Source organism: Panthera pardus, unplaced genomic scaffold (genome assembly GCF_024362965.1).
Source record: "Panthera pardus isolate Hobbes unplaced genomic scaffold, ASM2436296v1 HiC_scaffold_12, whole genome shotgun sequence".
Classification (NCBI taxonomy): domain Eukaryota; kingdom Metazoa; phylum Chordata; class Mammalia; order Carnivora; family Felidae; genus Panthera; species Panthera pardus.
The window spans coordinates 463,941-581,454 of record NW_026526677.1 but is presented as its reverse complement, the minus strand read 5'-3'; the positions used below and the strand labels follow the sequence as shown (position 1 = coordinate 581,454).

The window sequence follows — 117,514 nt, the reverse complement described above, 5'->3', positions numbered from 1 at the left end:
GGTGGAGCACTCCTGTGATGTCACCCTCACACCCTTCCGCATTTTTCTCCTGGAGTGTAGGGCAGGCATAGTCTGGCTTGGATCCAGTAGCCAGCCCTGCACCTCACCCCACCTTCCAGACAAGGGGCTTGGTCTGTGCTGGGGTGGTGGGATGCCTCTGCCTCCTCAGGAACACCCACACCCTAGGCAGAAGCTGGTGCCAGGGCTATGGAGGTCTGGGCTGCGGCTCAGGACTGCACCCCCTACCCCCTTCAGGCCCAGGCTGAGAAGCCAGAGCAGGGCTTCCCCAGGACAGGACCACCTGGGTCATGCTGTCCATCCCTCAGCCTCTGTGCTCTCAGCCACCCATACTTGGCACCGACGGTGTGTCTGACAGAGGGACTGCACAGGATAGAGCAGTGGAGCAGGGTCAGTCCAGACCCAGCCCTATTTGAGGGGCGGGGGGAGACATTGTTTACATAAGCTCAAAATGAGGACTGATGGGGGACCGGGGGTGGAGGGCACAGGACTGCCTAGGCTGCGGGACAGCATGCACAAAAGGCCTTGGGGGTGGGGAGGGGAGCCCAGACCCGGGTATTGGGAGAGAGGAAAACAGGAGATATTTAACTGAATTTGACTTAGACCAATTGACCTTCTCTTGCACATGGGGACACTAACCCCCGAGTGCTTTGGATGGATGTACAGTGCAGAGACTATGGCCCCATTAGGATGATCAAGGCCCCTTCTGACCGAGACCTTGGGGAAGCTGCTGGAAGCGGCAGGGGGCAGGAGGTATGGTACAGTGGGGATGAAGCACACCCCAAAGCTGGCCTGGAGAGCCCAGGGGTTCACCAGGGTGACCACCAGGAGGTGCAGGCTGAGCCAGGGACCTGCTCCAAGGACAAGCCAGGGTCCAGGCCCTTCCTGCTTCTGAGGGACTGTGGGGCCTTGAAGGGTGGCCCTGCCCCAGTGCCGGGAGACCTCTGCCCCCATTTCCACATCAGAGTTGCACTGTTTTGGATACACATCCCTCTCTCCAGGCCCCTGGGACTGTGTCTGCTCTGGAGCCAGGAACATAGCAGCACTTCCAGGAACCCTGGCTGGGGGTGGGAGGTGGCCCCCCTCCCTCACAGTGTGGATGAAAACCCTGGTGTTTGCTGTGTAATCATATAAAAAAAATATTTTGAGAGAGGGCACATGTGACCACGTGGGGAAGAAGGCAGGGGAAGAATCCCAAGATGTGGGGCTGGATCCCAGGAACTGTGAGATCATGATCGGAGCTGAAATCAAGAGGACCCTCAACCATCTGAGCCACCCAGGCGCCCCTAAAAGGTGGTTTTACTCAAGCAGAGGTACGGGACCCGAGCGTGTAAGTACTGACCTGCTGTGTAATCATTCTGCCAGGCGGGTGTCATGCTTCCAGTCCCACCCAGGACCCTTCTCTTCCCGGTCTAAGGTCTGCCCACAGACTTTAGGCCCCCTCCTCCAGGGAACCTGGGGCATCCACAACCCCACCCTCCTTGACCCTTGCAGCACATGCTGCTGGAACACGTGCGGTGATGCCTCTTGGCCCGTGTCCCACCGACCACAGGAGCGGGTTCTACCTCCTCCCCCAAACCCGAGTCCCATGCGAGTCCCCACTCCTCTGGGTAACCAGGAGGGCCTCAGGCCTTCTTTCCCACATCCCATACACACTCCTGTCCCACAGGCCTCATCCTCCCTCCCTGAGAGAGGCCCTCCACCCCCAGACGTTCCTTTTATGCCCCTTCCTTACCTGTTCCCTGCAAAACAACCCACGAGGATGTCAGAGCTGTAGCCTGGCACGAGATGCACATACAGTACGGCCCGGTGCTGACCCAGAGCCATCAGAGGGAGAATCGGAGTGTCTACTGAGCGGTCTGGCATTGGTGGGCAGGGGACCTAAGGCCCAGGAGACTATAAACCACTGCAGGGCCAGGATGGTGGCTAGATGGGCACGGGCAGGCCTGCCCCTGGACTTAGTGGGCACGTGGCCCAACATCACTGCCTACGAGCCCCTTCCTCATCTGGCCAGACTGTCAGATAGCTGTGGTAACCAAGCCTCAGAGCAGGAACGTGACTGCCCCGAGTTGCTGAGATTAAAAGTGGAGCTTGAACATGAACTGGAGCCCGGACTCCACAGGGAAACCTACAGATCGCACGTGCACCACACCTCTTTCTCGTGTGTAACTGAAAAATGCTACCAGTCTTGGGGCAACTGCTGGCCTCCACCAGCCAGAGCCTCCTGAGAGCACTGCAGACCACCCACTGCTGCCTTTGAAGTGTTCCTGTGTGTCCCCTGAAGGCTTCACTTCCTGGGGAGGCCCCGGCAGTCCTCAGGAGTCAGGACTGTGCCCAAGAAGGCTTACGTCCCCTCCAGAGCCTACTCAAGGATTGGCGCACCCTAGATCCGTAGGAGGTGCCCTCCCATCCCAGGTACCCATCTCTGCACCAGATCCCCAGTTCCTCACGTCACCAGGAAGGGCTGGGGTTTCTCCTGGAATGAAGGCCTGCCCACCCACCGTGGGACCCCCTCTTCCCCCACACCTGCCCCGTGCCAAGGCCGCACTCTTACAAAACACTCACAGGTCGCTCAAAAAATACGTAAAAAGGGTTTTATTTGCAGGAGAGCAGGACTCTAATCAAACAAGCCAAATCCCATGTCATCATCCGACTCCTCTGATTCTTCCTTCTTTTCGTCTTTCTTCTCCTCTGCTGTGGGGAGGAAGGGCACAGTGAGCAAGGCCCACAGTGCATCCCAGATTCCCAGCAGAGACCCTGCCCCAGCCTCCACTTACCTGCAGCTGGGGTGGAACCAGCAGCGGGAGCTGCAGATCCTGGGGCAGCAGAGACGGCCACCGCCCCACCAGCAGGCACACTGGCCAGCTTGCCAATACCTATGGAAGTCAGGGGAGAGGAGATCAGAGCAGGTGCTCGCCTGAAGGCCCCTTGGGGGTGGACAAGACAGTCTGCCCGATATAGGGAGACATCACCAAGTGCCAGCGTCACAAGCTTGTCCTCCCACACAGGCGGCTCTGCCTCTGCCACATACACGCACCCCAGCCTCCTACAATGTCCTGTCTGGAAACGGTCTAGGAATCCCTCCCTGCCCCCCCACCAAAAACACCCCTGGGTGACCACACCCACCCCAAAGGAAGCTGGACAAATGCATTTACATCCAGGACAGGACTAAGTCAGCTACCTGGGTCCAGATCCTCATCCCCAGCTGTTTGCCGAGCTGGCTGTGCCCCATGAGGTACACACACAGGGATAGAACCACCGTCCCAACAGCACCACTTCCAAACAATTCCATCATCTGCAGCCTCATGCCACCAGAAAACCATCTGTCCGGCCAAGAGGGGCAGGGACCTGTGGTCTCTCCCACACCCAGTCGGTGCTCCCAACCCCCCGAGAACACATGGTGAGATCTGTTCATAAAACCCCAATTCCAGGGCTGTCTGGGTGGCTTAGTCAGTTAATCCGGCTTCGGCTCAGGTCATGATTTTACAGTTCGTGACACATCGGGCTCTGTGCCGACAGCGCACAGATCCTCTGTCTCCCTCTCCCTCTCACGCACACGTTCTCTTAAAAAGTAAGCAAACGTTAAAAAATATATTTAAAGATGGAAATAATACCCAGTTCCGAACCCTGCAGGTGGGGTGGGCAGCCGGCCCGGTGATAGCACCAGCACCCTCTGCTGCCCTCCCACGCAGAATGTCTAGAAGCATCCCCGGCACAAGCCCACTGAAGCCTGCTCACTTCTCTGGGTGAGGCTTCTCGAGTGCTCTGGTCCACAAGCGAAACCTGGCAGGCCACAGGCTGACCGGCAGGGATTAGGATGGACCACGAGAACGAAACCCCCCAGCACACAATCTCACCCTGGGCAATGACGTCTTCGATGTTTTTTCCGTTCAGTTCACTGATGACCTAGAACCACAACCAGCAGTTACCAGAGGCTCACTACTGCGCCCCACACCCTAACTTCACCTCCTGGAACCAAGGAGCACAGAGAAAACGCCCCCGAGCCTCGAGGCCTGCCCTGTCCAGCCCAACCCTTATGGCCTGCACGTGCGTTCTCTAATCTAAGCCTGCCGCTAGCGGGAACCGGACCACTCCCGGCATTTCCCGAGCAAGAATCGCACAGCATCTCGGTGTATCCTAGCCACACGCCCGAACGTTGTTAGTGAGGCGGATGAAAAGACAACGTCATTAAAACGCGCCCTGCCCTTTCCACTTCTCTAACACAAAATCACTTGGACGTTTTAAACTGCGCTGTAACTTCCATCTCGGGTCCCCGGAACCAGGCTGGAGTCCGCCTCACGGCACCCCCCCCCCCCCCCCCCGCCTCACCGTCCCTTCTTTGGGGTCGCAGCAGCCCCACGCCCGCCCCGAGCACACCAAGCCGCGCTTTCTCAAGGGTGAAACCCGCGCCGCCGAGGCCACAGGCCTCCATATGCACAGCGTCGGGCCAGCCGGGGGCTGTGGGGCCTGCGGGGCGGCTACCTTGTTGAGCCGGTCGTCGTCCGCCTCGATGCCCACGCTGTCCAGAATCTTCTTGATGTCCTTGGCACTGGGGGAGGCATTGCCCCCGAGGGCGGCCAGCAGATAGGAGGCGACGTAGCGCATCCTGAGGCGGGAGGAGACGGCGGCGGCGTGACTCGGAGGCCGTCCGCCCCGGCCCCCTCCAAGACCCGGCCGGCGCCTGCCCGCCCCTCCCCGGGACCCCCACGGCCCCCACTGCCCGCACCCTGGCCCCGCCGCCCACTCACTCGGCGGCGGACTAGCCTCACGCGTGCGACCTCGGCGGCGTCAGGGACGGAAAGGAAGTCGCAGGCGCGGGGGGCGGGGGTAATCCGCTACCCAGAAGCCCCCGGGATCCGCGGGCCGCGCCGCGAGGGCGCCTCCGAGTGACGTCACAGGGCGCCCGGGCGGCGGAGGCGGAGAGGCCTCGCTTCGTACAATCCCGCGGCAGCAAAGGCGAAGGGCAGCTCCAGGGCCGCCTTCCTGTACCACGCGGGGACGAGTGTCCCCCGACCTTCTTGGGATGGCGGGGCGAGCGAGCTTGCAGCGCGGCCGCCACTCCCGCCACACATCTCTGTGCGGCGGACGTGGCCGTCGCCGTGGGAGGACTCCAAGTCCCATGGTGCACCGCTACCGGAAGTGCAGGCGCGCTTTCTGTGCCGACGCACGCGGCCGGCTGGCTGCCGGTTGGTTCCTGGCCGCGGGGACTGTGGGGACCCGCGGTATTCCCGCGCAGCCAGGCCAGTGAGGTGGGCGAGTCCGGCCCGCGCTCACACTGCGCAGCCGAGCGGCCTGGGCCTGGTGGCTGCACCCCTGCGGGGTCGTGTGGACTCCGAACTCACCTCTGTGTCCACGTGCCACTTGTTCACTGCACGGTATCCGGGACCCCGCCGCCGGTTGGCGTGCCGAGAGGGAGCAGGCCTGGCCCTGCTTCTCCGGAACCTAAGTTTAGAGCGCGCGAACACACAGAGTAAATAAACGAGTCGATCCAGACTGAGATAAGCTCGAAGGGATGAGGTGGCCCTGAGAACCGGGGCGAGCGCCAGGCAGAAGGGTCAGGTGCAAAGGCCTCACCGTGGCAGGGGATGGGTCCAGAAGCAGGAGCCAGCCCAGCCCGTGGGAGGCTGTCACAGCGAGGCCAACCTTCGGGTGTAGTGCATCAAGCACGGGTGTGTTCATGCAAACCACACGGTTCCTGTGGGCGGCCTCGCTGTCTGGCGCAGAAAGGTTTTCTTGTTCAAGGTCTCACAGTTGGGGTAAAGTGGGGAAACTCCTTGCAAGGAGGGGACTTCTGCAATACCTAGGGAAGTAGCAGGTTGTGATTTTTATTTTTAGGGATAAAATAATACATGAGATCTACCATTTTAATCACCCAATTCAGTCGTATTGGGTCCATTCACATTACACAACTGTCACCGTCATCCATCTCCAGACTCTTTTTCATCTTCCCAAGTTGGATTAGACAGTAACTCCCTATTGTCTTTTCCAGTTCCTGGTTCCCACCATTTTAATTTTTTGTCTCTATGAATTTGACTACTCTGGGGACCTTGTATTAGAGAAAGCACACAGTGTTTGCCCTTCTGGATCTGACATTTCGTTTAACAATCTTCTGAAGGTTCATGCACGTTGTAATGTGTGTGTGCGTGTATCCCAATTTTGTTCCCTTTTAAAGCTGAATAGTATTCCTGTGATTGATTTAAGACTTCGGCAGCTATGTAGAAACTGAGTGGGGGACAGGAGCCAGGAAAGTGGGGGCCTGGCAGAACTGCCCATCCTGGGGGAAGGGACGGTGATAGCTAGGGAATCGGAGGAAAGAGGGTGCGGCAGTGTGGGCAAATGAACACAGGGACGGCAGGCTCTGAGAGTCAGACCTAGTTTGAAGTTCTTGACTTTGGCGCTTACCGGCTATGAGTCCTTGGGCAAGATCTAATCTGTCATAGCCTCCATTTCCTTTCCTTCGAGGTGCAAAGATTGAAAAAGGCAACGTGCGGGGAAGCCCACTGCTGGGTCACTTGGCCCAGAGCGATTGCCAGTTAATAAGGATCACAGGAGCTGGGACAAGGTCTCTAGAGGAGCCCCAGGAAGGCTTCGGGGAGAAGGAGGCCCCTGAGGCTGGCTGGGAAGTGGCCCATTTAGAGCTCTGGCTTCTGGCAGCAGCTGCGATCGGCCCCCAAACCCTTCCTCCGTGCTGAGATTTGCACTAGCTCACTTTGACAGGGGCCCAGAATGCCCAGCTCCGGAGCAGGGCGGGCCTGAGGGCCAGGAACCTCTGAAAGGGCGGGTTTCCCAGCCGCTACGCGGGCCCTCGCGGCGGGAGAGGCTGGACTGAGACAGACTAACAGGAAGCCGAGTGCAGCTGGGCTGGCGGCTGCCGGTTGGGGTCCGCGGCCGCGTCTCCAGGGCTGCAGGCCGGCAGAGGGCAGGCGGGGCGGGGAGGGACCCCGAGGCCGTTGCCTGCGGTCCCACCACAGAGCTAGGGGTGTCCTGACTGGGCGGGACCGGGAGTCCCGGCCCGCTCTGGGAACTCACCGGCGGAAACCCGGCGCCGGACGCGCACCGGGGACCGCGCACAGCCTGGAAGGCAGGTACGCGCGGGGCGCTGGCGGGCGGTGGGGACGGTGGGGGTCGGGGGTGCTCTCGGGGCCAGGACCGGCCCCCAGGCGATCGGAGCTCTGAGTGTGCAGACCGCTGCCTTCATCTTCCGACCGAGATGCGAACGGGAAGCGTGGGAGAACCCTCCTCCAGCGGTCACGAAGTGGGGTCCCATCACCCCACACACACATTCACTTCTCTGACACATGCCGGCACGATCACCCTGTTCCACGTCTGGGCCACTGCCTCCACGCGGCAGATCAGAGTCCTTGACCTCCGGTCAAAGCTCCTGGGTGTGAAGGCTGGAGGTGGGGCTGGACCCAGAACTCTGAAAGGGGCGGGGAAGGGAGACAGCCAGGATGAGCTGACAGCTCTAGGAGTCCCTTGTGCCAATGTCCAGAATTGGGATGTGAAGCCTCACTTCTCCCTCCTCTGCCACTACCCCCGCCCCAGCAGGTTTCCCAGGCTCCTCTGCACACAGGTCTCCCTGCGTGCTGCCCTCCTAGCTCTAGGGCGCTCATTTCCCAGCCCTATTCCAGCAAAGATCTGTGCAGCCGAGGCCCTGGGCTCTGTGGGTCGGCTGGCCTGGCTCAAGGACTCCCCTCCAGCCGGAGTCTCCATTTCCCTGAGCAGGAGGAGGGCCCAGTCCCACTCCCCCCCCCACTCCTCCCCCTGACTCTGCAGCCTTCCCAGGCCCTGCCTGAGCAGGCCTGCTTGGCAGGCTGGGACATGTCTGGCCCCCGAGGACGGCCAGTGGGCGATGGCTGCGGTGGCGGAGGGGCTGGAGCCCGAGGCAGCTGCTACGGAAGATGCTGCACAAGATGCTGTAGATGCTGCGGATGCTGTGGACGCAGAACCCGGGGACCCCCCTCTCCTGGTTGGGAGCCGGCTGAGCCTGGACCTGTACCCTGGGGGCTGCCAGCGGCTGCTACACCTGTGTGCCCGGCGGTCCCCGCAGCTGCTGGAGGTGCAGTTCATGCAACTGAGCAGCCACGAGGACCCTCGGCTGCTAGAGACCACCCTGGCCCAGGTGCCGTGCAGCTTGCGGCATCTTCGCTCCCTGGTCCTCAGAGGTGAGCCCCACCTGGTCCCGCCCCCTCACAGGGTGCAGCTGGCTGAGCCCGGGGTTCCTGGACACCGCAGCTCCCAGCCGACCCTAGTGCGGCTGTCTTTCCTGGGGCAGGTCGTGGGTGATGGCTATCAGCCCACGAGCCTGCAGTGTCCGTCTGCTGGCGTCTCAGTCTGTCCCTGTGTGGGTGGGGTTAGGAGAAGTCTGTGCCTCTGAGCGGGGACCTGACTCTGGCTCTGAGGGCCACATCTGCCTTCCCCCTTTCCCCTTTCCCCTCTCCAGGTGGGCAACAGCGGGATGTGCTGGGTGCCTGCCTCCGGGGCTCCCTGACCACACTGCCTGCTGGCCTGAGTGGCCTGACCCACTTGGCCCACCTAGACCTGAGCTTCAACAGCCTGGAGACGCTGCCGGGCTGCATCCCCCAGATGCGTGGTCTGAGCACCCTCCTGCTCTCCCACAACCGCCTCTCAGAGCTCCCTGAGGCTCTGGGCGCCCTTCCCACCCTCACCTTCCTCTATGCGACCCACAACTGCCTGCGAACGCTGCCCAAAGCGCTGGGAGCCCTGTCCACCCTGCAGTGCCTCGATCTCTCACAGAACCTTCTGGACACTCTGCCCCCTGAGATTGGAGGCCTGAGCAGCCTCACCGAGCTCAACCTGGCCTCCAACCGGCTGCAGAGCCTCCCAGCCTCCCTTGGTGAGTAGGAACCGTGGCCCTCTTGGCTCCCTGGGCCTGACGGGGAGTGCCTGGCCTCCACTCTCACGCGGGCCCCCTTGTCCTCCACAGGGGCCCCTGCACACACAGGCTTGGCCCACCTCGGAGCCTCCACCCCCCTAGGTGACCCTTGCCTGCCTTCCCTTCCCCAGCTGTGGAGGCCCCTGCACAGACTTCCCAAGCCCCCTGAGTCTGGCCGGAGCGGGCAGAGACGGGACTAGTGCGAGTGTCCCGTCCTGGCCAGGGCTGGGGTGGCCCCGCGCGGCCCTCTGCTGGCCCTGAGCTGGCACCTGCCCGCAGCGGGGCTGCGGTCCTTGCGGCTGCTTGTTTTGCACAGCAACCTCCTGACCTCGGTGCCCACCAGCCTGGCCCACCTCCCGCTGCTCACCCGACTAGATCTGAGGGACAACCAGCTCCGGGACGTGCCCCCTGAGCTACTGGACGCCCCCTTTGTGCGCCTTCGGGGGAACCCCCTGGGCGAGGCCCCGCCTGCCCTCCCCAGTCCCCCAGGTAGGCCTGTTGCTGGGGGAGGTCAGGCCACAGACAGGCCGAGGGGGCAGGTGCCATGGCTGTTCTAACAGCTTTCCTGTTTCTCCATAGGGACACCGACGATCCCAGAAATGCCCAGGCTGTTCCTGAACTCAGATTTGGACAGGTGTGTTGGGGAGGAGAGATGGGGCCAGACAAGCATGTCCTGGCCCTGTCACCCTGTCCCTGATGGACACCTTGCTCATGCCTCCGGGGTCTCCCACGGTCTCCTAGGGGTGCCCAACTCAGACGTACACATGCCTTCTGTGTCTGACTGGATGTCCGCCCTGTCGTGCAGCTTCCTCGTGACCCCCCAAGGCTGCTCGGTGACCTTGGCCTGTGGCGTCCGCCTGCAGTTCCCTGCCGGGGCCACTGCCACCCCTGTCAGCATCCGCTATCGACTACGGCTGCCGGAGCCACGACTCGTCCCCTTGGGTCCCCACGACTCTCTGCTCAGCCACGTCCTGGAGCTGCAGCCCCACGGGGTGGCCTTCCAGCAGGCACGCCCGGAACAAGTCAGGGGTGGGGTGCAGGTGATGAGGGCCCAGGCCTGGGCCCAGCGCTCACGCCGCCCTTGCCTGGCAGGAGGTGGGCCTGTGGCTGCTCTTTGTGCCCCCGCGGGCCCGGCGTTGCCGTGAGGTGGTGGTCAGGACCCTGACTGATGACAACTGGAGTGACCTGGAGACTCATCTGGAGGAAGAGACACCCAAGGTGAGAGCCACTGTGGCCCTCCCCCCGCCTCCGCCCGACGGCTCTGCCCAGACCCCGTCCCCGCTCTGACCCTGTTCCCTCTGACTCCCGCCCCCCGTGCCCAGCGGCTCTGGGCCCACTGCCAGGTGCCCCACTTCTCATGGTTCCTCGTGGTTTCGCGTCCTGTGTCCGATGCCTGCCTGGTGCCACCGGAGGGGACGTTGCTGTACTCCTCGGGACATCCTGGGGTCAAGGTCACATTCCCCCCTGGGGCCACCGACGAGCCTCGGCAGGTCTATATGCAGGTACAGGCAGGGCCAGGGTGGGCGGTGGGGGCCGCCTCAAGACAAAGGTGAGCCTTCAGGTGGCCTCTTTGCCCCAGGTGGTGCGCGTGGCCAGCGGGGAGCTTCGGGCCCTGCTGGAGGAGCCCGGGGCGGCGGCCAGCCCCCTGCTCTGCCTCTCCCAGAGCGGCCCCCCCAGCTTCCTCCGGCCGGTCACAGTGCAGCTGCCTCTGCCCCCCGGCGTCACAGGTGAGAGGCGGCCGTCCGGCCGTCCGGCCCACCTGAATTCCCGGCCGCTGGGTTGAGGGGGCAGCGCTCAGACGGGGAGCCCCTGCGCGGGTGGCCTCAGCCTCCCACCCCCTCGCGTCCCTAGGCCTCAGTCTGGATCGCTCATGCCTTCGCCTGCTGTACCGGACCCCTCCCGAAGCCACGTGGGATGACATCACCACTCAGGTGACCCTGGAGCTCACCCACCTGTATGCTCGCTTCCGGGTCACGCACTTCTCCTGGTCAGTGCCCCCCCACCCCCGCTCCCTCGGCCCCTCCCCGCAGGAGGCTCGTCCCGGCCGCACTCACGTGCAGCCCCGCAGGTACTGGCTCTGGTACACCGCCAAGACCCGCGTGGAGGGCCTGGCTCGCAAGGCCTGGGAGCGGCTGCGGCTGCACCGCGTGAGCCTCATCGCGCTGCAGCGACGCCGCGACCCCGAGCAGGTGCTGCTGCAGTGTGTGCCCCTCAGCAAGGTGGGCGTCTGCCAGGGCCGAGGGGTGAGGTCCGGGTGCAGGGGTGCGGGCGCTGAGCTCCGAGCCAGCGGGCGCCCCCCGCCCCCAGGTGGATGCCACCCTGCGGCGGCTGCTGGAGCGGGTACCGAGGCCCCGAGCCCTCTGACACGGTGGAGATGTTCGAGGGCGAAAAATTCTTCGCTGCCTTCGAGAAGGGTATTGACGTGGATGCTGGTATGCCCCCCCCCCCCCACTCCTTGGGGGCGGTGGGCGGACGCTGGGGTCTGTTCCCCAGGCTCCCCGCTGAACCCATCCCCGCCCCCAGACCGCCCAGACTGCGTGCAGGGCAGGGTCTGCTTTGTCTTTTACTCACACCTGAAGAACGTGAAGGAGGTGTATGTGACCACAACCCTGGACCGACAGGCTCAGGCTGTGAGGGGCCAGGTGGGTCAAGTGGGCAGGGAGCCCCGGGCTGCCCGGGCAGAGGCCAGAACACTGAGCCCCACCTCATCCCATCCCCAGGTGTCCTTCTACCGGGGAGCAGTGCCCGAGGACGTGCCCGAGGAGGCCGAGGCGGCCCGGCACCGCAAGGGCACAGACAGCCCGTGGATGGCCACTCTGCCCATCAAGCTGCCGGTGTGGCCTGGGGTGGGGGGGCAGTGTGTGTGAAGGGGGGCAGGGGTGGCACAGAGGCCGGGAGCGGGGAGGCCGGGGTGGGGGGGCAGAGGGCAGGGCTCACTGCACCCCTTCCTCCTCACAGAGACTGCGGGGGTCCAAGGCGCCAGGGCAGGGGCAGGGGACCAGCCTCTCCCCGGCACCTTTGAACCTGGGTGATGCTGAGACCGGCTTCCTGACCCAGAGCAACCTGCTGAATGTGGCCGGACGCTTGGGCCCTGACTGGCCAGCTGTGGCCCTGCGCCTCGGCATGCCCTACCGTGAGCTGCAGCGCATCAGGCATGAGTTCCGGTGAGTTCCTCTGGGCCTGCTACTGCTGGCTTTGGACCAGCCTCAGGCCTGGGTCCTGGCAGCCGCCAGGAGGACCTTCCCTGAGGCTGGCTGAAGTTCTGCCCCAGGTGGGCGGGGACAGGGCCAACTGGCAGGAAAGGGAGGGTCTGGCCACATCCCACCTAGGGAGCAGGGAACCCCCCCTAGGAGGGTGGGCAGAACGTTGGGTGTGGTGGCTGGGCCTCTGGGTCACCACTCCCCCCGCCCCCCCAGGGACGACCTGGACGGCCAGATCCGTCACATGCTCTTCTCCTGGGCCGAGCGCCAGGCCGGGCAGCCGGGGGCCGTGGGGCGCCTCGTCCAGGCCTTGGAGCAGAGTGACCGGCTGGACGTAGCCGAAGAGGTGAGGGCGGTGTTGGAGCTCGGCCGCCAGAAGTATGAAGACAGCATCCAGCGCACAGGCCTGGCCCCACCGGACCCTTCAGCATCACCGTCCCCAGAGTCTGCCCAGGCCTAGACCCCACTGACTTTGGGCTGGCCCCTGATGCACCCTGGCCAGTGGGTGCCTTCCCTGTGCGTGGGCGCAGTGACCCCCTGTTCCCCTCGCCCCTACCGCGTGTAACACATATGTACTGTTCTGGCGGCTTCTCAGAGCTCAGTTTATTTGTTGGGTGGAAGGCGGGTGGCCTGAGATCAGAGGCCTGGGCTCAGCTGGGATGGGGCCCTGTGTGAAGACTTCACTACCTGCTCGCCTGCTGCTCCCATGTGCCCGGGAGGGAGAGGGGCTACAGCTGCAAAGTAACGGCGAGGCACCCGTGGGTAGGGTCACCTGTGTGCGGGGGTGGCGCGTCAGCCCTGTTGGCGGGCAGGTGCCGGGCCGGCTCCCATCTCTCCAAGCACCTACTGCGAGGCCCGGGACACCACCCTGCCCTAGGACACCCCCGTCGCAGCATTCCCTGCCACCTGCTGGCCCAGCAGGACTAATCACTGGGTCCCTGGCTCTTGCGGGGGCGCGAGGCCCAGAGACCAAGGAAGGGCCTTTTGGGGCCTCCGGGCCCTGGCCGGGCGGGCGCAGTGGCCGCGGCGGCCGGGAGGGGGAGCCGGAGCCCGCTTGCCGAGGGCCGGGGGGCAGGGGGCGGAGCGCGCAGCGCCGAGCGGACGCGTCTCCGCGCCTCGGAGCAGCCGGGCGCGCGGCCACGGCGGGGAGGCGAGCGCGGCGGCGGCGGCGGCGGCGGCAGAGCGCGCGGTGAGTGCCCGCCCGGCCTGTCCCTTAAGCGGCGTCCACCCGAGTGCGGCCCGGCTGCGGGGGCGAGGGGCGCCGAGGTGGCCGGGGGAGGTGACAGCTGCCCCGACAAGGCGCCTCCGGGGTTGGGGGGGTGGGGTGTCCCGGGCCGGCGGATGCTCCGACCAGCTGCCGGCCGGGTGTGGGAGGCCGTGCGCGACCCCGGGCGGTGCCGGGCGCGCTCCCCGCGCACACGTGTCCCCACGGGGTGGGTACAGCTGGGGCTACAGCCCAAGCAGTAGAGGCCAGGCCGCGCGGGGGGGGGGGGGGCACACACGTGGGACCCCCGCCGGACTTGTGTGGACACGTGCGTGGCTGGAGTCGCCATCGCCTGGTGGGGGCAGCGTGACCGCCCGGGCCCGGTCTGCATCCCCTCCAGAGGAAGGGACAGGGGGGCCTGAGCCGGCCTCTGAGCTGGAGTCCGCAGCCCCCAACCCAAGCCTCCTTTGTCTGCGGATTGGGGCCCCTCCGACAGGATAGAAAGTGCCCCCTCCAACGGGGACGGGACTAGCGGGGGGGGGGGGGGGGGTTGAATGGGGAGCCTGCGGCCAGTGCCAGACTGAGCGTCACCCCCATCGCCTTTCGTGGGGGTAGGGGAGCTCCGCCACTTCCCTGGTGGGAGATTTTCTCCCCGGGTGGGTCTGGAAGTAGCGGAATCATCCCGTGAATGGTCTCTGTGGGCAGCACCGGCCCCAGCCTGCTCAGGTCCTTAGTTTACCTGGCCGCACAAATGGAGAAGGGGACAGTGAGGACGGACAGCCCTGGGCCTCAGGCCTGGCTCTGGTGGCCGGGTTTCTGTGGCAACGAGAGGGGCAGAGGGAAGGCCTTCCGCAGCTGTCTCATAAGCAGGGGTGGGAACCACAGAGTGAGTACGGACAGAGGGGGTTTCGGGTCCACTGGGCCCCTGGCCAGTCTCCCCCAGGCAGAGCCCCTCCATGTCACGGCTGTCGGTCCAGCGACCGTCTTCCCTGTTCCATTCTGCAGCCTATGGCTTGTGATGTGGGGCCCCAGGACTCACTCTCTTCTCAGGCTTGGGATCTCTGGGCCTGCCTCATCGCTCCCCTCCTCATCTTGACGGTCTGTCTGACTTCGAGACCCCCGTCACCCAGGTGTCCCTTCCCTTGGATGGGAGGTGGGATCTGGTGATGCTCCAGGAGGCAGGGCTCACTCAGTTCCCCAGAGGGCAGGCGTAGACCTCTGGGAGACCAGAGGGAGGACCTGGACCCTGCCCCTGACAGCCTAGGGCAGCAGAGAGCTGGCTGTGGCCAGCCTATACGTGGCGGGGGTGGGGTGGGGGTGGGGAGGGAAAGGTCAGGCTGAAGTTCAGAGGTCACACCCATATCTGTAGGATAGGGCCTGGGGAAGCAGGTCCTGAGGACTGAGGCCCTGGGCGTGTGCGTCGGGGGCCCTTGGCAGGGCAGAGGGCTCTGGGAGTGCCAGTCCTCATGCCCTCTGGACCTGGCAGGTGAGTGGTCCTATGGGCGGCAGCCAGTGGCCTCTGGAGACCTAGCCGCCCCTTCTCTGGTGTTTTTACTAAACAGGTTCGTCTTCCTGTGCCCTAGGGTGAGGTTTCCACGAAACGTGTCTTCATCCAACATACACACAAGTTTCACAAAGAGGAGTGGGCACAGACTCCTCCCCCCACCCCCCTAGGGACCAGATATTCTCCATATCTGTGCACAGGGTGCCTGGGCACAGAGAGCGCCCCATTCTCTGGGTCCTGGAGTCCTAGACAAATCCAGCCTGTGGGCTGCAGACGGAAAGCCACTGGGCAGCTGGGGTCGCGGCAGCCATGGGCTGGGGTGCCTGTGGGCAGCTGGCTTGGCTTGGCCAGGTCGGCCTGAGTCAGGCCCACCGGGGCCGATCAAATCTCTGAGGCTGGCCCTGCCTCTCCGAAGCCGTCACACCCCTTCCCATCCCTTCTCCCAGGGCTGCGGGGAGCCCAGGCGCGCCCAAAGTGAAAGAGAAAGTCGCCCCCCCAAGGCCGGCCCCGCCCCGCCCAGCGGCCAATCCGTGCGCCGGCACCTCCCTCGGCCACTGGATCTCCTCTGTGAGCCCCGCGGGCTGGAGTCCTGGAGGAGCTGAGTGCCGTCCTCGGGGTGAGCGGGACTGGGGGCTTCGGAGGTGATGGGGCCGGAGGGCCGGGGACACGGGGGACGGCTGGCCTGGGAAAGCCGAGGTGAAGGTCACCAGTCCTCAGAGGGACCACGGGTGTGAGCCAGCCTTGTGACCCTGGGCGGCAGTGCTGCGGGTGGGGGCCCCAGCAGAGGCAGCGGGGCCGGCCGGCCCCAGGACTCTGGGGGGCCCCCGACAGGAGGCTCCTGAGCTCGGCTCTGGCTTTCCTGCCCTGCGCCTAGTGAGAGGGGCCCTGTCTCCTCCAACCCCTAGGGTGGATGGGGGAACCAACCACATGGAGCCTCAGAGAGCCAGCCATCCCCTCCCAGCTGCCCCCTAGCCTGTGCCCCAAACACCCCTGAAGCTTCTGAAGCCCCGGTCTGTGTGTGTGTGTGTGTGTGTGTGTGTGTGTGTGTGTGTCTGTGTGTGTCTGTGTGTCTGGGAGAGAGATTCCTGGGAAGGGTGGACAGGAGGGTGGGTGCAGGGATGGGGTGGGTGAGCATGGTGCTTGTCCGCGGGGAGGGGTCTGTCCGAGAGGAGCCAAGGCAGTGGAGCCGGCTCCTGGCGTGGTGTCATCTACCTGGGTAGCTGTGAGCTGAGCTCGGGCTGGGGGGCTCCTCGGCGCCTCCAGCCCCATCCCGAAGAGGGCAGACACCAGCTGCCGCTGCTCAAGGATGAGGGGGTCACCCGCAGTCCAGGGCTGAGACGCCCGGCCGGCCGGGAAATTGACTCCCGGAGAGGCGCCTGGCCCTTTAAAGGCAGAGTGCGCTCACGTGTGTGTTCAGTGTGCACGTGAGTGTGTGTGAGCGTGAGCGAGGCCAGCTGGGAGGACTCACAGGCAGGGGGGTGGCTGCGGGGAAAGCAGGTGGCCCTAGAGATGGGGCCACGGGTGGGTGAGGGGCTTGGTGACCCGGCACGAGACCTGGGGAGGTCGCCTGGGGGGGAAGCTTACTTCCCTGATGTGCCTCTGTGTGGTCTGTTCCTCCCTCTGCTGATTCCTCACCCTCTTCTAGAAGAGAAGTGGTGGTTTTGAAATTCCCCAGAAAGTGGAGGACCGCCCCTCCCCCTCTGTCCCGCCCACCCTCTGCCGCCTCTACCTCGTCCATCCGTCTTCCACCGTCCACCTCTCCGGCTCCTACCTGGGCGCGCTCAGTTAAATGGCTGATAAGCAGATCAGGTCAGAACGCGACCCTGCCTTTGGTCTTGGCTCCACCCTACCCCGTGTGTCCTGACCTATGGCCGGGGAGGCCACTCTCCTGACGCTCCCTCTGTTCTCAGTCTGCCAGCCAAGCTCATCAATGGCGGCATCGCCGGGCTGATCGGGGTCACCTGCGTGTTCCCCATCGACCTGGCCAAGACCAGGCTGCAGAACCAGCAGAATGGCCAGCGCGTGTACAGCAGCATGTGAGTGTGCGAGGGGGAGGGGGTGGGGGGGGGGAGTTCGTGAGCCTGCGGGGGCGGAGGGGGGGCGGGCAGTGCGGTGAGGCTCAGACCCCTAAGCCCTGCTCCTGCCTCCCTCACCCTGTTCCACAAAAGGGGAAACTGAGGGCAGGGCAGGCCTGGGGAGCTCTGTCGCTGGTCCCCAGCTCACCCCCTCCCCTTGGCTGCAGGTCTGACTGCCTCATCAAGACCGTCCGCTCGGAGGGCTACTTTGGCATGTACCGAGGTGAGGCCGGGGGTGGGGCAGGCGTGGGTAGAGGGGCCCGGCTGGAGGAGCTGGGAGGCAGGTGGCAGCACCAGGCAGGGCGCTTGGGCCAGGTGTGTGGGTGTGGACGTGACCCACGGGGGTCTGGGTGCTGGGCCAACGACACAGGGTGGGACCCATGGGGAGGGCAGTCCTCTGTGGCTTCGCCCCCACCCCCACTGCCTGCCAGCATGGCAGGACACGGTGTCTCTACCATGGTGGCTGCAGCCTTCTCCCTCGTCTTCTGGGCAGGTGGGGCTCCATCTGTGCCGGGAGACGGGAGGGGGTGGGGGTGCTGCTGCAAAGCCGATTAGGAGACAATCCTCAGGCCCGGATCTGCCCAGATGCCGTTCAAGGGGCTCGCCGCTGCCTCCCCAGCAGCCCTGGCCCCAGCAGCGTGAGCACCCCGTCCTTCAGGGGAGGTGCTCCTCTGGGAGGGGGAGCAGAGAGCCTGGAGGAGGCACTGCCCCTGTCCCTGCCCGGTCCTGCCCTGCCTGGCACCAATGTGGGTGAGAGGGCAGGAGAAGCGGGCCAAGGAGTGACGGGGGCAGGGCTCTGCCAGCTGGGAGGCTAGTGCTGGCTGAGAGCCTCCCCAACCCCACAGGAGCCGCCGTGAACCTGACCCTCGTCACCCCGGAGAAGGCCATCAAGCTGGCCGCCAACGACTTCTTTCGATATCAGCTCTCCAAGGACGGGTGAGGGGCTGGGGGCCAAGGTTGTGAGGGGGAGGGGTGTGTGTCTCCTGACAAAGGACAAAAGCTCTGCCCTCCTGTGCCCCTCACCTTGACTCCCTCTCTGCCTCCTGTCCAGGGAGGGAAGCGGATGCTGAGTCAGCGGTGCTTAGGCCCCAGTGGTCCTGGCCCCCGGCCACTGTGAACTGCCCCTTGCGGGGTGGGATTTGGGAGGTGCTGACCAGCTCCCCTGTCACCCGAGGGTGGGACCGAAAGGGTGGCCCGTTGGGTACTTGAGACCCCCAGCTTTTCCAGGGCTGTGCGCGTGAGAACGGTCCTCCCACCTTCCCGGGCCCTGCTCGTGGGGCCATCTGTCTGTTGGGCTCGGTGCCAGGGCTGGAGGGCGCTGTACCCCCACGGGTCTGCGTCCGCCTCTCCCCCTCCCTGTACCCTCCACCCCCAGGGCGGCAGGGGCTTTAGCTTCTGCGCCACGGGCCCTACTCCTTCCCCGCAGGCAGAAGCTGACCCTGTTTAAGGAGATGCTGGCGGGCTGTGGAGCTGGCACTTGCCAGGTGATTGTGACCACCCCCATGGAGATGCTGAAGATCCAGCTTCAGGATGCCGGCCGCCTCGGTGAGGGTGCAGGGCGGGGACGCAGAGCTGGGACGGGGGCAACAGCCAGGGCCCCGCTCCCGGCGCCCCACCCCCCCTCGCAAGCAGACCCATCCCTTCTCTCCCCAGCCGCCCAGAAGAAGATACTGGCTGCCCAGGCCCAGCTGTCGGCCCAAGGGGGTGCCCAGCCCTCCGTGGAGGCCACAGCCACCCCCCGGCCCACAGCCACCCAGCTGACCCGGGACCTGCTTCGGAGCCGGGGCATCGCTGGCCTCTACAAGGGACTGGGGGCCACACTGCTCAGGTCGGTGGTGGGGGACGGTGAGGGTCAGGGGAGGAAGGAGGGAGGCCTGGCCACCGCACAACCGGAGGTCACCAGCGTCCCTCCCTCCCCCCCCCCCCCCCCCCCACACAGGGACGTCCCCTTCTCCATCGTCTACTTCCCCCTCTTTGCCAACCTGAACCAGCTGGGCCGTCCGGCATCCGCGGAGAAGTCTCCTTTCTACGTGTCCTTCCTGGCTGGCTGTGTGGCTGGGAGCACGGCTGCCGTGGCTGTCAACCCCTGTGACGGTCAGTGCCGGGGCCACAGCTGGGGATGCAGGCCCAGGGGCGGGGTGGGTGGTGGGCAGGGCCCCATGCTGATCTGCACGACCCGCCTCTCCCCCCACCGGCCCCGCAGTGGTGAAGACCAGACTCCAGTCGCTGCAGCGCGGAGTCAACGAGGACACCTACACTGGGTTCCTGGACTGTGCCAGGTGGGAAGGCCCCGTGGGGGTGGGGGTGGGGGTGGGGGGTGGGCCGGCCCCAGCCCTGACTGCCCCGTCCCCACAGGAAGATCCTGAGGCACGAGGGCCCCTCGGCCTTCCTGAAGGGTGCCTACTGCCGTGCCCTGGTCATCGCCCCGCTGTTCGGCATCGCTCAAGTGGTCTACTTCCTGGGCATCGCCGAGACCCTGCTGGGGCTGCTGCAGCCACCCCAGCACTGAGCCCGGAGGCCACCTATGCCCTCCAGCCACGTGGGACCAGAGCGGGGCCGGAGCCGGGTGGCCTGCCCAGGACTGAGCAAGAGGAAGTCTCCGTCTGCCTCTCCGCACATGGATGGGGGGGAAGCAGAGGAGGGGCACAGGGTCCACGTGGGTGGTGCACACAGGGGCCCCTGAGGGGTCCTGCCTGCACGACCATTGGGATCAACGTCGTATTTATGTAGAAAGCGCAGAAATCTTTACATTCCTGGAGCCAGCCCCCGCCACAGCTCCACCCCGGCCTGAACACCCCCAGGGACAGAGCTGGTCTCTGGGCTGGGGCCCCCAGGCCTGGGCTGGGCAAGCGGGACCCTACCCTCCAGTCTACCAGCTCTTGTCCCCGAGGCTTGGCCCCTAGTCTACAAAGGGACCCCGCACAAACCTATTTATTAACTTGCTGAGCACAAGTGCTCTGTCCATCCTTGTGTCCATCCGTCCAGCCTCCCCTTGCCGTCGCCCTTCTCGCCTCAGCCCGGACTCCACATTGCCCCCCAGCCAGCCTTGCAGGAGGTCTCCTGCTCCCCATATTGAGCCAGGAGTCCCAGGTGCAGGGGGGTCACTGGGTTCTGACTCCCAGGGCAAGCCCCCCTACTCTACTGTGGGACCCAGCATCCCTCCCGGTGGGGCCTCTCTATCCCCACCCCAGGCTGGGGACCCATGGTGTGTAAGGTCTGTGTGCATGTGAGAATGTTCTGGGGGGCAGATCGTGTCCACCAGCCCTCAACCGGCCTGGCCTCTCAGAGACGGGGCTGTGGCAGGGCCGCCGGCCTTACCCACGTGGCCAGGCAATGTGTGCGTGTTTGTGCTGTGTGCTCTAGGCTCCCCTCTGACCCCATCCAGGCATTTCTTTTTCCAGCCTGGTTCTTGTTGCCTCTCAGCAGACCCCTCTTCAGAGACACCCCCCTGCCCCCTGCCCTGGGTCTGGGATTGGCCAGTGGGGAGGGCAGGCATGAGGACCAGTAGGAGCCTGGGGTACCCACTTTATTTCTGGGGGCAGTACATGCCCCCTCAGCCCTCCCAGGGCCCACCCTACTCTCTGGGCCTCTTCTTAAGGCCCCTGACCACACTCCAGAAGTTCTGCCCTCCCGGGACCCCCCTCTTTCATTGATGTTGTGAATTGAAGCCGGCCTGCCCCCCGCCCCTGCTCCGCCCCACCCCAGGCTATGTGATTGTGTTGGTGATTGATCCTGATGTGCTGGTGCTGTGTACCCCCACCCGGGCTCCCTCCCCGGAGGCCCCTTCCCAGTGACACTACCTGGGGCTCAGGCCTGGGCCCCCCCACCCAGTTCACGGTTGTTCCTGGGAGCTGTCCTCTCCCACCACATCTGTACCTTGGAAGCTGCTGCTGCTGCTTACAGAATTATATTTTTTTCTTTTGAAGAGATTTAAGAAGTTGTAACTTTTTGTGTCTTGTCCTGTGAGAAGATAAATAAATATTCTAAGTAGATACCCTCTTCTCTGAGATCTGTTGGAACCGACTGGGGGAGGGCAGCCTTCTCTTTGGGACTGGCCTCCCTCCTGCAGACCTCCCTCTGTCCGCCCACCCGCTGACCGGCACCGGGCCTGGGCTAACCACCGGACTCCTGCTCTGGCTGGGTTGGGGGTGCGGGAAGGGCAGCGTCCACCCCTTGCTTTCCTGACTGCAAGCCGCCTTAGGGATCAAAGGCGGAGCTGGGTTTGGGGGCCCCCGGGTGGCTGCGGGCGGGCGGGCGGGCGGAGCCGGCGGCGAGGTAGCCCCCGCCCCCTCGGCTCGCTGCGCTGAGAGCAGTGCATTGTGGGAAACTCCCAGTCCCCGCAGCCGCAGCCGCAGCCGCCGCCCGCCCGCCGCCGGCCCTGGTCCCGCGGAGAGCGCGCAGCGCCGAGGTGGGATCACCGGGAGCAGCAGCGTAAGGCACTGGGGTCTCTGGGGCCGGGGCGGCCCCGCGGGGCGGATCGCGGGCTCTCGCCTTGAAGGTCACTGGGGGCGCGTTGCGGGCCCCTGGCTCGCTCCAGCCCGGCGGCTCCTGGGAGGGGGAGGGGGGGTGACGTCAGTGTGAGACAAAAATAACGGGGTGGGGGGGGGGGTGGGGAGGCAGACCACCTGCCCTTTGCAAACTTGGCGCCTAGCAGCTGGATGCCCATCCAGAACAGCAGGGGTGGCGGGCCGCTGGAGCTCCCTGGGAAGCGGGCCAGCAGCGGGGCTGCTCTCAGGACACCCCCATCATGCTGTGACCTACAGGTGACCTTCAGGTGTGGTTAGTGTGCCTGGCCTGGGTGGAAAACCTGGGCTGCTGCTTCCCAGTGGGCGCCCTCTCCCCGTGCAGGTGGGGGTGGAGGCGGGAGGAGGGGCCGGGGGGTTCTAATCCTCACCGAGGAGAGGCAGACGGCTGGTGTCCAGGTCTTTGGGGAGAGAGGACTCGGGCCCAGCCCCGTGTCCCCGGTACCCCCAACTCAAACACTGAGGGTCTGGGCCAGGCCTCTCCTACAGCCCCGAGCCCCGATGCTCTGCCCTGGCCCAGATTTGAGGGTGCTGGGACTGAGTGACGTGGTCTGTCCACTCCAGGCTCATACCAGGAAACCGCCCCCCTTGCCCTAGAGGCAGGCACAGCCTCAGACTCGGGAAGGACTCCCTGCCCTTGAACTGGAGCGGGCGAAGCTGGCCTTGGGGTGGGTACCAGGGGCCGGGGAGGGGCGGATGCCTTCCAGGAGGCACAGGCCTGTCACTGCCTGTCTGACTGGCTTCTCCAGCCTCCTGGGGAGACACCTCAGGTGTGTTGCATCCCTGCTGTGGCAGCCTTGGGCCCACACCCACCCTGCTGGCACCAGAGAGCCCAGACTCTGGATTCCTGCCCTGCCCCCTCTCTACTTGGACCCAGTCTTCCTGAGACGGTATCCGGTTGGTTCTGCCCCAGGCGCACCCTAGCTGCCATGCCCTACTTTGACCACATACCCTCCTCGGGGCCGGGTGGGGTCTCACTTCCCCATCAAGGGCCTCCCTACCCTGGCTTCAGATGGAAACAGCACGTGTATGGGCAGGACCATTTTGCAAAGGAGGAAACTGAGGTCTCTGGCCGGTCTCCTCCGGCACCCCCAGCCTGTTCAGGGCCCAGAGGCTCTGCCTGTGTGGTTGGAGGGGCTTCTCAGGGAGTGGTCGGGGGGAGATGGAGAGCAAGCATCCAGAGCTGGGGGTTGGTCCGGAGAACTGGACAGGGTCTCTCTGGGGGCCAGGTGGTAGGGGCTGAACAGGAGGGCTTAGTCTCTGGCCACAGCCTCATCGTGTCTCTCTCCAGGCCTAGATAATGCCCAGGAGTGAGCTGTCCTGAGCCGCTGTGGTCCAGCTACCTGCCTGTTCACGCACACCCCACAAAGCCTGCCAGCACCACCCGCCATGGAGTCCAGAGGGAAGTCGACCAGCAGCCCCAAGCCCGACACCAAGGCTCCCCAGGCCGCTGCTGAGGCCAGAGCCCCGCCAGCTGTGGATGGCAAAGCTCCCTCGGCTAAACCTGGGAAGAAGGAGGCTCAGGCAGAGAAGCAGGAGCCTCCAGCGGCCCCCACACCACCGACTGCCAAGAAGACCCCTGCCAAGGCAGACCCTACGCTTCTCAATAACCACAGCAACCTGAAGCCGGCCCCTGCAGCCCCCAGCAGCCCGGATGCGACCCCCGAGCCCAAGGGCCCCGGGGACGGCGCTGAGGAGGACGAAGCCCCCAGCGGGGGCTCAGGGGGCCGAGGCCCTTGCCCCTTTGAGAACTTGACCCCGCTCCTGGTGGCTGGGGGTGTGGCTGTGGCAGCCGCAGCCCTAATTCTTGGTGTGGCCTTCCTGGCCCGGAAAAAATGATGGCTGGTGCCCAGGTGGGGGCCCAGCCACTTCCTGTACAGACCTCAGGAATGTAGTGCATGCCGAGCTCACACACAGCTACGTATACATACGTACATACATGATATACATATATATACGCGTTTACCCCCACATACACACAGAGGGAGAGAGCTGGACAGGCGAGCAATGGAAACCAGGCCCCCTCACTGGCCCCCCAGCACTTTCCCTTCCCAATCTCTGGGGCAGAAGGAGCCCAGGCTCCAGAGTTTACTGAGGAGCACAAGACAGAGCTCCAGCTTGGGGCAGGGGTCTTGCCGGGGGCGGTGGAAAGAGTGGACTGTGAGCGTGGCCCACCGCCTCTGGGCAGGTGCGTCCACAGCGGACCCACTCATGTGCGCCAGCTTGTGCCGAGAGGCCCCAGGGCCGGGTAGGGGTCTGGGACGGGCTCTGGCAAGGGCCCAGCCCGTGTGGACACATTAAAGGGTACGGCTGTTTCACTCTCCCCATTTCCGCTCTTTGTTTGTAGCTGGGCAAGGGTGGGGGAGGTCCATCTGGGCGGAGCCGGTGCAGTGGGGCCCCATTTCTGCCCTTTGTAGCTGGGCAGGGTTGGGGGGGGGGGGTGTTCCACCTGGGCAGGGCCGGAGCAGTGGGGCCGCCCTGAGTCAAACAGTCACAGGGGCAGACCTTCTATGCCGCCCCTGCCCGTCACCTGAACCCTGGCTGGGTGGACACACAGCCCAAAGGCCGGTCTGGGGAGGGGGGGCTCCCATACTTCACCCGGCTTGTGCTCCAGGGGAGCCCCCGAGGCTGGGACCGCCTCACTTCCTGCCCTGAGCCTCCTCCTTGTCCTGGGGCCAGCTGGGAGCCTGGCGGGGAGGACGGGGATGGGGGCGCACGGAGGGGTTCCTCCCGCCTCTCCCAGCACCCTTTGATTCTAACAAGCGTATACATGCAATAACACAGGTAGAATAGAGCTGCTTGGTGGGTGACCAGCGCCCACGTCCATCGCCCCTCTGTGCCTGCAGGGACACTGCTCTGCAGCCCCTCCTTAGCACATCTGGTCCCAGCTTGGCCCCTGGCATGGGGACAGTGGGCAGGCTCTGGAGGGTGGCCCTGGGCACTGTGGGAGCCCGACGTGTCCTTGCCTGGCCAGCCAACCACAGGAACCCCGGGCCTGAGTGGAGGCCAAGTCTGAAATAAACTGTATTGTTCAATGGCTGGGCTGGTGTCCTCACCTACATGGGGCCGGGGGAAGGCTTCCCATCGGGGGTGGGGGGTGGTCGCATCCACACCAGCAGGCTTTCCAGGGAGGTATGGGGAGCTTCAGGTGGCCCTCACCGGCCCCTCCTGCCACCCCTATGCCTCTGATCCTGGGCCCTTCCCCACCTCAGGCACCCACAGCCAGGCCTTGCTGCCCACCCTGACCCTAGATGGGCTCCTGCCCGCAGGCCTGGGCTGCCAGCCACGGTGCACAGGGCAGGGCTGGGACTGGAGCAGCGAGGACACGGGATGCGGCAGGGGGACCTTGCTCCCCAGGCTGACCCTCTGGCCAGCGGGGCCGGTGGGGGGTGCTTTCTCCGCCACTCTCTGCAGTGAGCTCCCGGTCTGTGGGGGGCACAGGGGACACCGTGGAGGTGGGCTTTCCCCTTCTTACCGCCCCGCTGCCCACAGCTCCCTGAGCCCACTCTGGCCAGACGTCCCACTGGACTGACCCCGGCTGTGGGCAAGGCTGCAGGCGCGTGGGCTGAGGGAGCTAGGTGCCACGGGCCCCAGAAGTGCTCCCGGGGGTCTGCCACCTTGGGCCCCTCCTGCCCCCAGCCTCGTGGAGCTGGCATGCCCGCCCTCCCAGGGTGCGCACCCCATCTGGGTGTCTGCTCCTCAGGCCCAGACAGGCCCGGAAAGCTTCCTCGGAGTGAAAACATCCAAAACAGACCTGACGGCCTCGCCCGAACACGCCCCCTCCGGGGCCAGGAACCTCCTTCTGACCTGGCTGCTCCGGCTACCCGGCCACATGGGGGCGCCTGCGGGGTGGACACTGCCCAGAGGTCCGGCCTCCAGCCCAGCGGCCCGAGGGCGCCGTCTGCCCTCCGGCCACGCGGGGACACCCGCCACCCGTCTGCCGTCCAGTCCCCGCTCCCATTTTCTCCACTCTGTGGCTTGCTCCTTAAAAACAGACAAACCCCTCTGACATTTTGGAGGATTTTTGCAACGAGCAGAGGCGACCGTGAGGACGAGTCCGGAGTCCAGAGCTTGGCCTTTGACGCGGATATCCCCCCGAGGCTGCCCATCGGATTCACCGGTTCACAGCACACTCACGTGGTTTCCAAACGTTTGCAACTTCAGACACAGAGATGAAAATCCTTGTAACTCCCCTTGTCCCATGTGTCCCTGGGGTGGGACGTGTGTGTGATTCAAGCACATCTTTCTTTTGTTTTGTGGCAAAATACACGTAACATAAAATGTACCATCTCTTTCGTTTAAGTGTTTACCTTGAGAGAGCGCGACAGCAGGAGAAGGGGCAGAGACAGAGGGAGAGAGAGAATCCCAGGCAGGCTGCGCACCGTCAGGGCAGAGCCCGACTCAGGGGCTCAAACCCACGCACCGTGAGATCATGACCTGAGCTGAAACCAAGAGTCATCGCTTCACCGACTGAGCCACCCAGGTGCCCCGAAAAAGTACCCTCTTCACCGACTCTAAGCGCGCAGCCCAGGGGCACTGAGCATGAACCCCGCCGCTCCGTCTGGTGCCCGGGGGCCGGCCGTGACAGCACTGCTCCCCTCTCCACCGCGACCGGGGGTGGGGTGAAACACTCCAGCCCAAATGAGGCAAACTGCCCTCTTCTGGTGGTTTCTATTGGCACTGATCTGACCTACTCCTCTTCACAAAGTTCTTGGCCAGTTGGGTCTCCCCTTCTGTGGTTTTTCCTGTTGGTGCCGTTTGCCCGTTTTTCTGGTACACGGAACGCCTTCCTCTCATCTGCCTGGGGGACTTCTGTAGGTGTGTTGCGTACGAAGCCTGTGCCACACTGCAAACGTCTTTACTCGGCGGCCGGCTTACCTCTGGCTGGGTCTCCTGAGTGCAGAGCTTCTGAAGCCTGAGTCGATCACTCGTAACCACTGTTCCCTTCAGCGCATATGCTCGCGGATCTCGGTTAGGAGGAAGGACACTCACTTGCTTATCGCCCGCTAATATTCTCAGCATTTGCTGGTGTTTAGTAAATGCCATTTCTCGGGGCGCCTGGGTGGCTCAGCCAGTGAGGGTATGACTTCGGCTCAGGTCATGGTCTCACGGTCCGTGGGTTCGAGCCCCGTGTCCGGCTCTGTGCTGACAGCTCAGAGCCTGGATCCTGCTTTGGATTCTGTGTCTCCCCCTCTCTCAGATATGAATAAATGTTTTAAAAAGTGGCATCTTTTAATCTGTCTGGGCCTCGGGTTTTGTGTGTGGAGTCAGCCGGAAATCTAGTTACTTCTTTTCCATCAGCAGATCCGACGGAGCACAGGGTGGTCCCTGTCACGTCAATGACACCACCTCTGGCTGTCACTGGTCAGCACAGTCAAGGCCTGTTCTGAGCCTGGCTCAGCCAATGCCTGCCTGCTACCTGTTGGTGTAGCTTTGTGACATCACTTGGTAATAATCTCCTGTTTCTTTATTTCTGATTTCCCCACATGCTCTGTTACTGGAGTCGCTTCCCTGGGAATGTTAGAATAAGTTGGTCGAGGTCCGGCGGGCCCCATGTGGGGTTCTGACGCTCAGTTTCTGTCTTGTTGCGTCCGCAAACTCAGCAATGTAGGGACCTTTCCAAAATGAGGCAAAAGGTCTAAAAAAAGTACCGTGTATGAAAAAGTACACACAGGGGCGCCTGGGTGGCTCAGGCGCTTGAACGTCTGACTTTCGCTCAGGTCACGATCCCGTGGTTCGTGAGTTTGAGGCCCGAGTCGGGCTCTGTGCTGACGGCATGGAGCCTGCTTCAGCTCACCTGTGCCCCTCTCTGCTTCTCCCCCACTCATGCTCTCTCTCACAAATACTTTAAATATATATATTCATTAAAAAAAAAAAAAGTACATACAACAGGGGCGGCCGGCTGGCTCAGTCAGTAAAGCATGAGACTCTTGATGTAGGGGTTGTGAGTTTGAGCCCCACATTGGGTTGTAGAGACCACTTAAAAAATAAAAACTTTAAAAATGTACATGCTCTAAATCTAAATCACACTTACAAGGACATCAGAAAAACTCAGGTGCGAGCATCGTCTCCTGGACAGAGGCGTCCACTGGCTGGATGCTGCCAGAGGGGGACCTGCCCCCTCCCCGCGCCACAGGGGCTCCCCGGAGACCTAGAGTCTCAGCCCCTGTTTGCTGAGCCTTTTGTGCCGCAGCTAAGGTCTCCCTACGGCCATGCCATGTGGTGTCACGTGTGGGCTTCGCAGGGCACATGTGAGCAGGTTGTGAGGACGGAGGCGACGTGTTTGTGTGTGTGTGTCCACTTCGTTTTCCCCTCTAGCACCCCTTCCTCCCCCAAGAGCGTGAAACTCCTCTTTGGGGAACTCCCATCCTGGCAGGTGTTCTTGGTGTGACCAGGGGGTAGAGCTGGTCACTGTCTCAGGACCCTGCCCTCCCCAGATATAGGCAAGGGGCCAAGTGCGGTCCTGTAGATCCTCTCTTCCTTGGTTGGGGCAGACTGACCAGGCACGGTGGCAATCTCACTGCCCCCGAGTCGCCGGGGTCAGTCCGCCCTGACTTCTGGGGCTTGGTCTTCGGGGCCTGCCCTGGCCCAGCGGCCCCTGACCTCACACTTGGTCCCAGGGCCACACTGGCAGAGGCTCCTGGGTCCCAGTGTGCCTGCGCATTTCTGTCTGGTGTTTTGGCCAAGGCAGGGCTGGTGAGGGCTGTCAGGATTGCCGCGCAGGGTGAGGGGCTGTGCCGCCTGCCTGGTGGCCGCAGCACAGCGGGGGACTGTTGCCAGGAGAACAGCTTCCCCTCGGGCTGCTGCAGAGAACGCTGGTGATGTCCCTGGGACCCATCTGGGAACAAAGGATGAGTGTGAGCCAGCAGCTGCCTCCCCCCAGCTCGGTGGTACCTGGAGGTGTTTGAGGGGAACCCCATTCAGACTCTCCTCTGGGTCCTCCCATCCACCCGCTGATCCCTGTCCTAACGTCCTGGGCAGGACACGCAGCCTGCCTGTCACATCACCTCACTCCAGGCCACCAAACTGCCCACTTGTCTGACATCTTCCAGCCACACCCTGCCAGCCCGGGGGCGGGTGGGGAACCAGCTACTCCCACCCTGTCAACAGCACCACCGAGCTCTACACTAGGTGAAGGGATCCTGTGCTCCCAGCCCACTGCCCTGGCCTCAGCAGCCCCCCATGCCCTAGGGGCTGCCATTTGCCACCCCCTGCTGTCTGGTTCAGGGCCTACAGGACTCACAAGTGCCTGGGGTCTAAGTCTCCAGACCCCACCCGGCCCAGCCTCAGCCAAAGAAAAACCAGGAGCTGAGGGGTCCAAGCCCAGCTGGGAAGAGGGGTGCATCTGGGGCCAGAGACATGAGTCACCTGGCAGGCGGCCTGGCCGGCAGGGCTGCCCATGACACACCGGCCCTGAGAGAGAGGCCAGTCCCAAGTCTCCTGAGGTCCACCCAGTGGTTGGGCTGAGCTAATGGGGGGTGGAGGGCGAGGGGGGCTTGTAAGTTTGGAGGGTGTTCTCAGGAGGGGAGTGTTGGGCAAACAGTGCATCTGGTGCCCATGGGCTTTGAGGGACAGTTAGGAGTCTGACAGACAAGGAGGAACTCTAGCATTTCAAAGGGAGGCCTAGCCGGTGCAAAGGCACCTAGGACAAGGCTCAGACATGCTCTGAGAATGAGGAAGTTGCTAAGGAAGGAAGGAGGGGAGACTGGGGGTCCTGAGGCATCGGTCAGCCCGCCTGCTGGAAGGTCCTCCAGGAATGGCTCCTCACGCACCCACCCTTCCTCCATCTGGGGCAATTTCCATGGACAGGAACGAAACGACAAAACCTTTTCCTGGCGCGTGACGACAGGTCATGTGATCCCTGCACCTGTGTTTCAGGATCCCTGAACAAAAAGCAAAACCCCGGGTTCAAGGGCATCCCTACACCTCCAGCAGAGCCTCTGTGCTCAGTCCCCAAGCACCCCTCCAACCTTACCTGCCCCACCTGAGCAGTCACTATTGGAGGACGAGGTTCCCAAAGAGCTTGTAGACGATGCCCCAGAACTCCACGCCCATGAGCCCCATACCCCGAGACCTTATGTGTGACTCTGGGCAAAGGCCTAGGGAAGAGGCTCAGCAGGATGGAAATGGGAGGTGCCCCCTCCACGGGGCCCTAGAGGGGGAGGCCCTTCCTCTTGGGCCTGGATCCTTCCCAGGAGACAGTCATCCAGATGTGGGCCACTGGCTGCAGACCCGTCTGGTCCGCCGAGGCCCTCCTGTGCTCCACCCCTGGGAGGAAGGGTTACCTGCCAGTCTTTCCCTCTGCAGCAGCCCCAATCACACCCAAAGCAGGACCTGAGTAGCACCCTCTCCTCGCCTGCTGGAGGTGAGGGGGTCTAAGGGGCAGGGGGGCTGACCCACTGGAATGGGAACCCACTCAGGAAGTAGGCAGATGAGCCAGCACAGCTGGGTGTGTGCAGAGGGCAAGAGACCACAAGCCCACCTGGGGGGCACCCCCACCTCGGGCTCACCCCAGTCACCATGACGGGGCCTCGGGCATCATCCTGTCCAGGTCCTTACTGTCCACAGGGACACATACCGAGTGGCAGGCTGCTGCCAGACCCGGAATGAGGCTCCTGGTTGGCAAGGCCCCATATCAGCACACCTGTCCCTGTGCAGGCTGCCCACCTCAACTCCACATGCCACAGGGGACCCAGACCCTTACAGGTGCCTGTGCTGGGAGCCGCTGAGGGGCCCAAGCACGCCGCCCTGGACTGGGGTCAGGGTCATGCACACGTGCGAGAGCAAGAGCGCACATACAGGGGACGTGGACTAGGTGTGCTCCGCCTGCTGGGGTGGGTGGGTCCAGCCGGCAGGCATCGTGCAAGGGCCTGGGTGTGCAGTGGGGCGCACGCTGGTGCACACACATGCATACAACAGCCTTGCTGCACGGTGTCACAGCCAGGCTTCCTTTTCCATCCTCTTAGCGACAGAGACGACCAAAGTGGCTTAATGAGCCTGTGATGCAGGAGGAGGTAGGTGCAAGGGCTGCCCTGGGGTGGTGGTGGGGGGTGGGGGGGACAGTGCCAGCAGGAGGATCCCGTGGTCCCTGCTGCAGCCTGGCGTCTCCAGCCCCTGGGTCCCACGAGTGTGCATGGCGGGGAAGCTCTTCATGTGGCTAGGCCTAGCTTGTGGTCTGACCTTAGTCCTGTTGGTTTCCATCCAAAGTCCCTCACCCACCCAACACGGCTCCTGTCCCCTGTCCCCTGTCCTGAGGCCCTGCCAGCGCCAGGAGGCCCTAGCTCCTGCTTCACTCTGGAGGGAGGGTCCTGCAGGGGTTGAGGTCCTGACTGTGTCGCTGCTAGTCAGGACTCCTGGGAGTGTGGGGCTTAGCCGGGCAGAGGACAGAGCCAGGGGCGGTGGAGGAGGCGTGCCCAGGAGATGCACCTTGGCCTAGACTCACCCACTCTGGCATTTCTTACCCATGACCAAGGTTTCCCTACTCAGGGCAGAGGCTGGCAGGACCTTGGGGGAACCCTGCTGCCCGCCCCTCCACCCTGGAAGCAGGGGGTCCTGGAGGTGGCCTGTGGGGCCAAAGGGTGAAGCTGCTTCTCTTAACCATCAGCTTGCGCCCAAGCCCTTCCCTGCTCTCCAGCCCAGGCCTTAGAGAACACCCAGGAATCTGCTGATGGCCCATCCGACTGCCTCCTAGACAATCTATGGAAACACTGCTCCAAATGCAGCTTGGCCAAACAACATCCTAGATTTCCTTACCAAACTCAGCACCCTGAAGCATCTCAGGAAGTGATACCCACATTCCTCCAGGGACTCATTGAGCCCCAGTGACCCTGGATACCTCTGTCTCCCCACAACCATCCTGGTGAGGCAGAACCCATCCATCCTGCCCCTGCTTCCGTGGACACCTGCACACCCCTCCCTGGCCTCCAGACTCCCACCCTGCCCTCACCAGGCCCACCCTCCGTGCCCCAGGTGAGCGGTTCATCCAGCTCCTCAGATGTGCCCCCCTATTACCCATCTGAGCTCCCACCCCGGCCCCCACCCCCTCTCCCCGTTAGCCTGCCCACTCCACTGCTCTTCTCACTAACAAACGAATGTCACCTTCTATGAATCCATATCCCAGCCCTCACCCCCAAGACATGAGCCCCACTGGGCAGGGCGCTTTGCCCCTGGCATTCCACGTTATGTCTTCAGTCTCAGTGACCAAGTATTAAATGTCCAAATCCACGAGGCAGCGACCATCATCCACGGGAAGGGACCCTGGTCCGCTGGGGGGGGGGGGGGGGGGAGGGGGAGGGGGACCTTCGCCTACAGGGAGGGACCTCCATCAACGAGGAGAGACCTTGATGTACAGGGAGGGGTCTTCGTCCACAGGGAGGGACCCACGTCCACGGAGCGCAGACCTCCGTCCACAGGCAGGGGTCTTCTCTCCCGGTTCACGCTCCTGCCCCAAGGGACGAGGGAGGCACCGTGCTCCTGACTGTGTCCAGGGGCCGGGCCAGGGGTGTGCTCGGGGCCGCTGAGGCGTCCCGCCGGGAAGTCAGCCCGCGCTCTGGGGCCGAGGTCTGAGCCCCCGGACGCCCTCCGCCCCGCTCACGGAGCTGGAGGGGGCTCGGGCCTAGGGCGCAGTCGCACGGGGCGGACTCCGCCCCTGACGCGCGCTGGGGGGCGGGGCCGGGAGGGAGGAGGCACGGCGCGTGAGCCTGGCGCCGCATTGGCCCCGCAGCGAAGCGCCGCGACACGTGACCGGCGATCCCGGACCGCGCGCGCACACACGCACGTACACTTCACGCACGCGCAGGCCGCACCGGCCCCGGCCGAACCCATGGCGTCCGAGCGGCTGCAGAGCCGGCCCGCCTGCCTGCTGGTGGCCAGCGGCGCCGCCGAGGGTGAGGCTCGCGAGGGCGGGCGGGCGCCCAGCGGCGCCGGCGGGGAGGCAGGTGGAAGCCCCGCCGTGGAGAGGGAGCGTCGCCAGTGTCCCGGGCGCGGGGGCGCTGGCTGACCGCAGGGGGGCCCCGCGCCCCGGCGTTTCTGTGGGAAGAGAGCGGGTCCCGGGCTGGCGCCCGCAAGTGCCGCCTCGGGGGCGGGCAGGCCTCAGCGTGGGGAGGGGCGGGGGGTTTCTGAAGGGCCGAGTGCGGGGGCGGCAGGTCCGGGGGCCGGGGCCTTCCGGAGCAGGTGGGTCATGAGCCTGTGCCCGCCTGTCTGCTGGCTGGCCCTGCGCACACCCAGGAGGGTGAGGGGTTGGAGAAGTTTGGTTCTGGGGGCCGGAAATGTGCGGGGGCAGAGAACCCTCAGACCCGCCAGGTGGTGAAGGCACCAGGAGGGGCCGGCGTGGGGCTCGAGCAGGACAGCGGGGCTGGTGGGTCTGCGATTCCGTGCAGATTCTCGCTCAGGGCCAGCAGGGAAGGAACGAACCGACGGGCGGGGAGGCAGCTGACTGTACCGAGCATCTGTGCTTCCTTTGTCGGAGGGAAGTGATGAGCCCTTGGTCACGTGGTGGGGGAGGTGGCGACCCAGGGTTGGGACCTGGGGTCTGGCTCTGGAGCCTGGTCTCCTTGTATTCTAGAGGCGCAAGAGGGTGAGGGAGAGGATTGCAGGTCGTGGAGTCACTGTGTGCTGAGCCCCAGGGGCCCTGAGCGCTGTGCCCACACTGAGGGTGGGAGGAGCCACGGGGAACGGGGTCGGTCCTGGAGTGGCAGGTTGGGGGGTACAACCAAAGGTGGCTGGTTGGAGTGGATGAGGGTGAGGAGGCGTTGGGCCAGCTTGGCTGTGCGGTGCGGAAGGGATGTTGAGGACGTGGGGTGGGGGCACAGCTCTGACCAGGCCACGAGGCACTGTAGGCAGGATGAGGGTTCCGGCCAGAGTCCCTTGAGGAGGCCCTGGGGTGAAGCAGTGTTCAAGGAACTGAGAGCACAACCAGGCAAAGTCTGGGGGATGATTTGTGGGTACTGTCTTTGCTCAGCGCGTGCACTCTGCTCGATACGTATTAGTACAAAAGGACGAATAAAGATAGAGAAGAGGTTTAGGGGTGGGGTCGGGGATTGGGGTAAAGGTGGAAGGGTGCACACCAATCCTGTTTAGAAGCAGATAGCTCCAGCCCCAGCAGCCAGGAATCTTGTGGGCCAGACGTGGACAGAAGAGGGCTGTGAGCAGCACTGGGGATGGGGGCAGGGTCCGGGAGCCAAGTGTCCTTCAGTGAGGGCGAGGCCTGCCCGAGGGGAGTGAAGAGGGTCCCGCTGACCTTTGCCCACCCCCCAGGACATAGGGCTTGCTCAGTGTTGCCTCTCCCTGGCTGAATGTAGGGGGAGTGGGGGGTGGGCTCAGTCGATGCCCTTGGGTTTGCACTTGGGTTTGCCTTCTGAAAGGCCTTTAGTAGCCGGGCCAGGGAGACAGCCTGTCCTTTGGGGGCGGGGCCTGTGGGCTGGGGCTGTGAGAGGGGGTCCTCCATTGGGGTGGGGGACCAGGAGAAGACTCCAGGCTGGAGCTGGGAGTGTGTGCCCTGCTGCCCCTCGTGCTGCCCCCAGAGCCTCGTGGCCTTTTGAGAGCCGTGTTCACCTTGCAGGTGTGTCCGCCCAGTCCTTCCTGCACTGCTTCACGTTGGCTGGCGCCGCCTTCAACCTGCAGGTGGCCACCCCTGGGGTGAGTCCAGCCAGACGCACGGACGGGCTCCTACCTTTTTGGGGGTGAGGCCGGGGGAGTGCTGTTTGTCTCAGGGAGGAGCAGGGAGCCTCAGGTTGACGTGACCCCGAGAGAGGTGGCCGGGCTGAGGACTCGGACCTTGGTGGCATCGTCAAGCTCTGGCCCCACTGTGGTGCGGGAGACCTTTTGTCGTAGGTCAGCGCCTGCACACGTGCGCGAGGGTGGTATGGACCTTCACCGGTTCTCCAGTTTTCTGTGGCGTGGGCTTTAGGGGTCACAGCGATGCCTCGAGTGTCTGTCACTTGGCATGTTTCCGTTGTCGTCCCCAGTGGGACAGTTGCTGCCACCTTATGGGTGGGAGACGAGGGCCAGCAAGGGGTGGCTGGGGGGGTGCGGCGAGGAGGGGTGAGGGGCTGGGCTGTCGGTGCCTTTGTCCCCGAGCTCCCGTCAGCCTCTGAAGTCCCTGTGAACCGACAGTGGGGTGTCTGCCTCTCGGTGCTCCTGCAGGGGAGGACCATAGACTTCGTGGACGTTAACGACAGCAACGCCCGCTGGGTGCAGGATTTCCGCCTCAAGGCCTACGCGAGTCCCGCCAAGCTGGAGTCCATTGATGGTGAGGGGCCCCGGGGGCCAGAACCTTGGGGGCTCGAGGTGCGGGATCCCGGGGGGGTTCGTGGCCTCCAGAGTGCTCCCTTGCTTCTGTTTCTGACGCACTTGCCGCGGAGCGCCATGACCGAGCCGCCCGCGTCCTCGCTGTCTGTGACCGAACTGCCGTGGTCTCCCCCCAGGTGCCCGGTACCACGCCCTCCTGATTCCCAGCTGTCCCGGGGCCCTGGCCGACCTGGCCAGCAGCGGGTCCCTGGCCCGCATCCTCCAGCACTTCCGCTCAGAGAGCAGTAGGTGACCCCTGGGACTGGGGATGTGCGTGGGGCGGCACCAACGGCCGGGAGAGGCCAGTGGGGATGGTTTGGGGGGGCAGACAGGGCAGACGCAGAGAGCCTCTGACTGACCATGAGGGCGCACGTGCTTGCACGCACAGGTGCACACACACGCGGTGGGGCGCCCCTCCCTGTGCCCCCCACCACGTGCCCCTCGGTCGCTCCCCCTGTGTGTGACCTCTTCCTGGCCTCCGTGGGGGCTGGTGGCTGTTTCCCCCAACTCGCTCTGAGGCGGGTGGGCGACCTGCCGGCTTTGTTCGTCACGGGGTTCAGGGCTGGAGGCCAGCAGGGCGAGGAGAAAGGCTGTTCTGTGGAGATGTGGCACGCTGCCCAGACCTGACAGGGATGGGGACAGGATGCTCATTAGGGACCAACAGACAGAGACCCAGGGCTCCACACAGCGACCTTTGTCAGTGGGAACAGGGCCGCCTGTGTCCAGTGTGGTCTGGACAGAGAGCGGTCGTTCCCGGCCGCCGCTGCCACCGTGGGAATGCGCTCCAGCTTCCCCACCTGCGGTTTGGTCACTGGGCCCGTCGAGCCCCATAGGTGGAGGGAGCTCTGAGCTGGGAGGTGTGGGGAGAGGGGCAGGGGCCCCGGCGGGTGTCGGCCTCAGGCCCCGCCCCTGCTTCCAGAGCCCATCTGCGCTGTTGGTCACGGCGTCGCCGCCCTCTGCTGCGCCACCAATGAGGACCGGTCGTGGGTGTTCCAGGGCTACAGCGTCACGGGGGTGAGTGTGGTGCAAGGGAGGGTCCCAGGTCCCAAGCCGGAGAAGGCTTCAGAGGCCCGCATACGTGCTTGGAAGCACGGGGACTGTCCTCTGGCAAGGGTGACAGTCATGTGCCCAGCCCAGGATCATGGGTTTCCGGCCCCAGGCAGTGGTGCTGCTTGCTTGCCCCTCCTCACCCCTCCCCTGCTGCCCTCCGAGATGGCCCCAGGGCACAGGCACAGGCTCTGGACGAGGGGAGGGGAGCACAGGGTGGGGCTCTTAGTGTGTGTGTGTGTGTGTGTGTGTGTGTGTGTGTGTGTGTGTGTGTGTGGTGGGGGGGTGACTTTGGGATGCCGGGGAAGGAGCAGGGGTCAGGTCAAGACCTTGCTTTTGTCCTTGTCAAGTGCACGGCACCTTTCGTGTCCAGGAGTGAGGGAGAGGGTCTGGTCAGACAGGAGACTGGAGGGAGGGTCCAGACCTCGAGGACTGCGGCCCGACCACTTGGGTCTGCATGGGACCGGCCTGGCCAGTGGTGCGGCCGAGGTTGGGAGGGGGGAGAGCCGCAGGGGCATCTCACTGTGTGCCCCCGCGGCCCTGGGGCGGCTGTACCCACCACCCTGTCCCTGGACTCTGCCCGTTGCTACCGTTGCTACCGAGGGTCTCAGCCCTGAGGCTGCTCGCCCAGCCCAGCTCCTTCACTGGCTCAGGGGCGGCCCGATGGTTTTGTTGTCTGAGCACCTGCGGCGGGAGGGCGGACCCCCTGGGGCAGCGGCGCACAGCCCCAGCCCCGGCGTCCCTGCTTGATTTGGACCTTCCTGACCCCGGGGTGGGAACCCCCTCCCCCCTCCCTCCGCAGCCCTCTGTGTACGAGCTCGTCAGGGCGCCTGGCTTTGCCCGCCTGCCCCTCATCGTAGAGGACTTCGTGAAGGACGTGGGCGCCAGCTTCAGTGGTGAGCTGGGTGGGGGCCGGGGGCCGCAGCTGCGGCTGAGCCCTGGGGGAGGCCCAGGCCAAGTCCTCCCCAGGCCCCTGCGAGGGGAGAGGGGGGCGAGCCTGGCGCGGGCACTGCCTGAGGCCACGCTCTTGGGGCCCCTGCAGCCAGCGAGCCTGACGCTGTGCACGTGGTGCTGGACCGCCACCTCGTCACGGGCCAGAACGCCAGCTCCACCGTCCCGGCTGTGCAGAATCTGCTCTTCCTGTGCGGCAGCCGGTGAGGGGCCGTGGGGCAGGGGGGTGCGGGCTCCTGGCTCCTGGCAGGCCCTTTGCCGGAGCCTGACCCCTGACCTGACCTGTCCTGCAGGAAGTGACATGGCTTCCCGCAGAGCCAGCCAGCCTGCCAGTGGACGCTGCCACCTCAGGCCTCCGGGGACCCTGCCTCCGCCACCGCCCCTGAGAGCGACTTTCCCGGCCCCTGCCTGACCCTGTGGGATTGTTGGGGGCCTCCGGGACTGAGCCCTGAGGGGCGTTTTCTTTGGAGCAGAGGGAGAGCTGAGGGCGATAGGTGGTCTCTGAGAATTCCAAGGGAGCGTAATGCGCAGAGCGGGTCTGAGTCAGCCGTGGGGTCCTGGTGTGGGGTCTCGGCGCCCCCTGGTCTTCCTGGGCGCCGGGTCTCTCGCCCTTGCCTGTCCCCGTCCGCCCAGGCTGAGCCTCGCCAGGGCACCGGGATCCCATTTTGTGTGGTGACGGTGCCTAGGCTGCTGCCTCCACCGCTGTGGGTGTTGGGGGGCTGTGCTAGCTCCCGGCCCCCAGAACGCCCCCGGACCGGCGGGTGCTGAAGGAGCCGCCCTAATTGTAATCCTTGCCTGGTGTGTGGTTTCGGATTGTGATGGCGGCACTGCGCCAGGCCAGGGTGGACCTAGGGGCAGGTGTCACCACGCTCCTGAGGGAAACGTGCTTTTGCGTCTTCAGAGCGGTACTGCTGGCCCACGGCGCTGCTGCCGGGCGGCCTCCAGGCTTGCAGCTGCACCTCTGCTTGTGAGTAGAAGTGACAGCGGCACAGGCCCTACCGGGCGGGAGGCTGTGCGTGTGGTCGACCTGGGTCTGGGGCGGCGGTCGGTCCGCACCATCCAGGACCCCGCAGGCCTTTGCTGGGGAGGCCCCTTCCCGGTGCGTCCGGATCACCCTGTGGTCTCCTCGGGGTGCCTGGCCCAGGCTGCGGCCCACGGTGGGACCTCCAGGAGCCGCCCGGGCCTTCTTGTGGGTCCCACCTTCCGCCGGCCCCTCCCCGTCTGGGCCCAGCTCTGCACCCAGCCCCTTGGAACAAAGGAGGAGCAAGGAAGCAAGGCATCCCTGGGTCTCAGGCCGCTCCTTCCAGTGCCGCAGATCACTCTGAGATGCTCGCACGCCCCCTCCGCTTCGGGTGTTTGCTGGGAGCACTGGACCAGGAGCTCCTGACACCGCTGTCGCCCTGCTCTGTGCCCACTGCGGGCTGGCCACCCGCACCCAGGGGCCTTGGTCCTACTCTGCCTGCACGGATCACCGCAGGTTTCTTAAAGATCACGCCTCGTGGGTATCATCTGTACCATCTACAGAGAGCTAGTGATGGTTTTGCTTCTGAGTGTCAGATCAGGGTGCCGGCGGGCCCTGCCGAGCGCCCCACACAGCTGCTTCCTGGGCAGCCGCTGTGGCTCGGCCCTGGCTTTGCCAGGTCAGGGTGTGGGGCTGGGGGTGCCTCCAGGCTTCGAGAAATGCGGGCCCCCTCGGAAGGGGCAGGGTGTGGGTGTGGGCGGCCTGCTGCTCTGGGATGCCCCCACATGCCTAGGGCTTTAAAACAGACCCTGACGTCCGCCTGCAGGAAACGACCTACGGGAACAACGCGTAAGCGTCTGTAGCAGCATTAGTGACAATAACAAACGTAAAACAAATTGTAGTTTCCACGACCCGTGTATTTTTTTTAAGTTTATTTTGAGAGTGAGTGCGAATGGGGAAGGTGCAGAGAAAGAGGGAGACAGACTCTAAGCAGGTTCCATGCCATCAGCACAGCGCCTGGCACGGGGCTTGAACCCATGGACTGTGGGTGGGAGGCTGGGTCGAAGGAACAGGAAACCTTTCGGGGTGGGGGCGGCGTTTCGGAGCTCCGTGGTCTGCAGGGTCTAAGTACTAATGTCACCAGCCCGTACATGTGGGTGAGTGGGTGGGCTCAATGCGTGTTGATCGTACCCGGTCACACAGACCTGAGGCCCGGGGTCGGGATCGGGGGCAGATTCCAAGTCCTAGGGTGCAGCCTGTTGACCAGCTTGGAGAGGAAGGCCTGGCCCCAGCCTGCCTGTCAGCCGAGGCCTCGATGAGCCTCAGGTACAAAGCCGCCAGTCAGACACCCAGCAGCCCCCCCTGCTGTGACCTGCCTGCTCCCTGCACACCCTAAGGTGGTTCTCAGCAGAGGCTGGGCCAGCTGGGGCCAGGCTCGTGTACCTGAGGTGATGCAGCCCACCGTGGGGGCCCTGTGCCCAGAAGCCCACCCTTGGCAAGGTAGCCATTCTGGAACCAACACCACGCCCTGATGCTCTGGCCCCAGCAGGAAGTTGGGGGGGCCTGGGCATCTCTAGAAAGCTGTGGGGAACAGCTTTGTGCACTTGGTGGGCGCTCCCAGGGAGAAGGGGGCACCGGCCTCCCTGCTGGCCCTTAGTGGGACCCAGGGCTGTGTCTCAGGTCTGTCCCTGACCCCCGTCTTCACCTGCACAGACCCAGAATTGTCAGCTGGAACCCTCCCTACCTGGAGGGCAGATGGGTAGCCTGTGACCCTAACGTGACCTCTTCTGGGCAGCCTCGCCCAGCCTCCTGTGCCTCTTCTGGTGGGACAGAGGGGCTACCCCGGGGGCCCCCGTCACTGCCCCCAACAAGCCCTTCCCGGTGTAGTAGGTGGTGCGCCAGTGGACGTGTCCATCCGAAGCCACGCCACGCTGGGCACTCGGGGCTCGGAGGTAACAGCCGGCACATACCCAACCGTCCCCCCGGGTGGCACCCACACGGGAACCAAAGCAGCAGGGACGCCCCTGGGTGCTCCCGCCCCCTGGCTCCAGCCGCACTCGGCACAGGCTCCAGGCCCAGGGGAGGGCCTGTAACTGCATCACCCCGGCTGGACTCCGGTTGTAGCCAGAGGCGGTTGTAGCCAAAGGGGCAGCGGTGCTGGGGGGAGGGGCTGCGGCGAGTCAGGAACGGAGCACAAGAAAAGTGATCGCTTTAATGAGTTAGGCAAAATTTGACACAGAATCTAGGATCCATCCGGGCTCCAACCGGTAAAAAATGCACAATTCATTCATCGCCAGGCCTATCACTCGCCCCCTCAGGTGGTGCAGATCCGCACTCCGGCCTCGGGCACTACTCAGGGCTACTTTCCGTTCTCTGCGCCGAACATGCGTTCCTAGGGAGGGAGAGGGAAAAGCGTGACAGGTGCCAGGAAAGGCCTTGGGGACCGGAAGGAAGCGGCCCCTCTGCCGGGGCCGCCAGAGGAGCCGACACCCCCGAGTCCCCAGGGGAGGCCCCGGCCCTGCCCGGCTCGAGCCCGGGGGCGCTCACCATCAGCACCCGCTCCAGCTTCACGGCGTCGGCGGCAAACTTGCGGATGCCGTCCGAGAGCTTCTCCACGGCCATCTGGTCTTCGTTGTGCAGCCAGCGGAAGGCCTTCTCATCCAGGTGCACCTTCTCCAGGTCGCTCGCCTGGGCTGGGAGCACGGGCATCACCCAGGGCCTTCTGCGCCCCCCCCCCCCCCCCGTGCCCCCCTCAGGCCCCAGGCCCTTGGGCTCCAGACACAGGTGGGACGCGGTCCGCGCCCCCGGGCTGCACCCGCCCCGCGGTGACCAGGGTGAGGCGGCCTTACCCGCCTTGGCCGACAGCATGGGTGCCAGCTTGCTGTTGTCCTTGAGCAGCTCCCCCAGCAGCTTGGGCGAGATGGTGAGGAAGTCACAGCCCGCCAGCGCCTTGATCTCGCCGGTGTTGCGGAAGGAGGCGCCCATGACGATGGTCTTGTAGCCAAACTTCTTGTAGTAGTTGTAGATCTTGGTGACGCTCTTCACTCCTGCGGTGACACACACCGGGTTCCTGAGCGGCCTCCCCGCCGACAGCGCCGCCCAGAGCCGCCACCCCCCGACCCTGCGCCCCGCCGCGCCCCTCACCGGGGTCCTCCAGGGGCTCGTAGGCCTTCTTGTCTGTGTTGGCCACGTGCCAGTCGAGGATGCGCCCCACGAAGGGGGAGATGAGCGTCACCCCCGCCTCGGCGCAGGCCACGGCCTGGGCAAAGGAGAAGAGCAGCGTCATGTTGCAGTGGATGCCGTGCTGCTCTTCCAGCTCCCTGAGGGGACAGGGCGGGGTGAGCCAGGCCGGGGGGCCCTGGGAACCCGCGTGACCTGGAAAGAGGCTCGCGATTCACTCAGGGGACAGGCGGGATCGGGGCGGCCCCCCCCCCCCCGCCCCACGGCACCCACATCTGCCACAGTCACCCGGGCTCTCCCTGGCCAGTGGGTGATGGGTGACTGGGATTTTCGTCAAACCCACATTTCAAAACAGAGAGAAAAGGCAAGACAGGCCCCCTGGGAGCCAGAGTGGGCCTCCCGGCCCAGACACGCACATCTGCACCTGGGACCCCAGTCCCACGCCACCTCCCAGAGCTGGCCGGGGCCAGACCCCGCGGACTCACCTGACCACGGTACCATCCCGCCCTCTGTCCCCCACCCCCTCCCCGCATCCTGCAGCCTCCCTGCGTCACCACCCACCAGGACGTGCTGGGGTTGACCCTGAGATAGGGCAATGCCCACTCTGCCACGCGCTGCGGAGTGAGCTGGGACGGCCGAGCCTGTGCTCAGGCCCCTCTAGGCACATTTCTACCCCAAGGGACAGCTTCCAAGTGGCCTCCATGGCAGCGTTCGAGAAGTATGGCTGCGGAGAGCGAGGACGGGGTGGCGGTGGGCGGCCAGCCTCTACCACGTCTCGTGCGTGGCACAGCCATACGTGTTCCCGGCGCGGGCACCCGCAGCTCAGGCCGGCCCACGGGAGGTGCCGCGCTCGAGGCCAGGCCCTCCTACGACCACCACCTCGATGACACCCGGCAGCTGCGCGGGTCCGACCTAAGTGGAGGTGTTTTCGGAAGCGGCCGGTGGGGCGCTCTGGGAAGGTGGCTTTATCAAAGTGTGAGACAGGAGACAGACACTGTGGGGAAACAGTCCCTGAGCAGGGGACGCACGAAGGACAGGACTGTTCCATCTAACCCTGAGATGGTGAAAGAGAGTGCAGAAGAAACAAGCCCGATTTGGCAGCGAAAGACACAGTCGACGCAGCTAATCCTCAAGAGGACTCTGGTCTGATCTGGACAGGGCTCCGTCTGCACAGCAAGTTTCCAGCGACCACGAGGACTGCGCACGGGCGCCGCCCAGCCTTGCGTGCGGCGCACCACCTGCCATCGGGCACGGCCCCGGGCTCCGCTTACTTAGCCCAGGCGCCCACGTGCTGACCATGCTGCTCGGGGAGGTTTGCAACCTCGTGGCACCATGCGGATGTGGCCTCAGAAGCGGCTCGGACACGGGGCACCTCGCTAGCTCAGTCGGTTCCGGGTCTGACTGGCCCAGGTGATGATCTCGTGGTTTGTGGGTTCGAGCCCCACGTCAGGCTCTATGCGGACAGCCTGGAGCCTGCTTCGGATTCTGTGTCTCCCTCTCTCTCTGCCCCTCCCCCGCTTGTGCTCTGTCTCTGTCTCAAGAATAAATAAAAACATTAAAACAAAACAAAACAAAACAAAACAGAAGTGGCTGGGACACATCTCAGCCCCATCCTGACCCGGATCTCAGTCTGCATGAGTGAGTGTCGGAGGCGGTGCCCAGGACCCTGGGATGTGCAGCTGCCTGTACGTGTCCATGTTAATGGCACTTTCTTTCCGGCCTGGCCGTGCTGCCCAAGGACTCGGGACACTTGCGGGAGCAACGAGCCGCGGAGGGCTCGGGAAAGGGATGTGGTGAGCGGGACCAACTGACTCGGGGTCAAGAATAATTTCTAGGGTTCTCAAAAGATTTTCCAAACACTGCTGACAGAAATGACAAGTATCAAAGTAAAGGAGGAAAAACTATGGCCGCAGACGGCACAGCCAGTGGGACACGGCCAGGACCGCGCTGAGGGGCGGCACGACGTGGCAACCCTACCCCCATGAGCGTGTCCCCAAGACGTACGCCACGTGCCCAAACCTGGACACGGACGTTCAAGGCAGCATCACCCGTGACGGCCCCAAAGGCGGACACACAAAATGCGGTGTAGATACAAGGGAGCATTAGCCTTAACAGGGACACAGCCCGGACACACGCTGCCACTTGGGTGAACCTCGACACCTGCCACGTGAGGGAAGCCAGACACAAAAGGTCACGTGTTCTGTGATTCTGTTGACGTGAGACACGCGGAACAGGCAAAGCCAGAGAGACAGAAAGTGGGTGAGTGGCCGCAGGTGTTAAGGGGCCCAGAAAACCCACATCCCATCGTGCGTGAGACGCCCTCGCTGGCACGGAGGCTCAGGTGTCGGTGGCCTCCGGGCAGGGACCGCTCGGGGCAGCTCAGCACACCTGGGACGACAACCAGTCGGCTCTTTACAGGTGGTGCCGGCGGGAGGACGGGAGCCTGGGGCCTCACACAGGCCTCGCGCCTCTCTGGACGCGGCCACCCCGCACCCCGCCACCGGGAGGAGGGCCCCCCACGCGGCGCCCACCCGGGAACCTGCTGCAGAAGCCCCCTCGCAGGGGTACTTACTTTCCGGCCTGAATCCCTTCCCAGGTGGACGACAGCTTTATAAGGACCTGGTCCTTGCTGATCCCGGCCTCCTGGTAGAGCTCGATGAGGCGCCTGGCACGGGCCACCATGGCGTCCTTGTCGAAGGACAACCTAGGACAACAAGGAGCGGCCTCGCCTCACGACACCCACCGAGAAGGACCAGCCTGGAGCCCGGCTCACCCTCACACCCCTCCAGGGGCCTACGCAGAACACAGGCTGGACACCAGTCGCTGGACAGGGGGCACCGCCCCGCGCTCCTCACCGAGCGAGGCTGCGGCGCCACGCGGGTCTACGGACCCCCGAGCCCGTCCACCCGAGTCCTCACCTGGCATCCACTTCTGTGGATACACGGCCCGGAACCTTCTTCAATATTTCTGCTCCGAACAACACAAAAAGCTTATCCATAGCGTTTTTAATCTGTTCCTCCTGTGACCTAAAATTCAAGGGAAAAAATTAGGTCAAAAGCTTGTTAGTTTTAAGGGCACGGGATTCTACAAAACAAATTCCTTTCCCTCATCTTCTCCCTCTTTTTCTAATGTTTATTTATGTATTTTGAGAGAGAGAAAGAGAGAGAGCAGGAACGGGGGGAGGGGCACAGAGAGAATCTCAAGCAGGCTCCGCACGGTCAGCACAGAGCCCTACGCGGGGCTTGATCTCAAGAACCATGAGATCACCACCTGAGCTGAAATCAGGAGTCGGATGCTTAACCGACTAACCCCCCCCCAGGCGCCCCTCATCTTCCTTCTCTTAAACCAGAAAACCCCAAGAAAACAACACACACTGTTCCCCCCTGAACTATGGTAAAACACACACAGCATAACAGTCACCACCATGACCGCGTCTAAGAGCTCAGCTCGATGGGGCGCCTGGGTGGCGCAGTCGGTTAAGCGTCCGACTTCAGCCAGGTCACGATCTCGCGGTCTGTGGGTTCGAGCCCCGCGTCAGGCTCTGAGCTGATGGCTCGGAGCCTGGAGCCTGTTTCCGATTCTGTGTCTCCATCTCTCTCTGCCCCTCCCCCGTTCATGCTCTGTCTCTCTCTGTCCCAAAAATAAATAAAAAACGTTGAAAAAAAAAAAAATTAAAAAATTAAGAGCTCAGCTCGGGCCAACGCTACCGTCTGCCTGCGGAACTTCCATCGTTCCAAACGGAGTCCCTGCACCTTGTGGCACCTGACGAAAATAACCTCCTCCGTCCCCTTGCAGTGGCCTGGGCAGGCGAGTGCGGAGCGCAGTGGTTTCCAAGACGGCCCCCCGTCCGGGGGTCCTCGCCAGCCCGGCGCACACGGGAAAATCTCCAGCCCGTGCATTGCGGGCGAGGGCCCGTGGGGTGGCTGGACACAGGGATCGCTAAGAGCACCACCCGGTCACCCAATGCCAGGAGCACCGAGGCCTTGGGGACACAGCGAGGTGAAAGAGCAAGAGAAGGGACAGGCAGCTGGCTGAGGCGGGGGCCGTCCCTGGTGGAGGGCAGGGCACACACCACGCCCGCACGCCGCCCCGACCCGCGCGTCCCCCAGGCACTCCCTCGGCTGTGCACGGTCACCCTGATGAAAACTTAAAGTGACATCAGGAAGGGGTACGTGGAGGGGGAGGAGCAGGGACAGATGGTAGATGGGCACCAGGGAACGTTCTAGGAGGTTCACGTACTCCAGGACCGGATTGTGGGGACGGCTGCACCACTGAATACATTTATCAGAACACACGGAGCTGTGCGCTTGGCGAGTCTTTCTCTAGTAAAGCTGTTAAGAGATAATAAAATGACAGAAGGCAGGTCGGTGATTGCCGGGGCCGGGAGACTCGCCACAAGAGGGGAGGGAGGGACTTTCGGGGTGCTGCGCCTTAACTGGGGAGTTTACAGAGGGTACACGCTCCGGTAAACGACATTCATTGAACCGGACACTTCCTATGGCTGCAGTTTCCTCCATGTAAATTACACTCTGAGAAAGTTGATAAAAACAAACATAAAAAACCCAGCTTCCAGAGTCTGAGAGGCTCAAGAACTAAGATGCGGTTGGGGCCCTGAGCTCACCCGCCCAGCTTCTTGCCGTAGGCGATGGCCTCGTCCAGCAGCCCCTCGTAGGCGGGCATCTGTGCCGCGGCCAGGATCAGGGAGGGGTTGGTGGTGGCGTCCTGGGGCTTGTACTCATCGATGGCTAGGGAAAAGATCAAGGAGAGTAGGAGAGTCGGTGGGGTGCTCGCTCCTCCCCCCCAGTCCTCCACGAGTCCCCCAGACACGGACACAGAGTCGCACTTCGCACACATTCCTTCCCTGTCCCGGAAGGCTGGGCAAGGGGTGGCGGTTTGCACAATAACAAAACAACAACCAAGATTAAGGCCAGAGATCAAATAGAAATGTGCTCCTGTGAGGGCTGGTTCACCGCTGAGGCGCAAGGGAGGCCGGGAGGCGCTGGAAGAAGCTGGAAAGGCACTTCCTGCTGCCACACCGGGGCCAGCAGGCACGCGGGCAAGTCAGCGAGTGACAGCACGCGGTTACATTCAAGACCACTTGCCTTCGTTCCACTCTCCTTTCTTTTTTCACCCTAGCTTGTTCTTAGTAACCAAGCCAGGAACGAGGAGAGACCAAGGAGGCTGAACCCGGAGCCTCACCGACCCGACACTGTCAGGGCAGAGTGTGGACGAGCAGGGCCGGCCGACAGCCACCGCCACCACCGCCCACCCCCCACCCCGCCCCACCGCCCCCTGCATCACGCTGCTCACCTCTGGAGGGTTAGCTGGGGCGGTAAACTGACTGCGTGACTGAAAAGTAGTATTTTCAAAGTGCCCTTTGATGGCAAGAGTACAGAGACGGAGAACGGATTGGGGGCTTCCAGGAACGGGGAAGGGGGGCAGCTCTCGGGGGCCCAAGGGACGTCTGTGTTCTAACTGTCCGGGGGCACAAGAGTCTACGCGTGTTATCACTCACTGTGGGCAGTGCTGCTCCCCACCCCCTTTCAGGTTTCAAGCTGGTGAACACCGAGCCACGCCTGCCACCGTGCTGGCACCAAGTTCCTGCTTCTAACAGCACACCCACGGTCACATATAATGTCACCTCTGGCGGACAGCGGGCGAAGTATACATGGGATTCTATGGGCTAATTTCACAACTTCCTGGGAGTCTATATTTCAAAATAATAAGAAGTGCTCTGGAGTGGTGTTTATGCAGGTGTGTCAAAATCCACGGAGGAATGCACTGAAATGGTGCCTTTTGTTACATAAAATTAGGTCTTGAGAAGCCTGACTTTCAGCAAACTTAAGAACAAAACCAATACTTATCTTGAGTCAACATGTGGGCTTCAGGGTCCGGGGGACTTAAACCGAATGTGAAACTGGGGGGCAGGGGCATTGTTCAGTAAAGAGCATCCATGGCTTTGACTGTATTTTCAAAGAGGTGTATGACCCACCCCACCCCCAACTCCTGCCAAGGTCACTTCACAAAATGACCACAAAACCGGATACTCAATTGACAACTATGTAATGTTTATACGTTATTAACTAATGCACATTTGTTCAAAATAAAAAATGACGGGCACTTGGGTGGCTCAGTGGTTAAGCATCTGACTTCAGCTCAGGTCATGATCTCACAGTTCGTGGGTTCGAGCCCCGCATCAGGCTCTGTGCTGACAGTGCGGAGCCCGGGGCCCCCTTCGGATTCTGTGTCTCCCTCTCTCTCTGCCCTTCCCCCACTTGTGCTTTCTCTCTCTCTCTCAAAAATAAACATTAAAAAAATATGTCAACACTTGGGTTTAGATTTTGTTTTAATTGTTAATGTTTATTCATTTTTGAGAGAGACCGAGCATGAGCAGGGGAGGGGCAGAGAGAGAGGGAGACCCAGAATCCCAAGCAGGCTCCAGGCTCCAACCTGTCAGCAGAGAGCCCGACGCGGGGCTCGAACTCACAAACTGCGGGATCATGACCTGAGCCAAAGTTGGACACTTAACTGCCTGAACCACCCAGGCACCCCTAGATATTTCTTTCTTTTTTTTTTTTTTTTTTATTATTCTTGAGGAGACAGAGAATTCCAAGCAGGTTCATTCAATAAGTGCCCAAATCTTGATTTCAGCTCAGGTGGTGATATCACGGTTCGGGAGTTCCAGCCCCGTGTCAGGCTCTGGGCTGACACTGTGGAGCCTGCTTCGGATTTTGTGTCGCTCACTCTCTCTGCTCCCCCACATTTTCTCTCTCTCTCAAAAATAAATAAATAAACATTAAAAAAAAAAAAAGGGGGCAGCCAAATGTGCGCGTTCACTCTCCTAGATAAACAACCCTCTTACTCAGAGTTGCCAAAGAGGAATTAAGGCCTGTTTGTCAAGCCACCATGAGAAAGCAGAAAAGAAAGGAAGTCACTCTGTATTGTGTGCCCCACAACACTCATCCCATGAGCGTTTCACAATTTTCCTGAAAATCTTGTTTGTTAGGCTGGGCACGGAGCGCTAGGGATTAACGGTATCGCCCTTCCCTCCACCCGTCTGTGTGTCCCTGGTTCTCCCCGGTGAGCACAAGTCTAACTCCGGAAAATCTAAATTTTAACAGCAGGACAACCTTTGCTTTCCTAGGAGCACTGAGCTTTACCCACGCAGTGCCGCGGCCCCAGGCTGTGGATGTCCACCCAGGGGGACACCCTGCCACTGACAGTCACCTGCGGCTACGGCTGTCCCCGGCGGGGTGGGAAGATGTGCAACAGGAGATTGCAAAAAGCTGGTCTTTCTGGGCCCAGAACTGACTCAAGTTCCTGCTCAGTAGGTCAACCTGTGCCGAATAAACCTGCACCTCGTGGGCAAGGGGTCCAGGTGGAAACCAGTTCCAGGTCCTCCTTGAACCTCTTCCGCAGCATAAAGCCTCGGAAAGCCCTCCCGGGGTTCCCAACAGCTCGGAGGGGGCCCCCTGCCCACCCCAGCCTGCTGCGCTCTTCACCCGCTCCCCTCAGCCCCCGCGCTCCCTCCTCCCCTACCCGCACCGGCCCTCCCCGCTTCGGGACCCCCCGATCCCGGGCCCGCGCCCCCCTCAGGACCCTGATTCCCCGGCCGCCTCGCCCCCCCGCCCCCCCCACCCCGGGCCCCGCCGGCTCTCCGCGTCCACGAACACCCGCCCCCAGCACGGCCGGTCAGCGCGCCTCACCGTGGAAGTCGCCCGTGTCGGCCACCACGGTGGTGAACTGCTTGAGCTGCTCCAGCGCGCTCTCCATCCTCTGCCGCTTTACGGGGGAGCCCGACATGGCGAAGCGGCGGCGGAGCGCGGCGGCCCACAATGCCCCGGGAGCCCCTCCGCGCCGGCCAATCGGAGAGCGGCGCGGGAAGGCGGGGCCGAGGGCGCCTCCGCCGCAGGGCGAAGCCCCGCCCGGGCGACGAAGCCCCGCCCCGGTTAGAGCGGCCCTGTGCCCCCGTCCCCCAGTCTTCGTGGGGCTGCAGGCGTCCGGGATGCACCTCCCGCCCTCAGCCTGGCCCGGCGCCCCCTCCAGGCCCTCACTCCCAAGACAGACGTGCTCATTGCCTGGGAAGGAGCCGGCTGGAGACTAGGGCCCTGTGGATTCATCCTCTCCTGCACAGATCCAGAGCCCTTCCTTGCCTTTGGTTCTGGGAATCTGTCCCAGATAAGGAACATGAAGTTCAGAAAGTGTCCCAAAGGCACTATCCATGAAATCTGTCGCAGGAAGCATATAACTGCTGGTTTCATATAGGTTGTTTCTCTCTCTCTCTTTTTCTTAATGTTTATTTATTTTTGAAGGAAAGAGAGACAGGGTGTGAGTGGGGGAGGGGCAGAGAGAGAGGGAGACACAGAATCCGAAGCAGGTTCCAGGCCCTAAGCTGTCAGCACAGAGCCCGCCGCCGGGCTCGATCTCACGAACCATGAGATCATGACCAGCGCCGAAGTCAGATGCCTAACCGACTGAGCCACCCAGGCGCCCTTCTCTCTCTCTTAATTGCTATGTGGTTCTTCATTCTGGACCAAGTTTTTTGTCAGATGTGTATGTATTGTAGGTGTTTCCTCCAAGTCCGTGGCTTATCTTTTCATTTTTTCTTCACAGAGTTTTTAATGAGAAATTTTAAATTTTAATGAAATTCAACATAACAATTTTTAATTTTATGGTAAGTGCTTTTTTGTATCTTCTCTAAAAATATCTTTGCTTACTTCCAAGTGACAAAAACACTTTCCGATGGTTTCTTTTAGGGATGTTTTAGTTTGACTTTCATATTAGTTTGTGTTTTTTTACGTTTATTTATTTTTTGAGAGAGAGAGAGAGAGAGAGCATGAGCAGGGGAGGGCAGAGAGAGAGGGAGAAAGATAAAATCCCAAGCAGGCTCCACACTGTCGGTGCAGAGAACAGCGCAGGGCTTGAACCCGCAAACTGCAAGATCGTGACGCGAGCTGAAGTCACGCTCAACTGAATGAGCCACCCAGGAGCCCCTGGCTTTCGTGTTAGTCTTTGATGAATCTCGGACTGATTTTGTGCATGTTATGAGGTAGAGGTCAGGGGTCATTTTTCTCGACTTGGTCAATCTTTGTTGAAAGAACCTTCCACTCGTCATGGAAATACAAAAATAGGAAAGACACGCCACAAAAGAAGCTGGTTAAATTAAAACCACAGGGAAATATGTCCAATCTCTTACTCAAATGGCAAAAATACCCAAAGGCCAGCAATCCCCAGCGCGGGGGAGGCCGTGGAGGAGTGGAACTCTGGAATGTACCATGGTGAGAATGAACTTTTGGGAGAAGAGTTTTGTGGTTTCTTGTATGAAATTCAGCACCTACTGACCACGTGAACCAGCCCTTCTGCTCCTCAGATAAAAACACGTCCACGCAACAAGCTGCACACAGATAATCATAGAAGCTTTATTCCAGCCCCAAACTGGAAACAACCCAACATCCATCAGCAGGAGAAGAGGACAGGCTGGTGGCCCCATGCAGGGAAACGCTACCCTGCGACGACAGGAAGGGCTGGTGACCCCGGCAGTGCCCCCGCACGACCCTCAGGAGCACTGTGCTGCCTGAAAGGAGCCAGACACCGAGGGACGCATGCCAAGGATTCCAGTGTGTGAAGTTCACGGACAGGCGGGCTGCCTCTGGGGGAGGCTGGAGCTGACCAGAAGGGCCACAGGGGAGCTTTCTGGTGCGATAGAAATACTCGCCCCAGATGCTTAGGAGTGTGGGCAGGTGAGTGGCAACAGGTCCCAGGAACTCGCGACATGTCCGTTCTCTCCCCGCCCAGACCCACCGAGCCAGGAGCCGTGGGGCAGCGAGGACGCTTCCCCGGCATGTGAGCGTCTGAGAACCTCAGCCCTGGATCTTTAAGGGGCAGCGGACACTCGGTGGAGACATTTGTCAAAACACTTTGAAATGTGCACTTCACTGTATCAAGTAAGACCAAAAAAAAAAAAAAAAAAAAAAAGACAATTACAACAAAACAAAATACGAACCATCAGAAACAGCCCCTGTTTGGCAGCTGCCCGCTGGTTCTGAATGTGACGGCCTAGAGGGGACAGTCTCGCAGATGCAGAAAAACGGGTGCCGTGTCAGTAAGGTGTGGGTGGCGGTGTAGGGCCTGTGCCCCCGCGTTGTGGCCTGGGAGGCAGAAGGCGGGGGGCGAAGGCGATCTGCGGCTCCGGGGGAAGGACCGGCTGGTTCGCCTGTGGAGACCTCGCCCTGGCTGTCCTTGTGCTGGCGCTCGCCCTCCCTTGGCCGAGGCCGGCGAGACGCTGGGCACGGTTTACTGCCTGCGGGGTGAGAACGAGATGGGTGTGCGTGCGGGTCCAACCCCTGGTGCAATTCCCCAGAGGCGGGAGCTCTCACGGGCCCTTTTTGCAGATGCAGAACGAGGCGCTGGGTCAGCAAGAGGGGAGGACATCCCGAGGGGCCTAGCCCTCAGTCGCTCTCAGAGGCTGCCTGACTGCCAGGGCAGAGGAGGGAAGGGTCCGTGGACTTTGCACCTGCTTAATCGCACTGACTCAGGGAAGGCGGGGACTGTTTCCTCCAGCCTTGCACGGAAGGGGCTGTGCCTTCCGGAAGCCCCGGGAGCCTCGCCCCTTGCTGCTGTGTTCACCACACGCCCGCATTTAGGAAGGTAGGTCTGTAGACCTTTGTCCTCAATATGGTCATCCCACTTTGCAACTAAAAACCTGGAATCAGGGGCGCCTGGGTGGCTCAGTCGGTTGAGCGGCCGACTTCGCCTCAGGTCACCATCTCACAGTCCGTGAGTTCGAGCCCCGCATCAGGCTCTGTGCTGACAGCTCGGAGCCTGGAGCCTGTTTTGGATTCTGTGTCTCCCTCTCTCTGACCCTCCCCCGTTCATGCTCTGTCTCTCTCTGTCTCAAAAGTAAATAAACGTTAAAAAAAAATTAAAAAAAAAAAAAGAAAAAAAAAACACCTGGAATCATCACCCGACATTTACAATCATCAGGGGACGCCTTCCCAGGGGCACCTCAGGCCTCCCTTCCCACAGATAATTGGGCCGCTCTCTGGGCCAGCCATCCCCCCGGAAAGGCAGACGATGCTGGGCCTGGACAGCTGGATCCCTGCCCCAGAAAAGTCAATGGTGCCCCTGGCGGGAGGCCAAGAGCAAGGACAGTGGCGGTGAAGGTGTATTTGCTCCCTTGCTGCCAACTCCATGATCCCAGTGTGTGTATCCTTCAGGAAGGGGGGGCGCGGCTAGAACCCAGAGGGACCCATAAGTCACTATATTGCCACACGGATGTTCTGACAGAAGCCCAGACAGTAGCCTTAAAGGGCCAGAGTTTGAAATGGAAGTTTTGGCGGAGGGGTTGAAGGGGTGAAGCCAAAGCCTCAGAGCTATAGAAGCAGAGGGTGAGGAGGGGAGCTTGGGGGGTCTGGGGGAACGTCTGGAGGCCTGCTGGCCAGCTGTGGCCCCATCCAGGAGGGCTAGGGTGGGCGCCAGGGGCCCGGCCCCTGTGCCTCAGCCCGCCCTGGCTCAGCCCTCCCCAGGATACCCCGAAGCCCTGAGCCAGCAGGCCTGTGCACCAGAAGACAGGGATGACACCCAGGGCCATCTCGCTCGGGCTGCAGGGGACCCCCAGGAGCCTCGCCGGCACCTCTACCCAGGTGCCTGGTGTACGGAGCCCTGGGGACAGATCAGGCCGGGTCAGTGGGCGGGGGGCCGGCCTGGGAGGTCCAGCCTCACCGCAGGCCTTGGAAGTAGTGGACGGTCCACACAGCCTGGCATTCGTGGGAGGGGCCCCAGACTGCGGCCAGACCAGGACAGCCCCAGGGCCCGTGGCAGGAAGGAAGAGGGGCGGCTGAATGGATGCCGACGCCGTGCAGCCACATACCAGGAGCCGCGGGCCGGGTTGCCCACGGCGGCTTCAGAATAGGCCTCCGTGCGTGTGAAACGGCGCCTCACGCAGTGTCCCGAGTCCTCTCTTTCAGCAAGAGCTGAGCTCACTCTGGGCGCTGAGAGGGAGCACAGCGGATCTGCCACGCGGGCTGACTGGGCGTGGGGACCAGGAAGCCCGTGGGGCAGAGGCCACTGGTCTGTGCAGAGCAGGGACAGGCATCAGGGAGGCCTTGCTGAGAAGCTGGCCTCGGAGTAAAGGCTCCAGGGCCTGGAGGAGAGCCAAGCAGGGCATCGCAGACCAGCCCGCCCTCCACAGGGACCTGGGTCAGAGCCCGGAGGGCTTGGAGCACAGGGCATTGGCAGCGGGGGGGGGGGGGGGGGGATATGGGGTAGGACTTGGGTTTTATCTTTTTATTTATTTTGGAGTTTTATTTATTTAGGTAATCTCTACACCCCAGGTGGGGCTCAAACTCACGACCCCAAGATCAAGAGTCACATGCTCCACTGACTGAACCAGTCAGGCACCCCAGGACTTAGGTTTTAAAGGATCTATCTAGGGGCTCCTGGGTGGCTCAGTGGGTTGAGAGTCTGACTTCGGCTCAGGTCATGATCTCCCGGTTTGTGGGTTCCAGCCCCGCATCGGGCTCTCTGCTGACAGCTCAGAGCTGCTTGGGATCCTCTGCCTCCCTCTCTCTCTGCCCCTCCCCTGCTGGTGCTCCAGCTCTGTCTCAAAAATCAATAAATAAATGTCAAAAAAAATACAGGATCTCTCCGGGCCCCTGTGTCATGTCAGACTGACGCTGGGGGGGGGGGGGGGGGGGGGGAGGGGCCACCGCTTTTCCCAGGGGCAGGGACAGTGGGTGAGGCCGCAAGCAGAGCTCTGCTGGTAGAGCTGGCTGTGCGGGAAGGTGGCGGGGGGGGGGGGGGCGAGCAGGTCAAGGGTGGGGGGGGCAGGGGCACCCTCTGGTTTAGGTGCGAGGGGAGCAGCAGGAGGGTTAGAGGTCTAGAGCGCAGGTCTGGGGTTAGCCTGGAGAGGCACTGGGTGTGGGAGCATCGCTGGGGGGAGCGTGGATGGACCCGGGGAACGTGATGCTCACGTGTGATCCCCTCACACGAGGCCCCTGGAGTCTCCAGACTCCCGGAGACAGAGAGTGGACGGTGGGCGCCGGGGCTGGGGGAGAGGCCGGGGGTCCGTGATTCACGGGGACAGAGAGTGGACGGGGCGCCGGGGCTGGGGGAGGGGCCGGGGGTCCGGGTTTCACGGGGACAGAGCTTCCGTTTGGGAAGATGGAAAGTTCTGGAGACGGAGGGTGGGGATGGGCGCACAACGGCGTGAACGTGCTTAGCGCCCCTGAGCTGCACGCTTAAGAGTCGGTGAAGACGGTACTTTCTATGTTGTGTGTATTTTATCACAATTACAAAATAAAAAGAATCTGGGAGCGGCCTAGCTGGCTGGCTCTGCCCGGGCTGTGTCACCCGCGGGTGTAGAGGGAGCCACTGCACACCGTCCCACCCTCGTGGCCATGGTGGGAGGCCCGTTTGCAGCCACGGGTGCCTCCCCACGGCTGGCTTGTGCTTGTTGGCGACCTTGGGCTGGGGCAGCTGAGGCTCGCCTTGAAAAGTCTCTTGCGCTTTTTAAACTTCCTGCTTAAGGACGCGAGCGGCGACCACGGACGGCATTCGGGGCAACGCACGCAGGTTGTGAGGACAGAAACGCGCTGGTCGGAAGGACCCACGCCTGTCAGGACGGCGGTCACTCTGGCGGTCGGGCCGCCAGACTCAAGGTCATGGGCGGGAGGGCGAGTATTTGGTCGTCTGAGTCTGTTCCTTCTCTTCTTAATTTATACGTTGGTTCCCTTTCAGATCCACTTCCTGCCGCTAAGGAGCTCTTCCAGCGCCTCCGCTTGCTCGGTTTACTCGCCTTCTCGCAAGAGGTGTATGGTTTCTGAATCTCGATTCTTCCCTTTTCATCCGCGTGCTTGGTTCACACGGTGTGACTGTCACCCTCTCATTTCCTCGCTGAGCGCCCTCTCCCACATGCACCTGCATTCGGTTTCTCCCCCTGCCTGGCTCTGCTGTGGCAGCCACACGCCGCTCCCCTGCTCCCCACACCCGCAGGGGGCCCTCGCCCCTCCCCCGTGTGCCCGCCACGGAGGTTCCGGGGGGGGGGGGGGGGCGCGCTCCGGGGGACACGCAGACCCTGGGGGCCGTCCACGCGCCCGTCAACCTTGGCCATCGGCCAGCTTCGTGCGTTTGCCGCTTCCCTCTGCCCTTCTCCGCAGGCTCACTTTGAGCACCTGCTCCGGGTGGCGGGGTGGGGGGGGAGGGAACTCGCGGCTCCCCCACAGCTGCCCACGCACAGCTCGCCATTTCCCACCGCGAGCGCGGGCTCCTGTTTCTCGGCAGGGGTGCACCTGTGGAGTCCGCATCAAGGCTCTCAAACCGGGGCCTCGGGACCCTTTCACACAGCCAAAAGTTATCGAGGGTCCCGAGGAAGTTTTGTTTACGTAGGTCACCTCTATCGATGTTTACTATAGCAGAAAATACAACTATGAAAACGGAAAGGCACGCGCTTATCCTTCCTTCGACAACAGCACCGACAGGCCAGGCGCCGAACCACCCACGGCACACAGCTCGTCAGCGGCACGAGGCAGGAGACACTGGGAAGATGTTGTTTTGGGGGTTTCCTGAGGCCGTTGCCCCGGGGCCCGGAGGTCGCCGCGGCTCAAGCGGGTGCGTGGGTCCCCAGGTCACTTCCAACCCCCTATGCGCCCGCCAGTCCCGAAGGAATAGGTCTCGCGTTTGCCCAGTCCTCGTCAAGCGTCTAAAACCCCTGGCTTAATCCAGACCCTGAAACCTCACAGTACCCCACCTGGCCCGCTCACCCCTCAGACCCCGCTAAGCGTCGACAGGTAGGCGAGCCCCTGTAGCTCGAGGTCGAGCCCCAGTCACGTGGTGGTATCTTGGGGAGCCAGCGCTCGAGCACAACGAGCGCATGTCAGCGCAAAACAGGTACTCTTCGAACAACATGGCGAGAGGAGGGGCATCGATGTGTGTTGTGCAAATCTGGACGCCGGGCCTCATGCGGGAAGGAGAAGGAAAAACCTCTTTTTAAATGGCAGGGAAGCCTCCCCACCCCCCGGCCGCCCCGTGCGGGCTCAGCCATGGGATGTGAGATCGGCTGTCGAGGAGGGGAGGAGGGGAGCCACACCGATCGTGGGAGGGCCACAAAGACGCGCCTGTCCCCGAGACAGAGACGGGCGTTGTCTAAGGAGACATTCGCTCCAGCGTAGCCGGGCACAGGGCGGATGCCGGACGGCAGCCCACGCCCCTTGCCCAGTGTGCCGCTCCTGGCTCCGCCCACGGTCGGACGCTCTGTGGTCCCCACCACCTCTCCAGACCCTCCTCTTCCCTGCTTGGCCAGTCCGGTGTGGGAGGCGAGGAGGTGAGAGGTTAGTGACACAAATCAGGCCAAACCGCATTGGAGTCCCACTCCTCCCCTGCTCTGGGGCCCTAGGCAGGTGGCCTGGCCCCTCAGTGCCTTGTTCTTCAGCCTTGCCTACTTCACAGACACTGAGGTCACCAGGGGGCCAGGGAGGGCGGAGCTCGGACATCCCCAGTCTGGGAGCCCTGGACAGCAGTGCCCTCAGAGCAGAGAGCACAGTGACTCCTCACAGCTGTCCTGATAGCTATGGGACTCTGGGCCCATCACTGCGCTCCCCAGCGCAAAGGCAGTGTCCCCAAAGCCCGTACCATCCTGGTGAAGGCAGAACCCTGCTGGGTGGGGGCAGGGGGCGGGCGAGTGGGGGGACTGGGAGCAGGGGGAGCCGGGGTCCCCACCACTGCTCCAAAGGAGGGCTTCAGCCAAATAGGGCTGTGGGGGGGGGGGGGGGCGCGTCCAGTCAGAGGCCTATCCCTCCCGGTGGCTCCGGACTGAAGGTAGCTGTGGGTTTCTGGAAGGAGAGCCAACACCCCATGTGATCCCTTTTCCTTCTGCGTACTATTTCCCTGTCTCCCGGGTTCTGCCTGGGAGGATCGACCTTCCTCTCCCAGCCTCGGGTCTGGGGGAGGACCTTCCTCTCCTGGGGTGAGGAGGCCCCAGTGGTCAAGGCTGGCTGGTGGTCCAGAGGGCACGGCAGTCCCAGCTCCTGCTGACCCAGCCCTGCTGCCTAGACTTTGCCCCACATGGCCTGTCCCAGCTGAGAGTTGGGGCTTCTGAGGCCTGAGGGCGGGGCCGGGCTCAGGGCCAGACCGGAAGACAGCCCTCTCCGTCCCCCAACCCCACAGGTACAATCTCTGCCTCCGAGCCCCCTGCGGTTGTCCTGCCCGCCACATAGAGACCCCAGGACTGGCCCACCAGCTGCGTGGGGGAAACACGGGTGGAGATGCCCCCCATCCGGCCAGGTACTAGGGTGCCCCCTGGACGCCAAGCACCACAGCACTCAGAGCTGCCAGCAGAGGGCGCCAGAGGCCTCCTCCGAGGGTGGGGCCCAGGTGAGCTCAGGTGGGCACTGGCCTGCGGTCAGGTGTCCTGGGGTGCAGAGCGCAGCCCACTGTGTGCTCAGGGACCCCTCCACTCCTGCACTGACGCCATCACAGCTGACGGCCAACCCAGTCCCATGTCCGTCCATCCACGCCCTCCCCTAGGGTGCCTCCCTCACTCAGCTTGGGGCCGAGCTTGGGCCTTCTGGACCCCTGGCCTGAGTCAGGGGTCACGGCCAGCAGAATGGGCAGGGCCCCCCTCAGGCCCTCACCTCCCAGAAACATCCCCCAGGCCCGCTCGGACACACGTGCAGGTGAGGGGCTCCTGGGCGCACCCCCTGGAGTCAGGGGTAAGTGGCCTCACTTGGGATGTCCATGGCCTGCCCTCTGCCCAGTGGCTCTTACAAAGGGTGCCATTGCAGGGGGGAGCTCCAGGCCCACACTGACCCCATCCCCACCCGCAGGAGACAGACTGGCTGCGAGCATACTTAACTGGTTTAATGACACGGCCTTTGAACCTCGGTCACCTGTCATCTCTGCAGAGTTCGGGGCTCCAAGACTCACCCACCACCCACACAGCACGCAGGGTGAGCCCGGCCTGAGACCCGGTCAGAGAAAGTTCCTTTCTTGGGCTCTGCCTTGGGGGCGGGAGCGGCGTTGGGATGGGGGCGTCGAAGGCCATGCTTGGGTGAGAGCATATCCAGTCCAACCTGGCTCCCCGCTCCCCGAAAGGGTGGAGCACGCACCCTGCCCCAGTGGAGCCTGGAGCCACCACCCCCCCGGCCACCTTTGGGGAGCGATGCGCTGGGTGGGTGCTGTGGGCCATACCTGGGGGCGAGGCCCCGCTCGGCGCCCAAGGTGGCTGAAGCCTCCTGCCCTTCTGGCCCACAGCCCATCCACAGGCACGTGAGAAGCAGCAGCCAGGGGCACGAGGTTGGGGCCAGGGTCACAAGCGCCAGGAGGAGCCCCCATGTGAACGGGGGGGGAGGGGCAAAGGGTAAGTCCCGGCTGCCGCGTGGGGGTCCTGTGGCCTCAGGGAGGGGGTGGGTCTGAAAGCCGGGAAGGGGGCGGGGCGGGGCTGGAAAGGCCACGGCTCTGGCTTCAGGGGCAGGTGAGTGAGGGGCTGGCATCTCCAGGCGGCTAGTTTGGCGGAACAGGGCCTTGGGGCAGGCAGCCTGGGGGGGGGGGGCCCGAGGCGCTGGGGAGCCTGAGGACAGGCCACGTGCCACGAGGCAGGTGAGGCGCCCCCAGCCGCCCCCCACTCCACGTCCATGATACGAAACATACACACATCCAAAAATAACCCTCCACGCACTGGGGTGGGCCCTGCCGGCCGGCTCTAGCTGTCCTCCTCCACTCTCCTCTGGTTCTTGGAATGAAACCTGCTCATGAGTTCCTCCAGCTCCGAGCCACCTTGCTGCTTCTGGGGAGGGAGGGGTGCGGCAGCCTCAGCCTCGGGCCCCGCAGGCCAGGGCCCCGCAGCCTCCCCCTCCGCAGGCGATCTAGGAGCACCGGTAGGGGGGCGGCGGCGGGAGCGAGGCGCGGGGCGGCGTGGGACGCCCACTCACCTCCAGGACCGCCTTCTGCACGGTGAGCTGGCTGTACACGCGGATGCCCTCCTCCCCACACACCTTCTTCAGTTCCTCTTTGTTGAGCGAGAAGAGCTGGGCTCCGGTCAGAATGCCCAGGTTCTCCACGATCCTGGGGCCGGGGGCGGGAGGGGGGTGGGCGTCAGGGCGGGCGGGCCCCCCCCCACCCAGGTGAAGGCCTCACGCACCCCCGCGCCGCCCCGCCTGCGCCCCCGCTCACCGCGGGCTGAAGGCCTTGGCTTCCAGCCAGGCGCGGACCTCGTGGGGGTCGGACTCGTAGGTGAGCGGCAGGCCCACGGGCTGGCTGCGCTCCACGCGGAAGTGCCGCTGCGGCTGCGTTTTGATGTTGCTAATCTTCTTGATGAGCTCGTCGTTGACCTCGTCCATGTGGTGGATCAGCTCTGCGGGGGGCACCCTGCACTCAGGCCCCACCCGAGCTGATCCAGGGCTCCCCCACACTGGACGGGGACCCTCCTCCCCCTGCCTCCCCCAGGGCACCCCGGGCCGCGGACCCGCACCCGTCCGCCGGCCCTCATCCCCCAGCAGAGCGCCTCTCACCTTCTTTGTTCCCTGCGAAGCTTGGGGGCAGCTTGTGGGTGGGGCTGGCAGGACCCCAGTATTTCAGACTGGCCTGCAAGGGTGGGGGAAAGAGGCGAGCGGGTGGGGGTGCCATCAGCTTCAGCTCCCCCCCTCCCAGGGCCTGGCCAGCAGGCAGGACTCCGGGACTCAGAGCAGGGGGTGGGGTGGGGTGTTTGAGGGGGCGGTGGGGGGGTGTTTTGTGGGAGGTAGGGGGGTGGGGGGGTGAAGGATGTCGGGGTGGAGGGTGGGGGGCGTGGGAGTGTTTTCTGGGGGGTGTGGGGTGGGGGGTGGTGGGGGTGAGGGGGGCGGGGGTGTTTTGTGGGGGGTGGGGGGGGTGGGATGTTTTGTGGGGGGGTTGGGGGTGGGGTGGTGGGGAGGTGATGGGGGAAGGGGGCATCTCTCCTGAGATGTGGCTGCACCCACTCCTCCACGACAGCAAGGTCCCCCTCCTCCCACTCACCTGCTCTGGGGGGACGTCCTCCAGCCGAGTCTCGTCCAGGATGCTGCAGGGCACGTAGCCGGCCTGGCCGCTGCGATTCCGAAGCTTCCACCACTGGTGGCCATCTTCCAGCACCTGTGGGCACCCCTTCCTCTCGTCACGGGCACCAGCGCAGGGTGCGGAAACCCCTCTTTACAGGTGCGCCAGAGAGAGTTCTAGGCGTCTCTAAGCTCAGCCTCCCCCCAGTCCTATGGGGCTGCCATAGCCCCCCCTAGGAGCCCCCACCCTGCCCAGCCTTTCATCCCACCCACGCGGCTACCACTCCCCACCCCGCTGCAGCGGCCTCCTGCAAGGTGCCTCTAGCCTTGTGCATGTAGATCACCCACCCCCCCAGCCCGCTCCACTTTCTGTCCCCCACTGGATGGCCTGGATTCAGGACTGGCACCAGATGGATGGGGCCTCAAGGGGGCTCCAGGGCTGGGTGTGAATGACGAACCCTGGCTGAGTTGGAGGGTCCCCTAGATGGGCACAGGGAAGGCCCATCCTCCAGCATGAGCCCAGCCTAGCCGAGCACAGGGGCCCCTGGGCCCCCTCTGAGAGCCCCAAGACCGGGAAGCCTTTCAGCCAGGCTGTTTGGGGGGGGGGGGGGCGGGCAGGCTGTGGACCCAGACTGGAGTCTGGGGGCCGCGGTCCCGGGGACGGGGTTGGACAGACGTGCCACGGGCCAGCATCAGGCAGCCTGGCTGCTGCCTGAGGTCCCCCCCGCCCCCCTCCCCCCCACAGCCCAGGCCCCTGCTCACCTCCAGGACCTCGTCCTTGAGCACTGACAGCTCGTTGGCATTCCGGGCCGTGAAATCATAGAGGATCCTGACGTACTTGGCCATGGCCGGTGCAGGTTCGTAGCCCCTGCGTGGAACAGGAGGGCTGAAGCCCAGGGCTGGGCCCGGGGAGCAGCTTCGCAGGTGCGTGCTGCTCCTGTTCAGCTCTCTGAGGTCGCAGAGGAGACAGGCTGAGGCGCATCAGCCGGGAACAGAAACTGTGACAGCCCCAGAGCGCCTGGGGCCCCACGCGGAGGTGGGGGCCGTGCAGCGGGGTGGGACGCCGGGGCCTGTGGGCACAAGGCCTGCCCCAGCCCAGCCCATCTCAGGGGTCTCCGGGCCCGGCCCCCCAGGGGAACCAGAACCAGGCCTGTACCCGAGAAATGACAGGGCACTGCCACGCCTGGAAGCAGGTGATCACTGAGGGGGGCAGTCGGTACGGCACAGAGGACTGCCCACGAGCTGCAGGGGCGTGGGGTGAGGGGCTGCCCTGACCGAGGGTGTTCCGGCCACAGCAAGGAGCTGGCCCGTGGCTGCCCCTGGGCTGGGCTGTCCCCCCTGGTCAGTCTGGGCAGCCTCCTCACACAGCTGTGGGCCTCGGGACACCATGCAGGCGAGGGGGCCGAGGCTGACGTGGCTCCAGAGCCAAGACTGGCCGGGCTGGAGATCAGAGGATGAAAATGTGTCTCCCAGTGTGGCCCTGGGCGGGGCACCAAGGACATCAAGCTGCCGGTGTGCAGCAGAGAGGGGCGTGCTTGTTTAAGGTACAGGTTTCGGCCCCCTCCCCTCCTGAAACCGAATCCTGAGATCTGGCAGGGTGACGAGCATCGCAGACAGATCTGGGGCCAGGAGTGGGAACAGAAAGGAGGAGGTGGGGGAGGAAGGGAGGGGAGTCCCCCAGGCCCTGAGTCTGTTGAAGGGTGTGGGGGGGGGGGCGGGGAGAACGACTGTCCGTAGCTCAGACTTTCAGTCTCCTCTCTGGCTCTGAGGTTAAGCCTAAATCAGTGTCAACGAGGTGACAGGGATTGGTGACCTCACTTAAGGTCGGCGCCCTAGTAAACTAGGATGATGGATTAGGCTGATGAGTTTATGGCTAGTTTGGGGTATGTTCTAAAGTTAGAAGGAAAACCTGGTTCTAGTTTGGAAACACGCTGTTTTGAACCTCACGAACAAAACATTTGCCGCCACCTGGTGGCAGCATACTCACGTCAGAATCTCCGCATTTCTAGGAGTGAGCGCCGCACTCTCGTTTTTAAGAGGAACTTACCTGTGAGCCTGCGGGGAGCTGACCGGTGGGAGGACGTCCCCCGGAGGTGTGGGCTCAGGTACGAGGCTGTGTTTTGGGGAGTTTCGAAAGGATGGTCGGCTCACTGGAGTCGGCTGTGGGGAAGAAGGACCACCTGGGCTTGGCACGGGGTGAGGGCCAGGGCAGGGGGGCGTGGAGAGGGCAGTGCACAGAGGTGGGCTGAAGAGGCGGGCACTGGTGGAGGACGCAGACGGCCGGCGGCGCCGGGGGGGGGGGGGGGGGGGCTGTGGGTGCTCTGACCTCGTCATCTGGGGCAGACGCCAGCCCCTCCACTTCCCAGGGAGCCTCCTGCAGTACATCCAGGGGTGGCTCCCAGCCGCTGTGGAACTTGGGCACGTAGAGGGGTACCTGCGGCTCCCGTGGCCACTCAGAGCTGGGGGTGGGAGATCCTGGGGGTGAGCTGCGCCCACCCACTGGAGCCCACCCCCCCCCCGCCAAGTTCGCACCCCACGCCCTGCATCACCCCTCCCCGCCCTCCCTGCCTGCTGACGCACCGGGGGCGTGTCCATGTCTCCCCCAGTGACTCCCACAGCGTCATCTCCTTGGGAACCAGGTGGCCTCGCAGGAAGCCCACGGCGTCGCGGGAGAGCACGGGGCTGGTGACGGAGCATGCGATGTCTGGGCCCCCACAGGTGCTGACGATCTGGGGCACAGCGGGGGTTCAGAGAGGGCCCTGCCCGCCGGCCCCCAACCCCAGCTCGCTCACTTGCAGCACCACAGGCCAGCACGCTCGCAGCGTGGACGCGTGGCCCCAGCTGCCTGCCCGAGGTGGGCACTTGCGTCCCCCCACCTTCAGCCAGGGGCAAACCACCCCGGGGCCCCGCTCCCCACCCCACCCCCCCCAGCCCCAGGCACCAGGTCTAGCGGTCCAAAGAGGAAGTGCACCAGTTCCGCAGCGCTGGGGTTCTGGATGTGCTTCTGCAGCTTGGCCTGGGGCGGGGGGCACACAGATGGGCGGGGGGATGGCGTCGGGGATAAGGGGGGCAAGGACCCGGGCCCCCCCAATGTCAGCACAGAGGAACGGGACGTGGGGGCAGGCAGACGGGGGGGATGGTGTCGGGGATAAGGGGTGGCAAGGACCCGGGACCCCCCAATGTCGGCACAGAGGGTGGGAAAGAGTTGGTGTACTCACAAGCAGGTTGATAGCCAGCTTGATTTTCTGGAAACAGTCAACAAACTCGGCCTCCGAGGGGGGCCGTGCCCGGAGCGTAAGGACGCCCTCTGGAATGTGGGGCAGTGGCTATGAACCTGGCTGGCCCAGTCACTGCCCCCGGCAGCCACCCGGCAGCCACCTGCCCAGACTGGACCTCTTGCAGCCCAGTAGCCACGTGTCCCCGTGACCACTATCCATCCGCCTCGGCTGCACCTCGGTCTCTCCATCCTCTCAGGCATCCCCCCAACCCCAGCCGCTGTCCCCTCCGCCCTCCACCCCACCCCCTCCGCACCTGCTGGCCCCTTCTTCCCCTTCTTCTTCCCCCTCTTGCGCTGGTTCAGCTGTTTGAAAGCCTCGGCCGCCTTCTGCAGCCGAGCCACGAACCACTCGATGTCGTCCAGGGCGCAGTTGAGGATTTGCTGGGGTCAGAGCGGAGGCAGGGGTCAGTCTGAGGCGCCCCCACCAGCTGCAGGGACACTCCCACGCACTGTCTCTTGGTCCCTGGCCTGGGGGAGGAGGTGGCTGCTGGCTGGGGGCTGGCCGGAGGGGCCCACGCCTGATGGGGGCTCGGGCCGCGAGACCCACCGTTTCCTTCTCTATCTTCTGGGCCAGCACAGCCCGCGGCTCCTCGTCCTGCGACTCCCGACGGCGGAAGCCTGGATGCGGGAGGCAGAGTCAGGTGCCACCGACGGCGGCCGCCCCCTCCCGCTCCCTCCGGCTCCCTCCGCGTACTCGGCTCGCTGAGGGGCACGGGCGGGCCCACTCGGTTCTTGCTGGACGGAGAGTCACCGCCGTGGCGCTGGAAGGGGATGGGGGCTGGGCCCTTGGGGGCGGGCAGGACCGACTGCCGCTGCCGGATCTTCTCCCGGTGGCCCCTGCAGTGGGGGGGCAGAGGCCCGCTCAGCCCGGCCCCGCCGCACACCCGGCCCTCCCCGCCGCCGCGCTCCCCCACCTACTTCAGGGTCTGCGGCCGCATCTTCTTCCCCAGACGGCAGTCGGCCAGCGCGCTCTCGATGTCCTCGTGCACGAGCTCCGCCTGGCGGGACGGGGCGTCAGGCCGGCTCGGGACCCCGCCCCCGCCCCGGCCGCCGCCCGCTCCTCACCTCCACCTCGTCGCAGTAGAAGAAGTGGATGTCGGGCTTGCTCTGCTCCGAGTCCTGGCACACGAGCAGCAGCACGGACGGGTAGCGCAGCTGGTCCAGCACCGTCTGGCTGTGCCGCACGGTGGGCAGCGGGAAGTTCTCCAGCTCTTCCTGGGAGGCAGGGGGCTCGGGTGTGGGCTCGGCGGTGCCTCCGGGTCGCGACCGCCACTCGTGACTCGAGCGCGGGCACCGCCGCGGACGCGCGCTCCCAGCCCCGGGGGCGCGGTGCGGGGGCGCGGTGCCCGGGGCGTGGGCGTGAGTGGCGAGCCCGGCCCGTGGGGGGCGCCCGCGGACACAGACGCACACAGGAGGGGCGTGGCTCCGACGCAGACCCAGGCACGGACTCTGCCAGGCCGTGTGGCACGCCGACCCCCGGACACAGCCAGGCCCTGCGTTGGTACGGCGGGTGGACGGGCTCTTGCCGGGGGTGGACAAGGCGCTGCTGTTGTGACACGGCTCCCCCGGATGCTCAGCCCCGCCCAGGTCTCCCTGCCCTGCCTGCTGCCCCGCGCCCTACTCGGCCTGCCCCGCCCCCGCAGGAGCCCCCGCCCCCCAATGCAGGCCCCGCCCCCAGATGGAGCCCCCCGCCCGCGCCCCGCCCGGAGGCCCCGCTGAGCGGCTGGGCCGTGTCCCTGCTGCCCTGCCGCCACCGCACCTGGGACTCCACGTCCAGCAGCCGCAGTGACTGGTCGTTGACCTGCAGCAGCATCTCCTGTGTCCAGACCTTCTCCTTGGAGCTCAGCTGCACCAGTTTCCGGATGGCGTCCTCCACAGACGCGATGGCCTCACTCTTGTCCATGATGAACGTGGCCAGGTGCTGGGGACGGGCGGGGGAGTCACTCTGGGGAGAGCCCTCCTAGTGCCCAGAACCAGGGCCGAGGGGTTGCACCCCGGGGGCCTGAGGGGTCATGCCTAACCCCGGGAGCCTGGGGGGGGGGGCGGACATCCCCTGCCCTGGGGGGTCTGAAGAGACACAGCCCTACCTTAAGGGGAGGTCTCTGCTCTGCCTTCGTGGATGTCCGTGGGGGCCGCGGACATGCCCTGATAAAACCCTTGGGAGTCCTACACAGACGATCCCTCACCCTTCCCCATCTCCTGCAGCTGGGCTCCAGGAATGCTAGCCTTCCTGCTCCCCAGAAGACCTGGTTCAGGGTCACCGCAGGGCCTTTGCGTGGTCTGTCCCCACCTTGCCTCCCCTACTCTTCTCCAGCTCTCTTTTCCTTCAGGGCTCTGCTCAGACCTGCTGTTCCTGCCTGGCCACGGCATCACTCCAGCTCCTGGCCTGCCTTGTTTTTATTGACCACGATCCGACATTATGCTGAACATGATGTGCTCCTTTGTTTCTTTTCTGGCTGCTGGGTTCCCTGCTATCTCCCCAGTGCCAGGGACAGTGGCTGGCACACAGTGGGCCCTCAGTGAATATGCTGGAATGGCCATGTGGGGAGCTCATGTGGGGTGGGTCTTGGGGACTCTTGGCCAGCCAAGCCCTCCCTTTCCAGGGACCCTCCTCCTTCCTCTGTCTCCAAGACTGACCCAGGCTCCTCCTCCCTCCAGACTCCCCCATGTGTCCCACCGCTGAAGTCAGTCAACAATGCTTCGACAGTCGGGGAAACACTATATTAAATTCCAGGTAGTCAAGACCCAGCTACAAAAGTGCTAGAAGAAAATACTGGATGATTCCTGAAGATCTCAGAAAGGCCTTCTTCACAGAGGGACTTCCCTAAACAAGGAAGAAAATCCAGATGCCCAGAAGAAAAGACCGAAAAATGTGACTTAATCTGCTTGGGAAAAAAACAAAACAAAACAAAACAAACACCATATACGAAGTAAAAAAAAAAAAAATTCGGAAAAACAGATGTAATAGATATAGTGAAGGCTAGTTTTCTTAATATTTATAAAGACCACTATGCATTACAGTGACAGCTCTTACTTGTTCAAGGCTCTACTTTGTTAAGCAAAGTTATTAAGAATACCGATGATAAATGAATACACAAATGAAAACGATCTGTGACTAAGTAAAATAGTAACACCCCAGTAGGAAAATTGGCAAAAGACACGAACCGAGAGTCTCCAGGAAAACCAACATAACTAACTTTTTAATATAGGAGACTGCATATAATCTCAATAAAATAATCGTGAGTGCAAGTCTGACGCTACTACTTCTGAAATGAATCAACTGCTGAACGTTTTACTTTTTTTTTCTTCAAGTTTATCTATTTTGAGAGAGGGAGAGAAGAGAGCAATCCCAAGCAGAGCTGGACGTGAGGCTCGAACTCGCAGACCATCAGATTACGACCTGAGCCAAAATCAAGAGTCGGACGCGTGACCGACTGAGCCCCCCAGGTGCACTGTTTTACCTCTTCTGTTGCCCAGCGCTGACGGGTCCTTGCGGGTCACATGTGCAGGTTAACTGTGCAGAAGTGGGATCCCCACCCTGCGTGCGCCTGGTGCTCTGGGGAGAAGCCCAGGACACCTGGAAAGGCGAACGCACTCCCTTGTCACAACTCAGATAACCTGAACACGTGTGCGACGTGGCACGGGCACCAGGCTGCTCCCTGCAGCACCGAGTGTGACAAGAAAGGACGGTCCCAAGCTACGTGAGCATCAGCAGTCAGAGGGATCAGTGGGCAGCGGGACATAAGGCTGGCCGTCCGCGCGAGGCAGGGGGCGCCCCAAAGCACACGTTGTTAGCAAAACCCGCACAACCAAACCAAATAAAGCCACGCACCCGGCCGCAAAACAGGCCTAGCGCATTTTGATGGCAACCCCGCACACTGTGCTCTCTGACCATCGTGGTGGTAAAATAAAAATCAGTACCGTTCGATAACTAGGAAACCCTCAAATAATTGGAAATTCAGCAACACGCTCCTACATAACGACCGATGGGTGAACGAAGGCACGAGAGAAAGAAGAAAATACTCAAGAGACAAACGAAAACGAAAACACAGCACAGCACAACGTAGAGACGCAGCACGAGCAGCGGGCGGGGGCGTTTGGAGCTGCAAATGCTCACACGGTCCCCAGGGAAAGGCAGAAGACGTTCCGAACTGGATGACAATAAAGGCATGGGCATCAGACTTGCAGGATTTCGCTAAAGGAGTTCATGGAGGGGGACGTACGGCCTTAAATGAATATTAGAAAAGAAGGGATGTTTGGGGCACCTGGAGGGCTCGGTTGGTTGAGCGTCTGACCTCGGCTCAGGTCATGATCTCACAGTTTGTCAGTTCGATCCCCGAGTCGGGCTGGCTGCCGTCAGCACGGAGCCTGTTTCGGACCCTCTGCCCTCGCCCCCCCCTCTCTGTCCCTCCTCCGCCTTGCATATGCTCTCTCTCTCTCTCTCAAAAATAAATAAACATTGGGGTGCCTGGGTGGCTCAGTTAAGTGTTTGACTTCAGCTCAGGTTATGATCTCGTGGTCCGTGGGTTCGAGCCCCATGTCAGGCTCTGTGCTGATGGCTTAGAGCCTGGAGCCTGCTTTGGATTCTGTGTCTCCCTCTCTCTCTGCCCTTCCCCAGCTTGTTTTCTCCCTCTCTCAAAAATAAATAAACATTAAAATAAATAAATAAACGTTAAAAAAGAAGAAATATTTAATATCAGTGATATAAGCATTTCCTTTAAGAAACTAGAAAAAGACAAATAAAACCCAAAGTAAGTGGAAGGAAGGAAATTAAGAGCAGAAACCAACAAAGTAGTAAACAAACAATAGAGAAAAATCAACAAAGCCCAAATTTGGTTCTGAAAAGATTAATGAAAGTGATAAACCCTAGCAAGATTGATCAAGGGGCGGGGGAGGAGAAAACACAAATTATCAATAACCAAAAAAAAAAAAAAAAAAAAAAAAGGAAGGAGCGTCTGTGTGGTTCAGTTAAGTGTCCAACTCTTGATTTTGGCTCAGGTCATGATCCCAAGGTCATAGGATCGAGCCCTGCACTGGCCTCTTCACTGACATCTTGGAGCCTGCTTGGGATTCTCTCTCTCCCTCTCTCTCTCTGCTCCTCCCCTGCTCTCATGTTCGAACTCTCTCACTCTGTAAAAAAAAAAAAAAAAAAAAAAAAAAAAAATCTGGGGCACCTGAGTGGCTCAGTCGGTCAAACATCCGACTTTGGCTCAGGTCATCCTCTCACAGTCTGTGAGTTCAAGCCTCGCGTCGGGCTCTGTGCTGACAGCTTGGAGCCTGGAGCCTGCTTCGGATTCTGTGTCTCCCTCTCTCTCTGTTCCTCCCCTGCTCTCACTCTCTCTCTCAAAAATAAATAAAGATTTAAAAAAAAATTTTTTAAATCTATCTAGAGACGTGTGCACTCTAGAAAAAAAATATATATGCATGTACTCTCATGCTCTTTAAAAAATATATTCATATATATAACCTTTCTTTCCCACAAAGAAAACCTTGCATTTAGAGGGCCTCATAAGTCAATCCTAACAAATACTTAAGCAAGAGATAAAAACAATCTTTCACAAATTCTTTCCGAAAACCAAGGAGGAGGGAATACTTTCTCACTCACTTTTCTAAGGCCACCATAATTCTAACACCAAAACCCGTCAAGGCTTTGCAGTAAAAGAAAAATTACAGACCAACATCTCTAATAAAACATTAATGCGAAAACAAAATATTAGCGAATTCGTGCATCAACACATAAAAAGAATAACACACATGCACACATGAAGTCTGTCCCGGAAACGCGAGGTCGGTTCAACATTCGAAAAAATCCTATCAGTGTGACTGACTTACGTTAACAGTAGTGAATACACCTCTGTAGATTCAGGGACAGCATTTGACAAAGTTCAACACCTTCCACGACGAAAGTTCTCAGCAAACAAAGAATGGAAAAGAGCTTCCTCGGTAATAAAACGTATCTACAAAAATACAGCATATACAATGGGGAAATCCTGGATATTTTCTTCTAAAATTGGACCCAGGGCAAAGATGTCCACTCTGCTGCTTTTACTCAGTACTGTGCTGGTGATCCTAGCCAGGGCAACGAGGTACGAAAAGTAACGTGGCTCCGAATAAGGTATCGGGCGCTGTATTTCAGACAACCTGATTGTATACAGAGTAAATTCGATGGATCTACAAGCAAATCACTAAAACAAGTAAGTGAATTCGGCGTCTCAGCGCACTCAGTCACTGCACACAAGTTCAAAGGTTCCTCCGTGCGCTAGCCACAGCCAATTGGAAAATGGCTTTAAAAGAAAAACCAGTACCATTTACAACAGTGTCGACAAGTCAAACACCCGAGGAGTGTTTTAACAGAAGACACGCAAGTCCTCGGCGGTGGAAACAACAAACGCTCCGAGAGAAGTCAGAGAAGCCACTGATACGGGACGAGATCCCACGTCCACAGGCGGGAAAGACTCGGGATCATTTAGATGTCAATTCGCGCTACGTGGATCCAGAGGTTTGACTCAATGCCGGTGAAAACTCTAGCGGGCTTTTCTGGGGGCGGGGGATTGAAATGGACAGTTTGATTCTAAAAGGTAAGAGCAGGCACAAAGATCTTGGAAAAGTCGAGAAAATCTTGAGGAAAATATAAAGTTGGAGGGCTCACATCGCCTGATTTCAAGGTTGATAATACAGCTGCTGCAAGTGAGAGACCGTGAGGCAAAGGGGTCCGTGGACAGATCCGTCCACGTTCAGCTAAACATTTCTTGACAAAGGCACCAAGCAAGTCAACCTCCGGGAGGAGGACAGTCTTCTCAGTATGGCTGCACGTTTGCTACAGGGAAAAACTTAGCCTTAAGTCTCATACCCAAAAACTAATTTCAAATGGATCACAGACCTGAGTGTAAAAGCCTCAACTCTGGAGTTTCTAGAAGACAACACAGGAAGAGATCTTCAGAGCCTTGGGTCAGGCAATGACCACTCCCCACCCTCCAAAAAAAAATCAAAACCCAAGAAAACAGCCCTGACCATAAGAAAAAGTGGATATGGTTGGATATCATCAAAATTAAACACTTCCGCTCCTCGAAAGACAGGTCACATCAACAAGCCAGACTGGGAGAAAATATTTCTCATCCACACACCTGACGATGTGCGCAAACGACTCCTCGCGGTCCAGAAGGCGGATGTGTACACGCAGGTGGACAGAACGGACCATAGGAAGGGTCCCCAGGGGTGGGGCGCGGCTGGTGGAGATGCCCCCCACCCCGCCACTGCAGCCTACGGCACAGACTCTTGTTGTACACGTGTGCTTTCTTGAAATAAGTTTACCGAGCAGAACAAAGTGTTATAAGCTATATGAATTCAGTTATGGGAAGGGAGGGATTCTCCAAAAAGTAAAGCTTCAGGGATGTAGGAGAGTAGTGTTGTTGACAGTGGGGAAGACTGACCACCGGGGTCAGCATGACTGAGCTTTGGGGTAATGGAGCTGTTGTGTCCTGACCACGGTGGCACTGACTGCAACAGAACCGCCCCCCGCCCCCCTCAGCTTCACTAACTTAGAGGCTTTAGCAGCCCCCACTGCCAGGGTGGGTCTGATCTTGCCCCCACCTCCCACCCTCTCTCTGTGCCTTGGCTTTCTCGTCTGGGAGGGCTAGGCCAGACCACTCACTCCCCCTGCTGACTGCTGGGTGGGCAGGAGGGGTGCCCCTGGGCTGGGGTCTTTCCACAGGCTAGCTTGGACCAAAGTCCAGAAGGGCTGGGAGTCCCCAGTGGCAAAGGACGGCAAAGTCCCCACGACCCCGAGAGAGGCGGCTGAGCTGCCTGGGAAGACCTGTCCTCACTAGGTACCCTGCCCTTGGGCCCTGAGCCAGCAGCAGCCACCAGCCTGGCAGGGAGGGCTGCTCCCTCAACACAGCCCGATTCAAGAACCTAGGGACTCCCAATGTCTCTGCGGACCCATTGTATAGACCAGGAACCTGAGGCTCAGAAAGTAGTGACACGCCCGGCTTCTGTGGGTGTGAGGGGGTTCTATGTGCGTGTGGGGGTCTTCATCTTGCTGGTCCAGGGCCCCCCTTCCTGGTCCAAGCTCTTCCTTCCTGGTCCAAGCCCTGCTTCCTGGTCCAGGGCCCCCCTTCCTGGTCCAAGCCCCCCCTTCCTCCCTTCTCAGCCATTCTCAGCCCTGTTGTCCTACAGGTTTGGACAGTGGCTAGGAACCAGGAAGGTCACTTAAAAAACATATTTCCGGAGTTCTAAGTGTGAATCAAAACTGACCTAGAGTAAAAACCCTCCTGAGCTGGCAGCTGGTCTTAAGTTCAGTTAACCAGTCTGGACTCTCGCTGAGCCCATCAGAACTGGCCATGCCAGGCTTTCTCTGCAGAAGCTCAGGAAGTGTGTCTTTGTCCCACCTAATGCCTCCTAATCTAGTTCCTTGTTTGGGGACAAGGATGGCCAGTTTCCTTCCAGCAGGTTTTCCCACCCGAGCGTTGCCAAACAGCACCCGAGGCTTGTCCCTGCCTGGCCTGTGTTGGCCACCGGCATCTCCCCTCCCCTGACATAGCTCCAGGGCTCCTGTGTCCCCCAGACTGTGACCTTCCCAGGACTGGAGGACAGGCGTGGGGCAGTCCTTGGCTCTGGCTGCCCGCTGTGGGTGTCAGAAGCTGGGCTGACCCCTTCCCTCTGTGCCTCAGTTCCCACACCTGCCCAGGGACCGGAGTGCTCCTCAGGGGCTGGCCTCACCTGGACATGGTACTGGGAGGTCTCATGCATGATGATGTTGGAGTTGGAGTACTTCTTCCTCTGTTCTGAGCAGGGAGCCACCGGTCACTCACCCCAGAGGGCAGGACCCACAGCCCCTAGTTCAGGTGGGACTGGACTCCCAGGGTGGGCCACAGGGAGGGCCAAAAGGAGGCGAGGGGTGCTGCCACCAGAAAGGACTCAAGGGTATGAGATGTGAGTGATCCCCTCCCCCCCAGGATGGTCCCTGCCTAGGAAAGGACCCCCAGCTCAGAGCGGTGATAGGGGTCTGTCCTTGAGGGGTGCAGGAGTCTCAACAACTCCTCCCATGGAGGCCCCTTGCCAACCTTCCTGGGAAGGGGTCCAATCCAGGGCTTCCCCCAACTCCCAGAGCTGCCTGCCAACATCTCCCGGCCCCTCCCTGGCGCTCCTGACTTTCCAGACAGGGCACCGAGTCCAAAGGCACAAGTGTGTGTCTGCGGGGAGGGGCAGAGTCGGGGGAGGTCCTGGCTGGCCAGGCCCCGCCCTTGCGGAGCAGACACCTGGCGCTCCACCCAGCCTGAGCCCCGCCCCCCTGGGCTATCTGGTTGCAGCGAGGAGGGCGGCCGAATCAATATTGATGGTTCCTGAATTATTAGTAAAGGCCTCTCTCCTTACGGTGAGGGAGGGAGGGGCCTGAGCAGCTAGCTGTTGCTTAATTAGGGTCTGGGGGCCTCCTTCGGGCACCCAGGGCTCACGTGCCTCTCCCCTGGTGCCCCAGCCCCAGCACAGCCTGGGGGGAGAGGAGTGGGCGAGACCCCACGGCCACGTCCGTCCAGGAGACTCACTCACCAAACAGGTCCTTGGCACTCATCTTGGCCACACCGTCCGACCGGCGCAGGCTGCCGCTGCAGGGGAGGGGCGCCGTGAGGGCGAGGCCCACACCGCGCCCCTCCCTGGGGACTGCTCCGCAGGTGGGGGTGGGGACTCACTTGGCAGCACCGGGGCAGCAGCTCACGGACCCCAGCTGGCTCATGGCGTCCTCCGTCGTGGCTGGCGATGGGGGGTGATGGAGGCCTGTGTGGCCTGGGTCCAAGGCCTAGTGGACAGGGTAGCCGAGCTGACACCTCACTGGGGCCTGGTCAGTGGCTTCAGGGCTCCCAGGGCGCGGCTTGGTCTCCTGCTCCACCCACCGCAGGTCCAGAGGCTGCAGCCCTGGTGTCCTGGCCAGATTCCCCAGTGTGCTTGGGCGGGGTGTCCTCAGGGAGCGGAGCCCTGCCTCCTGGATGTGGCAGGACCTCCCAGCCCATGTCCCAGCTGTCAGACGTGTGCCCCTATCTCACTCCAGACCCTTGGTCCTCCACAGGGAGCCCCAGGACGGGCCAGTAGAGGGGTCCCACTCCCGAGGCTATCTGGCGTGGGGCTGCAAGGACAGTGTCCTGGTGGTTCTGAGACGGGACTGGGGGAGGAACCACCTTCCAAGCAGAGGGAATGCATGTTCAAAGGCCCTGAATCAGGTGGGAGCCAACATGAGAGGACAGCAGCACAGGATGAGACTGAGTCTGGGATGGGGTTGGGGGGGAAGGTGTGGCCCTGGGGACCCAGAACCCAGAACCCAGTCCAGAGGGAGCCCACCCTCAGGGGGGTGAGCAGAGCCTTGTATCCCTGGGCCAGGCTAACATGTCCTATGGTGTCTGTGCCCCATGGGGACCTCTGACAAGACTGTCCCTCTGTGGGGGGTTCAGTATTGGGGGTCTGCTGGAGTGGGTACTCATAGGCCAGGAGTGCTGGTACCTGGGGGTGCGGAGCACCCTAGGACTTTCTGGTTTGATCAGGTCCCACCTACGAGGAGGGCTTCCAGGAGGTGTGAGGGGTCTGGGGGCTTCGGATCACCCCTTCCCATGTGCCACTGAGGGTCCTGGCTCTTTCAGGATGGGTGGGAGTAGGGGCTTGGTCAGATTCCTCTGACCATCTGCCCGTGGAGAATGTCCGGAATGCTCATGACCTCAGTGAGTGAGCCAAGTGTTTGCTTAATGGGATTCCTGATGGGCTGAGCCAAGGGCACTGGGCACGTGTGTCCAGGTACACACACACCTGGGCAAAATCCAGGCCTCTGGGCACACACAGACAAGCACAGGTTGACACATGGCCCTTCTCCTTGGGGAGCCTAGGCTGAGAACACTGTGGCCTTCACCTCCCTGGAGCAGGGTGGCGGGGGGCCTCGGCAGGGCCAGCCGAAGAGCTGAGTCCAGGAGCTGGCATCTGGGTTGGGGAGTAGCTGGGGGAGGGGCCGCCTACGGGCCCATTCCGGTCAGCTGACCGGGGCAGGGGAGCTGGGCAACCCCAAGGGAACCGGACAACACCTGGGGCCCAGGCTGCACTTTGGTTTTACTGCAGCCATTTTCCGGGTGCAAAGGGAAGGCCAAGCAGGGTGCCTGGCTGGGCCGTGGAGGAGGCCTCAGCAGGGCAGGGAGGGTGGAGGCACCAGCCCCAAGTTCAAATTCCAGCTCGAGCAGGCAGGCCGAGTGACCTTGGGGAGGAGTCGGCTTAAAGCCCAGAGGAAGCTGGGCGGAGCCCTGGAATGGGGGGACCCCCCCCCCCCCCAGGCGCTGGCTGTGCTGGGGTCTGGGAGCTACAGGCTGGGGAGGGCCCAACCAGGTTGGTAAGCAGGGACAGGCCTGGGAAGCCTGAGTGGGGGAGGAGTGGGCTTAAGGCTCACTGGGGAGACAGGCACAGAGGACTCAACAGACAGGGCCAGGGGAGTGACGAGCCACTGAGGCCCTGTTCTAGGCAGGCATCAGGAGAGGCCTGGGCAGGGCCCTGGGGGGTGGGGGGAGAGTGCAGAGGTAGGGAAGGAGAGACGTCACCAGCTGGGCCCCGGCTCCCAGCGCTGCTGGGGCCACCTCCACCTGGAGTGGGGGCAGAGATGGTTTGTGGGTGCGCCTGAGAAGCACCTCAAGCCTGCCTATCCTCCTCCCCTGCCACCAGGGACACCTTCATGCACAGGGACCACCCCAGGCCAGCCTGGCCCAGGGAGGAGGGACCCAGGGTAGCCTCAGGCGGGGCACCAGCAGGCCCCTGCAACACAGCACCCAGCCTCCTCCTCCCTGAAACTCCCACACCCCTTGACCCAGAGCCTGACCCTAGCCTGATGTTTCCTTCTCGCTCAGACACCCAGGAAGTGCCTCCTGACCTGACAAACAGAGAGCCACTGGCTCACCTCTGTCTGGTGTCTGGCCGCCAAGGAGGCCCAGCCTGTCCCATGGAAGGGGGGGGTTTGGGGCCCCTTCACCGGAGGAAGGGGTCCCCCCCCCCTCCCGCCAAGCCCGGGGCTGGGAGGGGGCCGGCTGACTCAGGTCACCGCCGCCGCCCCAGGACCAGGCGGGGCAGACCAGGCCGCAATGGCACCGGGCGCCTTGGCCGCGGGTTCGGCTCAGCGCTCTCGCACCCCGTTGCCCCTAGCGGCCCGGCCCGGCCCAAGGACTCAGGCCAGAGCCTCCAGTTTCCCGGCTACCTGGGGAAACTGAGGCCGAGCCGGACCGCCGTCCGTTCGCGGGGCTCCTGGGTCGCTCCTTGACCAAAGCGCGGGCGGCTGCCCGGCAGGTCGGGGTGCGCTGGGTGGGAAACCGTGGGGGCGCTCACCTGCTGCTCCCGGCCCCGTGCCCGCGCCGCCGGTGGGTGCCCTGGTCCGCGCGTCCGTCCGCACGTCTGTCGTCTCCTCGCCTCGGCGCCCAGGCTCGGGCAGCGGGAGGGACGCGCGGCTGGGCCGGGCCGGGGCGGGGCCGCGAGGAGGAACCCGAGCGGCAGGTTAGAGACCCGGGAGCCGGCGGGTGCGGGGGGAGGGGTGGGGACAGGACGAGGACGCCCCGCCTCTCCGGCTCGGCCCCGCCCCCCGGGGCTCCCGGCGCTCGGCCCCCCACACCCACCCCCGTGGCCCCCTGGACCTGCAGGCCCCACCCACCCCCAGAGCCGGGGCGCCCGCGGACGGATAGGCGGATCTGGAGCCCCTCACCCCGGAGATGCGCCGGTGACCGAGCAGGGCGAGGCTCTGAGATCTTCCCGAGGCAGGCCTGGATGAGCCCTAGCAGATGCCAGGTACCCCCAGCCTCAGCTGCCGCGGCAGAGGGGCTCTCTCTGGGGCCCCGGGACAGACTCCCCTCCCCTTCAGCCGGCCTCTCGGCTCTGGAGGGATGGGGGGAGTGCTAGGGCCAGGCTTTAGTCTGCAAGTGGGTGTCAAAGGTATGATCGGAGGCCAGAGATCCCAGGGCTCTGCGCGCTGAGCCTCCCGGGCCGGAGAGGGGCCCTCTCCTCCACAATTCAGGAGATCCTATAGTCTTTTCTCATAGCCTCAACCAACATGGGCATCCCCAGAGGGATGTGGGTGTCAGACGGGAGGGTGGGGATCCTGTGGCCCAGACTGTTCACTGGTGCCAGGGACCAGAACAGGTGGGGGAGGGCACTCCTGGCAGTGCCCCCCTCCTTAGGCCCAGGCCCCACCCTCTGCCCTCAGCGTAGGGCAGGGGTCCTGAATGGACTCCCAGGATGCCCCTGCTCAGCCAGCTGGCTGGGAGGAAGTGGAGAAGGGGCAGAGGGCAGGTCCGGGCAGCGGTGGGCACCCCCTGGCACGTGCAAGGACCCAAGGGCTCTGGCTATGATTCCCGGGGTGGTGTGGGGGTGGAAACGGGTGTGTCAGGAGGCAGGGTCCCAGGGCAGTTGGCCTTGTTTGCCTGGCACTGACGTGGAGCGCTTCCTGGGGAACCGCCTGGGGAAGGGAGGCACACTCGGTCCTGGACAGTCAGTGGCACTGCCTTTTCACGGGTCACCAGGACCCCGGGGGCGGGTCTCCCTGCCTGCTGTCTGAAGCATCACAGGTGAGCTCTCCCAGGTGGGGCAGGAAGTGGCCTTCTCCTTGGGCCCAGCCCTGCCCCCGAGCCCTGGCAGGACCTGGCTTCCTGGTTCTCTCTCCTACTCGGCTGAGCACTGGGAGAGGAAGGCACGGGCCTGCCCTCGTCCTTCCTGGAGACAGAGCCTGGACGGGCAAAAAGCGGGAAGGCCGGCACACAAGGGAGCAGCTGAGGTGGGGACTGTAGCACTTCTGAAATGAAAGTCACTGTCCCCAGACCAGGACTGACCCTGATCAGGAGGCAGCAGAGAGCCTGGAGTCCCAGGCTGGCTGGTGGCCACGTGGAGCTGCGGTGCCCTCCGTGGCAGCTGACTGCCACCTGCATGTAAACAAAGTGATAGGGGTGTCCGGAGCCCAGCTCGGGGCAGGAGATCATGAACCCTGAAGGCCACAGGTGTCTGGCTGCCAGAGTCTGCAGGGGAGCTGGCTGGGCGCTCCCAGAGGCAAGCGCACCCGTCCCGTCCTTCCCGAGTCCACACGGCGCCAGCAGCAGGGAAGGCAGCGGGGAGGCGGGAGGACGCCCGCTGGTCCGGAGCCAGAGTGGGCAGCGCAGAGAGGTCCTGCTCCCACTTGCCCCTGCCAGGACAGAGGCCATGGGGGGCGCCGCTGCGGCCCCTCGAGGAAGCCAGTCCCCGTGGAGGTCCTGGACTGGCCCTGAGGCCTGGCTTGGCTGTCCTCCGGGGGAAGCCCTCCTCCTGGGGCTGCTGGGGGAGGCCTAGATGGGGTGTGTGCTCCTGGGTATGGAAGAGGTGGGCGGCCTCAGGAGGAATTCAGGGAGGTATACACATTTATTTCCACAAAACGGTAGAGAAAACGTCCAGATACCCAACGTTTTGTTCCAGATGTGGACGGTGCACAGCGTGAACAGGTGAAGGTCCCGGGGAGCAGGAGCTCAGTGTCTTCCGGGAGCCATTACGATCCGCGAAGGGGGAAGAAGGCACAAACAGAATGCGAGGAGCACAGTGCAAACGTCCCTGGCATTTTAACGACTGAGGCTTGGACGAGGGGGCACTGAGGCCCCAGGCTGGGGCAGTGGAGGGCCGTTCGCCGCTGGCCCACTCCCTGCCTCCCTCCCGTCAGTGCCAGGGTCTCGGCCCGTCCTTCCTTCAGGAGCCCCCAGGGGAGAGGAGCCGCAGCTGCCAACATCCCCCCGGACACCAGGGCCCACGGTTCCTAAGCAGCCCGGGGCCTGGCTGCCCGTTTCCCATGCTGCCCCTGGAGCCCCCGGCAGAGCAGCAGCGCGGTGGGTATGGAACACGCACCGCCCCGGCCTGCGCCCTCACACCCACGGGGGAACCGGCAAGACACGGCCAGGCTGCTCCTCCCGGCAGGGAACGGTGGTTTGTGGCCACAGCTCGGCCACCTCCTTTCCCAAGGGCCTGTTCCCTTCTGGGTCGGGGGTCAGGGCAGCTGCCGGAGGGAGATCCTCACCAGCCAAAAGCGGGGCCTGAGCAGATGTTCCCGCGGTCCCCCTTCCCGACCCTTCGTGAGGCTCTTCCCGGCAACTCCCCCGGCTCTCTGCTCTGCCCTGGGTTCCTGACCACCCCACCACCCAAAATTCGTAAACCACTCCAAACCGTCCTACCCGTCCACACCGGTGCCCTTCCGTCCAGCACTGGGGGAGGAGACGGCCGAGCTCCCAGGCGGGGGCTTCTGTGCAGAGCTGTCCTGCCCGGCAAAGCCGGGTGCTGCCCGCCTAGCTGACGAAGGCAGCGATGGCCACCAGCTGCAGGACGGCCTCCAGGCCGTGGAGCGCGAGGAGCGCGGCGCTGAGGGTGGAGTCGGCCCGCAGCACCAGGGTCTGCCAGAGCAGGAAGTAGGTGGACAGCAGGGCGCCACCCGCTGTAAGGACCAGGCTGACGGCCAGCGGCACCTCGGCCTCCATCAGGTTGCCCTTGGTGCCTGAAGAGGGGGACAAACAGACGAGTGGGTGCCGGGCTCCGGGACGCCTACTCGGACCCACGTGCACCCAGGACGGCCCCGAGGCTGCAGGGAGGCCAGACGCGAGCTCATCGCCAGCACATCCCCCTGGACATAGGGCTGACGGCTCCCAGGGAAAGGATCCATGGTGGCCACCACATCACTCAGGAAATGTCACAAAGCAAAAGTGCTGCCGAGGGGTGTGCTCTCCCCAGTGAGGATAAAACCAAGTGCAGTTGTAATTTTTGAACCTTAGTCTCTGGGTCAGTTGTCGGGGTGGGAGAGGGAACTTGGTTTTCTAAGAATGATCCCAATTGCATTCTGACACCTTTCCCTAATTCCAAGTGGATTGAGGAGATTTTGTTTAAAATTTCCAAAAATATTTTACTCTGGGCTAAGATCAGTTCTGGAAGGTCTCATGCACACTTGTAAAAAAAACAAAAACAAAAACAAAAACAAACAAAAAACAAACCAGCACGGCATTTTACAGACAAATAGGTCAGTCACAGGAAACGCTGATCCCTGACTGCAGGTGTCCGAGGCGCCCGGGCAGGGACAGGCAGGACAGGCGCCCCGCAATCCCAGCACCTTCTGTCCCCCTCCCAGGTCTGTGGGCTCGTCCGTGATGGCCCAGGAGACCTGCTTCTGTCCACCAGAGTCCGGAGGGTCTGATGACCATGGCATGTGCCTGTGTCCCCACTGGTGATGGGGCACCCTGGCGTACGTGTGCAGGCAGAACGTGCTATGTGCCAGGGCCTGGAAGTGTCAGCTGCCATCGGCTCCCTCTGCTATTCCAACAGAGGGAGCATTTCCTACACCCATCAGAACACGCATGGTGTGAGCCTGTTTTAGAACACAGACGTGCTGGCACATGTGTGCCTGTGGCCGTGAAGGCAGCAGGGACGAGATGGGGCTGGAAGCCGTGTGCACCCTGTGTGGCGAGCCCTGGCCGGAGCAGGGTGGGGTGCGATAGACGGCAGAGCTCACGCTGTTGGGAGAATATAAATGGGGAGCTGGCCGAGGGCACCTGCAGTGGCCTGGACTGAGCAGGCTCCGGGGGCCCTCCTCCCCTTCCAGGCTCCGTCGCCTGGAGAACACTTCAGATCCTCCCTCTCCAGACTGCTGAGGCCAACAGGAGAAGGCAGGAGGTGAGGTGGAGATTTGGGGGCCCCTGAGTCAATTGGCTCAGCTGGGTTCCGATCTCAGTGCTGTCGGTCACCTTGTGGCTTGTGCAGGACTCCCAAACAGAAGCGCCTCTCCCAAGGGTGCTGCTCCCAGTATTACTTGTCTCCTGAGTAAAGCTTCTGAATAAACTAATTAATACTTAATGGCGTCGTAAGGCGAGCTTGCAAATCAAGTGGTTAAGCGGTTGACATCAAAAGTGTCTCTAAGAACCACGTTATAAAGGGATAGATGTTTGAAGGCTCCCAGAGCGTAAGCTAGTAATTCTGTGACCCTAAGTACCACACGGTCTTCAGTCGACTCACCCAGGTACAACCGAACTGCTTCCAGAATCCCCATCAGAAACAGCAGAGTCAGGTCGAGAGCCAGGTAAGGACAAGGATAACTGAAAACCTGACCTGGAGAACAGGCAACAGAGCAGAACTCCAGTTACGGGGGCCAGTGGCAGGGGCGCCTCCCATGTGCCTCTGTGATTAAGGCTCACTTTTATGGGGCGCCCGGTGGCTCCGTCGGCGAAGCGGCCGACTTCAGCTCAGGTCACGACCTCACGGTTTGTGAGTTCGAGCCCCGCGTCGGGCTCTGTGCTAACAGCTGGGGAGCCTGGAGCCTGTTTCGGATTCTGTGCCTCCCTCTCCCTGCCCCTCCCCCACTCTCTCAAGAGCAAACATTAAAAAAGACTCACTTTTATATATGATCAGTAGGAGCGTAGCCAGGAAATACAGGGCATAATACCCCCCACTCAGGTAGAGCAGCACTTGCAGGGAGACGGACGAGAGCTGGCCAGTGGTTAAGGACTCGGTTAAGGACCCCCAGTCCCAGGCAGACCCAGAGAGCCTCGCAGTGCGTCCACCCCAGGGGGCCAGCTCCGCCCCGTCTTCCCAGGGGCCCGACACAGGCAGGCCCAGTGTAGGCACCTGCGGGTGGCCATGGAGACCCGGCCACCGGCTCCCTGCCTGCGGAGGCTTCCGGCCACACTCCTCCCCTGTCACAGATGTCCTATCCTGGAACCAGAGGGCTGGGCGTGTCCCTGGTAACTGCGGGCAGGATGGCCGGGCTTCCTTGCGGGCACCACCCTGATCCGGGCCCAGGTTACGAGATTGAAAATAATGAATTATTTTCATTTCCTTCAAAGAAAATGTATTCTCTTGGGGGGGGGGCAGTTACATGTCCACTAACTTTCCCGAGCTCTGTACACTTCCTGTTTGTTTGCATAAAAGGACTCTGTAAGTGTTCAGACCGAGGGGTCTTTGCTCTTCTGCTGCAGATGGGCCTGGGGGAGGCAGGCAGCCACCCACTCAAGCTGCAGGGCCTAGAAGCAGGGTGATGGAGCCAGCACACTCCACTGGAGGAAGTCCTAGAACTCTCTGCATCTGTCAGTGACCGTCCCTCCCACTGAAACGTGGAATTTCTACTCAGAACTTATAGAAAAGGTGGGGGCAGAAAGCGGAAACTCGGAGCCGACCTCAAGAGTCCGGCAAACCAGCCCTCAGGAACCGTGCTGTGGAGGCCCACCAGGGACACGTGGGCACAGCAGAAGGATACCACCGCGGATGAAGCTCTCCCTAGAAAAGAAAGTACCCGTCAGGGAGGCCCAGGTCCAACCCGGATGCTTTCCTGGGCCATGTCCAACGCTGACCCAGGACCCCGGCTCCATTCTGCGATCCCATATTTACAGAAAGAAGCCACGTTTATCTGGGCCTGCGGTTGTCCATCCGAGGATCTGACCGTTGGCTTTTCGAAAGCTGAGGCTGGGCCGGAGCGTGTACTTGGGAGCTCAGAGGTGGAGAGGAGGAGAAGGCTCTGTCTGTGGCTGAGCTGAGCTCAGCCGGGACAGGGAAGGACTGCGCCCTGGACACAGACAGAGGACAGCTCTTCTCATCTTGAGAGGTTTCTGTACATTTACCACGTGGGTAGAACTAGAGGAAAATCTTTTCCGATTCAGGGTACGAATCCTTTTTTTGTGTGTGTGGTTGATGAGAGACCCTGCTTTCCTCCGGACTTTCACACATGGCCCCAAATATCCCTCAGATACGGATTTCCTGAAGCGGCAACCCAAGTTCTCGCACTGTTGTGGCTCCTGGGCCTTTTCCCAACCTGCGGCAGCCACAGGTCTCCCTCCTCCTAGGCTGACAGCCTCTCTCCCCGTGAAGTGGTCTTGGAATCACAGGTGTTGAGTGTCTCTAATCCTCCCATCGAATGTGTCCTGGGGCAGATTTCCCGTGTGAAGAGGTTCACACCAGTGGCACGTTTGTGACACGTAGAAACATCAGCAATGACTGAAAATTTGCCAAATGGACCCTCTAGGAGGCCTGAGCTATACTGCCGGGCGGCAAGCGGACCAGCGATGGGAACCAGCCCGGCCGGTCTTCTCTCCAGCCCCACTCCCTCTCAAGCCCCGGCGATCCGGTGAGTAGATCTGGGCTTTCTGTGGTGCCTCACTTGGGCAGGGGTCCTAAATGGGTCAGCCCAGGGAATTAGGGACAGAGATCAGAACTCAGCCTCGAGGAGAGGCAGCCAGGGGAGGGCCAGTGGAGCACGGGTCATTTATAAGCTTGCATCACGTTACAGGCGGTGTGCTCCTGAAACCCGGCCTGTTCTTTTCCAGGCTCTAGCTAAACTCCGCTGCCTAGATACTTGTCGGTATCGGGTGGATTTCATGTGAACTGGGGGTTTCCTCCCTTTTGATTCTTCTCTTGAAGGCCGGCTTCAGACACTTCAGATCTACTTGCCGACTGGCCACTGTGATGGATTAGAACCGTGGCAGCTCGGGAACAAAGGCTGCACAAAAACCTTACGTGACACAGGATTTTACATAATTAACGTTAAAGGCAGCTGTAATCAGATTGGCGGCTCTAAGGGTTTCAGACCCATAACGGCTCATTGTGACTAAATACAGCAGTGGTTTTCGGGACCTAACATTTTTTTGGTAAATGATTTACTGTAGTGACAGTGTGTCTCTGAACAGGGGTGTCAGGAGTACACGTGGAGGTGCGGAGAACGAACGTGTCCCCGAGGTGACAGACGAGGTGTGCACAGGGATCCTGCCCCGGCGTAAACCTAGTTTTTCACCAAACGGAAACACGTCTCACTAGCAGCGGCCGTTCACAAAGGTGTGAGGAGACGGCTCTGCTCTGCCTCAAGCACACGGACAACGGAGACCACCTCTTTGCAGGACGTCCCGCTTGCTGCCCAGCGCGCTCCCTCGTCTCTGTCTTCCCCGCAAGTAATTCCTGACAGCTGGGGTGTGCAAAGTGGGCTTTTTTATCTGAGCGATGGCGACCACAAAGACAACCCCAACCCAGAGTAGCACAGCCCCCATCCCATCCCGCACTTTTCTTACCCAAGCGGTGCACACATCAGCTGCTATGTTGACTGAGTGGTCAGCACCGTAAGTGGCACACTCATGGGCACAGACCCTGGAGACCCGGGCAGGACGCGGCCCAAGATAAGCTATGCCCACCTGTCTGCCAGCAACTCACTGGACGTTCCAGGAGTCAACGCCTGGGGGGTGGGGTGGGGGGGGGAGGGGGCGGGGATCTGTACGACTGAAGCACACGCTGGCGGGGACCAGCTTTCCGGGGGGTTGCCGCATTGCCCAGCATTCTGTCTCGGACACAAAGCTGCTGGCAATGGGACGGGGTGCCTCCCGACCTGCGGGGCCCCCGCCAGCTCCCTGGGCGCCTGGGCCTCACGGCACACGGGCCGCCCTCGCTCTCTGGAGAGCGCGCAGCCGCTGCGCAGGGCAGTGTGGCAGTTCACGGGTCACGCTGCAGCCAGCCCGGGCCGACGCCTACGCCCCTGCTGCCTGCCCCTGCCCCGGCCCTCGGCCGCCGGTCCCCTGCCCCTGCTGCCAGCCCCTTGGCCCTGTCCCCCTGTCCCCTGCCCTGGCCCTTGTCCCCTGCCGCCACCGCGCGCATTGCGCAAAACCGGGGGCCGGCCACGGAAAGGTGGTAGCAGGACACGCGACGTGAGGCCAGGGAGGGGGAAGAGGCTCTCAACGGGCCCGGGGCCTCACCTCGCTAATCTACTCAAAACCGCGGAATCGCAACCACCACGAGCTACCCCAGACTGGTCGGCCTTTCCGACACCAGAAAGAACCAAAGCGAACCGGCCCCCCTTCCCGGCATGATGGTCTCTGCCCCCGCCGCCCGGAGTCCCAGCCCCAGCCTCCGGCCGACGGGCGCCACGCAGTCCCGAGACCCTCGCGGCCCCCTGACGCCCCCAAGCCGCCCACCCCACGCCCTCACCTCGCCGCGCGGCCGCCATCTTGCCGCCCGGCCCCGCCCGCCCAGTCCGCCGCGATCCCGGCAGTCTCTCGGCTCCGCGCTCTTCGCGTCCCTTCGGCCATTTTCGCTTCTGCTCCCGAAGGGGCCCGACCTCGCCGCGCTTCGGGAGTTGATTCCGATCCGCGGCCGAGGCCCGATCAACCCGTCCGGCAGCGCTCGGGCACTTTCGTACAGGCGGAGGCGGAGAGCCGAGGCTCCGAGTAGCGGCGCTCGGCAACGCTCGGCTCTGTTCGGCTTCACCTCGGACGGACTCGGCTCCCGCTCGAGGCGGGGGTGGGCGGAGCCTGCGACGAAAGGTTCTCCTGGCCCGGCCGCGCTGCGTCGGAGGCCGGCGAGATTCTGCCCCACAGTCGGCGACCCTGTTGCGGGGGACGAAGGGTGGCGCGGCCTCCCAGGCGCTGAGGAGGGGTTAGCGCAGAGCCGTTCGGAAGCCCTCGTACAGCCTCGGACCAGTTCGGGCAGACTCGGCTCCGCACTTCGGGCCGCTTCGGCCCTCCTCGGTTCCGGATTCTCGGCCGTCGGCGGAGCTCGACTGGGCCGCTTCGTGCCGGTTCGGCCCCTGTTCGGGCAGCCTCGGCTCGGCGGCGCGGGAGGCTTCGGGCAGGCTCGGCTCGGCTCGGCTGGCAGCTTCGGGCGGCCTCGGCCCGGCTCGGCTCGGCTCGGCCCGGCTCGGGCGGCCCTCCTCGCGCTGCGCGCTTCGGGCTCCGTCCCGGCCTTCGGGCGGCCCCGGCTGGCGCCTTCGGGCGGGCTCGGCGGAGTCCGGATGGAGGACTCGGACTCGGCCGCCAAGCAGCTGGGCCTGGCCGAGGCGGCGGCGGTGGCGGCCGCGGCCGCTGTTGCGGCGGCGGCCGCGGCCGCGGCAGGAGGCGAGGCGGAGGAGCCGGTGCTCAGCAGGGACGAGGACTCGGAGGAGGACGGAGACTCGGAGGCAGAGCGCGAGACTCGGCGGGTGACGGCCGTGGCGGTGATGGCCGCCGAGTCCGGGCACATGGACATGGGTGCCGAGGCCCTGCCGGGTCCCGACGAGGCCGCCGCGGCCGCAGCCTTCGCAGGCAAGTGCCGCCCGCCCGCGCACACGACCCGGGCACCTGTGCGCACCTGCCCCCCCACGCAGCCCATGCACCTGTCCGCACCTGACCCACGCGCGCCGGCCCCAGACACAAACCCGTGCACCTGTGTGCACCTGCCCCGCACACACCGCACACAAGCAGCCCACGCCAGCCCCGCGCCCACCGCCCGCTGCACGCGCCCTGGGGACCAGCCTGCCCCCTTCTCTCCGAGCACATGCCTCTCGCATGCCTCACACCTACCTCGTGTGCCCTGCCATTCCTGCACGCCTGCCCCATGTGACCAGCCTGACCCTGCCCAGTGTGCACACTTCCCTGAACATGCTTCCCGAACCCGTTTACCTTGTGCAAACCCCGTTCCTTCCTGCAGAGCACCCTGCGCTCCTTCCAGAACCTTCTCAGCACCTGCCTCTTGCCCTGCTTGTCTTCTCTGTCTGTCCCTGGTGCTGGTGACAAGGGAGGCTGGGAAGATTAGGGGAGTGGGGATCAGACATGGATCTTGCCCTGGAGCAGCCTGAGGTTGGGTGTGTCTGATCACTTGGAATCCTAAGGTCCAGTTCAGGGGTGACCTGAGAGCTGGGGAGCAAGGCAATGCTCACCCAGCTTGGGAGGCCCTGCAGCCTTTGGGAGCAGAGGTCGGCATCATGCTTTGACTCCTTAGATTCCCCTCCTGGTCCGTCCCTGGCCCCCCACATCCCATCTCCTTTATGGATCCTCCCTTCCCCCTACCATTCCTGGCAAGCTCCTTTCCCAGGGGAAAACTGGCCCATGGTTTTGTTTCTTGCCACACAGAACATTCTCGTTCTCAAGTGTCATGACCCGTGGAGCCTCAGACTGTGCCCCAAAGCCTCCTTTAGGAGTAGTGCCTTCCCAGATCGCCATCCCAAAGAAGGTAGAGACTTTCCCAAGTGTTGTATCCCTTCCCAGCTGGGAGCTCCCTAGCTGAGTGTGGGGACCCAGGAAGTGCATCCTTGAGTTACTGCCGGCACGGCACGTGTTGTCAGGCACTTTCCCCTAAGGAGCCAGCAGCCTGTGTCCCGGTGGTCCTGTCACTCCGGTGTTTATCCAGCCCTAAGCAGCTGCAGGCGGGGGGACTTGGCCTGCTGCCCCAGAGCTGCTGGTCTGTGTGTGGTCTGTCTGGGGTCCTCACAAAAGAAGGAAGAAGGCTTTGTGGCTATTAGAGTATTTGGTTCTCATCGCTAAACTCTGCTTTGATGTTGGGACTTCAGACCGTGCAGTTTTCTTCAGTTTTTTTTTTTTTTTTTTTTTTTTTTTTTTGCTTTTTGCGTATGTTTTCTGGATGCAGAAAAGAAACATGATATAGTTCGTCACGGCATCAGAGAAGTGTATTGGCGTTGCGTGTTTTTATCCGCAGAATTTGATAGTTGTGTTTTTGCATACATGGAAGCATTAAAACTTTTTTAAGTTGCTGAGGTTAGATACCTTCCAGGTGCAGGTAACTCGGCAGGATGTGTCTCCTCTCTGGGGCCCCCTCTTCTCGGGCCTTATAGCTGCTTGGCCTGAGCGTGAGTTCAGACAGGGACGTAGGCTGTGGTCTGCTGGAGGAGCAGACAGGGGAACAGCTATTTTCAGTGCAGTTTGGTGGGCGCTGGGTTAGTGGAATATGCAGGACTCTTTCCACCAGTATCTTGTGAGCATTTCCCAAGTCAGAGACTGCCCTATTCATGGGCCATTCTAGAATGCTCTGTAACAGAGGGGACCGCCTGCCCAGCCAAGGAGCTGGCGGGAAAGCCTCTCCGTGGGCAGTGAATGGGAGAGGGGGTCCAGGAGGAGGCAGGAGAGACCTGAGCCCTGGCCTGTGCTGACCTTCGAGAGGGTGCCAGGAAGGGAGGGAGCTCCGCCTGAGCCTGGCCACAGGATGGTCACCGGACTCCTGGAACCTTGGTGTATGGTTTTATGCTAAAGGGAACGAGAAGCCCGGGGGCAGTTTGGCAGAGCCCGCTGCCAGCTCAGTGGGAGCGTGGCGGGGGCGGGTTTTCACTGTGAATAAAAGGCTCTAGTGGGCTGGAGAGCTGCCTCTTTCTTTTCTTTTTCTAAGGCCCAGATGGCTTAGACTGTGGTCCAGAAATGTGGAGTGAGCACTTTGTGTAAGAATGTTGGGAGTCCCGTGGTTGGAAGTGCAGATACCTGTTTGGGAAATGCTGTTTTGGGGCCCTGGTGGGAGGCCCTTGGCTCTGATGGCGTGCTGAATCAGGCTTCTGTGTTGCAGAGGTGACCACCGTGACCGTGGCCAACGTGGGCGCCTCTGCAGACAACGTCTTCACCACGTCGGTGGCAAATGCCGCCTCACTCTCGGGACACGTCCTGGTAAGCCGCTCCGTGAGCACTTTTCCCCAGACCCCAGAGTGTGACCTCCCTGACCCCGGTTCCCCCAGAGGCCCTGCACAGGGCTGTGTGGGCGCCAGGAGGAGTGTGCTGTGATCTCCCATCCTTGCCCGACAACCACACAATGGGGGACTCTCCTGGAGCTTTGCCAGGACCGTTAGTTACCGTTTCTCTTTATTTTAGTCTTAATCACACACCTAGGACTCTACACACCTGCAAGCAAAGCTGCTATCATTGGAATGGCAGCAAACAGCAGACTCACCCTCTTAATTTTAATAACAGAGTACAGACTTGAGAAACTTGCTTTATTTCTTAGGGTGTCAGCATGCGTACAAGCTGATAGCCAGCTGACAATTTCATGCCTCCAACGGGTCTCTCCTTCCCAGAAGCAGATTCTGGCTTGTCCTCTTTTCTAGAAGGGGTTGGAGCCAGAGGGTCAGGGAACCAGGGCACAGCCTGGACCGTGCCTCCTGGGCATGGTCCTTGCAGCGGGCTCTGAGGACAGGGAGGTCCGGAGACGAAACTGACAAGGGGGGGGGGGGGTCTCAAATATATGTGTATTCCATTGGCTTTAATAAGGAAAATACTTTGGGGCACCTGGGTGGCTCAGTTGGTTATGTGTCCAACTTCAGCTCGGGTCATGGTCTCACGGTTCATGGGTTTGAGCCCCGTGTCAGGCTCTGTGCTGACAGCTTAGAGCCTGGAGCCTGCTTCCGATTCTGTTTCTCTCTCTCTCTCTCTGCCCCTCCCCTGCTCAGTTTCTCTCTCTCTCTCTCTCAAAAATGAACATTTAAAAAATAATAAGGAAAATACTTTGTGATTCTTAAATGAACGCAGAACATTCCCTCTTTTCTGTAGAGAGTTGCGTGTCTTTAGTGATTCAGACACGAGCAGTGCGACACCCTTACTGAGGCCCTGACCCTCTGGGTGATGAGCCCCGGCTCTGGGTGCGTGTGCAGGTATGCGTGTGCTCATGGGTGGGGGTCCCTCAGCTCCGCGAGGAGGTGTACTCACCCCCCTGATGGATTTTCAGATTTTAGGAAACGTCTTCTCACTTTGCCTTCATTGCTTCCATGCTCTGACCATGCAAGTGTTAGAACGTCCCAGAATGGTGGGTGTGAGCAGGCTGCTTAGAGTGTCATCCACCCCAGGACTCTCTGGGCAAAGCCTTGAGTTTGCCAGAGATCTGAGCAACGTGCTCCTAGTGACAGCGGGGTGGGTCTCTCCTCCAGCAAGGACAGGGAAGGGCGTCTGGCTCATGCAGGGATGGGGGAGGAGGGCGGGGGGTAGGGCTGCTTGAAGGGCAGGGCCAGGCGGCCCCAGAGGAAGTAGGTGCTGTCCCGATAGCACCCGGCCACTGTGGACAGGTGTGTGAGCAGTGTGGTTGGGGAGGCCCTGGCGTCTGGTGGCCATCAGTAGAGCTGTGTGTGGGGCATGAGCATGAGAAGAGAGTCCTGCCCCAGACCCTGGCTGTGCCTGTGGACTTGGTCCCTCAGAACCCTCCCTCAAGACCTGTGAACTTGCAGGAACTGCTCAGGTAGACGTGAGGGCTCTTTCTGTTTCTGGGCCTTGTGTGTGGGACACATTTGTTTTTTTTAACTTTGGTAAGTGAGCATTTGTTCAGAGCCACCCAGACATGGCAGTGTCTTTTCTTGTTCTTGGCTCTGTGTTTAAGTCTTTTTTTAATTTTCTAATTTTTTTAATGTTTATTTTTGGGAGACAGGGGGTGGGAAGGACACAATCTGAAGCAGGCTCCAGGCTCTGAGCTGTAGCGCAGAGCCCGATGTGGGGCTTGAACCCATGAACTGGGAGATCGTGACCTGAGCCGAAGTCAGCCGCCTAACCGACTGAGCCACCCGGGCGCCCGTGTTTAGGTCTTTTAGCGGCATCTTGAAAGAGCCCACGGAGGCACGGTTGGCGCCCTTGTCGGTGACGGTCAGCGAGGCCCATGTCCCGTCGCACCGAGTGGCAGGCCCCGCAGCTGTTTGTCTGGGAGACTCACGGAACGTTCTTTCCTCCAGTCTGGCAGGACAGCCCTGCAGATCGGGGACAGCCTGAACACAGAGAAGGCCACGCTGATTGTCGTGCACACGGACGGGAGCATCGTGGAGACGGCGGGGCTGAAGGGGCCAGCTGCACCCCTCACTCCAGGTGCCAGCACACCTGGGTGCTTGTGGAGTTCATGCTGGGGGCGACCTGTTTATTTTTGTGGTGAATTCGTAATATAAATGTTCCTGTTTAAGGAGAGAAAGTGGGGTTTTACGAGCCGAGAAAGAGCTGCCTGGTGCCGCTAAGTCGGGGTGGTCTGTGGGCAGCCGGACGACCCGCCGTTATAAGCCAGTCGGCGTGGTTGTACTTGCCTGGTTATCTTGGGTGCGTCCGGCGTCTCTTACTCTCAAAACGCTTCCTTTGCCCAAGGCCCTCAGTGCCCTCCGACTCCTGCAGCTCCCGGCCAGGAGCGAGGCGGAACCAAATATAACTGGGACCCCTCGGTGTACGACAGCGAGTTGCCCGTGCGCTGCCGGAACATCAGCGGCACGCTGTTCAAGAGCAGGCTCGGCTCAGGTGAGGCGCCCGTCCCCTCGCGGCCCCACAGCGCACACGTGTGGGCCAGGCCTGTCCCCTCGCGGCCCCACAGCGCCCGTCCCCTCGCGGCCCCACACACGTGTGGACCGTGCCGGGGCGGACGTGGCTCACAGCCCCGGGCACTAGAGCTGGGGCCGTGGAGAGGTTTGGGGCGTGATGGGGACGCAGTGAGAAGACGCAGCAACCCGTGGTGGGGGGAAAGCGGGGGAAGAGGAGTTCCCACAGGGAAAGTTCCCAGGGTGGGGCAGGTGGCAGGAGGTCATCGTGAGACCAGGGTGAGCTTGCGGTGGCCGTGGACAGTGGGGCGGGGAGGTGCGGTGGGCCTGCGAGTGTGGATTCGTGGCGGGGGCTTGCCTGCTGCGGGCCGGCCGTGGGGGAGGGGGGGGGGGTCACGCAGGCCCAGCAGGGGGGCTGTGGCGTTTGCGGCCCATCTGAGGAAGAGCCAGCCGAGGCCGCTGGGGGCGGGCGGTGCGGCCACTTGCTGGTCCTTCGTGTCACTTCAGGCGGCCGGGGCCGATGCATCAAGCAGGGGGAGAACTGGTACAGCCCGACTGAGTTCGAAGCCATGGCCGGAAGAGCCAGCAGTAAGGACTGGAAGAGGAGCATCCGCTACGCGGGCAGGCCGCTTCAGTGCCTCATTCAGGTGTGTGCGCGCCGTCCCCCCGCAGCTACAGCGGGGGGTCCCCACGGCAGCCCCGGCGCGTGGCCGGCATGTGCGGTCAGACAGAGGCCGCCTGGTCGTGCGGTCCCGGGCAGGTGACCTCGCCTAGGGTCCTGGTGTTTCACGCATTCGGTGCCTACGGTGCTTGCCAGGAGTGCCTGAGGCAACACCGTAGCTTCCCCTGGAGGCGCGTGACCTTTCCCAGACGCTGACCACCCCCCCCCCCAACCCCGGTTTACCCGTCGTGAGAGGGGCGGGCTTCTCACTGCTCTTTGCAGGTAGCGCTTTGCGTGTTGGTCAAGAAATAACGCTCGTAGAGTCTTCACCTCCCAGAAGGGACTCGGTGGACCCTGCCGCCGATAACCGCCTCGTACAACAGGGAAGTGCGAGGAAGAGGTGTTTCTGGAAGCGACAGGGTTTTGTGTTTATGAGCGACAGACACGCCGTAGAGCTGCCGAAAGGCGACTTTCTCACGTACCGTGTCTTCTCTGAATTTCAGGACGGGATCTTAAACCCTCACGCTGCCTCATGCACCTGTGCCGCCTGCTGTGACGACATGACCCTGGTGAGCGGCCGGGGGGGGGGGGGGTCACCTGGTGGGGCCGGGGTGCGCGTGGGCGGGCAGGGCCGCTGCGATGCCCCCACGCCCTGCCCCGCACACGGCTCTGGCGCCCCTGCAGCCGATCCAGGGGCTGTCACGTTTCTCTCTCAAACTCTGCGTCTCTGGCGTCGCTCTGATGCTGCAGGTGGTGCAGGCGGGGAACTCGCTCCAGTGTCACCATCTTAACCCCAAAACGGAGCACACCGTGTTCTTTACGGTCGTGGGGAGTACGTGTGTGCTGTCTTACATCCTGTGTTTTTTAACGTTATGTCCTAAAAGTACTACGTTGAAATTACGAGGGGCTTTTAAGGTCTTTTGAAACATTTCTATGTTCTCAATAACAGTTTCAAAAAGAGAATGAACGTTTTCATTGATTTTAACCTTTGTGGCTGTGTAGCTTTCAAAAACGTGAGAGTAACGTGTAGTGTCTGAATGTCTTAGTTTGGTTTCAGCCTTCCTTACTGTTAAGTTCTACTTTGAGATGTTTTCAAGTGAACTAGAAAGCTGTTCAACGAGATATCCTGGTTTTACTTTGATGAGCTATCTGGTTAATTTTTAGAAGATTTGAAAGGAGGTGTAATTGGAGAGACCTATCACAGTCTTGGGTGGAAAATGAAATATCCTCAAATCGTCTAGTTCGTGTATGGATTAAATATTCTCGTGGAGTGAACAATGGGATATTTTTGTGAAAATGAAGTAGCTTTCAAGTTCACTTGGAGAAACTACCGGGGAGAGCACCCTGAGATCTCGTAGGGGGAAGAGAGTAGGAGGGAATCGTCCCGTTAGGGAGTTTGGAAAACTTGCGAGCACTCTTTGCAGTTGCTGGAGAACGTGGAGACGGGTGTAAACAGGACACGCGAGGGATGCGTGTGCGACACACCTAGACCCGGCTGTGGAAAGAAACGCGGGAAGCCCTGAGCCGAGGCGGCGTGGCCGGGGTTGGAGGCCCAGGAAGGGCTCGGGCGCTGCCCTCACGGTCTGCAGTCTCCACACGGTTCCTCGGAATCCCTGCGGGGCTCTGTGGAGCTTTAAACAAGCTGGTTTTATAGTCGGTAAGAAAGGCAAAGAAGCAGGACAGCCAGAGCGATTTGGAGGAAAAGACCGAAGTCGGAGGGGTCCCAGCCCTTGAGGACCTTTCCCACTGCTGTTGTGATGGAGACGTGCGCGTCGGCAGGGCGAGGGGTCGGCGGGGCCGCGGGTGCACTCGCACTCAAGGGTGTCGGCTGCGTGGCGGTGGGGACAGCTGCACTCGGCGTAGAAATGCTTCTCGGCCCCAACCTGGCATTTCATGTGCAGATGAATTCAAAATGGATCACAGATCCAAATTTATCCAAAACATGAAACCCACATTTTGGGAAGAAAACACAGGGGAGAACTTGGGGGCCTAGGGCTCCCTCCGCCTACCGGGACATCTCCAGCCCTGGTTCTGAGTCGCAGAAACTAAATTCTGGGCAGGTGTGGCCAAGAGACTGGGGGCTCCTTCCCTCACCAGCCTCCTCTCTGAGGGCAGAGGCCACCCCCAGGAGTGGCAGGGCAGGAAGACCGTGCCACCAGCGTCCTCCCCCCAGCTCTAGAGCCTCGCCACGTGGACTGGAGCCCTGGAGAGGCGGCTGGTCGGCAGTGAGAGCAACCCGCTAAACCAGAGAAGTAGGGAAGGTGGCGGCTAAGAAGAATCCGTCTGGGATAAGAACAGACCTCAAAGATTTGCCTCGAAAACTCCCCATGAAGGAGCCCTAATGCAGTTGGATCTGCCCCCAGGCCTCGGAGCCGTGAGCAGTCTGCCGGGGGACAACACAGCCCCTGCTGGGTGTGACACCCTCCCTGCTGCCTGGGGACAGCCAGGTTGCTGACCTGATCAGCAGCAGGAACCCTGGAGAGGAGTCCGTCTCAGTGTCGCTACTGCGCATCACCAAAGCGTCCATCTTTCGCGAAAACGTTGTAAGACTTGCAAAGAAACGGGACGTGAGAGCCACACAGGAGAAAATGGCCAGCAGGCACGACCCAGGGCTTCCGAGGACCCCCTTTATGCTCACAGAGCGGAGGGCGCCATGTGCTCGGGTGGCCTCGGGGGACCGCAGCCGGGGCAGGGCTGCGACCCCAGAGACTGGCCTCCCCTCCTGCCTGAGGCTGGACAGCCAGGTGGCAGGTGCAGGGCTGGCTTCTGCCGTTGCTACTCCTCTCGTCTGTTCCCAAAGCCTCTTCAGTCCTGCTGGAATGTTCTGTCCCGTGGGGCAGAGGCTCTCCTTTGCCGGGTCGTTCTCTGTTTTCTGTCTTCTAGCAGTCCCTGGGAATCCTGTGTGTTGACGAACGTTATCTTGTTTTTAAACGCTGCTTTTCGTGTATTCCTTTAGAAAGAATCTTTTCTGTCCCTCAGGGACCTTGGGGCCTGCAGAGAGGTCGGGCCTCTGCAGCTTCCCGCCCGTGGTCCTGCTGTGCCCCCTCCCCCCCCCTCCCCCAGGTGTGGGCAGAGACGGGCACGGGGACAGCGCTGGCCCTGTCTCACTGCGCCTCTCCCCGCAGAGCGGCCCAGTCAGGCTCTTCGTCCCCTACAAAAGGCGCAAGAAGGAGAATGAGCCGCCTGCGACCCCCGTGAAGAAGGAGCCCCCCAAGAACATCACGCTGCTTCCCGCCACCGCCGCCACCGCCTGTGAGTTTGAACGAGGCGGAGCCGCGGCCCCTCCAACCCCTGGGGCTCCCTTGTTCTGTGGGGGCCGCCCTGGGGGGTTTTCCTCATCTCCGTAGACTCCCTGGCGTGCCCCCGGCAGGTGTCTCCTAATGGAACGAACCAGGAGCCATGCCTTCTGGGAGGGGGCACCTGCAGGAACACCTTCGCTCAGCCCCCATGTCCAGATGCCTCACACGGTTGTCTCGGAGTGGGGACCAGGTGGACGGAGGGAAACCCTGGCTGTGTGTGAACCGGAGTGGGGCGAGGCAGGGACGAGACAGGTGTCTGCAGCCAGCGCCTGTGCCCGAGGCTGTGAACAAGCATCTACAGAGAGCGGTCCCCCCACCCCTCGCCCCCGCCCCTGCCCTCCCACCCTGGCGCTCTCTCTCTGTGGTTCCTGCGGCCAAGGGGATGGGGCAGCATGAAGGGCTGTGGGGGCAAGTCTGCTTTCGTCTTCAACCTCTGTGAATCTTTTTTTATTTTAATTTTTTTTTTAACATTTATTCTTGAGAGAGACAGAGTGCAAGTGGGGGAGGGACAGAGAGGGAGACAGAATCCGAAGCAGGCTCCAGGCTCCGAGCTGTCAGCGCACGGCCTGACGTGGGGTCACACTCGTGAGCCGTGAGATCACGACCTGAGCCGAAGTCAGACGCTCAACTGACTGAGCCACCCGGGTGCCCCAACCTCTGGGAACGTCTTTCTTAATTCCAGCCACAAAGGAGTCTCGCAGTTACTTCCAACTTTATGTTTTGTTTTCCAACAAGGCAGCTCGTGCCTCTGTTGCCGGTTCAGATGTGAGCAGGGTGTCCTAGAGAGCCCGCCGCCTTGGCCCTGGTTCCCGTCAGAGGTGCAGGGTCCCTGGTCTTCTCCAGCCCCTGCAGAGGTGCCTGGGGCACGTGCTGGGTCCAGGCTTTGGCGTGCGCCGTGGTCAAGCCGGTGGTAAAAAGCACTTCTGCTTTTCCAGTCACCGTGACCCCCTCAGGACAGATCACTACCTCGGGCGCACTGACCTTTGACCGGGCGTCCACCGTGGAGGCCACCGCCGTCATCTCGGAGAGCCCGGCCCAGGGCGATGTCTTCGCGGGAGCCACGGGTGAGTTGTCCTTGGCACCTGCCCTGTGGGCCACACGCGTCACCCCTGTTAACCTGGGGCTTGGAGCAGCCTGGAGCAGGGGCGTCGGGTTGGCGTGCGCGGGCGGGCGCCGGGCAGGCGTGCGGGTCTATCAGTTGTGGCAGAAAATGCCCACGGTTTGCCGACTCCTGCTGTGGACCGGCTGCGAGGCAGAGACTCCCGAGGCCACGTGTGCTTGTAGATGTTCCACTAGCCGCGTCCAGAAAGCGGAAAGAGTGGAGGTTAACGTTTAACATTGTACGTCACCCGGTAGATCCCGGATACTAGCGATTCAAACAATTCATCGCGTTTCTGGGGCTCAGAAGCTACCTCCTTGGACGGTGCAGCTGGAGACTCGTCGAGATTTAAAATCTGTGCAGCCCCAGCCAGGCCCCAGCCGGGTCCCAAGGCTGTCTTGTCCCTCTCGTCCCCGACAGTGCAAGAGGCAGGCGTGCAGCCCCCGTGCAGAGTCGGCCACCCGGAGCCGCACTACCCAGGGTATCAGGACAGCTGCCAGATCGCACCCTTCCCGGAAGCAGCACTGCCAACGTCTCATCCCAAAATAGGTGGGTGCGAGAGACGTCCGGCACCCGCCGACTCTGGCCTTGGGGTCGCTCTTGGGAAAGACTTTCTGACGAAGTAGGTTTCGCGTGGGTTCTTTCCCGTCGCTGCGCCGGATCGGGGCCTGCGTTTGTGAACGCACTTGGGTGGTCCGCACGGACCTGAGACGACGCCAGGCCCTTGCAGAGGGAGGCTGCGAATTCTGGCGTGTTCCCTGGGGCGGCGCGGGGCTCGGTACGGGCGGAAGCGGAAGTGCAGGTGTTTGCCTCGCTCCCGGTCTGACACGGGACGGCCTCGCACTGCATACGCTTGGCGGCTGTGGTCCTTCACTTAATCACACAGCTGGGGCACGTCCCCGTCAGTGCGCTTCGTTTAAAGGGAGCTTCCGAAACCAGCTGGCGGGCGTTTGTGTGTTTCTCGTTTCTGCCGTTCTAGATGACGCGGCGACAGAAACGTGTAGCTTTATAGACGCGCCACCCTCCTTCCGTTCTCGCGGGCTTGCTCGCCATGTGTGCCTCCCCCTCCCCACCCCCTGCACGGGCCCATCGGGGCGTCTGTCCCGGGAGGCTGGATGCGAGACCGTTATCGCTCAGCCAGGGGCATGCTCGCCGCACTCGGGTGTCCCTGCCCGCGGGGCCGCGCGGCGCACGGAGGTGGGGACGTACGCGCACGTGTGTTCCACTCTGGCCCCGTCCAGACCACAGGGTCCCTCCTGCTTTCCTCCTTTCCACCTTTGTAACGCTGTCCTCCCCCGTGACACCTGAGTTCCGTGACCCTTAATTAGGACCCCGTGTGTGGCCGTGGATGCCAGGGAGGACGTGACGGGATGCTTCGCGGTCGGAGCCACTGCCTCAGGCTGTCCTTGTCCCCTTGCTGTCCGGGTGGCTGCCCTGCACGGGGCACATTTCGTTGTGGTCTGGGTCATCCGTGAGCGCCTGGCTTCCAGCCCCGTACGTCCGTGGTTGGGCCTTCATGTGTGCTTTCTGGTGCTGGCACTGGGGGCTTTCAAGTGTGGTGCTGTGACTGGAAGAATGTCTCCCCATCTTCTGGGGCAGTTTACAGGGAGGCCGTGTGGTGCGTGGTATTTATGTCTGTCCCTTGCCCCCACACTTTCCGAGTTTTTTTTTTTAAGCAGTTCGTTCGTTCATTCTCTTTCTTTCTTTCTTTCTTTCTTTCTTTCTTTCCTCCTTTTTTTTTTGTAAATTTTAGAGAGAATGCAAAGCAGGGAGAGGGAAGGAGAAAGAGAGTCCCAAGCAGGTTGTCTCTCAGCGCAGAACCTGATGTGGGGCTTGATCCCATGAACCCTGAGTCATGACCTGAGCCAAAACCGAGAGCCAGATGCTCAACCAACCAAGCCACCCAGGCGCCTCCACTTTCCAACATTGGATTAGAAGTTTTAACAGAGACCGCTTTGAAGGGAGGAGACATATTAATTTCTTGTTTTATTTGCATTCCGAATATTCTAGTGTTGACCTCCCTGCCGGCCTTGGCTGTCCCACCCTCCACCCCCACCAAAGCCGTCTCCCCCTCGGTGGTCAGCGGGCTGGAGATGTCGGAGCCTCGGAACTGGCTGTACCTGGAAGAGATGGTCAACTCCCTGCTTAACACGGCCCAGCAACTGAAGACACTGTTCGAACAAGCCAAGCAGGCCAGCTCCTACAGAGAAGCCGCCGCGGCCCAGGCCAGAGTCCAGGCGGACGCAGATCGCAAGGAGGTAACGTTGGCGCAGGCAGATGCTGGGGGAGGTGACGTTGGCGCAGGCAGATGCCGGGGGAGGTGATGTCGGTGCAGGCAGATGCCGGGGTCTGCGGCCACCTGCCCCCCCGCCTTCCGCTGGCTCCGGGGGTGGCCGTCCCCTACCTTCCTGGAAGAGCACCGCTAGAGAATCGTTTACAAACGAAGCCTTTCTCACAGATAACTGAATGCTGTTGGTGGGGAGATATTTGTGCTTTTGTTTTTAATTTTTTTTAAGTTTATTTATTTTTGAGAGAGAGCACAAGGGGGGAGGGGCAGAGAGAGAGGGAGACACAGAATCCGAAGCAGGCTCCAGGCTCTGAGCTGTCAGCACAGAGCCCGACGTGGGGCTCAAACTCATGAACCACAGATCATGACCTGAGCTGAAGTCGGAAGCTTAACCGACTCAGCCCCCCAGGCGCCCCTGAGCTTTTATAAATAAAATCAGCTTATTTCAAAAGGGACAAAATGTTCTACACACCAGCCATAGTTTTTGGACACTCACCTGTCACGGGCATTATTTATACTTTCAGATTATTGTCATGTGGTGAAAACGTGCCTTGTGTTCTGTTGAGTTTGGAGATGCGTCCCCTGGGGTGTTTGGCAGGCGTGCGTCTCCCCCATTACCAGCTGGAAGCTTCCGCGTCTGAGCTCCTCCGCCTGCACCTCCATGCCTGATGGAGGCCGCCTCCGTGTTGTTTCACTTCCAGCTTCCAGCAGGTTCTTCCGAAGGAGGATCCCGGGCGTCCGGGTTCACGGAGCACAGCCGGGGGACGTTCTCTCAGCTCGTCACTGCAGCCCCTGCGGCTTTTTGTGCGCGGCCTGGAGGTTGCTTAGGGCCAGCCTCCCAGGTGTCGGTGGGCGCAGGCCACCGGGGTCACCAGGGTCGGAGCAGCACCAGCCGAGGCGTGTGCTCGGCAGGCGTGGGGCACTCGGAGGCGTCCTGCGGGAGGTGGGGGTGGGGGGCACAGCAGCGATGTGTTCTTAACGGGAGCTTTCTCCGTTACAGTAAACGTGGACTTTGGTTTGTAAACAAAAGTCAGATTGGTTTTTTTTCCCTGTCATATCTATAATACGAACATTTCTGTTAGTTTATTCCCGTTTTTTATAAATCAGAGGGAAGAAGAGCTTTGCAGGCTCTCGATTTTCTATATGACTTAACGTGTGATTAATGTTCTTCCAAGGAAGAAAAATGTTGCTTCTCCTGAAGGAGATAAATTAAAAAACCTTTTTTAAAAGCTAGAGTTCCAAACTAATACATAATCAGTGATGAATTTTATAGGAAAGAGAAAAGCAGAAAAAAAGGTTTTAATTTCTTTACCCAAAGATAATGCTTGCTGGGTTCTCCAGTGTTTGAGAATTCTAGGTTTCTTGGCATCACTGGATTCTGACAGAGTCTTGTTTCCGTGACAGGATCTGTAGCTTCAGTCTCTGAGACTGATGTCCCACCCCCCGCGTGCGCGGGCTGATGTCACAGGCTGGTGTCCCACCCCCGCGTGCGCTCACCCGTGCTGGCCTTGGCCGTGCTCCTCAGCCCCGCTTGCGCCTCCGGTGCCGCATTTTCTGTCCTTTGTTTTTGTGGAGACGCCCGCCTGTCACCTTTCCTTTCGGAAGCACATCCTGAGTGACCTCGCCTTCTGGTGGTCACCAGCACCTTGATGCTAGCCCGTCCTCGTCGTGCGTTGTGCCGCCGGGATTCTCGATCTCTTATACGCCCTGCGTCTCTGGCTGTGTCGAGGACTGTTCTGTCTCTGCCTTTGGTGTTTGGCAGTTTGGCCGTGATGCACCTGAGTGTGGTTGTCGTTGTATTTAAATTTGGTGGGCTTGCTGATGATGTCAGGGTGCCGGGGTGCGCAAAGGCACGCGGAGGCTGGATGACTATCTCAAGGAAGAAGTGAGGGCTCACAGCTCCGTGGAAACAGGACGCACAGGACGCACGCGTGCCACGCGGCAGCAGACTGGGCCACGGGGGGAAGCATGTGGGTGGGTCGGGAGATGGGGGGCGGGTGTGGACAGTGGCTTCTGCGGGAAGGAACGCACACAGCAGGGTGAGCCCGCTGTGCCTGGTTTTTGGGGCCTGACCTCTGGTGACCTGGGCAGGTGCAGGGTGGGGTGTGGGAGACCACGGAGGAGGGCGTGGGGGTGTCGCCTCAGGAAGACACGGTTCAGTGTCTCCAGGGATGGGCTCACCCTGCGAGGGGCAGACCTCCCGCATCAGCAAGGCCCCAGGCCAGACCGGTCAGGGCAACAGGACACCGTAAATGAGAGGGCAGGATTAGCTCGAACCTTGGTTTTGATTCAGTTTGATTCAGTCACTGTTTCTAGAACTATTTTTAACGCCCGGTCTCTCTGTCTGCTCCCTTCCAGTTACACGTGTACGTTGACTGCTTGGCGTGGCGTGTAGGTCGCGAGACTCTGGCCACACCGGTCGGTGTGAAGTGGGGTCTCACGTGGCTCGGATTCGCTTTTCCTCCCTGACCGACGGCGCCGAGCTCCGTGCCAGGGGCTGCTGGACACTCGTGTGTCTGCTTTGGGGCAGTGTCTCCTCAGACCATTTGCCCATTTTTTTGTTTTTATTTTTATTTATTTACCTTTTTTTGAGAGAGAGAGCGTGAGTGCACACACACTAGCGAGGAGGGGCAGAAAGAGGGACATAGAGAATCTTAAAGAGGGTTCCACGCTGAGACACGGGGCTCGATCCCGTGACCCTAGGATCATGACCGGAGCCGAAATCAAGAGTCGGACAGTCACCTGACTGAGCCACCCAGGCGCCCTTTTTGTCTGTTGTCAATTTGGTGACTTGTGTTTCTTTAGAAAAAGCACTTTAAAAAAACCCCTGTCGTCGCACAAGTTAAGGTTGTTCGCCGGTCGCCTGTTCAGTGGCAGGTTCCGTTTGAGTCACTGAACGGGTGTTGCCGGTACCTTCCCCCCAGAATTAAAAGGGATCTGAGGGGTGAAGGGAGGCTGTGGGGACCGCCCCCACCATGTCCTGTGGCCCAGGCCGTGTGCCGGGAAGCCGCCAGCTGTGGGCTTGTCCGTCCTTCTGTCCGGCAGCGTCCCTCTGGGGAGGAAGCCTGTCTCTGCACAGCTGTCCTGGAGCATCTAAGGAATGAAAAGGAAGGAATGTCTGCGTCTTGCTGGTTCAGATCGGATGCAGAAGCGTAAACTGGAAAACAGCAGTTTGTGTTCTTACCTAGATGGTCGCCGAATTGTGGGTTCTCAGCCAGGGACCTGGTGGGTGCCCCAGCCCTGGTGGCTGGCAGAGGGCGGCTGTGTGCTTCGGAGCCTGGGGACACCGTCGTGCTCCGCCTGTGCCCTGTGCAGCTCTCCCCCCGTGTCCTGCCCTGTGAACACAGGGCTCCCATCAGACAGAAGGGCCAGCTGGGCAGAAAGCTCAGCTTTGCGCTCCTGACGGTGGAGCCCTGCTCCCTGGGTAGCCTGGTGAGGTCACGTGCACTGGCAGACCCGGGCTCCACACGGGGACGACGGGTCCGGCTTGTGTGGCTCTCTGATGGCCACAGCTGGCCTCTAGGCCCTTGGATTTCGAAATGAGGGGCCCTCACATCTGCCTGACACCGTGGAGGGCCCTCTCTCCGGGGACTTCACAGGGTCAGGAGGGGCTAGAAGGGCGGGAAGGCCCCCACTCGAGCAGCGTGTGAGGAGACCCAGAGCACTCCCAGCCTCGGGAAGCGGCCCTCGGGGCCTGGGGGTGCGGCGTCCCCTCGGGGCAGAGCCCCATGGAGGGGGGATTTCTGTCTTGGGACTTGGTGTGGCGGGAGCGTTTGGCATCAGCCGGGGTGAAAGCCCATTTCCCTTTGCAGAGCCCCTCCCTGCGGAGAGCAGGAGAAGTTTCTGTGCCCTCAAAGGTTTGTTATTTGCGAGCGGTCCTCCTGTTTGATTGCAGTGTGGGGACCCATTCGCCACCGCAGAGGCGGACGCTGGTAGCACCGTCCCAGAGTGCCCCCCTGAGTGCTAGGGGGACCAGGGGGACAAAATGCGACCTGGGAAGGCCATGGGAGTCAGGAAGAGGTGGGTCCGCTGGCCTCCTGATCTCCGCGAGTGAGGAGAAGCCAGGTGTTTGCAGCAGAGGGAGGAGGCCTCGCGCTTCCCCGCGTGGACGTTTTATTTGGAATTTAAACAGAAGATCAAGTCTAGGCCGGCTGAGACCATTCAGGGTGTTTTTCCAGTTGTCGTCATGAGCCGTCTGCGTTTGTGTGTACTTAGCTCGCCAGAGGTTAACCTGGGCCAAGAGCAGACGCCCTTCCCTGCCCGGGGCACAGCGTCCTGTCTCCCCCACCCAGGGCACGGTGTCCGGCATCTGGCTGGGGGCGCCACGGGGGCTCCTCCCGGCCAGCGGTGGCCTCCCCACTGCTCTTCTGTGCTTAGTTAAGAGGCGCGTGTAACCTGGCATCCAAGTGCACCAGCGGAAGTGGAACGCCTGGGGTGTGGTCGTCAGCTGGCCAGGGGCTGGAGTCAGGGTGGGGCAAGGTCACAGGGTCTGGTCCGTGGGGCCTCTTCCTGACTTCGGACCCCACATGGGCCCAGAGTGCTCTCTGGTGTCTGTCTTTGTAGGGCACTAACCCCGTGATGGGGGCCCCACCCCCACGACCTGACGCGAACCTAGAGGCCCCAACGCCCAGACGCTCAGCGTGCGCATTTTGGGGGCATGTCACAGGCAGGGCGCGGACTCAGAGGTCTGTCCTCTGTAAAAGTGTCTTTTCCCTTTGCACACTGAGTCACCGAGCTTGTCCACCCCGGGGTGGGGGTGGGGCTGTCCTCCTCCTGGATGGGGGCGTGGGGAGTCTGGGTATGTTTTTGGAATTCCGCTTTGGGGATTTGTCTTTTATTCGTTTGTCTGACTTGGGATGGGTGTGTTTCCACATGTTTCACACTCCAGGTTATACTCTAGGCCTTACTTTGCTCACGTGTGGGCTTCTCTGCCCGTCGGGAGCTCGCCTCTGGCTCCTGTGTCCCTCTGGCGGCCTCCCCTCAGTGCACTTGCTGGTGGGCACTTCCTTCCTTCCTGGCGTCTCCTGCCCCGGGCCCGGGCCCAGCCGTTTCTCCCCGGCTCCTCCCCTGGAGGATGGTCCTGGGAGCCACGTTCTGGGGCTGGCGTGCTCCTTGTCACTCTGGGCCTCTCGGCCGACAGTCGGAGCCACGTGTACAAACAACCCGTGTGTACAGACAGCTCTCGGGTTTCTGCACCTGTCTGTCGGTATCCGGACCTTGAGCGGACACCGGTTCATGCTGGCGTGTCTCACTCTGGTCCGAACCACAAGTTACTTTTGGTAAAAAAATAATTTTCTCGGGGGCGCCTGGGTAGCTCAGTGGGTTAAGCGTCTGACTCTGGATTTTGGCTCAGATCGTGATCTCACAGTTTGTGGGATCAAGCCCCACATTGGGCTCTGCACTGATAGCACGGAGCCTGCTTAGGATTCTCTCTCTCTGCCCTTCCCTGGCTCATGTGCTCTCTCTCTCTGTCTCTCTCTTAAAATGAATAAACTTAAAACGATGTTCCCCAGAGTGCCCTGGGAAGGCCCAGGAACCAAAGGCACGTACACGTGGTAGAGGAACCGCCCCATTCGGTCTCTTCGTTCTGACATTTTGATTCAGGTCACAGGGTCACTGCACCCCATCAACACTGCTGGGTGCTGGGAGCGCAAATACGGGAGGCCCAGGTGAGCGTGTGCTGTCTGGCCCTCAGGGCCAGACGTCCCGGGAGAGGATTCAGACCCCTGCTTCCTCCTCCAGCGTACAGCCCGAGGGCGGTGAGGAAGGCTCACCCAGCACAGGAGCCCGGTGCTGGCAGGCACCATCCTGGTGAGCCCCGTGCACCACAGCCTCTTGTCTGTGGGGTTCCAGCGCCGCCCCCCCCCCCCCCCCCCCCACTGCTCCGCTTCCTCTCGGCGTGAAGCCTTCCCTCTCCCCAGGCTAATTTCTGTATGAGGCCACAGACTGTCTCGTATTGGGTCTCGTAAAGCAGAGGCAGGGGTGCCAAGTGAGCGCCTCGGATTCCAGCTGGCGCTCCTATTCCTGGTAGCGACCGAGCACGCTCCGGGGGGCTTATGAGTGGGAAAACGTGAGAGTGCCGGATGTAATAATGTCCAGCAAGGAAGGAAGCTGAAGTTCAAATAGAACCCGGACGCGGCTCACCAGGTTGTGCACATCCTCGCAGAGCCCGGACTCTTCTGTAAAGGGTCCGACTTAACGTGTGTGTGGTCCCACCCTGGCCCGCTGACCCTTCCTCGCAGGCCCGCGCCGCGGTCAGGCCTGCACAGACCCCCTGCCATCTGGCCTGCACAGACCCCGTGCTCCAGCCTGTGCCTGGCGTAGCTCCCTGCTTTGGCGGGGGTGGGGGTGGTTGGTGGTCACAGCTGCCCGGTGCCCGCATTGCAACGGGCGGGTCTCTTACCGTGAGCCATTCTCAGTGAGTTCAGGGAAAAGCTGCACTTGTGGAATTTCAGGGGAAAGGGCACAAAGTGTGCACTTCCGTGAAGCCACAGAGACCGGCTGGGCTGGTGGCTGGGGTGCGGGCTGTGGACACGCAGCAGCCGGTGACGTGGGTCCGGGTGGCTCAGGAAGAGGCTCGTCATTCCCGGGTTCGGACTTGGCTGCTTACTTGGCAGAGAGGAGCCTTCCCAGCCTCTGGAGACATACCTGTGCCCCCGCGGCCGCTCCTCTCCCCGGGTGAGCACAGACCCTTTTAGGTGAAGACAGGGAGCTGGTTCTTGGGGTGACTGGGAGGCGTCCCCACGACACTGACGCCCGTGTCCCTTCTTGCAGCAGTCTTGTGTGAACTGTGGCCGCGAGGCCCTGAGCGAATGCACCGGCTGCCACAAAGTCAACTACTGCTCGACCTTCTGCCAGCGCAAGGTGCGTGCCTGCTCCCGCCTGGGTGCCCCCTGCTGTCCTGATCTCATGCGCATGCCCCCTGCTGCCCCATCCCCTAACATGCCCCCCCCCCCCCACTGCTGTCCGGTCCCCAAGTGTGCACCACCTGCCTCCCAGTCCCCGCGCACGTGTCCCCCTGCCACACTGTCCCCACGCACGTGCCCCCCTGCCGCCCCATGCACATGCCCTTTGCACTGCCACCGCCTACCCGCTAGGAGAGGCAGCTGCACCGGCTCCCTCCCTCGCCCACCGCGGCACAGTCCGCCCATTAGTCCTGTCTGCCCGGCCTCAGTCTCCTGCAAGTGTCCGCAGGACCAAAGCCCTGAAGAAGCCACACACCTCGCGTGCAGTGGCCCGAGGCCTTCATGGTCAGGCATTTGCTGGCCTGGGCAAGCGGCTGTTCCCGTGTGTGTGTGTGTGTGTGTGTGTGTGTGTGTGTGTGTGTCTCCCCTGTCGGCCGCTGTTTTCTGGAGTCACTGGTGCTAGCTGGTTCAGGTGTCCCTAATTTCTCCCACCCACACTCAGCAGGGCTGTCACTGTCTCTTCTTGGTGCTGATTTGAAACTTAGCAGAGTTAAGAAGGGCAGTGTATTTCATGGATAAATACTGGCTAATGGAGCCCTTAGCGTGGCCCCCATGCTGCCTTAAGAGGTAGCTGTGTGCCTGCCGACACCACTGTCCCCGCCAGGTGGCTTTCTGGAGCCTCTGTCACCAGCATTTCTGGAGCAGGAATAGCAGATGGCAGACGGAGGTGGGTGGGGACAATGGTCAGGGCCGAGTGCACATCGAGTTCCAGCGGGTCTGCAGATGCCTGAGCGCTGAGCGCTCCCCACAGTGCCGTGGGGGGGAAGGGCATGTGCGCACATCCCGCGGCCCCGGGAGAGTGCGCGAGAGCATCTTGCAGTCAAGTGCTAGGTGGCCTGTAGGTGTGTCTGTGGGGCAGGACCTGCCTCCCACGCGTGCTGGTAGCCCGGAGCCCGTCGGTCCCTCCACCCGCAATTGGTAGAGTTTTGGGGCCCGGAAGTCTGCACCTCCCCTGTAGGTGTCAGCACCGAGGAGGGGGCATCGGGCTTGTTAGAGCCTCCGGGCAGCAGCCTGTGCCCCGGGCTGCGGAGGAGGAGCGGGCACGTGGGGTGGCCAGGGCCGGTGGCGGGCCCCAGGCTGGTGCTGCCATGTGGCCAACCTTGGGCCTCGCTTTCTGCATCTTCCTTGAACTGGAACACGTGGGTTTGCTTCCCGATGGAATCGCTTCAGATGAGATTTTGTCTGAACTGCAGCCTGGGGCTGTGTGCTTGTGAAGCAGGCAGGCTAAACTTTAGGTATAATTTTGTGGACGAAGACTCCCTTTTTCCCTGGATTGTGTTAACTTTGTTCTCCTTTGATGTGTCTTATTGATAAAGACATGCTTTGGTTTTATTTCTGTAAATTGATACAAAATGAATCTCAAAATCCGTAATTCTCATGTGGGACCCAAAATGAACAGCGGGTGGGGGGTGTGAAGACAGAGGCCTGGGCTCCTCGTGGTGACCGGTAAAAGCTGATGTGACGGCCAGCAGTCCCGTCCGGAACGGCTCCCTCGATCCCTCCTGCGAACACGTGGGCGGGAGGTCAGTGCTGCGGGGTGACAAGGGCCATGACCTGGTAGGTTTTAACTCGCAGATGTGGTCTCCGTTCCGCATCTCGTCTGCCGTGTGTGCATGGACTCCACGACACGGGCCCGTTTTCAGGGTACGACCTGGTGATCGTTAGTACTTGTAGCGCCAACATCCCAGTTCGGTCGTGGAACGGTCCACCACCCCTGAAGGACCCCGTGGGCCCCTCCCCAGCCTCTGAGAAGCACGAGTCTACTTCCTGTCCTCGTGTGTTTGCCTCCTCTGGGCACGTCACGTGGCGAGTGCTGTGATGTGTGGTCTCGGGCACCTGGCTCCTCGCGTTGGCGCATTTTCGCGGCTTCCGCTCCAGGGCACGAGCCCGGGCTTTGCCCCTTTTCTCCTGTTCCCGCTGGCCATCACCAGGAGTGCCGCTCTCTCCGAGTTTGTGAGTTCGCGCCCCTTCCTAGGTGGGCGTGTCTTCCCCTGCCCGGGCTGGGACCTCGGCGTGGGCTCGCAGGGTCGTGCGGGCAGTTTGTGTTTGGCTTTGCCGAGAAAGTTCCAGACCGCTTTCCCAAGTGGCTGCGGGTGCTACCCCTCCCCCGCCAGCACGTGGCATGGTCCAGCGGCCGCAGCTGTCCACCAGCTGTCCACCAGGTGCTAACTGGCATTCCTGTAACGACCAGTCATTTGGGCACCTTCGCATTACTTAGTGGGCAGTCGTGTGTCTCTTTTGGGGAAACGTCTGTTCAGACCTTTTGCCCCCGTTTGAATTGGGTCATTTCAGTAAGAGTATAGAGGGTTCTGTGCACGCTCTGGACACGGGCCTCCATCAGATACGTGATTTGCCAGGACTTCCAGCCTGTGACTTGTCTGTTTAATTTCTTAGTAGCAGGTTTGCAGGGCAAAAGTTTCTAACGTTGGTGAAGTCCAGTGTATCAAAAAAGTTTTTCATGGAGATCACACTGTGGGTGTTGTGTCTCAGAACTTGTGCCGGCCTCCTGTTTTCCCCTAAAACACTGTCGTGTTTGCACCACGACGCCTTTCGAGCTCACAGTCACGTGCGGTGTGATGCCATGGCCTGGGCCGGCCCGGGCAGTTGTACACATTTTGTGCGTTCCCACAGTTTGTGGGTGATTCCCGGGGAGACTTCTGTTCTTGGGATATAATTATTTTACTGTGAGAACAGGGCAGGCTTGTTGTAGAAAACCTAGGAAACGTAGGACAGCACAGAGACGACCAGCTGGAACCCTGCCGTCCTGGACAGCGCCCCATCTGTACTTGCTTTTGCCCAGCGTGTTTGTGTTCGTTCCTATCACGTAGTTTCTTTTCTTTCTTTCTTTTTTTTTTAATGTTTCTTTATTTCTGAGGGGGTGGGACATGAGCGGGAGAGGGGCAGAGAAAGAGAGACACACACAGAATCCGAAGCAGGGTCCAGGCTCCAAGCCGTCAGCATAGAACCCGACACGGGGCTGGAACTCGCGAAATGTGAGATCGTGACCTGAGCCGAAGTCAGACACTTAACCACGTGAGCCACCCAGGCGCCCCCCCATCACGTCATCTCTTGACCAAGCCCTAGGCTCACCTCCGGTCGAGGGTTACATCTGTTTCGACTAACACGGCCCTCGTTTGTCCAGCCCCCCGGTCCTCGTCCAGAGCCCCAGTCTGGGCTGAGAGGTGGCTTCTCACTGCCTGCAGACGGGCTCCAGCCTTGCCTGAGCTCAGCCCCCTCTCCCCCTGCCAACAGCCCGACAGCATCTGCCCTGACCGGGGACTTGGTGGGCTCCCCCTCACGAGGACGTGGTATCTTGCTCGGCACACCTGCCCTGTCCCCAGTCTTCTCGTGGCCACAGCCACTGAACCCTTCTGTGGACATGAGGCCGGCCCCAGCTTTGTTCTCTCATTTTTGCCGGTGTAACACCGTGGGCGACGACGGCACCGGCTACAAATACTTCCTTGCAGGCGTGACTTTCTTTTCTCTGTATCTCAGGCGACAGAGGGATCAGAGTGCAGGTGGGCCTCACGGTGTCGGTGTCCTCGGGGGTCACCCCGGTTGTTTGCCATCTGAGCCGGCGCCTGCCACGAGGGGGTGGGCTTCGGGCCCTGCTCCCCAGGTCACACTCAGGTCACGTGGGGCGTGCCCTTCCTTTCAGGACTGGAAGGACCACCAGCACGTGTGTGGCCAGTCGGCGGCTGTCACCGTCCAGGCGGACGAAGTCCACGTCACTGACAGCGTGATGGAGAAAGTCACCGTGTAAGGGTCCCTGGGTCCCCTCTCCACGGTGCCGCCGGGCTGCCGCAGGTCGGGGACTCCGGAGGATGCTGAGGAGGTGAAAACGCTTGCTGGTCAAGTTGTTAACAGACTCTAAGTGACCTGCGCCCTTGGAAATGAGCCCCTGCTGCCCAGAAGCCCTGAGGGAGGTCGGGGCAGCGGCTGGACGCCGGCCCCGGGCCCTTGGCGCCTTCTCTCGGTGCTCTTTTTATCCCCTGGTCTTCCCCACGGGTGTGTCGTGTGCCGTAACACGCGTGTACATAATGTGTCTGTCAATAAAGCGGACGTCTCTGCCCCACCGGACGGGTGACCCCAGCTCCAACTTCCCAGATGCCCCGGAGGTGGGGGGGCCTCAGCTTTGTGTTTCCTGACGCGCAGTCCGGAGGCCACAACTCCCAAGTGTGTGGAGCAGCGAGTGGGTGGTGGCACTGTCCCCGGCGGCCGTTGGCTACCTGCCTGCTGGGAGCCGCAGGCCCAGTCTCTGAGGTGATACGGCCCAGACTCGCTGCCTGATGGCCGCCGCCACACGGCCTTCCTTCTCTCTAGCATGAGCTTATACCCCGAGAACCCCGACCACCCAGAGGCCAGGCCAGCCCTGCGTCTTTCCACCTGCACCGAGGGGCAGAGGGCACAGGGGGCCAGAGAGGGGTCGGTGCCTGGAGCACTTGGCTGGCTCTGGAAATGAGACCTGCCTCCTCTGCTGACCAAGGGTGGTGCCTGAGGAAGTTGCCCATGTTCTGGAAACTTCTGCGGGTTTCCAGAAGTGCCCTCGTGGCCCCCGAGCCCTTGGCCTGGCGTCGCCCTGTTTTCTCTGCACTCGTGAGGCTCGGGAGCTCCATTTTTCCGGGGGTGGGGGGGAGGTGAAGGCCCACCCCAGCCGGAGACACGCCCTGTGTGTGCAGCCGGCACAGCCCCCGGGCGCTGGCACGATGGCACGCTTCCCTGGATTCTCACGCTCATCTGCCGGTTCTGCGAACTGTGCATGTTCACACCCCTGTGGGAGGGGGAGAATTCCCCCAGCCCTGACCCTTCCTGGGCTCCTACTTCCAGAAAGTTCTCCCAAGTCTGTAGCACCCTAAAGACTTGGCTTTGGGGACACTGGCTCCAGAACGAGCTGAGGGGGTGGCCAAAGTCCTGATAGGAAGGGGTGTGAGCATGGGGGTCCCGGAGATGCTGCTCTATCTCCCGAGCCGAGCCTGGCTCCCAGAGGCGCCCTCGGGTCCTGCGGGCCTGACCTGGCCTCGCCACAGACCCCGGTCGGCTGCTCTCAGGGAGCCCGTCGTGGGCCCTGCTCCCCAGAAGCTGCTGCCTCTGCCCTCATGACCTCTGCAGACTAAGCTTGGATTTTCTTTTACTGAGTTTAGCACATACTGGAGTCACCGAATTTCACCTTCCTGCCTTTGCCAGCACCTCTCAGAGAGATAAAGGCTGAGGAATCTGGGCACGTGCCCCAAGCCGAGGCCGTGGTGAGTGCCGGGATTTGACCTCGATGCCCCCCAGACTGCCCGCCCCCCACTGGGCACAATCTTCAGAGGCACAGTGCTGCAGACAATGTGGGGGGAGGGGCACATCTCAGCCCTGGCCACCCCCCTGCTTCCCTGGGTTTGCTCAGCGTAGAGGTGGCAGGAAAGGGGACTGGGGGGCATGTCAGCCTCAGCAGAAGGGATCTGGGAGCGCACCCCCCCCACCCCCCCCACCCCCCCCGCCGCCCAACTTGAAGACGCTGGCCACCTGCCTGCCCGGAAAGACTTCACGTTTGGGCCCCAGAGCCACTGCCTCCCTCTGGCGGCCAACTTCTTAAAACAGAACCCTCCGGAATGCACGTTGTGGGGGCAGCGCTTCAAAGGGTATTGTTTCTAGGCCTGTGAAGTGTTCTTAGCCCTGGCTGGGGGAAGGCTTCTGGAAATTGCCCTTGGGGGCCCAGGCTTCGCGGCTGGTCCACAGAGTTCCACGTCAGGGCTTCTGAGGGCATCTCCAGCCTCCAGGGACAGGCGAGGGGCCGGCCTCTGTCAGCCAGCGGTCAGCACAGGCTGGGCCGTTCAGGGCGCCGCAGGCTGGGGTGACCCTTGGCCTCATCGGGCGCGGCTGAGTGAGCTTGATGGCCGAGGCGCCTCCGGGGGCCTCCCAGTCCACCAGGCCCTCTGTGGCTCCCATGTACCTTTTGCTCCACCCCGTTCCCCTCGCCCACCTTGTCCCCCTCTGTTGGGAGCTGCAGATTCTGTCCAGAGGGCCAGCGGGGAGAGGGCGGGGTCCCCAGCAGCTCCCAGCCCATTCTCAGCCCTGTCGCCGAGGGCGGGTGCAGCTCACGAGGTCGGTCAGCCCACAGACCGGTGGGGAGGGGCCCACAGCTGGCTGGCAGGGGAGCTGCTGGCCGCGTCCCGATGGCACGCCTCCATGGGCACACGTGAAGGGAACATCGGGGGCACGTGGGGCCCCGAATCTGACCCTGCCCTAGCCTGAGGGCCCCAGTGGCCCTGTCCCTGCCCTTTACTTCCAAGTCTGAGACCCCGGAGGGACCGTAGACCCAGCTTGGAGCAGGTCTCTGTGCCTGGGACAGCCATCCGGGGCTCCTGTCTGAATATCGGGGCTGCTCCCTGTGGGGAGACTCAGGGTGTCTCCTGCAGCTGCCCTCACACTTCATGGGCAAGAAGGTGCCAGAAACTCAAGCAGCCGCCAGAGCCAGGGTCCACCGGGTGCCCCTCTCCCCACTCCCGCTGAGACCCTGAGCATGAGGGAAGGGGCGGCCCCCCTCTGTCCACAGAAGAGTTTAACATGCTGAGGTATCACCCAGCCTCACAGCCCGTAATTTCTCAGGTTCGCAAGAAAACTTCGCACCTCGAACCACAGACAGCGCCCCCGACACGGGAATAGTAACCCTGGGGCCCCAGGACCGGGAGGGCCCAGATGAAGTCCAGGTTGAGCTGTCCCTGGTCGGAGGGGCTCAGAGCTACCCCCTCCTCCCTAGGAACAGGAGCCTTGCTGTGAGCAGGGGGGCCAGTCAGCCACAGCACACGGGGTAGCTTGGAGGCTCTGCCCTGCTTCAGGCCGGGCACCTCTTCCTGGCTCCCCTGTTCTGGGCCTCGCCACCTCACGGGCAGCCTCAAGGCAGAGGATCGAGGAGGCTGCCTTGGTGGGCCCACCCACCCGGCCCCCCGGCCCCATCTCCTTGGAGCCTGGGACATCACCAAAGCCGGGAGCTGGCCGGGAGCCATGCTCTGACCTGGGCCCGGCTCTGCTGAGTCTGTAAGGACAGTGGAGTGGACACTTGGCTGGTCCTTGCAGAAGCAGGGGGCCCGGCTGCTGATGGCCCACTGTGGCTGCCTTCCCACTGGGGAAGTCTCAGGAAACTGCCTTCTCCCTGCAGGACAGCTGTCTACACTCTCCACTGAAAGAGGGGCAACAGCTGGGGGCAGAGGTGCAGCTGGTGCCACGGTGTGTCAGGGAGGGAACCGTTCGGAGGAGGGTGTGAGTCACCATGGGTGACCCCGTGGACAGCCCCACAAGCAGAGCCCAAACCTTCTTAGGCAAGAGCTGGTCTGGTTCTGGAAGCTTCTCCATGGGCGAGGCTGAATGGGCCTTTCTGGAGCCTCCCTGCCCATCCTAGGGGCAGAACTGGCATCCCTCCCACCTGACCCTGAGCCAGGAGCCAGTTTGGTGGGGTCTGTTCTCTGGGCTTCCTCAGAAGGAAGGAGGGGTTCACTGGCCTGGCGGGGGGGTCTGGGCTCCAAGTGGGGCAGAGGCCCCTCCTCCCGCTCCTCCCCACACCCCCCAGCCCACTCCCCCAGCCCGCAGCCTCCCCAGCAGGTGTTTAGGAAGGAATTTGTTTAATCTTAGTCGTACAAAACCCCCTCCCTTACTGGGGTCCTGCCCCCGGAGGCATGGCCGGGTCCTCCCGGGCCCAGGTCCTCGCAGAGGACGCAGTGGGCGCACGCGGAGGGATCCGCCCAGCAGCAGAGGCGCAGGGCCTTGCGGAAGACGGTGCGGAACTCGGCGTTGAAGACGGTGTAGATGACGGGGTTGAGGGCGCTGTTGACGTAGCCCAGCCAGGTGACCGCGCTGACCAGCCGCGGGGGCACGGCGCAGGTAGGACACAGTGCCCGGGTGATGTGCACCACAAAGAAGGGAGTCCAGCACACCAGGAAGGCCCCTGGGGGCGGGGCCGGAGGACGCGGTGAACCCGGGTCCCCGCGGCGCCCAGCCCGCCCTGGGCACCTCCTCCCACCGGGGGCACTGCCACCTTCCACTCCGCCCACCGACCCCAGGGCAGGTACCCACCGACCACCACCGGCAGGACCCTCATGGCCTTGCGCTCCCGGCCGGTGATCTTGGCGCGCCTCCTCCTGGGTGCCTGCCGCGGGGGCTCGGCTGGGACGGCGTCGGGGGGCTCGCCGACCTCGGGGGGCGGTGGGCCGGGGCCGCTGGGCCGGCGAGGCGCCCGGCAGTGCAGCTTGGCCTGGCGAGCCGCCTCCCAGCGCCGCAGGCCCCGGAACGTGGCCCAGTAGAGCAGCAGCATGAGCGGGCAGGGCAGGAAGAAGGAGCACACGGACGAGTAGACCACGTAGTCGCGGTTCTCCAGGCGGCACACGGCGGGGTCGCGGCCGCGCGGGTCGTTGAGGCCGCACAGCACGGGCGCCGCCACCGCCGCCGACAGCAGCCACGTGGCGCCGATGAGCAGCAGCTGACGCCCCCCGGCGCCCTGGCGGTTGTAGCTCAGCGGCACGGCCACGGCCACGAACCTGCAGGGGGGCGCGGTGAGGCCGGCCGGCACGGGGCAGGGGGCGCGCGCGGCCGGGCGGCGGGGACTCACCTGTCCACGCTGATGGCGCACAGGTTGAAGATGGAGGCGGTGCACAGCATGACGTCCATCGCCATGAGCGCGTCGCAGAGGCCGGGACTGAACAGCCACACGCCGCCCTGGACCTGCGCCCGGGGAGGGGGGGAGGGGGCAACAGACACAAGACCCGCTGTCTTCCCGCAGTGGCCCCGGGGCCAGGAACCCGGCGCCGGCTCTTTCCGACCCCCTCCTTTTTGGGGGAGCGGGGACTGAATATCAGCGGGGAGCGGGAAGGAGCCAGAGGTCCACAGGCGGAGCAGTCTTCACACTGAGCTGGGCGAGGGTCCCAGGGTCCCCCCCACTCCCATCCCCACCCTCCCCCCGCCCCTCACCACACCCCTCACACCCCTTCCCCACCCCCCCCACACTCCCCCTCCCCCACCCCTTCAACCCTCCCCCCACCCCTCCCCACTCCCCTCATACTCCCTCCCTACCCCTCCAATCCTCCCCCATTCCCCTTCCCACCCCCCCACACTAACTCCTCCACCCGCACCCCTCTAACGCTCCCCCCATCCCTCCCCACTCCCCTCACACTCCCTCCCTACCCCTCCAATCCTCCCCCCACCCCCCTCCCCACCCCCACACACTCCCTCCCCCTCCCACACCCCTCCCCCCTCCCCCCACAAAACCCCCTCCCCCAACCCCAACCCCTCACCCCTCTCCAATCCCCCTCACACCCCTCCTCACCCCTCCAACCCTCCCGCCCACCTCCACCCCCACCCCCCGGACAGGTTAAAACTGAGAAAGGCCTGGGGGAGACGCTGTAGGTGAGGTCGATGCTTGAGAGCCGGGTCTCTGGCGAGAGGATCCCAGGGTAGGGGTGGTCCCAGGGATTCTGCTGCCCTGGAGTGTGAAGCCCCTGCCCTCATTTCCTCCCCACAGGATGGCTAAGAGTCCACCTGTCTGGTTAAACTGTCACTGCTCTGGGACTCAACATTATCACCTCACATCTGTAGAGGAGGGGTGAAGAGAGCATCCACGGAATTGCCCTGAGGATAAATCACCTAAAAGATATAAAGTCTCTGAGGTGTGCCTGGGGGGGCGGGGCTCAGGTCTTGATCTCACAGCTCCTGAGTTCGAGCCCCACGTCAGGCTCTGTGCTGAGAGCTCAGAGCCTGGATCCTGCTTCAGATTGTGTGTCTTCCTCTCTCCCTCTGCCCCTCCCCTGCTCACACTCTGTCTCTGTCGCTCTCAAAAATAAACATTAAACAATTTTTTTAAAAAGATAAAGGCTCCTCACTGTGCCCAGTGCCCCCACCAAAGGCAAAGGAGCAGACAGCCACCCGCCCAACAGCCCCCCCCACTCTACTGCCAACCCCCCTCTACAGCCACCCCCCCCTCTAAATCCCCTCCCGCTGATTTGGGACGATTAGGAGCTTAGGAGCCCTCAGTCAGTGACGTCTGTCTGTGGCTCTGGGGGAGGGGCAGGTCATGGGTGTCCTTGTCCAGCTCTGCCCCAGCCTGGCCGGGACTCACCATGTCCGCCCTTAGAAAATTGGAGCCTCCCTTCCCCCCACGGCCCCTGACGCCGAGTTCCCAGCCCAGCCCTAAGCAGCTTTTCTCTGCCCAAACGGCAAAGCAGACAGCGCTGGCACCAAGCGGGACCCACCCAAGGGCCAGACCTGGTCTGGGGATGAAGCTTCTGGGCCCTGGCTCTTGACGGGGGCTCTGGAGCTCACAGAAGCCCCTGCCCTTGTTTCCACTGTCAGGGGTCAGGGCCTCCCCTCCTGCAGCCCCGCTCACTCCCCCTCAGCTCCTAGCAGCTGAGTGCCCCCTCCCCCCCCCACCCCCCCCACCCCGCCTGCTATGGGCAGAGCATGTTTGTGAGCCAGGGTCTCCTTCCCTTGGGTGCTCTTGTGTGCGTGTGCCTGGTCACACACGGCTGTGGTTTGTGCAGTGATGTGTATGCGTCTCTGCGCCCCAGGGAGAGCCAGGGGGACTGAGCATGAATCTGCCTTTCCATCTGGCTCCCCTGGGGAATGGAACCCAGCTGAGGGGGTGGTGGGTGGCTGGACTGCCAAAGTCACCTGTTTCTGAGGTCCCTCCCTGGCTTGAAGGACAAAGGCATCTCTTGGGGAGCAGGCGCCAAAACAGGGGGACGAGGTACAGGTACAGCGGAGGGAGGGCGGACAGTCGCCCAGCCGAGCGGGCTAACGGACACCGAGATGGCGGGGGCGGGGGGTGGGGGGGTGGGGACGAGTGTCAGGGGACCGAGGCTCCAGTGGTCCTGGGGCCTGCACAGGTTCTCGAGGTTCCCGAGAAGCCGAGCGGCCGGGTCGCTCGGGTCCCCTGTGCGGACGGGGACAGGGGACGAAGGCGCAGGGGAGGAGCGCGCGTGCGGCGGGACCGCGGGCTCACCTCGGAGTAGACGAAGAGCGGCAGCACTAGCAGGGCGAGCAGCAGGTCGGCGGCTGCCAGGCTCACGATGAAGTAGTTGGTGGGCGTCTGCAGGGCGCGCTCGGCCGCCACGCTCACGCACACGAGCGCGTTCCCCGCGAGCACCGCGCCGATGAGCAGCACGCCCCCCGCCAGCGCCGCCGCCGCCCCGGGGGTCCCCGCGCCGCCGCCCGCTCCCGGCCCGCGCCCCTGCAGCAGCCCATCCGCGTCCGCGGCGCTGCGGTTCCCCATGGCGCACCTGCCCCATGCGCCCGGGCGGGCGCTCAGCACCGCGGACAGAGCCCGGGTCGCGAACCCCGGAGCCCCGCCCCCCGGGCCCGCCCCGAGCCCGGCCGGAGTCCCGCCCCGATCCGCCCCGCGCGGCCGGCCCCCGGGCGCTCGGAGGTGCGGCCCGTCTCGGACTCTTGCGCCCCGGGAGGCGGGCGGGCGGACAAGCGCAGGGGCCCTCGAGGTAGGCGTTAAGACTGGCACGCGCGGGCCCAGCGTCGCGCCGCGCGGCGCAGGGTCGGGGGAGGTCCGCGCGGGTCTGCGCCCGGAGACGCCGGGGGTGGAAGGTCGGCCGGACCACCCCTGGGGGAGTGCGGGCACCCGACGCCAGCGCCGTCCCGCCGGGCCCCCGACACCCCGCGTCCCGCATGCGCCAGAGGGGTGTATGCTCCCTGGGGCGGGGGGAGGGCTGGGGGGGCTCCGGGAGGCGCCTCCAGGCAGAGGCGGGGCCGCTGCTCACCCGGCACCGGGAGACCCGAACTCCTCGCCGGCGGCCCCGTGGGCCCCCTGATGAGGCTTCCCTCGTTCATCCGACCCAACCTCACGTGCCCCAGGACATCCCCCCCGAAATGATTGCAGACGCCGGTCTGGGGCCCTGCACCCCATCCTCTCGTCCCTGACCGAAACCACGCCCAGTTACTCCCCACCACGGCCACTGCCTGGTGCTTACTGCTTAGCATTAAATGACGTAACAGGAGGAAGGCGCTCTCCAAGGAGTCACCTCCTTCACAGAGAAGAAAAAGCCCCAAATGAGAAGAACCCTCTCAGCCTGCACCCACCAAGCCCACAATCACTAGATCCTGGGCCCTCCTCCCTGGAGCACTGAGGCCGTCCCGGGTCCATCACCCCACCTGCCACCCCAGGACCGTGGGAGCATGGGAGGATCCGGGGGCAGTGTCCCCAGGTCCACGAAGGTAAGACTATCACAGAGCAGATGCGTGGGACACTCAGAGTCAGCCAGAGACAGCTGTACATGACAGAGTCGGCCTGGACTGTCCTCTATCAGGTCACAAATGTGCACGGAAAGAACGTAGATGGAAAATGTATTTCAGCCAGAATTTTCTTTAAAAAATTTTTTTGATGTTTATTTATTTTTGAAGGAGACAAGAGACAGAGTGTGAGCGGGGGAGGGGCAGAGAGAGAGGGAGACGCAGAATCCGAAGCGGGCTCCAGGCTCCAAGCTGGCAGCACAGAGCCCAATGTGGGTCTCGAACCCACGAGCTGCGAGATCACTACCCGAGCCGAAGTCCGGCACTCAACCGAGGAGCCCCCCACCCCGGGCGCCCCTCAGCCAGAATTTCCATTATGGACTTACTAAAATCAGAGTGACACCTACCTTTAGTGTCACTAAAGGGGCCGTGAAGTGGGCGCTCTGCCTGCATCCCTCTGTGGGATCATGTGATGCACATGGGACCCCTCAGTTTTCCTTTCTGGCTGCCCCCTACCCCGGGAGGCTGGGACACTCAGGATGGGTCTGGAGCACAGAGTTGTTGCCAGGAATCCGGGATCCTGATTTCAAAGACAGCAGGGAACAGAGTGGCCAACTTGCTGAGCTCGATCCCTTTCATGCACATTAGTAGAGGGAGGAAGGCTTTCTTCCTCTCTGAAGCTTCAAGCAAGAGAACTCACCGTACTAGTGACTGGAGCCGTAGGAAGGTCATTCTCTCACAGGACACAAGTCCCAAGACGGGGGTGGCTTTGTGATCTTGGGTTGGATGCCAAGTAGCGGATCTTTAGCGTCTGATCTGCTTGGCGTTTCCTCCTGGTCCCCAGATGTCTGCCAGCATTACGGGTGAAAAGGCAGCCTGGACCGGGAAAGGGCGC

At 62.1% G+C, this 117,514-nt stretch overlaps 10 protein-coding genes, 1 long non-coding RNA gene and 1 other non-coding gene across 21 annotated transcripts; 5 read left to right on the top strand and 7 right to left on the bottom strand.

Moving 5' to 3' along the window:
* Positions 1-2,598: 2,598 nt before the first annotated feature.
* Positions 2,599-4,898, bottom strand: RPLP2 (ribosomal protein lateral stalk subunit P2). 2 transcript variants are annotated; one of them, XM_019437594.2, is made up of 5 exons: positions 4,767-4,898; positions 4,501-4,624; positions 3,876-3,924; positions 2,796-2,894; positions 2,599-2,712 (listed from the first exon to the last, which is right to left on the bottom strand). In XM_019437594.2, the coding sequence occupies exons 2-5, from the start codon at positions 4,621-4,623 to the stop codon at positions 2,636-2,638; spliced, it is 348 nt and encodes a 115-aa protein (XP_019293139.1). In that variant the 5' UTR covers position 4,624; positions 4,767-4,898; the 3' UTR covers positions 2,599-2,635. The 2 variants fall into 2 exon arrangements, with proteins under 2 accessions (XP_019293139.1, XP_019293140.1); XM_019437595.2 differs by having other exon boundaries at positions 2,599-2,709.
* On the bottom strand, positions 3,710-3,843 carry LOC128776335 (small nucleolar RNA SNORA52). The gene has a single exon (XR_008421412.1). It is a non-coding gene; the product is annotated as a small nucleolar RNA SNORA52 (small nucleolar RNA).
* A 463-nt stretch (positions 4,899-5,361) lies between the features above and the next one.
* Positions 5,362-6,529, bottom strand: LOC128776123 (uncharacterized). Its single transcript, XR_008421054.1, has 3 exons — positions 6,421-6,529; positions 5,593-5,818; positions 5,362-5,460 (listed from the first exon to the last, which is right to left on the bottom strand). It is a non-coding gene; the product is annotated as an uncharacterized LOC128776123 (long non-coding RNA).
* A 300-nt stretch (positions 6,530-6,829) lies between these two features.
* Positions 6,830-12,697, top strand: PIDD1 (p53-induced death domain protein 1). The gene is given in 17 exon segments (XM_019437585.2): positions 6,830-7,103; positions 7,795-8,183; positions 8,462-8,875; positions 9,194-9,403; positions 9,494-9,548; positions 9,720-9,921; positions 10,007-10,132; positions 10,237-10,416; positions 10,494-10,641; positions 10,766-10,901; positions 10,983-11,133; positions 11,222-11,254; positions 11,256-11,346; positions 11,438-11,556; positions 11,635-11,748; positions 11,873-12,078; positions 12,331-12,697. Coding segments are annotated over 16 exon segments (2,742 nt in total). The 5' UTR covers positions 6,830-7,103; positions 7,795-7,870; the 3' UTR covers positions 12,575-12,697.
* Positions 12,698-13,189: 492 nt separating this feature from the next.
* On the top strand, positions 13,190-20,889 carry SLC25A22 (solute carrier family 25 member 22). Its single transcript, XM_053899281.1, has 11 exons — positions 13,190-13,303; positions 15,269-15,438; positions 16,468-16,631; positions 16,733-16,858; positions 17,065-17,120; positions 17,743-17,833; positions 18,324-18,442; positions 18,551-18,725; positions 18,837-18,991; positions 19,101-19,176; positions 19,253-20,889. The coding sequence occupies exons 3-11, from the start codon at positions 16,612-16,614 to the stop codon at positions 19,404-19,406; spliced, it is 972 nt and encodes a 323-aa protein (XP_053755256.1). The 5' UTR covers positions 13,190-13,303; positions 15,269-15,438; positions 16,468-16,611; the 3' UTR covers positions 19,407-20,889.
* Positions 20,890-21,199: 310 nt separating this feature from the next.
* On the top strand, positions 21,200-23,743 carry CEND1 (cell cycle exit and neuronal differentiation 1). Of its 4 annotated transcripts, none has more exons than XM_019437590.2 (2): positions 21,200-21,328; positions 22,712-23,743. In XM_019437590.2, exon 2 carries the CDS (start codon positions 22,810-22,812, stop codon positions 23,257-23,259), a length of 450 nt encoding a protein of 149 aa, XP_019293135.1. In that variant the 5' UTR covers positions 21,200-21,328; positions 22,712-22,809; the 3' UTR covers positions 23,260-23,743. The 4 variants fall into 4 exon arrangements, with proteins under 4 accessions (XP_019293135.1, XP_019293136.1, XP_019293137.1 ...); XM_019437591.2 differs by having other exon boundaries at positions 21,206-21,305; XM_019437592.2 differs by lacking the exon at positions 21,200-21,328 and adding an exon at positions 21,577-21,671.
* An 8,431-nt stretch (positions 23,744-32,174) lies between these two features.
* GATD1 (glutamine amidotransferase class 1 domain containing 1) lies at positions 32,175-38,574 on the top strand. Of its 2 annotated transcripts, XM_053899279.1 has the most exons (8): positions 32,175-32,306; positions 33,980-34,056; positions 34,564-34,669; positions 34,845-34,952; positions 35,627-35,721; positions 36,557-36,650; positions 36,797-36,908; positions 36,999-38,574. In XM_053899279.1, exons 1-8 carry the CDS (start codon positions 32,243-32,245, stop codon positions 37,003-37,005), a joined length of 663 nt encoding a protein of 220 aa, XP_053755254.1. In that variant the 5' UTR covers positions 32,175-32,242; the 3' UTR covers positions 37,006-38,574. The 2 variants fall into 2 exon arrangements, with proteins under 2 accessions (XP_053755254.1, XP_053755255.1); XM_053899280.1 differs by lacking the exon at positions 36,999-38,574 and having other exon boundaries at positions 36,797-36,912.
* Positions 38,575-39,865: 1,291 nt separating this feature from the next.
* On the bottom strand, positions 39,866-48,695 carry TALDO1 (transaldolase 1). Its single transcript, XM_053899278.1, has 8 exons — positions 48,553-48,695; positions 45,468-45,591; positions 43,765-43,872; positions 43,419-43,550; positions 40,811-40,986; positions 40,516-40,713; positions 40,214-40,359; positions 39,866-40,058 (listed from the first exon to the last, which is right to left on the bottom strand). The coding sequence occupies exons 1-8, from the start codon at positions 48,647-48,649 to the stop codon at positions 40,026-40,028; spliced, it is 1,014 nt and encodes a 337-aa protein (XP_053755253.1). The 5' UTR covers positions 48,650-48,695; the 3' UTR covers positions 39,866-40,025.
* A 9,491-nt stretch (positions 48,696-58,186) lies between these two features.
* On the bottom strand, positions 58,187-75,593 carry EPS8L2 (EPS8 like 2). 5 transcript variants are annotated; one of them, XM_053899272.1, is made up of 21 exons: positions 75,461-75,593; positions 72,811-72,917; positions 72,671-72,726; positions 71,843-71,907; positions 64,884-65,045; positions 64,190-64,339; positions 64,043-64,122; positions 63,819-63,961; positions 63,672-63,742; positions 63,379-63,505; positions 63,066-63,154; positions 62,789-62,863; positions 62,428-62,576; positions 62,174-62,306; positions 61,895-62,007; positions 60,610-60,715; positions 59,831-59,944; positions 59,350-59,422; positions 59,012-59,192; positions 58,771-58,903; positions 58,187-58,625 (listed from the first exon to the last, which is right to left on the bottom strand). In XM_053899272.1, exons 2-21 carry the CDS (start codon positions 72,852-72,854, stop codon positions 58,542-58,544), a joined length of 2,148 nt encoding a protein of 715 aa, XP_053755247.1. In that variant the 5' UTR covers positions 72,855-72,917; positions 75,461-75,593; the 3' UTR covers positions 58,187-58,541. The 5 variants fall into 5 exon arrangements, with proteins under 5 accessions (XP_053755247.1, XP_053755248.1, XP_053755250.1 ...); XM_053899273.1 differs by lacking the exon at positions 75,461-75,593 and adding an exon at positions 75,333-75,452; XM_053899275.1 differs by lacking the exon at positions 75,461-75,593 and having other exon boundaries at positions 71,843-71,902; positions 72,811-72,868.
* Positions 75,594-77,490: 1,897 nt separating this feature from the next.
* On the bottom strand, positions 77,491-84,260 carry TMEM80 (transmembrane protein 80). The gene is made up of 5 exons (XM_019437530.2): positions 84,071-84,260; positions 81,366-81,385; positions 80,506-80,599; positions 80,129-80,221; positions 77,491-78,623 (listed from the first exon to the last, which is right to left on the bottom strand). The coding sequence occupies exons 1-5, from the start codon at positions 84,087-84,089 to the stop codon at positions 78,418-78,420; spliced, it is 432 nt and encodes a 143-aa protein (XP_019293075.2). The 5' UTR covers positions 84,090-84,260; the 3' UTR covers positions 77,491-78,417.
* A 407-nt stretch (positions 84,261-84,667) lies between these two features.
* DEAF1 (DEAF1 transcription factor) lies at positions 84,668-108,495 on the top strand. Its single transcript, XM_019437635.2, has 12 exons — positions 84,668-85,161; positions 87,407-87,504; positions 89,544-89,673; positions 89,941-90,087; positions 90,612-90,751; positions 91,269-91,334; positions 93,891-94,017; positions 95,000-95,128; positions 95,584-95,712; positions 97,174-97,421; positions 104,225-104,314; positions 108,074-108,495. The coding sequence occupies exons 1-12, from the start codon at positions 84,873-84,875 to the stop codon at positions 108,176-108,178; spliced, it is 1,698 nt and encodes a 565-aa protein (XP_019293180.1). The 5' UTR covers positions 84,668-84,872; the 3' UTR covers positions 108,179-108,495.
* A 3,504-nt stretch (positions 108,496-111,999) lies between these two features.
* Positions 112,000-115,720, bottom strand: DRD4 (dopamine receptor D4). The gene is made up of 4 exons (XM_019437665.2): positions 115,385-115,720; positions 113,000-113,112; positions 112,468-112,928; positions 112,000-112,339 (listed from the first exon to the last, which is right to left on the bottom strand). Exons 1-4 carry the CDS (start codon positions 115,652-115,654, stop codon positions 112,023-112,025), a joined length of 1,161 nt encoding a protein of 386 aa, XP_019293210.2. The 5' UTR covers positions 115,655-115,720; the 3' UTR covers positions 112,000-112,022.
* Between the last annotated feature and the right edge of the window lie 1,794 nt (positions 115,721-117,514).

Coding starts and splice junctions, on each gene's coding strand:
- RPLP2 (XM_019437594.2), bottom strand. CDS start 4,623: ATGCGCTACGTCGCCTCCTATCTGCTGGCCGCCCTCGGGGGCAATGCC. Junction 3,925..4,500: donor ACGACGACCGGCTCAACAAG/GTAGCCGCCCCG, acceptor TTGTGGTTCTAG/GTCATCAGTGAACTGAACGG. Junction 2,713..2,795: donor TGGTTCCACCCCAGCTGCAG/GTAAGTGGAGGC, acceptor TCCTCCCCACAG/CAGAGGAGAAGAAAGACGAA.
- SLC25A22 (XM_053899281.1), top strand. CDS start 16,612: ATGGCTGATAAGCAGATCAG. Junction 16,632..16,732: donor ATGGCTGATAAGCAGATCAG/GTCAGAACGCGA, acceptor CTCTGTTCTCAG/TCTGCCAGCCAAGCTCATCA. Junction 18,992..19,100: donor GGCTGTCAACCCCTGTGACG/GTCAGTGCCGGG, acceptor CCGGCCCCGCAG/TGGTGAAGACCAGACTCCAG.
- CEND1 (XM_019437590.2), top strand. CDS start 22,810: ATGGAGTCCAGAGGGAAGTCGACCAGCAGCCCCAAGCCCGACACCAAG.
- GATD1 (XM_053899279.1), top strand. CDS start 32,243: ATGGCGTCCGAGCGGCTGCAGAGCCGGCCCGCCTGCCTGCTGGTGGCC. Junction 34,057..34,563: donor TGCAGGTGGCCACCCCTGGG/GTGAGTCCAGCC, acceptor GTGCTCCTGCAG/GGGAGGACCATAGACTTCGT. Junction 35,722..36,556: donor AGGGCTACAGCGTCACGGGG/GTGAGTGTGGTG, acceptor CTCCCTCCGCAG/CCCTCTGTGTACGAGCTCGT.
- TALDO1 (XM_053899278.1), bottom strand. CDS start 48,649: ATGTCGGGCTCCCCCGTAAAGCGGCAGAGGATGGAGAGCGCGCTGGAG. Junction 40,714..40,810: donor CGAGCCCCTGGAGGACCCCG/GTGAGGGGCGCG, acceptor GTGTCACCGCAG/GAGTGAAGAGCGTCACCAAG. Junction 40,360..40,515: donor CATGCTGTCGGCCAAGGCGG/GTAAGGCCGCCT, acceptor CCGTGCTCCCAG/CCCAGGCGAGCGACCTGGAG.
- EPS8L2 (XM_053899272.1), bottom strand. CDS start 72,854: ATGAGCCAGCTGGGGTCCGTGAGCTGCTGCCCCGGTGCTGCCAA. Junction 63,155..63,378: donor GGGGAAGAAGGGGCCAGCAG/GTGCGGAGGGGG, acceptor CCCACATTCCAG/AGGGCGTCCTTACGCTCCGG. Junction 58,626..58,770: donor TGCAGAAGGCGGTCCTGGAG/GTGAGTGGGCGT, acceptor CTCCCTCCCCAG/AAGCAGCAAGGTGGCTCGGA.
- TMEM80 (XM_019437530.2), bottom strand. Junction 80,600..81,365: donor GGAGAGCTTCATCCGCGGTG/GTATCCTTCTGC, acceptor ACCACTGGCCAG/CTCTCGTCCGTCTCCCTGCA. Junction 78,624..80,128: donor AGCAGTTCGGTTGTACCTGG/GTGAGTCGACTG, acceptor CCCCCTCTTCAG/GCACCAAGGGCAACCTGATG.
- DEAF1 (XM_019437635.2), top strand. CDS start 84,873: ATGGAGGACTCGGACTCGGCCGCCAAGCAGCTGGGCCTGGCCGAGGCG. Junction 90,752..91,268: donor CGCTTCAGTGCCTCATTCAG/GTGTGTGCGCGC, acceptor TCTGAATTTCAG/GACGGGATCTTAAACCCTCA. Junction 95,713..97,173: donor AACGTCTCATCCCAAAATAG/GTGGGTGCGAGA, acceptor CGAATATTCTAG/TGTTGACCTCCCTGCCGGCC.
- DRD4 (XM_019437665.2), bottom strand. CDS start 115,654: ATGGGGAACCGCAGCGCCGCGGACGCGGATGGGCTGCTGCAGGGGCGC. Junction 112,929..112,999: donor TGCGCCATCAGCGTGGACAG/GTGAGTCCCCGC, acceptor GCCCCCCTGCAG/GTTCGTGGCCGTGGCCGTGC. Junction 112,340..112,467: donor GGTCCTGCCGGTGGTGGTCG/GTGGGTACCTGC, acceptor CCCCGCCCCCAG/GGGCCTTCCTGGTGTGCTGG.